The 127,285-nt window shown below is 47.3% G+C and overlaps 5 non-coding genes and 17 pseudogenes across 5 annotated transcripts; 8 read left to right on the forward strand and 14 right to left on the reverse strand.

The window, feature by feature from the left end:
* Positions 1 to 6,642: 6,642 nt before the first annotated feature.
* On the reverse strand, positions 6,643 to 6,761 carry LOC141268452 (5S ribosomal RNA; annotated as a pseudogene).
* Positions 6,762 to 15,446: 8,685 nt separating this feature from the next.
* Positions 15,447 to 15,566, reverse strand: LOC141268979 (5S ribosomal RNA; annotated as a pseudogene).
* Positions 15,567 to 20,879: 5,313 nt separating this feature from the next.
* Positions 20,880 to 20,998, reverse strand: LOC141269264 (5S ribosomal RNA; annotated as a pseudogene).
* A 943-nt stretch (positions 20,999 to 21,941) lies between these two features.
* LOC141270282 (5S ribosomal RNA) lies at positions 21,942 to 22,061 on the reverse strand (annotated as a pseudogene).
* A 620-nt stretch (positions 22,062 to 22,681) lies between these two features.
* LOC141269887 (5S ribosomal RNA) lies at positions 22,682 to 22,800 on the reverse strand (annotated as a pseudogene).
* A 1,673-nt stretch (positions 22,801 to 24,473) lies between these two features.
* LOC141268356 (5S ribosomal RNA) lies at positions 24,474 to 24,592 on the reverse strand. The gene has a single exon (XR_012321395.1). It is a non-coding gene; the product is annotated as a 5S ribosomal RNA (ribosomal RNA).
* Positions 24,593 to 45,845: 21,253 nt separating this feature from the next.
* Positions 45,846 to 45,954, reverse strand: LOC141269907 (5S ribosomal RNA; annotated as a pseudogene).
* A 942-nt stretch (positions 45,955 to 46,896) lies between these two features.
* LOC141268250 (5S ribosomal RNA) lies at positions 46,897 to 47,016 on the reverse strand (annotated as a pseudogene).
* A 621-nt stretch (positions 47,017 to 47,637) lies between these two features.
* LOC141267801 (5S ribosomal RNA) lies at positions 47,638 to 47,756 on the reverse strand (annotated as a pseudogene).
* Positions 47,757 to 48,679: 923 nt separating this feature from the next.
* LOC141267136 (5S ribosomal RNA) lies at positions 48,680 to 48,799 on the reverse strand. The gene has a single exon (XR_012321150.1). It is a non-coding gene; the product is annotated as a 5S ribosomal RNA (ribosomal RNA).
* Positions 48,800 to 49,404: 605 nt separating this feature from the next.
* On the reverse strand, positions 49,405 to 49,513 carry LOC141269685 (5S ribosomal RNA; annotated as a pseudogene).
* Positions 49,514 to 52,999: 3,486 nt separating this feature from the next.
* On the reverse strand, positions 53,000 to 53,119 carry LOC141267464 (5S ribosomal RNA; annotated as a pseudogene).
* A 605-nt stretch (positions 53,120 to 53,724) lies between these two features.
* LOC141266392 (5S ribosomal RNA) lies at positions 53,725 to 53,843 on the reverse strand. Its single transcript, XR_012320430.1, has one exon. It is a non-coding gene; the product is annotated as a 5S ribosomal RNA (ribosomal RNA).
* Positions 53,844 to 54,787: 944 nt separating this feature from the next.
* Positions 54,788 to 54,907, reverse strand: LOC141268588 (5S ribosomal RNA; annotated as a pseudogene).
* Positions 54,908 to 92,368: 37,461 nt separating this feature from the next.
* Positions 92,369 to 92,488, forward strand: LOC141267026 (5S ribosomal RNA). Its single transcript, XR_012321045.1, has one exon. It is a non-coding gene; the product is annotated as a 5S ribosomal RNA (ribosomal RNA).
* Positions 92,489 to 93,420: 932 nt separating this feature from the next.
* LOC141267782 (5S ribosomal RNA) lies at positions 93,421 to 93,539 on the forward strand (annotated as a pseudogene).
* Positions 93,540 to 94,160: 621 nt separating this feature from the next.
* On the forward strand, positions 94,161 to 94,280 carry LOC141269922 (5S ribosomal RNA; annotated as a pseudogene).
* Positions 94,281 to 101,909: 7,629 nt separating this feature from the next.
* LOC141268831 (5S ribosomal RNA) lies at positions 101,910 to 102,029 on the forward strand (annotated as a pseudogene).
* A 933-nt stretch (positions 102,030 to 102,962) lies between these two features.
* Positions 102,963 to 103,081, forward strand: LOC141270140 (5S ribosomal RNA; annotated as a pseudogene).
* A 621-nt stretch (positions 103,082 to 103,702) lies between these two features.
* LOC141268424 (5S ribosomal RNA) lies at positions 103,703 to 103,822 on the forward strand (annotated as a pseudogene).
* Positions 103,823 to 112,625: 8,803 nt separating this feature from the next.
* On the forward strand, positions 112,626 to 112,744 carry LOC141266600 (5S ribosomal RNA). The gene has a single exon (XR_012320631.1). It is a non-coding gene; the product is annotated as a 5S ribosomal RNA (ribosomal RNA).
* A 621-nt stretch (positions 112,745 to 113,365) lies between these two features.
* LOC141267586 (5S ribosomal RNA) lies at positions 113,366 to 113,485 on the forward strand (annotated as a pseudogene).
* The last annotated feature ends 13,800 nt before the right edge of the window (positions 113,486 to 127,285 follow it).

Consider the following 127,285-nt stretch of genomic DNA (forward strand, 5'->3'; position numbering starts at 1 on the left):
CGGGAGTTTCAATTTATAGGCCACCGGGTTGATCTGACTGATGACCTCCAGGGGGCCGATGAACCGAGGCCCTAACTTGTAAGAAGGTATCTTGAGTCGGACATATTTAGATGAGAGCCAGACTTTATCTCCGGGACGAAATTGTGGAGGATCCAGGCGTTTTTTGTCAGCGTGTCTTCTCATCCGTTCGGACGACTGAAGGAGTGCGGATCGGGTACTCTCCCAAATGGAGGAAAATTTGCCAACGAGAGATTCCGCAGCCGGGTTGTCCACAGAGGTGGAGACAAGAAAAGGAATCCGAGGATGCTGACCGAAGACTACAAAAAACGGGGATTTGGAGGAGGATTCGCTCTCGTGATTGTTATAAGAGAACTCGGCCCATGGTAGGAGATCCACCCAGTCTGAATGATGGGCATTAACGAAGTGCCGGAGGTAACTGGTCAGGTTCTGATTGATCCGCTCCACTTGACCATTGGACTGTGGGTGGCAAGCAGAAGAGAAGTCCAGGGTGACGTCTAGCAGTTTACAAGTGGCTCTCCAGAAGCGTGAGGTGAACTGTACCCCAAGATCCGACACGATGTGGAGGGGCAGGCCATGAAGACGGAAGATGTGACGAATAAAGTCTTTAGCTAGCTCGGGTGCACACGGGAGGCCTGGCAGGGGAACGAAATGAGCCATCTTGGAGAAGCGGTCAGCGACCACCCAAATGACCGTACAACCGGCAGAGACTGGGAGGTCTGTTATAAAGTCCATTGCTATATGCTGCCAGGGGGCAGCAGGTACTGGGAGCGGAAGGAGGCGACCGGCTGGCAGATGTCTCGGAACCTTGTTGCGGGCGCAGGACACACAGGCAGAAATAAAGTCTATTACGTCCTTGTGCAGGGTAGGCCACCAGTAGTGCCGGGTAATAAGCTGGAGGGTCTTTTTTTGACCGGCATGGCCAGCCAGTTTAGACAAGTGACCCCAGTGAAGGATCTTCTCCCGATCAGGTACTGATACGAACGTCTTTCCGGGAGGGAGACGATTTAGACTCACGGGAGCCACCTGCATTACTCTGGCGGGATCGATGATGTGTTTCGGATCTTCCTCGAGATCAGACACCAGAAAGGATCGAGACAAGGCGTCCGCCTTGACGTTTTTGTCAGCCGGGCGAAAATGAAGAACAAAATCAAAGCGGGCAAAAAACAAGGACCACCGGGCTTGGCGCGGGTTAAGTCTCTGGGCATGCTGGAGGTAAGCCAAGTTCTTGTGGTCCGTGTAAATTATTACCGGGTGAAGAGCCCCCTCGAGCAGGTAACGCCACTCCTCCAATGCCAGTTTGATGGCCAATAACTCTCGGTCTCCTATGGAATAATTGCGCTCTGAGGAGGAGAAGAGTTTAGAGAAGAAGCCGCAAGTTACCATCCTCCCGGAAGATGATTTTTGAGTAAGTACCGCTCCGGCTCCAGAGGAGGAGGCGTCAACTTCCAGAAAGAACTGCTTGTTGCCGTCCGGGCGATGCAGCACCGGGGCGGAAGAGAAGGCCTGTTTTAAGGAAAGTAAGGCCTCCTCTGCTTCGGGCGGCCACTCTTTGGGATTAGTACCCTTACGGGTGAGCGCGGAAATTGGGGCAGTCCGGGAAGAGAAGTGTGGTATGAAGAGGCGGTAGTAGTTGGCGAAGCCCAGGAACCGCTGAATGGCCTTCAACCCCTCCGGTCGAGGCCATTTCTCGATGGCAGACAGTTTCTCTGGATCCATTCGTAGGCCGGTCTGAGAAATAATGTAGCCCAAAAACGGAAGCGAGGTCTGCTCAAAGAGTCACTTCTCGTATTTAGCGAAGAGGTGATTCTGCCTGAGCCTGAGCAGGACCTGACGAACGTCCCTCCGGTGAGTCTGGAGATCCGGAGAGAAGACCAAGATGTCGTCCAGGTACACTACTACGCAGGAGTAGAGAAGGTCCCAGAAGATGTCATTGACCAACTCTTGAAAGACGGCAGGAGCGTTACAGAGACCAAAGGGCATTACCAGATATTCATAGTGGCCGTCCCGGGTGTTGAATGCCGTCTTCCATTCATCCCCCTGACGGATACGAACCAGGTTGTACGCCCCACGGAGGTCCAGTTTGGTGAAGATTCTAGCCCCTCTCAGACGATCAAATAACTCCGGAATGAGCGGAAGGGGGTACTTATTCTTCACCGTGATTTTGTTAAGGCCTCTATAGTCTATACAGGGACGGAGAGAGCCGTCCTTCTTTTTTACGAAGAAGAAGCCTGCTCCCGCCGGGGAGGTAGATTTCCGGATGAATCCCCTGTCCAGATTCTCCTCAATATATTCGGACATCGACCGGGTCTCAGCAGCGGATAATGGATAAATACGCCCACGGGGAGGAGTAGTACCGGGTAACAGGTCGATAGGGCAGTCGTATGGTCTATGAGGGGGTAGTGTCTCTGCTTCCTTTTTATTAAAGACATCAGCATAAGACCAATAAGGAATCGGAAGTCCAGGTAGATTAGCTGGGGTAGGAGAAGGACGGACGGGATGGACGGGAACCAGACAGGTCTTATGGCAGTCCTGTCCCCAGCGAAGGACTTCTCCGGTCTGCCAGTCAAGCACGGGTGCATGTCTCTGGAGCCAAGGTAGACCTAGCAAGAGGGCGTGAGAGAGTCCAGGCAGAACATGAAAGGAGATACTCTCAGAATGCAGCATTCCCACCTGCAGAGTAATGGATTCGGTGATGAGTTGGATGGGGCGTAGTAAGAGACCCCCATCCACGGCAGCAACAGACAAGGGTACAGCCAGAGGTTTGGTGGGGATGCGGTATTTCTCTACCAGGGACTGTGAAATAAGATTCCCGGCTGCTCCAGAGTCCAGTTGGGCTAGTTCAAAATAACAGTTCTCCCCGCAGACGATTGAAACTGACAGCAGCAGAGATGGAGAGGATTTATTCTTGTCTAGGTCGACCTCTCTGAGCGAACCTAGACACAGGCGTTTCCCGACCTCTCTGGGCAGGCACGGATCCGGTGCTCCTTACTGCCACAGTAGAAGCAGCTCCCCTCGGCACGGTGTAAGTCCTGACGGGTTTTGACCATCTTGGTCTGGTCGACCTGCATAGACTCAGGAGAGTGTACCTGGGGAGAGATGGAGGGAGTGACGGGTCTCTGAAAGGTAGGAGCTAGACGTGGAAACCTCCTCTCACGGGTGACCTCTTTGGCACGCTCCTGGAACCGTAGGTCAATCCGGGTGGCAAGAGTTATTAGGTCATCGAGAGTGGTAGGAATGTCCCGACCGGCAAGTTCATCTTTAATACGGCCGGACAGACCCTCCCAGAAGACGGATACCAGAGCGTCGTTATCCCAGGCCAGCTCCGAGGCAAGGGTACGGAACCGTATGGCATATTGGCCCACGGTGAGACTTCCCTGACGGAGGCGTAGCAGAGATGATGCGGATGAGGTCTTCCGTCCGGGTTCGTCGAAGACTTTCCGGAAAGCCGTGAGGAAGGCAGGCAAGTCGGACACCAGGGGGTCTCCTCTCTCCCATAGAGGATTTAGCCAGGCCATGGCCTCCCCGGTGAGATGGGACATTATGAAGGCAATTTTGGCCCGGTTGGAGTTAAACTGGTGGGACAATAGTTCAAAGTGCAGGGTGCACTGATTTATGAAGCCCCGAGCCTGGGCAGAGTCGCCTCCGAAGCGAGGAGGTGCAGAAAGCCGGGGTCCGGGGTAGGATACCATGGTATTGGTGGGCAGCGGAGCTGCCGGGTTGTGAGTCATGGCACTGGCAATGGTTGCTGGTGGAGCAGTCAGAGTATCCAGGCGAGAATTGACCTTCCGCAGGTGACCCAGGATGGACTCCTGTTGCGACCTCTGACGGGACAGTTCATGACAGAGGTCCGAGAGCGAGGGAGCTTGGGTGCCACCGGGTTCCATGGCCCGAGCAAACTGTAACGGGTCTGGGAAGCGGAACCTCTGAGCTACTATACAAGGGGGCGGTCCTTGTAAGGGAGCGGGTGGCGACCAGGCAGGCAGTCACAGCAGGTGACCGGGACAGTCTCTGGGTGTACGGGCAGGAGGTCACGGCAAGTGACCGGGACAGTCTCTGGAAGAACGGGCTGGAGGTCACGGCAAGTGACCGGGGCAGTCTCTGGGTGAACGGGCTGGAGGTCACGGCAAGTAACCGGGGCAGTCTCTGGGTGAACGGGCTGGAGATCACGGCAAGTGACCGGGACAGTCTCTGGGTGAACGGGCTGGAGGTCACGGCAAGTGACCGGGGCAGTCTCTGGGTGAACGGGCTGGAGGTCACGGCAAGTGACCGGGGCAGTCTCTAGGTAAAGGGTAGGTATGACCTGTGATGGCTGAACCTCCAGGTAGGCTAGCAAGGCAGATGGAGGATGTGTGCTCCCAGGTGAGCAAGCGAGAGTCTCTGGAATAGCAGGTGGTCACAGCACGTGACGGCGAAGCCTCCAGGTAGGCAAGCAGGCAGGTAGCGGAGAAGCGCTCCCAGGTGAGCGGGCAAGAGTCTCTGGAATAGCTGGTGGTCACAGCACGTGACGGCGGAGCCTCCGGGCTGGCAAGCAGGCAGGTAGCGGAGAAGCGCTCCCAGGTGAGCGGGCAAGAGTCTCTGGAATAGCTGGTGGTCACAGCACGTGACGGCGGAGCCTCCGGGCTGGCAAGCAGGCAGGTAGCGGAGAAGCGCTCCCAGGTGAGCGGGCAAGAGTCTCTGGAATAGCTGGTGGTCACAGCACGTGACGGCAGAGCCTCCGGGCAGGCAAGCAGGCAGGTAGCGGAGGAGCGCTCCCAGGTGAGCGGGCAAGCTGGTCCATAGACAGACTGACAGGAGTAGAAAGGCAGACCGTCGGACCTCAGGCTAGCAAGCAGGTAGCAGGAATAACTGGCAGGAAACAGACAGCAAACTGGCAGGACTCTGGCAGGAATCAGGCAGGTAACTGGCAGGTAACTGGCAACGGGACCTGAGGGCTGAAGCAGAGTAGAACAGTGCAACAACATTGCTCGGGCACCTCCATTTTGGAGGAGGTGCCTTATATATGGTGAAGTCCTCCGGCCATTGGCCGGGGACTCCGTAGGACGGCGCGCGCGGCCCCTTTAAGAGGGAGGGAGAGCGCGCGCGCGCGCCCTAAGCACAGTGGCCGGGAAGGAGCGCGCGCTGCCAGCAGAGCGGGAGGAGGACGCCGGGCACGGAGCAGGGAGGTGAGGGGAACAGCGTCCCTGCCTAGCAGAGGGCAGGGACGCCGGCGCTACAGTTTTCATCTAAAGACTGTGTTATAAAAGAACCAAGAAGAAGACGAGACGACGACCCGATGACATCAGATGATGACGATTGAACCCGCGATTGCTTCAATTTAGATATAGGGAAGTATAATTATACATATTAAATGAATATTAGTCACGGCTTACCATAACATGAATTCACATCATTATATAACAATAATCCGATATTGATACTATTATTACTATTATTATTATTATGGAAATTTAATGATATTGCCAAGGAAGAAGGAAAGAAAAAATGATTGATGAATGTATCTTCTTTTAAGAATTTTCAGTTAAAGTCCTTTTATTCTCAAAAAGGGGGAAATGTTAAATGGTTAATTATGGAAATTCATTTGGAATGTTAATCGATAATCATTTTTCTGAGTTCTATGCCTCAGCCATCGTGTCTAGTTGACATGCGCTATTTGTGTGTGTATTTTTGGTTCACTACCATATGTAGAACAGGTGTCCATACGACTGGCTATAAAAGCCCATGGTACAGAAAGGGGGGGCTCTCTTGCTCTGCCCACCCCACAAGACACAGAATCTTCATGCTAAGAAGCAGATGACATGTAGGCCTGAACACATGCTGGACAAAGACATGATTTACCAGCCAGGATCCAAGGAAAGATGGGTGAATCTCAGCAATTAAACAATTAAGCTAATTATGGACAAATGGACAATTACTTTATAACTAATTATTGTATGTACCTGCTGCAATCTGATTCTTTTTAATGGACAATCCAAGAATAAATAGATACATTTTTTTATAAGAATATCGTGATATTGATACTTTGAGAAGTCCTCAGTAGAAAAAAATAATACAGGAAGAGTACTATTTTACAGTCTCCCATCCAAGTACTAACCAGGCCCGACACTGCTTAGCTTCCGAGATCAGATGAGATCGGGCGTGTTCAGGGTGGTGTGGCCGTAGGCAGAGACATGTCTCGCACTTGCTGCTGAAGGCTAAACCCTTCATCGCTGTAATGTGACAGAAAGAGCAAGCTGGACCCGTAACTTGGTGGCGGAGCGAGACGTCCAGGGGTGAATGAAGGAAGAGGGTGAGATGGTTGCCAGTGACTTTGAGCTGCTCTTCAGGGGGGAGGGTCGTGTTGCCTGCAAAGGTCTTCTGCTTGGGGTTACCGGTGGTTGCCTCCAGCCACGCGGGAGACGCTGGTCCTGGTGAAAAGGAGCCTAGTATTAAAAGTAAAGAAGCAACAATGCTGGAGGCCCACGGTGATCAGAAGGATGCTGGTATTTTGCACAGATGAAATAGCGCAAGAGAGAAAGCAAATGAAAAAAAGAAAAGAGAATGAATGTGTGCACTTGTGAAAGGGAATGGAAAAAAGTCATAGAAGAGAGTGCCCCCTGCTGGTGGAAGGAAGGAAAAAGCAAAAGCCTACAGCACCTGGTATTCCCAGGCGGTCTCCCATCCAAGTTCTAACCAGGACCAACCCTGCTTAGTTTCCAAGATCAGACAAGATCAGGCGTGTTCAGGGTGGTGTGGCCGTAGGCGAAGACTAGCCTCTCACTTGCTGCTTTTCTACTTTGACGTCTGGCTGCTGGCTGCCCTTTCCAGTGCTCAGCAAGACCAGGTCTTTTGTGCTTTCCCTTCTCTTCAATTTTTTTGCTGGCTTCCTTAAAAGGTCTTGTAGACACAACGCCCCACTCAGAGCCGCTGAGCTCACTGATCGGCTGCAGCGCTGTCGACGGAACGTCAGCTTCACGGCCAATGCCACAGGCCGGGAGCAGAGGCGAGACTCACCGGTAGACCTGGGTAGGGTGAGTAGAGCGCGGTTAGTTGCTTTCTAATAGCCTGCAGCCGGGGATTAACTTTTAATGAAAGGGAACAATCCCTTTGACTATCTGCAGCACGCCACACCTAGGAAGCGCACTCTCACACACAAGCCAGCATGCACACGTGCTCGCACGTGACAACACCCCCTATCTGCCCCTACAACCTCTCCATCACCATGCGTCAGACTCTCCTGCCTGTTTTATGATTTCAGGGCCCTAGCAGGAATCACCCCCCCTCCCCAATTCCTTCCGCACCTTCCTTGCACTGAGGTTAGCTCTTTGTCAGCCGTCTGGCTTGGTTACACAAGCTTCTTTGCAGAGAAACATGTTACTTCTGCTGGCCCTCGCTAGGCGGCCGGCATCCAAAACCTTCCCTGGGCACCTGCTGTAAGCCTGGCCCCTTCACGGCCCCGGCTGCTTTTAATGCCATCATTTCAACACGGCGAGCTGCGGATTCAATAGACACTCCTATCCGTGGCAAGGAGCTCGGTTTCAGGCCTGCGTGGTAGCGTACTTAGCTGCCAACTGGCTCAGAGGCCTTGGGGCTTCCATCATCTAAGTTACTTAAGGTCGGTGTCCGGCAAGGCGCCGTTCCATGCTAGCCGAGCTGGGCTGTAGGGCAAAACGTCATCAAAATAGTCTACAGCACCCGGTGTTCCCAGGAGGTCTCCCATCCAAGAGCTGTCCGAGCCCAGCCCTGCTTCCGAGATCAGACGAGAACGGGCGTATCCAAGGTGGTATGGACAGTAGACGCTGTCCGATCCATCGCCCGGCCAGCCTTTCTCAGGATCGCTTGGTGGCGAGCAATCTGGCCGTGACGGGGCGGGCTCCGAAGGGTCCATGCAAAGGCTGTGCCGTCCCTACAGGTGTGGTTTGTTCAGCAGTGCTTCACCCGCCGCATCAGGTGTCTTCAAAAATGTCTCGGCGCAGGGTCTCCTGCAGGCTAAACCCTTCATCGCGGTAATGTGACAGAAAGAGCAATCTGGACGCATAACTTGGGGACGGAGCGAGACGTCCAGGGGTGAATGAAGGAAGAGGGTGAGATGGTTGCCAGTGACTTTGAGCTGCTCTTCAGGGGAGAGGGTCGTGTTGCCTGCAAAGGTCTTCTGCTTGGGGTTACCGGTGGTTGCCTCCAGCCACCCGGTAGACGCTGGTCCTGGTGAAAAGGAGCCTAGTATTGAAAGTAAATAAGCAACAATGCTGGAGGCCCAGGGTGATCAGAAGGATGCTGGTATTTTGCAGAGATGAAATAGCGCAAGAGAGAAAGCAAATGAAAAAAAGAAAAGAGAATGAATGTGTGCACTTGTGAAAGGGAATGGAAAAAAGGCATAGAAGAGAGTGCCCCCTGCTGGTGGAAGGAAGGAAAAAGCAAAAGCCTACAGCACCTGGCATTCCCAGGCGGTCTCTGTTAAATGGTTAATTATGGAAATTCATTTGGAATGTTAATCGATAATCATTTTTCTGAGTTCTATGCCTCAGCCATCGTGTCTAGTTGACATGCGCTATTTGTGTGTGTATTTTTGGTTCACTACCATATGTAGAACAGGTGTCCATACGACTGGCTATAAAAGTCCATGGTACAGAAATGGGGGGCTCTCTTGCTCTGCCCACCCCACAAGACACAGAATCTTCATGCTGAGAAGCAGATGACATGTAGGCCTGGACACATGCTGGACAAAGACATGATTTACCAGCCAGGATAGAAGGAAAGATGGGTGAATCTCAACAATTAAGCTAATTATGGACAAATGGACAATTACTTTATAACTAATTATTGTATGTACCTGCTGCAATCTGATTCTTTTTAATGGACAATCCAAGAATAAATAGATACATTTTTTATAAGAATATCGTGATATTGATACTTTGAGAAGTCCTCAGTAGAAAAAAATAATACAGGAAGAGTATTATTTTACAATGGTGAGCCAGCCAGTCCTGTTTTTTTGTTTTTTAAATTAAGTAAGTGAATTTCTTCCGTGAACAAGGGGGGAGTCCTGACGAGCTGAACAGCTGTTGTTCACGTGTCAGTAAATTCACTAGTTTGTCACGAGAAGCAGAAAGGACCTACAGACTGAGGAAAGACAGAAAGCAGAGGTACTAACAAGGAACAGAATCACACAGGAAAAGAATCAGATGAACTGAAGACAGGACGTGCTGATAAAGAGAAGCCAAGGAATCTTAAGGTAAGCAAAATATGGATATAATTTCTTCTTTTGCTAAACAAAGTAATATTAATTTCAAAGTTAATGTAGGAGATGACATAGAAGTTTTGTGGCTCAGTTTATACAAAGAATGTGAATTGCAGAATTTACAGTTAACTTCTAAATTGGTAAATAGAGACAAACAGAAATTGAGAAATATTCTACATTTGGTAGATTTTTTTCATAGTCTTGTGTTAGAGATTTCTAAGCAGGAAAATAGTGTAGAAGTGTCAGACGGTGATAGTGATTCAGACTGTAATGTGGAAAATGAACAAGAAGTAAGACACGTGTCTGTAACTGAAGGTGACCTTGGGTCTGACCAAGAGACGGACATACAGAAACCTGACATGGGAGGAGACATGACTGACATACGAGAAACCGACATACTAGGTGATGTGGGAGGAGACGTGAGTGACGTAGGAGGAACGGACGTACAAGAGCCACTAAAAATATCAGAGAATTCTGGAATTACCCAGGCTCAACTCCAAATTAAATTGAGGAAAAATTTGCTGAAATTATACAAAATCATGCCAAAATATGATGTCAAAATCCATGCCTGTAGAAATTCAGAGACATTTGAGAGCTTCTCTGATAAGTTTGATTTATCCAATGAGGAGAGGAATCAATTATTTAAAATATGGATTCCTGTGACATTGTCCAGACGTTTACATTTAATGCCCTGTGAAAATGACTCTCCTAATGGATGGGAAAATGATTCGGACAGATTAAGATATTTGTTTTATTGTGTCACAAAGGATTTTCCCAACATAGAAGATCTGCAGAAACTAAGGATTGGTAGGAAGGAATGTACATATACATTCATGTCCATATTTGAACGGTTGTACAAAGCTCTCATCAAAAATGGAAAAGTACAACATATGATAACAACTTTTGTACAAAAATTCAAATTCCTAAATTCAGTTTCCCAAGTTATGGCATCACAAAAAAATTCATTATTTGAATGTGCGCAGATGCTGGATTTTGTTAGAAAACATGAGAATCGTGAAAAGAAAATAAATCAAGCTAAATTTATAAAACCAGGAAAGGTAAAATCTTACCAAAAGCCAATATCAAACTCTCCTAGACTGAGTCATCCCCATAGTGAACTCTATCAAATACGCAGAAGATTTCATATATGTTATAAGCCATATCAGCCAGTGCAAAGATCCATCTCTCCACAGAATGAGTTAATTCTCAGTCAGAACTGTGATTCTCTAAAAAGGAAAATGGCTGAAACTGATGGACAGAGACAGGTGAGACGACCAACTCACAGTGACGTCATGGAATGTGGACAGAAGAACAGGCAGTTCTCTGAGGTTTTGAAGGATAGAAAAATGTCTTTCCTAAATAGGGCGTTCTTGGAGATATTTGAGAGAGACAGAAGATTTGGTTTAGGGAGTGGCTAAGGAAAAACTGTAATTATAATGTTGTATCAAAATGTAATACAATGTCTCAATATTTATTTATAATCTTATACAGTAAAATTGTAGTTACATAGTTTCTAATAGTTCATATATATATATATATATATATATATATATACACTTGTCTAAGTAGAGATTGCGTATAATTGTATTTATATATACGTTTATAAGATATATATATATATATTAATTAATAAATTAGAACTTCATATATATAAATTTAAGTAGCAATATTTTGAATTACATTAGAACCAACCAATATATGTATAAGATATTTCAATAATTCTGTTTCTGTATGAATTTGATATTTAATTTTATTTTCTTATATTTCCTTAGAGTTTTCATTCCAAAGCAGGATTTGATCAAAGAACTCTAAAATGGATTTATTTCTTTATTCACACAGGAAGTGAAAAAATTGCATGATTTTATGTGTCTAACATTTTAAAATAATAACAATATATCTAGTTGAACTATAATATATATGTAATACTTATTAATTCTTTTGTGTTGATAATATTTTCTGTGCATGAAGTGTTCGTGCAAATTAAAGTAGCTTTACAGCATGACGTGTGACAGCTGCGACCTTTGAACTTTGAGCTAATAGTATAGGATCCCATTCATTCTATTTTCAACTGATGTAACTTAAGACCGGGCAGCCAGTGAAAAAAGAATCTAAGACAAGAGTTTTTTCAAGTGTCTGAAATTCCTGTGACTTACTCTCATATTATATAATATGTACTTGGGGAATAGTCAAAGAAATATAAAGATATTCAATTGATATGGCAATGCGCATTAATAAATTGGGATACAACAATTTTGGGTTAAATATATATATATATATATATCTAAAACTTCATATGTGGAATGTTTGAGTTGAACAGATCTGTGAATGTCAGAGTGAAGGTGACAGATGAGTAAATCAGCAGCTGCTAAGTGTGATTGATGTGACAGAGGCCTCGTATGTTTGTATGTTTGAAAAAAAAAATGTTTCTTTATGTGAAGGTACAAAAATATATTTAATTCTGAGGAAATTATAATACATAATTAGGTATTATCTACATATATATATTTCTATATTTCTTTAATAATTATTATTTCTTGATTTAACTAATAGTGGATAAGGGCAACCACACATCAAAATGGTTTACAAAGCAAATTTATATTTAGAATAATTTTCCACATGATAATATTCTTGAATAACTATAATATTATTTTTAATGGTTACCTAAATAGGTACACACATCTCTTTAGTCAAATCTATGATACTCATCGATATGAAATTTATGCACAATATTTCTAGAAGAATAATTATTTTTAATTTGGTTCTGAGATATACATAAATTTTATAAAATAATATTTTTGGTATTAAGGGGGAAAATGTGTTTTTGATCCTGATTACATAATCACTTTTGATCAATACTTATTTTCCACACATTTTAATAAAGAAGAAATAATAATAAGGTACTATGGTATAATTAAGAAGGGTATTACATGCAAAGTTGCATAGTTTAATATTTTTTGGTGGTACAAGGTTATGACAAATATGAAATCATCCAAATAATGGAGATATAAGGGTATTTTTTATGGAGAATATAATTACTCTGCATTTGTTATTAAAATTTAAAGGCCTTATTTTTATTTTTATTCTTATTTTTACTCTTAATTTTATTTTTCATTTTTAAAATTTTATTCTTACTTTATACTTCTTATTTTTCTATTTTTTCATTTTTTAATTCTCACTTGATTTTATTTGAGTTCAATATCTCAATTGAGAAAACACATTAATATTTAATAAAGTAATGTCTAATACAAGAGTATTGCTTCATTAAATATATATTGCTAAGGAAAAAAATGTTTACATTTTCTGAGTAAACACAACAATTCATTCATTCATTTATTCATTCATTCATTCATACATTCATATATTTATTCATTTTGGTTCAGGAGTATACATTCTTTGATATTATTGGTTTAATAAAGATATAAAAACTTGTTTTTTCAAAATACACTGACACCTATGGGTTGGAAAAGGTAATTACACCTATGACATAAAAATGTTCTATCATGTGGAGAACTTGATTGATAATGAATTATTATCTATTATTGTTTATTATTCCAAACATAATTTATTTTAATATTTTGATAATAATTAGATGGATATTACTGATTGCTATGGTACGCTGTGATATTATAGGTTAGGAAAAACTGCCAGATTTGGTATCAGATTAGGGAATGAAGACTTCAATCAAGACATCGCAATTATGAATTCTATCTTAATAAAGACTCTTAATTTTTATAAATCAAAGAGATTCTCAAAAGTTACAAGAAGAAGCAACTGATATCCGGACGTCTCAGAAGGTAACAGGTGTGAATGCTGAGTGTTATAATAGACTGTGTCCATTACATACAATACAATTCACACCACTGATCACCAGGACGGCAGAGGACGATGATCCTATATGTACTGTGTTGTGTTCAAGTTTCATCACGTTCCAGTGGTTTCTTATCACCTGCAACGCTTCAATGAAAGCTGGTGAACAGGTAATACCTGGCATATGTGTCCTGTATATAAAGGACTGAGTACTGGTTATGGTGCTATATAAAGCAGGAAAGTGGCAAGTTAACCCTTGCTTTACTGACCAAAGACGTCACATCTGTTCCAAAAGTGACACGAGACCAGTGCGGACACACGGAAGATTCCAAAGACGATCCAACATAAGTCCATGTGACACTGCACAGATATTAAAGCTACATTTCATCCATGGACTTTGTTTTCTTATCAACTGACACACATGATCTTTCTAATAAAGAGTACAGTTTATGGACTGAACAATAATGAGCACAATTATGGACTGTACAATATCTACATGCTGTAATTTATTTCAAAGGAGTTTTCATCTAAAGACTGTGTTATAAAAGAACAAAGAAGAAGACGAGACGACGACCCGATGATATCAGATGATGACGATTGAACCCGCGATTGCTTCAATTTAGATATAGGGAAGTATAATTATACATATTAAATGAATATTAGTCACGGCTTACCATAACATGAATTCACATCATTATATAACTATAATCCGATATTGATACTATTATTACTATTATTATTATTATGGAAATTTAATGATATTGCCAAGGAAGAAGGAAAGAAAAAATGATTGATGAATGTATCTTCTTTTGAGATTTTTCAGTTAAAGTCCTTTTATTCTCAAAAAGGGGGAAATGTTAAATGGTTAATTATGGAAATTCATTTGGAATGTTAATCAATAATCATTTTTCTGAGTTCTATGCCTCAGCCATCGTGTCTAGTTGACATGCGCTATTTGTGTGTGTATTTTTGGTTCACTACCATATGTAGAACAGGTGTCCATACGACTGGTTATAAAAGCCCATGGTACAGAAAGGGGGGGCTCTCTTGCTCTGCCCACCACACAAGACACAGAATCTTCATGCTGAGAAGCAGATGACATGTAGGCCTGGACACATGCTGGACAAAGACATGATTTACCAGCCAGGATCCAAGGAAAGATCGGTGAATCTCAACAATTAAACAATTAAGCTAATTATGGACAAATGGACAATTACTTTATAACTAATTATTGTATGTACCTGCTGCAATCTGATTCTTTTTAATGGACAATCCAAGAATAAATAGATACATTTTTTTATAAGAATATCGTGATATTGATACTTTGAGAAGTCCTCAGTAGAAAAAAATAATATAGGAAGAGTATTATTTTACAGTCTCCCATCCAAGTACTAACCAGGCCCAACCATGCTTAGCTTCCATGATCAGATGAGATCGGGCGTGTTCAGGGTGGTGTGGCCATAGGCAGAGACAAGTCTCTCACTTGCTGCTTTTCTACTTTGACGTCTGGCTGCCGGCTGCCCTTTCCAGTGCTCAGCAAGACCAGGTCCTTTTGTGCTTTCCCTTCTCTTCAATTTTTTTGCTGGCTTCCTTAAAAGGTCTTGTAGACAGAAGGCCCCACTCAGAGCCGCTGAGCTCACTGATCGGCTGCAGCACTGTCGACGGAACGTCGGCTTCACGGCCAATGCCACAGGCCGGGAGCAGAGGCGAGACTCACCGGTAGACCCGGGTAGGGTGAGTAGAGCGCGGTTAGTTGCTTTCTAATAGCCTGCAGCCAGAGATTAACTTTTAATGAAAGGGAACAATCCCTTTGACTGTCTGCAGCGCGCCACACCTAGGAAGCGCACTCTTACACACAAGCCAGCATGCACACATGCTCGCACGTGACAACACCCCCTATCTGCCCCTACAACCTCTCCGTCACCATGCGTCAGACTCTCCTGCCTGTTTTATGATTTCAGGGCCCTAGCAGGAATCACCCCCCCCTCCCCAATTCCTTCCGCACCTTCCTTGCCTTCCTTGCACTGAGGTTAGCTCTTTGTCAGCCGTCTGGCTTGGTTACACAAGCTTCTTTGCAGAGAAACATGTTACTTCTGCGGGCCCTCGCTAGGCGGCCGGCATCCAAAACCTTCCCTGGGCACCTGCTGAAAGCCTGGCCCCTTCACGGCCCCGGGTGTTTTTAACGCCATCATTTCCACACGGCGAGCTGCGGAGTCAATATGCACTCCTAGCCGTGGCAAGGAGCTCGGTGTCAGGCCTGCGTGAAGGCTGCGGGGTAGCGTACTTAGCTGCCAACTGGCTCAGAGGCCTTGGGGCTTCCATCATCTAAGTTACTTAAGGTCGGTGTCCGGCAAGGCGCCGTTCCATGCTAGCCGAGCTTGGCAGTAGGGCAAAACGTCATCAAAATGGTCTACAGCACCCGGTGTTCCCAGGAGGTATCCCATCCAAGTACTGTCTGAGCCCAGCCCTGCTTTGCTTTTGAGATCAGACGAGATCGGGCGTATCCAAGGTGGTATGGCCAGTAGACGCTGCTTCATCCATCGCCCGGCCAGCCTTTCTCAGGATCGCTTTGTTATGGTCTGCTACAGAGAGTATGGAAAGAAAGGAGATCTATCCCTACAATAGAACTAAACTAGATCCCTACGATGTAACGGGGAACCTGATCCTGCGATCAGACCCGCTAAAGTCCTCGGCTAGTCTGAACGCAGACCTATAGATGTAAGGGAGGGATCCCTACAAGATCTAGGGACTGGGAAGAGTTGGACACCTCCTAGCAGAAATAGTAGCAGTCAAAGACAAACACACAACAAAAATGCATAGGGGTCAGAAGACCTAGCAAAACTAACAGAGAACGGCAACAGAGCAACAAGCTAGCTCAACAGTAGTAAATACAAATGAAGTCCAGCAAAGCCAGGAGGGCAGAGCCAGATTAAATAGGCAAAATGGTCATGTGACCAGCAAACTAAAAAAAAACTAACAGGAGAGTTGTAACAGTACCCCCTCTTCTAAGAGGATCCTCCGGATCCCCTAGGCCCAGGCTTACCAGGAAACCTCCTGTGAAACGCTCGGAAAAGTCTGGGGGCAGAAACATAATCCGCTCTCACCCATGAGTTATCCTCAGGTCCGAAACCCTTCCAAGCGACGAGATACTGCAAACTCCCTCTATACCGTCTAGAATTTAGGATGCGGGAAATTTCATATTCCCCGTCCTCCACCACCGGAGGAACAGTGGCAGAGGCGTCACCATCCGACACATAAGCTTTTTTCAAAAGAGAAACATGAAACACCGGATTAATCCTCCAGGACGTAGGAACCTCCAGCCTAACAGCAGATTGATTAACTATCTGAAGTACCTTAAAGGGCCCTACGAACTTGGGACCCAATTTTTTAGAAGGAATCCTCAATCGCAGATTCTTAGAGGACAACCAAACCATGTCACCAACCGCAAACAAAACCTCTTGCCGTTTCCTATCAAAGTACATCTTAGATTTTTTGTTAGCCTCCTGAAGATTACCACGCACATCCGTCCAAACTCTCTCCAAATCACCGGAAAAACTCTCCTCCTCAGGCACAGCCGAAACCAATTTGGAAAATGACCCAAAAGACGGATGTCTCCCAGAACAACACAAAAAAGGCGAACACCCAGCAGAAGAGGATGTATGGTTGTTAAGAGCAAATTCAGCAAGTGGCAGAAACTCAGACAACGCCTCTTGATTGTCTGCCACAAAACAACGCAAGAACTGCTCAACATCCTGGTTCTTCCTTTCTGTCTGGCCATTAGACTCAGGATGATATCCGGATGAAAACGACAAATGAACTCCCAACCTGTCACAAAAGGCAGGCGAAAAACGAGCCACGAACTGAGGTCCCCTATCAGAAACAATGTCAGTAGGAACACCATGTAGTCTGACAATCTCCTTGACAAAGGCCTTAGCGAGTGTCTTAGCGCAAGGCAGTTTGATGAAGGGAACCAAGTGACACATCTTGCTAAAACGGTCCACGACCACCCAGATGACCGTGAAACCTTCAGAGGGAGGAAGGTCAGTAATAAAGTCCATAGCCAGATGTGTCCAAGGTGCACTAGGAACCTCCAGAGGGCAAAGCAACCCCGCAGCAGGAGCATGCGAAGACTTGGATCTTGCACACACAGTACATTGGCGCACCCACTTAATGACTTCCTTCTGCCATCCAGGCCACCAAAAACTGCGACCCACAAGTCTCTTGGTCTCAGAAATTCCTGGATGACCTGCCAACCGAGACTCATGACACTCAACAAACAAATCTCTCCTAAAGGTCCTAGGCACAAACAACCTCCCATGTGGAGTGTTAGATGGGGCATTCTCCTGTGCTTTAAGAATCTCATCCTCCAAAACGGAGTCCAAAGCAGCAATCACAACACCTTCTTGTAAAATGGTCTCCTCTTCCTCCTCAACACCGACCATGGGAGAAAAGCTGCGACACTAAGCATCCGCTTAAACATTCTTGGTACCCAGGATGTAAGTAACGGAAAAATTAAACCGCGAGAAAAAAAGTGCCCACCTAGCCTGACGGGCATTCAAGCGCTTGGCAGCATCAAGATAGATCAGATTTTTATGATCAGTGAAAACCTGAATGGGAAATTCAGCACCTTCCAAGAGATGACTCCAGTGTTCAAATGCGAGTTTAATCGCCAGCAATTCCCGATTACCAATATCGTAATTAAGTTTCGTCTCGGAAAATTTTTTTGAAAAAAAGGCACAGGGATGTACTCCATCCTTGTTTTCCTGAGACAACACCGCACCAACCCCCACCAAAGAAGCATCAACCTCAACCAAAAACGGCTTAGTCACATCAGGCTGCATAAGGATGGGAGCAGAGGTGAACCTCTCCTTTAGAAACACAAAAGCTTCAATGGCCTCAGAAGTCCACTGAACCGCATTAGCACCTTTCCTGGTGAGATCGGTCAACGGTTTGAAAATAATAGAAAATTTTTTTATGAATTTTCTGTAATAATTGGCAAAACCCAAAAACCTCTGTATCGATTTCAAACCAATAGGCCTAGGCCATTCCTGCACAGCTTGAACTTTAACCGGGTCCATCTCAAAACCTTCACTGGAGATAATGTAGCCCAAAATACTAATTCTCTGTACAGCGAACTCACATTTCTCCAGCTTAGCAAAAAGCGAATTGTCCATTAATAACTGTAATACCTCACGTACGCTCCGCCAATGAGACTCCAGATCCGGCGAATAAATCAAAATGTCATCCAAATACACAACCACATTTTTGCCGATTAAAGGTCTAAGGATATCATTAATAAGATTCTGAAAAAATGCTGGAGCATTGGTGAGACCAAAAGGCATAACCAGATTCTCAAAATGACCCACAGGAGTGTTAAAAGCAGTCTTCCATTCATCACCCTCCTTCATGCGCAACAAATTGTATGCCCCCCGGAGATCAATTTTAGAGAACCACTTGGCCCCCACTAACTGGTTAAATAAATCAGGAATCAATGGCAGTGGGTAAGGATTGCATACAGTAATTTTATTAATCTCACGAAAGTCCAGACAAGGACGTAAACCGCCATCTTTTTTTTTTACAAAAAAAAATCCAACAGCCACAGGAGACTTGGAAGGCCTAATGTGACCGGCGGCCAAGCTTGTCTGTATGTATTCTTCCAAAGCCTTTCTTTCAGGAATAGTAAGATTAAATAAACGACTCTTAGGAAGAGTCGCGCCAGGGACAAATTCAATGGTACAATCATAGTCTCTATGGGGAGGCAAAACCTGCGACTCCTCAGAAAAAACTCTCCAAAAATCCTGAATAGGTACAGGCAATTCCCCTCTATCCACAGCAGCAATGCGCCCGTTACAACACTTGTCATAACACTTAGGGCTCCAGGACTTAATTTCATTGGTAGACCAATCCAGTACAGGATTGTGCAATTTTAACCAGGGTAACCCCAATATTACTGGAGAAGGCAAATTATCCAATACCACCAAATCCAAATCCAAATCTTAATAAAATGACCAGAATTTCCGCAATAGAAACACAAGCCTTCAGAAAGTCGGCGGTCTTTTTCCTGAGAGCGGGGTGCCATCGCCACAATTTCCATCGGCTCTCCATTGTCAGCACAGAACCTCTCAGGACTCGAAGCTGACATAGCAGAGGATTTGCTCTCATTAACCCTTTCATGTAGTCTCCTGTCCACCCGTATAGCTAATTGCATTGCCTCCTGCAAGTTTCCAGGTGTGGGATAAGCAATCAGTAAATCCTTTACCCTTTCACATAGCCCTGCAAGAAACAAGCTTTTCAAAGCAGAATCGTTCCACCCCACCTGGGCAGACCACCGACGGAAGTGAGAACAATATTTTTCCACATTACCTGATCCCTGCCTCAAACGTCTTAATTCAGACTCAGCAGATGAGACACGATCAGGATCATCGTACAACAAACCCAAAGCAGAAAAAAAACTATCCACTGATCTAAAGCACGGATCACTAGGTTGGAGAGAGAAGGCCCATCCCTGAGGATCTTTGCGCAAAAGTGACATTATGATCCCTATGCGCTGTGATTCATCACCAGAGGATCCGGGTCTCAAACGAAAATATAATAGACAAGCATTTTTAAAAGAAAAAAAAATCTTGTTGTTTGCCAAAAAATAGATCAGGCAGACGTACCTTAGGTTCCACAAAATGCGCTCCAGAACAGCTACTCACGTGTTGTTGGAGCTTGGTCACCTCCAGAGAGAGTCCCTGCAAGCGTTGAGCCAAATCTTGCACCGAGACCATGATGGAAAACTGGAGGTCTTTCCTTAGAGAAAATTTTTTTTTTTTTTTTTTATGGCTGGAATTACTGTTATGATCTGCTACAGAGACTAAGGAAAGAAAGGAGATCTATCCCTACAATAGAACTAAACTAGATCCCTACGATGTAACAGGGAACCTGATCCTGCGATCAGACCCGCTAAAGTCCTCGGTTAGTCTGAACGCAGACCTATAGATGTGAGGGAGGGATCCCTACAAGATCTAGGGACTGGGAAAAGTTGGACACCTCCTAGCAGAAATAGTAGCAGTCAAAGACAAACACACAACAAAAAGACATAGGGGTCAGAAGACCTAGCAAAAACTAACAGAGAACGGCAACAGAGCAACAAGCTAGCTCAACAGTAGTAAATACAAATGAAGTCCAGCAAAGCCAGGAGGGCGGAGCCGGATTAAATAGGCAAAATGGTCATGTGACCAGCAAACTAAAAAAAAACTAACAGGAGAGTTGTAACACGCTTGGTGGCGAGCAATCTGGCCGTAATGGGGCGGGCTCCGAAGGGTCCATGCAAAGGCTGTGCCGTCCCTACAGGTGTGGTTTGTTTAGCAGTGATTCACCCGCCGCATCAGGTGTCATCAAATATGTCTCGGCGCAGGGTCTCCTGCAGGGTAAACCCTTCATCGCGGTAATGTGACAGAAAGAGCAAGCTGGACCCGAAACTTGGGGGCGGAGCAAGACGTCCAGGGGTGAATGAAGGAAGAGGGTGAGATGGTTGCCAGTGACTTTGAGCTGCTCTTCAGGGGGGAGGGTCGTGTTGCCTGCAAAGGTCTTCTGCTTGGGGTTACCGGTGGTTGCCTCCAGCCACGCGGGAGACACTGGTCCTGGTGAAAAGGAGCCTAGTATTAAAAGTAAAGAAGCAACAATGCTGGAGGCCCACGGTGATCAGAAGGATGCTGGTATTTTTCAGAGATGAAATAGCGCAAGAGAGAAAACAAATGAAAAAAAGAAGAGAATGAATGTGTGCACTTGTGAAAGGGAATGGAAAAAAGGCATAGAAGAGAGTGCCCCCTGCTGGTGGAAGGAAGGAAAAAGCAAAAGCCTACAGCACCTGGTATTCCCAGGCGGTCTCCCATCCAAATACTAAACAGGCCTGACCCTGCTTAGCTTCCAAGATCAGACAAGATCAGGCATGTTCAGGGTGGTGTGGCAGAAGGCAGAGACAAGCCTCTCACTTGCTGCTTTTCTACTTTGACGTCTGGCTGCCGGCTGCCCTTTCCAGTGCTCAGCAAGACCAGGTCCTTTTGTGCTTTCCCTTCTCTTCAATTTTTTTGCTGGCTTCCTTAAAAGGTCGTGTAGACACAACGCCCCACTCAGAGCCGTTGAGCTCACTGATCGGCTGCAGCGCTGTCGACGGTACGTCAGCTTCACGGCCAATTCCACAGGCCGGGAGCAGAGGCGAGACTCACCGGTAGACCCGGGTAGGGTGAGTAGAGCGCAGTTAGTTGCTTTCTAATAGGCTTCAGCCGGGGATTAACTCTTAATGAAAGGGAACAATCCCTTTGACTGTCTGCAGCGCGCCACACCTAGGAAGCGCACTCTCACACACAAGCCAGCATGCACACGTCCTCGCACGTGACAACACCCCCTATCTGCCCCTACAACCTCTCCGTCACCATGCGTCAGACTCTCCTGCCTGTTTTATGATTTTATGGCCCTAGCAGGAATCAACCCACTCCCTCCCCAATTCCTTCCGCACCTTCCTTTCCTTCCTTGCACTGAGGTTAGCTCTTTGGCAGCCGTCTCGCTTGGTTACACAAGCTTCTTTGCAGAGAAACATGTTACTTCTGCTGGCCCTCGCTTGGCAGCCGGCATCTAAAACCTTCCCTGGGCACCTGCTGAAGGCCTGGCCCCTTCACGGCCCCGGGTGCTTTTAACACCATCATTTCCACACGGCGAAATGCGGAGTCAATAAGCACTCCTAGCCGTGGCAAGTAGCTCGGTGTCAGGCCTGCGTGAAGGCGGCGGGGTAGCGTACTTAGCTGCCAACTGGCTCAGAGGCCTTGGGGCTTCCATCATCTAAGTTACTTAAGGTCGGTGTCCGGCAAGGCGCCGTTCCATGCTAGCCGAGCTGGGCAGTAGGGCAAAACGTCATCAAAATGGTATACAGCACCCGGTGCTCCCAGGACGTATCCCATCCAAGTACTGTCGGAGCCCAGCCCTGCTTTGCTTCCAAGATCAGACGAGATCAGGCGTATCCAAGGTGGTATGGCCAGTAGACGCTGCTCGATCCATCGCCCGGCCAGCCTTTCTCAGGATCGCTTGGTGGCGAGCAATCTGGCCGTGACGGGGCGGGCTCCAAAGGGTCCATGCAAAGGCTGTGCCGTCCCTACAGGTGTGGTTTGTTTAGCAGTGATTCAAACGCCGCATCAGGTGTCTTCAAAAATGTCTCGGCGCAGGGTCTCCTGCAGGCTAAACCCTTCATCGTGGTAATGTGGTGGAAAAAGCAAGCTGGACCCGTAACTTGGGGGTGGAGCGAGACGTCCAGGGGTGAATGAAGGAAGAGGGTGAGATGGTTGCCAGTGACTTTGAGCTGCTCTTCAGGGGGGAGGTTCGTGTTGCCTGCAAAGGTCTTCTGCTTGGGGTTACCGGTGGTTGCCTCCAGCCACGCGGGAGACGCTGGTCCTGGTGAAAAGGAGCCTAGTATTAAAAGTAAATAAGCAACAATGCTGGAGGCCAACGGTGATCAGAAGGATGCTGGTATTTTGCAGAGATGAAATAGCGCAAGAGAGAAAGCAAATGAAAAAAAGAAAAGAGAATGAATGTGTGCACTTGTGAAAGGGAATGAAAAAAGGCATAGAAGAGAGTGCCCCCTGCTGGTGGAAGGAAGGAAAAAGCAAAAGCCTACAGCACCTGATATTCCCAGGTGGTCTCCCATCCAAGTACTAACCAGTTGTGACCCTTCTTAGCTTCTGAGATCAGATGAGATCAGCCGTGTTCAGGGTGGTGTGGCCGTAAGAAGAGAAAAGCCTCTCACTTGCTGCTTTTCTACTGTGACGTCTGGCTGCCGGCTGCCCTTTCCAGTGCTCAGCAAGACCAGGTCCTTTTGTGCTTTCCCTTCTCTTCAATTTTTTTGCTGGCTTCCTTAAAAGGTCTTGTAGACACAATGTCCCACTCAGAGCCGCTGAGCTCACTGATCGTCTGCAGCGCTGTCGACGGAACGTCAGCTTCACGGCCAATACCACAGGCCAGGAGCAGAGGCGAGACTCACCGGTAGACCCGGGTAGGGTGAGTAGAGCGCGGTTAGTTGCTTTCTAATAGCCTGCAGCCGGGGATTAACTTTTAATGAAAGGGAACAATCCCTTTGACTGTCTGCAGCGCGCCACACCTAGGAAGTGCACTCTCACACACAAGCCAGCATGCACACGTGCTCGCACGTGACAACACCCCCTATCTGCCCCTACAACCTCTCCATCACCATGCGTCAGACTCTCCTGCCTGTTTTCAGATTTCAGGGCCCTAGCAGGAATCACTCCCCCCTCCCCAATTCCTTCCTTGCCTTCCTTGCACTGAGGTTAGCTCTTTGTCACCCGTCTAGCTTGGTTACACAAGCTTCTTTGCAGAGAAACATGTTACTTCTGCTGGCCCTCGCTAGGCGGCCGGCATCCAAAGCCTTCCTTGGGCACCTGCTGAAAGCCTGGCCCTTTCACGGCCCCGGGTGCTTTTAACGCCATCATTTCGACACGGCGAGCTGCGGAGTCAATAAGCACTCCTAGCCGTGGCAAGGAGCTCGGTGTCAGGCCTTCGTGAAGGCGGCAGGGTAGCGTACTTAGCTGCCAACTGGATCAGAGGCCTTGGGGCTTCCATCATCTAAGTTACTTAACGTCGGTGTCCGGCAAGACGCCGTTCCATCCTAGCCGAGCTGGGCAGTAGGGCAAAACGTCATCAAAATGGTCTACACCACCTGGTGTACCCAGGAGGTCTCCCATCCAAGTATTGTCCGAGCACAACCCTGCTTTGTTTCCGAGATCAGACGAGATCAGAAGTATCCAAGGTGGTAATGCCATTAGACGCTGCTCGATCCATCGCCCGGCCAGCCTTTCTCAGGATTGCTTGGTGGCGAGCAATCTGGCCGTGACGGGACGGGCTCCGAAGGGTCCATGCAAAGGCTGTGCCGTCCCTACAGGTGTGGTTTGTTTAGCAGTGATTCGCCTGCCACATCAGGTGTGTTCAAAAATGTCTCGGCGCAGGGTCTCCTGCAGGCTAAACCCTTCATCGCGGTAATGTGACAGAAAGAGCAAGCTGGTTCCGAAACCTGGGGGCGGAGCGAGACGTCCAGGGGTGAATGAAGGAAGAGGGTGAGATGGTTGCCAGTGACTTTGAGCTGCTCTTCAGGGGGGAGGGTCGTGTTGCCTGCAAAGGTCTTCTGCTTGGGGTTACCGGTGGTTGCCTCCAGCCACGCGGGAGACGCTGGTCCTGGTGAAAAGGAGCCTAGTATTAAAAGTAAAGAAGCAACAATGCTGGAGGCCCACGGTGATCAGAAGGATGCTGGTATTTTGCAGAGATGAAATAGCGCAAGAGAGAAAGCAAATGAAAAAAAGAAAAGAGAATGAATGTGTGCACTTGTGAAAGGGAATGGAAAAAAGGCATAGAAGAGAGTGCCCCCTGCTGGTGGAAGGAAGGAAAAAGCAAAAGCCTACAGCACCTGGTATTCCCAGGGGGTCTCCCATCCAAGTACTAACCAGGCCCAACCCTGCTTAGCTTCCAAGATCAGATGAGATCAGGCGTGTTCAGGGTGGTGTGGCCGTAGGCAGAGATAAGCCTCTCACTTGCTGCTTTTCTACTTTGACGTCTGGCTGCCGGCTGCCCTTTCCAAGGCTCAGCAAGACCAGGTCCTTTTGTGCTTTCCCTTCTCTTCAATTTTTTTGCTGGCTTCCTTAAAAGTTCTTGTAGACACAACGTCCCACTCAGAGCCGCTGAGCTCACTGATCGGCTGCAGCGCTGTCGACGGAACGTCAGCTTCGCGGCCAATGCCACAGGCCGGGAGCAGAGGCGAGACTCACCGGTAGACCCGGGTAGGGTTAGCAGAGCGTGGTTAGTTGCTTTCTAATAGCCTGCAGCCGGGAATTAACTTTTAATGAAAGGGAACAATCCCTTTGACTGTCTGCAGCGCGCCACACCTAGGAAGCGCACTCTCACACACAAGCCAGCATGCACACGTGCTCGCACGTGACAACACCCCCTATCTGCCCCTACAACCTCTCCGTCACCATGCATCAGACTCTCCTGCCTGTTTTATGATTTCTTGGCCCTAGCAGGAATCACCCCCCCCCTCCCCAATTCCTTCCGCACCTTCCTTGCCTTCCTTGCACTGAGGTTAGCTCTTTGTCAGCCGTCTGGCTTGGTTACACAAGCTTCTTTGCAGAGAAACATGTTACTTCTGATGGCCCTCGCTAGGTGGCCAGCATCCAAAACCTTCCCTGGGCACCTGCTGAAAGCCTGGCCCCTTCACGGCCCCGGGTGCTTTTAACGCCATCATTTCCACACGGCGAGCTGCAGAGTCAATAAGCACTCCTAGCCGTGGCAAGGAGCTCGGTGTCAGGCGTGCGTGAAGGCGGCGGGGTAGCGTACTTAGCTGCCAACTGGCTCAGAGGCCTTGGGGCTTCCATCATCTAAGTTACTTAAGGTCGGTGTCCGGCAAGGCGCCGTTCCATGCTAGCCGAGCTGGGCAGTAGGGCAAAACGTCATCAAAATGGTCTCCCATCCAAGTACTGTCCGAGCCCAGCCCTGCTTTGCTTTCGAGATCAGACGAGATCAGGCGTATCCAAGGTGGTATGGCCAGTAGACACTGCTCGATCCATCGCCCGGCCAGCCTTTCTCAGGATCGCTTTGTTATGATCTGCTACAGAGACTAAGGAAAGAAAGGAGATCTATCCCTACAATAGAACTAAGCTAGATCCCTACGATGTAACGGGGAACCTGATCCTGCGATCAGACCCGCTAAAGTCCTCGGCTAGTCTGAACGCAGACCTATAGATGTGAGGGAGGGATCTCTACAAGATCTAGGGACTGGGAAAAGTTGGACACCTCCTAGCAGAAATAGTAGCAGTCAAAGACAAACACACAACAAAAAGGCATAGGGGTCAGAAGACCTAGCAAAACTAACAGAGAACGGCAACAGAGCAACAGGCTAGCTCAACAGTAGTAAATACAAATGAAGTCCAGCAAAGTCAGGAGGGCGGAGCCGGATTAAATAGGCAAAATGGTCATGTGACCAGCAAACTAAAAAAAAACTAACAGGAGAGTTGTAACAGTACCCACTCTTCTAAGAGGATCCTCCGGATCCCCTAGGCCCAGGCTTACCAGGAAACCTCCTGTGAAACGCTCGGACAAGTCTGGGGGCAGAAACATAATCCGCTCTCACCCATGAGTTATCCTCAGGTCCGAAACCCTTCCAAGCGACGAGATACTGCAAACTCCCTCTATACCGTCTAGAATTTAGGATGCGGGAAATTTCATATTCCCCGTCCTCCACCACCGGAGGAACAGTGGCAGAGGCGTCACCATCTGACACATCAGCTTTTTTCAACAGAGAAACATGAAACACCGGATTAATCCTCCAGGACGTAGGAACCTCCAGCCTAACAGCAGATTGGTTAACTATCTGAAGTACCTTAAAGGGCCCTACGAACTTGGGACCCAATTTTTTAGAAGGAATCCTCAATCGCAGATTCTTAGAGGACAACCAAACCATGTCACCAACCGCAAACAAAACCTCTTGCCGTTTCCTATCAAAGTACCTCTTAGATTTTTTGTTAGCCTCCTGAAGATTACCACGCACATCCGTCCAAACTCTCTCCAAATCACCGGAAAAACTCTCCTCCTCAGGCACAGCCGAAACCAATTTAGAAAATGACCGAAAAGACGGATGTCTCCCAGAACAACAAAAAAAAGGCGAACACCCAGCAGAAGAGGATGTATGGTTGTTAAGAGCAAATTCAGCAAGTGGCAGAAACTCAGACCACCCCTCTTGATTGTCTGCCACAAAACAATGCAAGAACTGCTCAACATCCTGGTTCTTCCTTTCTGTCTGGCCATTAGACTCAGGATGATATCCGGATGAAAACGACAAATGAACTCCCAACCTGTCACAAAAGGCACGCCAAAAACGAGCCACGAACTGAGGTCCCCTATCAGAAATAATGTCAGTAGGAACACCATGTAGTCTGACAATCTCCTTGACAAAGGCCTTAGCGAGTGTCTTAGCGCAAGGCAGTTTGATGAAGGGAACCAAGTGACACATCTTGCTAAAACGGTCCACGACCACCCAGATGACCGTGAAACCTTCAGAGGGAGGAAGGTCAGTAATAAAGTCCATAGCCAGATGTGTCCAAGGTGCACTAGGAACCTCCAGAGGGCAAAGCAACCCCGCAGCAGGAGCATGCGAAGACTTGGATCTGTCACACACAGTACATTGGCGCACCCACTTAATGACTTCCTTCTGCCATCCAGGCCACCAAAAACTGCAACCCACAAGTCTCTTGGTCTCAGAAATTCCTGGATGACCTGCCAACCGAGACTCATGACACTTAACAAACAAATCTCTCCTAAAGGTCCTAGGCACAAACAACCTCCCATGGGGAGTGTTAGATGGGGCATTCTCCTGTGCTTTAAGAATCTCATCCTCCAAAACGGAGTCCAAAGCAGCAATCACAACACCTTCTTGTAAAATGGTCTCCTCTTCCTCCTCAACATCGACCATGGGAGAAAAGCTGTGAGACAAAGCATCCGCTTTAACATTCTTGGTACCCGGGATGTAAGTAACGGAAAAATTAAACCGCGAGAAAAAAAGTGCCCACCTAGCCTGATGGGCATTCAAGCGCTTGGCAGCATCAAGATAGATCAGATTTTTATGATCAGTGAAAACCTGAATGGGAAATTCAGCACTTTCCAAGAGATGACGCCAGTGTTCAAATGCGAGTTTAATCGCCAGCAATTCCCGATTATCAATATCGTAATTAAGTTCAGTCTCGGAAAATTTTTTTGAAAAAAAGGCACAGGGATGTACTCCATCCTTGTTTTCCTGAGACAACACCGCACCAACCCCCACCGAAGAAGCATCAACCTCAACCAAAAACGGCTTAGTCACATCAGGCTGCATAAGGATGGGAGCAGAGGTGAACCTCTCCTTTAGAAACACAAAAGCTTCAATGGCCTAAGAAGTCCACTGAACCGCATTAGCACCTTTCCTGGTGAGATCGGTCAGCGGTTTGACAATAATAGAAAAATTTTTTATGAATTTTCTGTAATAATTGGCGAAACTCAAAAACCTCTGTATCGATTTCAAACCAATAGGCCTAGGCCATTCCTGCACAGCTTGAACTTTAACCGGGTCCATCTCAAAACCTTCACTGGAGATAATGAAGCCCAAATAACTAATTCTCTGTACAGCGAACTCACATTTCTCCAGCTTAGCAAAAAGTGAATTGTCCATTAATAACTGTAATACCTCACGTACGCTCCGCCAATGAGACTCCAGATCCGGCGAATAAATCAAAATGTCATCCAAATACACAACCACATTTTTGCCGATTAAAGGTCTAAGGATATCATTAATAAGATTCTGAAAAAATGCTGGAGCATTAGTGAGACCAAAAGGCATGACCAGATTCTCAAAATGACCCACAGGAGTGTTAAAAGCAGTCTTCCATTCATCACCCTCCTTCATGCGCAACAAATTGTATGCCCCCCGGAGATCAATTTTAGAGAACCACTTGGCCCCCACTAACTGGTTAAATAAATCAGGAATCAATGGCAGTGGGTAAGGATTGCTTACAGTAATTTTATTAATCTCACGAAAGTCCAGACAAGGACGTAAACCGCCATCTTTTTTTTTTACAAAAAAAAATCCAACAGCCACAGGAGACTTGGAAGGCCTAATGTGACCGGCGGCCAAGCTTGTCTGTATGTATTCTTCCAAAGCCTTTCTTTCAGGAATAGTAAGATTAAATAAACGACTCTTAGGAAGAGTCGCGCCAGGGACAAATTCAATGGTACAATCATAGTCTCTATGGGGAGGCAAAACCTGCGACTCCTCCTCAGAAAAAACTCTCCAAAAATCCTGAATAGGTACAGGCAATTCCCCTCTATCCACAGCAGCAATGCGCCCGTTACAACACTTGTCATAACACTTAGGGCTCCAGGACTTAATTTCATTGGTAGACCAATCCAGTACAGGATTGTGCAATTTTAACCAGGGTAACCCCAATATTACTGGAGAAGGCAAATTATCCAATACCACCAAATCCAAATTCTCTTGATGAATACCATTAATAGTGAGGGGAAATTCACAGACCTTGTGAGTAACACTCTTCAAGGGAGAGCCATCGACAGAAACCACAGCAATAGGGGATGACAAAGTTTTAGTTTCTAATCTAAGTTTTTACAAGAATCCCCCATCAATCACATTCAGAGTAGATCCACAATCCACAAATACCCGAAATTCAATTAATTCATCCTGAGCAGCAGTAGTGGCAGATAGGAATACTCCCTTAGAATTTAAACAGGCAATACGAGCATGACTGACCATTTTTTTTTCTTTCTTCTTACGAAGCACACAGCTCTTAATAAAATGACCAGAATTTCCGCAATAGAAACACAAGCCTTCAGAAAGTCGGCGATCTTTTTCCTGAGAGCGGGGTGCCATCGCCCCAATTTCCATCGGCTCTCCATTGTCAGCACAGAACCTCTCAGGACTCGAAGCTGACATAGCAGAGGATTTGCTCTCATTAACCCTTTCACGCAGTCTCCTGTCCACCCGTATAGCTAATTGCATTGCCTCCTGCAAGTTTCCAGGTGTGGGATAAGCAATCAGTAAATCCTTTACCCTTTCACATAGCCCTGCAAGAAACAAGCTTTTCAAAGCAGAATCGTTCCACCCCACCTGGGCAGACCACCGACGGAAGTGAGAACAATATTTTTCCACATTACCTGATCCCTGCCTCAAACGTCTTAATTCAGACTCAGCAGATGAGACACGATCAGGATCATCGTACAACAAACCCAAAGCAGAAAAAAAACTATCCACTGATCTAAAGCACGGATCACTAGGTTGGAGAGAAAAGGCCCATCCCTGAGGATCTTTGCGCAAAAGTGACATTATGATCCCTATGCGCTGTGATTCATCACCAGAGGATCCGGGTCTCAAACGAAAATATAATAGACAAGCATTTTTAAAAGAAAAAAAATCTTGATGTTCGCCAAAAAATAGATCAGGCAGACGTACCTTAGGTTCCACAAAATGCGCTCCAGAACAGCTACTCACGTGTTGTTGGAGCTTGGTCACCTCCAGAGAGAGTCCCTGCAAGCGTTGAGCCAAATCTTGCACCGAGACCATGATGGAAAACTGGAGGTCTTTCCTTAGAGAAAATGTTTTTTTTTTTTTATGGCTGGAATTACTGTTATGATCTGCTACAGAGACTAAGGAAAGAAAGGAGATCTATCCCTACAATAGAACTAAACTAGATCCCTACGATGTAACGGGGAACCTGATCCTGCGATCAGACCCGCTAAAGTCCTCGGCTAGTCTGAACGCAGACCTATAGATGTGAGGGAGGGATCCCTACAATATCTAGGGACTGGGAAAAGTTGGACACCTCCTAGCAGAAATAGTAGCAGTCAAAGACAAACACACAACAAAAAGGCATAGGGGTCAGAAGACCTAGCAAAACTAACAGAGAACGGCAACAGAGCAACAAGCTAGCTCAACAGTAGTAAATACAAATGAAGTCCAGCAAAGTCAGGAGGGCGGAGCCGGATTAAATAGGCAAAATGGTCATGTGACCAGCAAACTAAAAAAAAACTAACAGGAGAGTTGTAACAGTACCCCCTCTTCTAAGAGGATCCTCCGGATCCCCTAGGCCCAGGCTTACCAGGAAACCTCCTGTGAAACGCTCGGACAAGTCTGGGGGCAGAAACATAATCCGCTCTCACCCATGAGTTATCCTCAGGTCCGAAACCCTTCCAAGCGACGAGATACTGCAAACTCCCTCTATACCGTCTAGAATTTAGGATGCGGGAAATTTCATATTCCCCGTACTCCACCACCGGAGGAACAGTGGCAGAGGCGTCACCATCCGACACATCAGCTTTTTTCAACAGAGAAACATGAAGCACCGGATTAATCCTCCAGGACGTAGGAACCTCCAGCCTAACAGCAGATTGGTTAACTATCTGAAGTACCTTAAAGGGCCCTATGAACTTGGGACCCAATTTTTTAGAAGGAATCCTCAATCGCAGATTCTTAGAGGACAACCAAACCATGTCACCAACCGCAAACAAAACCTCTTGCCGTTTCCTATCAAAGTACCTCTTAGATTTTTTGTTAGCCTCCTGAAGATTACCACTAGAGATGAGCGTTGTTCTACTCGAACTGTTCGCCAATCTCAAATTCGAGCTGTTTTGGGCGGTATTCGAGCCGTTCGGCGAACACGAACAATTTGAGAAAAATTCGGCTGTTCGAGGTTATGTTCGATAACTGTTCGTGCACCAAAATCATAACTGGATTTTTTCTCAGTAATGATGAAAATTAATGTTAATACGCAGTTTGAGTGTACAGCGGGGCGGGGGGAGGGGCAGGGGTTGGATCTCTGCAGGAACAATGAAGATCTCCATTTTTTTTTCTCTTTCCCGCATTTGCAGTGGGGAGGTGCAATCTGTCAGCCTATCAGCAGCGCACACACGGAGCGAAGTGCTTTTTTTCACACAAGCAAGGGCATGTGTGATTGGCAGTGTATGTCACATGTCCTTGCCCTATAAGACCAAGCCATTTTCCCCGTCGCCACCATTTTCTCACTGCTGCAGCTGCGTGTTAGACGGCACCGCTGTTGCTGTGTGCGCTATACCTTGTTAATTTCAAGCCAATTTTCGCACAAATATACAGATAGCTTGGGAGTAGGGAATAGTTGTGATTGCAGTCCTTTTAAGGACTAGGTTACAGCATTTCCTACGACTTTTATCAGGCAGGTCTGTGCTCTTAAATAGATAGATTGTGGGAGTAAAGACTAATTGTAATTGGAGTCCTTTTCAGGACTAGGTTACATCAGTTCCTATCAGTTTTTGCCAGGCAGGTCTGTGCCAGTGCTGTGCAAGTTTTTTTCACAGCATTTGGCTGAATCTAGCAAAGCTAATCCTTTTTGGCCTATTGCAGAGTGTGTTAGTCAGTGGAGTAGCCTATCTGTGTTGCAAGATATACCACCTGTGTATAGAATACCAATTTTTTTACTGCACCTAGTGAAGTAAAATCTTTTGGGCATAGCATCATTCTATTAGTCCATCTATACTGACCTCCATCAGGTTGCAAACTGAATATAATTTTTTTCTGCATCTAGCTCTGAAAAAATATTTGGGCTTCTAGCAGTGTGTGGGACTTGGTCTATTAGTCCATCTATACTGACCTCCATCAGGTTGCAAATTAAAAATAATTTTTTTCTTCATTTAGCTCTGAAAAAATATTTGGGCTTCTAGCAGTGTGTGGGACTTGTTCTATTAGTCCTTCTATACTGACCTCCAGCAGGTTGCAAATTGAATATAATTTTTCTCTGCATCTAGCTCTGAAAAAATATTTGGGCTTCTAGCGGTGTGTGAGACTTGGTCTATTAGTCCATCTATACTGACCTCCATCAGGTTGCAAATTAAAAATAATTTTTTTCTGCATCTAGCTCTGAAAAAATATTTGGGCTTCTAGCAGTGTGTGGGACTTGGTCTATTAGTCCATCTATACTGACCTCCATCAGGTTGCAAATTAAAAATAATTTTTTTCTTCATTTATCTCTGAAAAAATATTTGGGCTTCTAGCAGCGTGTGGGACTTGTTCTATTAGTCCATCTATACTGACCTCCATCAGGTTGCAAATTAAAAATAATTTTTTTCTGCATCTAGCTCTGAAAAAATATTTGGGCTTCTAGCAGTGTGTGGGACTTGGTCTATTAGTCCATCTATACTGACCTCCATCAGGTTGCAAATTGAATAAAAAAATTTTCTGCATCTAGCTCTGAAAAAATATTTGGGCTTCTAGCGGTGTGTGGGACTTGGTCTATTAGTCCATCTATACTGACCTCCATCAGGTTGCAAATTAAAAATAATTTTTTTCTGCATCTAACCCAGCCAATAGTTTTGGCCTAATACCACAGTTTGGCCACTCAGCTCTGCTCGGTTACCATCCATTGTTTTTTTGTGCAAACAACTCCAGAGTTGTGAATTAGTTAACCACCAAAATGAGTGGAAAAAGGCCTGCTGCTGGTGGAAAGGGGAATAGGCGTGTTGGGAAGGGGAAAAAAGGTTGTGTCCGTGGGGTAGGTGCAGAAGAAAGACCATCTTCCAGCCAAACTAAAATGTCTACTTCTTTTAGCGGACAATGTGATAAGATCCCTTTCTTACGGCCACGCCAATCGCTACAAATTCCAGATGAGGCACAAAAACAGCAGGTGCTTCAACGGATATCAAGTGCTCCTTTAAGTGGGCTCTCCTCCACATCAACTTCAACATCACAAATACTCCAGTCCTCAAAGGTGTCACCCAAATCGCACTTGCTTCCTCACAGCTCCCAAATCTCCAGCTGCCCGTCTGAGTATGAGGTAGAACAGATGGTTGAGTCTGCAGAGCTGTTTACTCATACTATAGCCTGGGAATCAGAGGTCGACTCCAGCGCTTCTGTGAATCCAGACGAGGAAATGATCTGCACTGATGCCCAGAATCTTTATGAGTCGGATCCAGGACCAGACGCAGAAGGTTCTGACCATAATGTAGACCCTCATTCCCAAACTGTAACTCCTGTTGGTGGAGACAATGAGGAAGACGATGATAAGACTCAAATACCTGATTGGAGCGACAACTTTAGTTTTTTGTCAGGGCAGGAACAGGTTGGCTCTGAGGACGACGGGTGTGATAACGCACAGGGTGATGATGATGAGGACGGAGATCCCACTTACTGTCAACCCACAGTCAGCCAAGAGATGAGGTCAGCAGAGGAGGTGGAGGAAGATGCTAGTGACGACGAGGTCAGGATGCGCCTTCCTGGACAGAGACGTAGTACTGGAAGCACGTCAACAACTGCATCCTCAAACACAACTCTGCCTCTCACCACAAGTCGTGGTGGCTCTTCAGGTCGCATGGGTGCTAAGCCTTGCATAGCCTGGGCATTTTTTCAGATCGATAAAGATGACCCAACTCGTGTTATCTGTAACATTTGTCAGCAAAAGCTAAGTAGAGGCCAAAAAATACATAGTTTGAGTACTTCATGCATGAACCGGCACATGGACATGAAGCATAAGTTGCAGTGGGAAGCTCAGTGTGCTACAATGCGGTCTAGCCGGCCGGGCCAACCACCGTCTGCCATATCTTGTGCATCCGCGGCCTCTTCATCCTCTGTGACTGGGGGGACAGCAGTCACACCTGTTTTGGGGCGCAGACCTGCCACCTCTTTACCCGCAACAGCCAGCGTGATTGGCAGGTCATCATTTTCTTTGGAGGTGGTAACACCAGCTGGTCTTGAGCGCTGTCCGACATCGATAGCACCACCTTTGGATCAAGGCAACCTAACATGTCCGCCTGCATCTTCCTCACAGACCGGCAGTTTGCCGGGGACACCCTTATCAACCCCGTCTAAGCACAATAGCCAGCCCTCGGTCCCTCAGATGTGGACAAGTAAAAGACCATTTCCTCCTAGCCATGAGAAAGCTAAGAGGTTGAATTTCACCATCTGCAAGCTCTTGGCTACAGAAATGCTGCCTTTCCGCCTGGTGGACACAGAGGATTTTCGAGACCTTATGTCCGTCGCAGTGCCCCAGTACCAGATGCCCAGTCGGCACTACTTCTCAAAGAAAGGTGTGCCTGCGCTCCACCAGCATGTCGCACACAACATCACCGCTTCTTTGAGAAACTCTGTGTGTGACAGGGTGCATTTCACCACAGACACTTGGACGAGTAGGCATGGACAGGGGCGTTACATGTCGCTGACTGGGCACTGGGTAACTATGGTGACAGCAGGACAAGGGGCTGCTGTCCAAGTCTTGCCGTCCCCACGAGTTGTGCGTCAATCCTCTTTATGTCATTTTTCCTCCACTGCTTCTGCCTCCTCAACCTCCTCTCGGTCTTCCACCTACACCCAAAGCCTGTCTGGTCATGCCACAAGCTTTCTAACTGCGCAGAAGGGATCCTGCACACCTCCTTACTATGCTGGCAGTAGGGCTCAACGTCATCAGGCGGTTTTTACATTGAAATGTCTGGGAAATGTGAGTCACACAGCTGAGGAGTTGTGGTCAGCTCTGGAGAACCAATTTCATGAATGGTTGTCTCCACTGGACCTGAAACCAGGGAAGGCCGTGTGCGACAATGCTGCAAACCTGGGTGCGGCCCTTCGCCGGGGCAATGTCACACACGTGCCTTGTATGGCTCACGTGTTGAACCTGGTTGTCCAGCAATTTTTAGCCCACTATCCCAGACTAGATGGCCTTCTGCAGAGGGCACGGTCGCTGTGTGCTCACTTCCGCCGTTCGCATCACACAGCTCAGCGACTTACATCTCTACAGAAGTCGTTGGGCCTGCCACTTCACCGGCTAAAATGCGATGTGCCTACCCGGTGGAATTCAACTCTGCACATGTTGCAGCGACTGTGGCAGCACCGACAAGCCCTGGTGCAATACGTTCTGACGTATAGCCTGGGCCAACGAGATTCAGAGGTGGGGCAAATCACGCTGGAGGAGTGGTCTCAGATCAGGGACCTATGCACCCTTCTGCACAGTTTTGAAATGGCGACGAAGATGTTTAGTGCTGACGATGCCATTATCAGCATGACTATTCCGGTGATTTACATGCTGGAGCACATGTTAAACAGAATTCGGAGTCAGGTGGTGGCACAAGAGGAGGAGGAGGAAGTAGAGGAGGAGGAGTTGTATGCGGAAGGGCTAACATCTGCAAGGTCCAGACGGTCGGCAGCACCAGGTCGGCAGGCATGTGAGGGTGGGGGAGATGATTTTACCAGGGCGCATGGTAGCAGCCAAACTAGTGAGGAAGGTGCAGGAGCCCAGGAAGAAGTGGAGGACGAACTGATGGAAGACTCATCAGATGAGGGAGACCTTGATCACATTTCTGTTGTGCGAGGTTGGGGGGAGAGGACAGAGGAAGGAAGCATGATTGTTACCTCGCCACCAACACAACAGGGACTTGGTGCTCCTGGATGCGCAACACACATGAGTGCCTTCTTGCTGCACTACCTGCAACATGACCCTCGAATTGTGAGAATTAGAAATAATCCTGACTACTGGGTTGCCACACTGTTAGATCCCCGGTACAAAAGTAAATTTGCAGAAATTATTCCTGCCATAGAAAGGGATGCACGCATGCAGGAGTATCAGCAGAGACTGTTGCAGAATCTTACATGTGCTTTTCCACAAAATACCAGTGGTGCACGTAGTGAATCTAACAGTTCCAACTTGCCAACCGTGGGACCGTCAAGTGTTCAGCACTCAAACCGTAACAGAACCACAGTATCTGCTGGTAACATCAATTTTGCGGAATCATTTCACCACTTTTTTAGCCCATCCTTTGCAAGGCCACAGGAGACAAGAAGTCTGACACATAGTCAACGCCTAGAGACGATGGTACAGGAGTATCTCCAAGTAAACATTGAAGCCACGACTGTGTCACTGGACCCTTGCTCTTTTTGGGCTTCCAATCTGGATAAATGGCCGGAGCTAGCCACTTACGCCTTGGAGATCTTGTCATGCCCCGCAGCCAGCGTTCTGTCTGAACGTGTGTTCAGCGCTGCTGGTGGTGTGCTGACAGATAAGCGCACGCGGCTCTCCACTGATAATGTAGACAGACTCACGTTCATAAAGATGAACAAATCATGGATCCGAAACGACTTTTCTACCCCTGTGTCATCCTGGGGAGAGTAAAAGCTTGATGATTGGTTAAAATCACCCTACCAACCGTTTTAAGCTTTCAAATTACTAATCATGTTTATCTGTATCTTGACTGGAAAATAATTTGGGCTTTGTAGCAGTGTGCAGCACTGATCCTATTAGGCCATCTATAATAAGCTTCACCAGATTTAAAATTTAAAAATAATTTTTAGCTGCATCTAGCCCGGAAAATAATTTTGGGGCTCCGAGATGCGCAAGACACATAAGTGCCTTCTTGCTGCACTACCTGCAGCATGACCCTCATATTGTCAGAATTCGAAGTAATCATGACTACTGGGTTGCCACACTCTTAGATCCCCCAAACTTTTCGATCAACCTTTTCATTTTAATAAAGACCAAAAAAATGGTCATTTTTGAAATTATAAGCATTAGCAGGTTGTTAGAAACTGAAATCAAACAGTTTTCAACTCAAAACTTTATTCTAGGTGATGTTACATTTTCACATAGGACCCCTTGTTCGAAAGGAGCTTCTGAACTCTCTCGTCCATTGAATTTGTCAGGTTTTGGATGGTTTCTGCTTCAATTGTTTTGCATGAGGACAGAATACCCTCCCAGAGCTGTTGCTTAGATGTGAACTGCCTCCCGCCATCATAGACACTCCTTTTAATGATGCTCCAAAGGTTCTGAATGGGGTAGAGGTCAGGGGAGCATGGGGGTCACACCATAAGTTTGTCCCCTTTTATGCCCATATCAGCCAGAGATGCAGATGTTTTATGTGCAGCATGAGATGGTGCATTATCATGCAGAAAAATGATCTTGCTGTGAAATACACGGTTCTTCTTCTTGAACCATGGCAGGAAGTGCTGTTTGAGAAAATCCACATACATTATGGAGTTCATCTTTAGCGCCTTCAGGGATCCTAAAGGGGCCGACAATCTCTCTCCCCATGATTCCAGCCCAAAACATTACTCCACCTCCTCCTTGTTGGCGCTGTAGCCGTGTTTGCGTGGGGTGTCCATCAACCAGCCATCCTCCACTCCATTCATCTGGACCATCGAGCGCTGCACGGCACTCATCCGTGAACAAAACAGTTTTGAAATCAGTCTTCATGTAATGTTTGGCCCACTGGAGCCGTTTCTGCTTGTGTGAAGTGGATAGAGGAGGTCGACAGGATGGCGTATGCACAGCTGCAAACCTCTGAAGGACCCTGCATCTTGTTGTTCGGGGGACGTTGGAGGCACAAGCAGCTTCAAAAACTTGTCTGCTGCTATGACAAGGCTTTTTTGCCGCTGCTCTTTCAACCTGACGTAATTGCCTGTAGGAAAGAGTCCTCAATTTGCCCTTATCAGCACGCACACGTGTGTACTGTGAATCAGCTACATACTTCTTGATTGCCAAGACACTTCATCCTGATCATCGCACAATGTTGATTGTAGTCATGCCTTGACCTAAACACTCCACAATTTGTTGCTTCTCAGCAGCCGACACATCCTTTTTCTTTCCCATTTTGGCAGAAAATGTAGGCTGCTTAATAATGTGAGAGAGCCTTCTTAAGTAGTCTTGCCTTTCATTGGACACACCTGCCAAACTAATTAGCACAGGTGTCTGCAATTGCTTACAGTGATATAAAGAGCCCTGACACACATCACCATCAATGAGTTTAACTGACAAACAAACAAATTCTTCCCTTATCACTCCTAAACACTTTTTGCATAATAATTTGAAACGCGGTGTACATGTGCTTTTCCACAAAACACCAGTGGTTCACGTAGTGAATCTTACAGTTCTAACTTGCCAACCGTGGTCTGTATGGAATTGTTCAATAAAGGGCCCCAAATTAAGATAACATAGATGGGAGAGGTCTCTATGAATAGGAATTCCTAAGTATTTGATACCCTGTGAGGGCCAGGCAAAGGGAAAGTTGGACTGGATGGAATCCTATATGGATTTAGGGAGGGAGACATCGAGGGCCTCAGACTTCGCTGCATTGATTTTAAAATTTTACCATGTAACAAAGTGATCTATTTCAGCCATAACAGCAGGGATGGATATATGTGATTGAGTGATATATACTAGGACATCATCAGCAAATAGAGAGCACTTGTACTCGGTGCCTCCCACCTCAATCCACCTAATATTGGGGTTATGGCGAATTGATGAGAGCAGGTGCTCCGTCACTAGGATGTATAAGAGAGGGGACAGAGGACATCCCTGCCTTGTCCCATTGGTGATTGTGAAAGGTGATGAAAATGTTCTGACGCACCCCCTGGGCATTGGGACACCCGGAGCCGGACCCTTTTTGGTGGATGCTGGTGGTTGTAGTCTTCGTGGCGGCGATCCGGTTCCGTGGCTCAGGGCGGTCAAACCAGTGGCGGAACTATTTATGTGGTTTTGATGTTTAAATGTCCGACTACGCCACCCGTGGATTGCGGTCAGAGTGAACCGCCGCTACAGGGCAGACCGCTAAGGCTGGTGTTGTGGGTGCAGCAGAGCGTAGCATAACTCCCCACGGGAGGAGTATAGCCTCAGGGCAGTGTATGCGGAGGATGGGGGTGATGGTGCAGGGCAGCAGCAGTAACGACACGGAGTCAGTGATGCAGTTCAGGGCCTTTACTCACAGTTCTTATTATCCAGACCACGTCTGCAGGTAACGGCTGCCCACGTCGTACTGTGCTCACCAGGTGAGGGGCTCAGACAACTCTCAGATAACTTTGGAGCGCTTCACAGGACCCCCTTTGTGTGTCCTTTGTCTGGCCTTTCTTACCAACACTTCTGTCCGGCTGCCTCGGGCCTCCTCTTGGTAAACTTGGCGCCAGTTTCCCTGACCCTATGTGGTGCCTTCCTAGCGGGTGGAGCAAGGGGATGCGCCACATAAAATGTCAGAGCCTCCGGTTTCTAGCTGAGGGTCATTTCCTGCCTCCACTAGTTCGGGGACCGGTCTCCCCCTTTGGCCTGACCCCTCCACGCAGGTGGATTCGGGCGTGCGGTGGCGACTCGCCCGTCCGCACCCCTGGGATCCCTTCATTCCTCGTTCCTGGAGCCTTCTCCGCTCCTCTTCCTTCCTTCTCCCTCTTGCAGGCCTGGGCCTCTGTTACTAGGCCCGCCTCCGGAGCAGAGCTCATGCAGAGCCCCTGCTCCCTGCCACTTCTGCTCAGACTTCTCTGCACTGAGCTAAGATGGTGCCCACCTTTTATACTCCCTTCTCAATGCACCCAGGAACTGCTTCCTCCCTGCTCCTGCACTGCAGGGTTCCCCTTCCTCAGTGTTCCCTCCCCCTACTCCAGCCAGGGACAGGGACTGTCGTGCCCATCTCAGGGGCATATTGGTCGCCCTGCCCCACGGCAATGTGGTGTAATGCATGCAGGTGTCGGGTCCTGATCCACACTCCATCCTTATCTGAGAGTGAGATATCACACCTCTGGGTGAGGTGCAATACGTCTGTAGCAACCGAGCCCTCGGTGCTACAGTTCCATTTATCTTCAGCCTAGGTGACGTATTGTGATACAGGGCCGTGATTTTGGCTATAAAAGGGTCCCCTAGACCCCTACCCCAAGCTTTTTAAGAGAATCATATATGGCGTGCCAGGAGACTCTATGGAATGCTTTCTCAGCATCCAACGAGAGTATCTACTTACAAATTTTTAACTGCATCTAGCCCAGGAAATACTTTGTGCCTAGTAGCAGTGTCTGCTAGTCAGCGGATTATCCCAGCTGTTAAGCAAGCTACACCACCTGTAGTTTGGACACTTAATTTTTTCAAAGGAAATGCTTCGGGACCACGGGATACTTAGTGAAGAGAATCAGGAGGCACCCCAAGGCATAGGGGCTGGGACTGGCACTAGGATGCCTTGCGGTGGACAGCCGAGCTCGATCCTTATAAAAGCTTTTTAACTGCAGCAGCTTTAGTGGACGCTACTGGAGCTGGAATTACGCGGCTGCTGGCATGAGACTTGCCCTCCAATAGATCCTTGTAAATGGATTTAAAGTGTATTCATTCAAATTAGAGGGACAATTTAAATTAAAAAGCTTAGAGCTGCCTCCACCACAGGGGGGCTCTCTCGACCCACCAGCGGACAGGCACCAGTATTGGGAGAGGGGGGCTGGCCGTCAGGGTTCACCGCGGCTCTGGCACAAACCCGGCGACACGGAGGTGGCACGGGCAGGAGCGGACTGGCCGTCTCGGCTTCTCACTTTTTGGATTTTAGAAGGGCATGACATGCCTATATCTGTGTCTCCCCCTCCTTTTACTCCTCCACCTCTTTTCTTTTCGCATGACTATATGTACTTGTCACTTTTCCATGTGTTAGTTGTGTCTTCTGAGCAGTTTGTCAGCTTTTGGACACCTTTGAAGGTGTTTTCTATGTGTTTCTATGTGTTTTTGTTTGCCTGCCATTGGTTTTAACGGTGTTCGAAGGTGTTCGACGAACAGTTCGACGAACAGTTCGGCGAACACACGGGTGTTCGACGAACCGAACCGAACTCGAACACTACGGGGGTGGCTCAACACTAATTACCACGCACATCCGTCCAAACTCTCTCCAAATCACCGGAAAACCTCTCCTCCTCAGGCACAGCCGAAACCAATTTAGAAAATGACCGAAAAGACGGAAGTCTCCCAGAACAACAAAAAAAAGGCGAACACCCAGCAGAAGAGGATGTATGGTTGTTAAGAGCAAATTCAGCAAGTGGCAGAAACTCAGACCACCCCTCTTGATTGTCTGCCACAAAATAATGCAAGAACTGCTCAACATCCTGGTTCTTCCTTTCTGTCTGGCCATTAGACTCAGGATGATATCCGGATGAAAACGACAAATGAACTCCCAACCTGTCACAAAAGGCACGCCAAAAACGAGCCACGAACTGAGGTCCCCTATCAGAAATAATGTCAGTAGGAACACCATGTAGTCTGACAATCTCCTTGACAAAGGCCTTAGCGAGTGTCTTAGCGCAAGGCAGTTTGATGAAGGGAACCAAGTGACACATCTTGCTAAAACGGTCCACGACCACCCAGATGACCGTGAAACCTTCAGAGGGAGGAAGGTCAGTAATAAAGTCCATAGCCAGATGTGTCCAAGGTGCACTAGGAACCTCCAGAGGGCAAAGCAACCCCGCAGCAGGAGCATGCAAAGACTTGGATCTTGCACACACAGTACATTGGCGCACCCACTTAATGACTTCCTTCTGCCATCCAGGTCACCAAAAACTGCAACCCACAAGTCTCTTGGTCTCAGAAATTCCTGGATGACCTGCCAACCGAGACTCATGACACTTAACAAACAAATCTCTCCTAAAGGTCCTAGGCACAAACAACCTCCCATGGGAAGTGTTAGATGGGGCATTCTCCTGTGCTTTAAGAATCTCATCCTCCAAAACGGAGTCCAAAGCAGCAATCACAACATCTTCTTGTAAAATGGTCTCCTCTTCCTCCTCAACACCGACCATGGGAGAAAAGCTGCGAGACAAAGCATCCGCTTTAACATTCTTGGTACCCGGGATGTAAGTAACGGAAAAATTAAACCGCGAGAAAAAAAGTGCCCACCTAGCCTGATGGGCATTCAAGCGCTTGGCAGCATCAAGATAGATCAGATTTTTATGATCAGTGAAAACCTGAATGGGAAATTCAGCACTTTCCAAGAGATGACGCCAGTGTTCAAATGCGAGTTTAATCGCCAGCAATTCCCGATTATCAATATCGTAATTAAGTTCAGTCTCGGAAAATTTTTTTGAAAAAAAGGCACAGGGATGTACTCCATCCTTGTTTTCCTGAGACAACACTGCAGCAACCCCCACCGAAGAAGCATCAACCTCAACCAAAAACGGCTTAGTCACATCAGGCTGCATAAGGATGGGAGCAGAGGTGAACCTCTCCTTTAGAAACACAAAAGCTTCAATGGCCTCAGAAGTCCACTGAACCGCATTAGCACCTTTCCTGGTGAGATCGGTCAGCGGTTTGACAATAATAGAAAAATTTTTTATGAATTTTCTGTAATAATTGGCGAAACTCAAAAACCTCTGTATCGATTTCAAACCAATAGGCCTAGGCCATTCCTGCACAGCTTGAACTTTAACCGGGTCCATCTCAAAACCTTCACTGGAGATAATGAAGCCCAAAAAACTAATTCTCTGTACAGCGAACTCACATTTCTCCAGCTTAGCAAAAAGCGAATTGTCCATTAATAACTGTAATACCTCACGTACGCTCCGCCAATGAGACTCCAGATCCGGCGAATAAATCAAAATGTCATCCAAATACACAACCACATTTTTGCCGATTAAAGGTCTAAGGATATCATTAATAAGATTCTGAAAAAATGCTGGAGCATTAGTGAGACCAAAAGGCATGACCAGATTCTCAAAATGACCCACAGGAGTGTTAAAAGCAGTGTTCCATTCATCACCCTCCTTCATGCGCAACAAATTGTATGCCCCCCGGAGATCAATTTTAGAGAACCACTTGGCCCCCACTAACTGGTTAAATAAATCAGGAATCAATGGCAGTGGGTAAGGATTGCTTACAGTAAATTTTATTAATCTCACGAAAGTCCAGACAAGGACGTAAACCGCCATCTTTTTTTTTTACAAAAAAAAATCCAACAGCCACAGGAGACTTGGAAGGCCTAATGTGACCGGCGGCCAAGCTTGTCTGTATGTATTCTTCCAAAGCCTTTCTTTCAGGAATAGTAAGATTAAATAAACGACTCTTAGGAAGAGTCGCGCCAGGGACAAATTCAATGGTACAATCATAGTCTCTATGGGGAGGCAAAACCTGCGACTCCTCCTCAGAAAAAACTCTCCAAAAATCCTGAATAGGTACAGGCAATTCCCCTCTATCCACAGCAGCAATGCGCCCGTTACAACACTTGTCATAACACTTAGGGCTCCAGGACTTAATTTCATTGGTAGACCAATCCAGTACAGGATTGTGCAATTTTAACCAGGGTAACCCCAATATTACTGGAGAAGGCAAATTATCCAATACCACCAAATCCAAATTCTCTTGATGAATACCATTAATAGTGAGGGGAAATTCACAGACCTTGTGAGTAACACTCTTCAAGGGAGAGCCATCGACAGAAACCACAGCAATAGGGGATGACAAAGTTTTAGTTTCTAATCTAAGTTTTTACAAGAATCCCCCATCAATCACATTCAGAGTAGATCCACAATCCACAAATACCCGAAATTCAATTAATTCATCCTGAGCAGCAGTAGTGGCAGATAGGAATACTCCCTTAGAATTTAAACAGGCAATACGAGCATGACTGACCATTTTTTTTTCTTTCTTCTTACGAAGCACACAGCTCTTAATAAAATGACCAGAATTTCCGCAATAGAAACACAAGCCTTCAGAAAGTCGGCGATCTTTTTCCTGAGAGCGGGGTGCCATCGCCCCAATTTCCATCGGCTCTCCATTGTCAGCACAGAACCTCTCAGGACTCGAAGCTGACATAGCAGAGGATTTGCTCTCATTAACCCTTTCACGCAGTCTCCTGTCCACCCGTATAGCTAATTGCATTGCCTCCTGCAAGTTTCCAGGTGTGGGATAAGCAATCAGTAAATCCTTTACCCTTTCACATAGCCCTGCAAGAAACAAGCTTTTCAAAGCAGAATCGTTCCACCCCACCTGGGCAGACCACCGACGGAAGTGAGAACAATATTTTTCCACATTACCTGATCCCTGCCTCAAACGTCTTAATTCAGACTCAGCAGATGAGACACGATCAGGATCATCGTACAACAAACCCAAAGCAGAAAAAAAACTATCCACTGATCTAAAGCACGGATCACTAGGTTGGAGAGAGAAGGCCCATCCCTGAGGATCTTTGCGCAAAAGTGACATTATGATCCCTATGCGCTGTGATTCATCACCAGAGGATCCGGGTCTCAAACGAAAATATAATAGACAAGCATTTTTAAAAGAAAAAAAATCTTGATGTTCGCCAAAAAATAGATCAGGCAGACGTACCTTAGGTTCCACAAAATGCGCTCCAGAACAGCTACTCACGTGTTGTTGGAGCTTGGTCACCTCCAGAAAGAGTCCCTGCAAGCGTTGAGCCAAATCTTGCACCGAGACCATGATGGAAAACTGGAGGTCTTTCCTTAGAGAAATTTTTTTTTTTTTTTTATGGCTGGAATTACTGTTATGATCTGCTACAGAGACTAAGGAAAGAAAGGAGATCTATCCCTACAATAGAACTAAACTAGATCCCTACGATGTAACGGGGAACCTGATCCTGCGATCAGACCCGCTAAAGTCCTCGGCTAGTCTGAACGCAGACCTATAGATGTGAGGGAGGGATCCCTACAAGATCTAGGGACTGGGAAAAGTTGGACACCTCCTAGCAGAAATAGTAGCAGTCAAAGACAAACACACAACAAAAAGGCATAGGGGTCAGAAGACCTAGCAAAACTAACAGAGAACGGCAACAGAGCAACAAGCTAGCTCAACAGTAGTAAATACAAATGAAGTCCAGCAAAGCCAGGAGGGCGGAGCCGGATTAAATAGGCAAAATGGTCATGTGACCAGCAAACTAAAAAAACCTAACAGGAGAGTTGTAACACGCTTGGTGGCGAGCAATCTGGCCGTGACGGGGCAGGCTCCAAAGGGTCCATGCAAAGGCTGTGCCATCCCTACAGGTGTGGTTTGTTTAGCAGTGATTCACCTGCCGCATGAGGTGTCTTCAAAAATGTCTCGGCGCAGGGTCTCCTGCAGGCTAAACCCTTCATCGCGGTAATGTGACAGAAAGAGCAAGCTGGACCCGTAACTTGGGGGCGGAGCGAGACGTCCAGGGGTGAATGAAGGAAGAGGGTGAGATGGTTGCCAGTGACTTTTAGCTGCTCTTCAGGGGGGAGGGTCGTGTTGCCTGCAAAGGTCTTCTGCTTGGGGTTACCGGTGGTTGCCTCCAGCCACGCGGGAGACGCTGGTCCTGGTGAAAAGGAGCCTAGTATTAAAAGTAAATAAGCAACAATGCTGGAGGCCCACGGTGATCAGAAGTATGCTGATATTTTGCAGAGATGAAATAGCGCAAGAGAGAAAGCAAATGAAAAAAAGAAAAGAGAATGAATGTGTGCACTTGTGAAAGGGAATGGAAAAAAGGCATAGAAGAGAGAGCCCCCTGCTGGTGGAAGGAATGAAAAAGCAAAAGCCTAAAGCACCTGGTATTCCCAGGTGGTTTCCCATCCAAGTACTAACCAGGCCTGACCCTGCTTAGCTTCTGAGATCAGATGTGGTCAGGGTGGTGTAGCCGTAGGCAGACACAAGCCTCTCACTTGCTGCTTTTCTGCTTTGAAGTCTGGCTGCCGGCTGCCCTTTCCAGTGCTCAGCAAGACCAGGTCCTTTTGTGCTTTACCTTCTCTTCAATTTTTTTGCTGGCTTCCTTAAAAGGTCTTGTAGACACAACGCCCCACTCAGAGCCGCTGAGCTCACTGATCGGCTGCAGCGCTGTCGACGGAATATCAGCTTCACAGCCAATGCCACAGGCCGGAGGCAGAGGCGAGACTCACCGGTAGACCCGGGTAGGGTGAGTAGAGCGCGGTTAGTTGGTTTCTTATAGCCTGCAGCCGGGGATTAACTTTTAATGAAAGGGAACAATCCCTTTGACTGTCTGCAGCGCGCCACACATAGGAAGCGCACTCTCACACAACAAGCCAGCATGCACACGTGCTCGCACGTGACAACACCCCCTATCTGCCCCTACAACCTCTCCGTCACCATGCGTCAGACTCTCTTGCCTGTTTTATGATTTCAGGGCCCTAGCAGGAATCACCCCCCCCTCCCCAATTCCTTCCGCACCTTCCTTGCCTTCCTTCCACTGAGGTTAGCTCTTTGTGAGCCGTCTGGCTTGGTTACACAAGCTTCTTTGCAGAGAAACATATTACTTCTGAAGGCCCTCGCTAGGCGACCGCCATCCAAAACCTTCCCTGTTCACCTGCTGAAAGCCTGGCCGCTTCACGGCCCCGAGTGCTTTTAACGCCATCATTTCCACACGGCGAGCTGCGGAGTCAATAAGCACTCCTAGCCGTGGCAAGGAGCTCGGTGTCAGGCGTGCGTGAAGGCGGCGGGGTAGCGTACTTAGCTGCCAACTGGCTCAGAGGCCTTGGGGCTTCCATCATCTAAGTTACTTAAGGTCGGTGTCCGGCAAGGCGCCGTTCCATGCTAGCCGAGCTGGGCAGTAGGGCAAAACGTCATCAAAATTGTCTACAGCACCCGGTGTTCCCAAGAGGTCCCCCATCCAAGTACTGTCTGAACCCAGCCCTGCTTTGCTTCCGAGATCAGACGAGATCGGGCGTATCCAAGGTGGTATGGCCAGTAGACGCTGCTCGTTCCATCGCCCGGCCAGCCTTTCTCAGGATCGCTTGGTGGCGAGCAATCTGGCCGTGACGGGGCGGGCTCCAAAGGGTCCATGCAAAGGCTGTGCCGTCCCTACATGTGTGGTTTGTTTAGCAGTGATTCACCCGCCGCATCAGGTGTCTTCAAAAATGTCTCGGCGCAGGGTCTCCTGCAGGCTAAACCTTTCATCGCGGTAATGTGACAGAAAGAGCAAGCTGGACCCGTAACTTGGGGGCGGAGCGAGATGTCCAGGGGTGAATGAAGGAAGAGGGTGAGATGGTTGCCAGTGACTTTGAGCTGCTCTTCAGGGGGGAGGGTCGTGTTGCCTGCAAAGGTCTTCTGCTTGGGGTTACCGGTGGTTGCCTCCAGCCACCCGGGAGACGCTGGTCCTGGTGAAAAGGAGCCTAGTATTAAAAGTAAATAAACAACAATGCTGGAGGCCCACGGTGATCAGAAGGATGCTGGTATTTTGCAGAGATGAAATAGTGCAAGAGAGAAAGCAAATGAAAAAAAGAAAAGAGAATGAATGTGTGCACTTGTGAAAGGGAATGGAACAAAGGCATAGAAGAGAGTGCCCCCTGCTGGTGGAAGGAAGGAAAAAGCAAAAGCCTACAGCACCTGGTATTCCCAGGTGGTCTCCCATCCAAGTACTAACCAGGCTCAACCCTGCTTAGCTTCCAAGATCAGACAAGAGCGCGCGTGTTCAGGGTGGTTTGGCCGTAGGCACAGACAAGCCTCTCACTTGCTGCTTTTCTACTTTGACGTCTGGCTGCCGGCTGCCCTTTCCAGTGCTCAGCAAGACCAGGTCCTTTTGTGCTTTCCCTTCTCTTCAATTTTCTTGCTGGCTTCCTTAAAAGGTCTTGTAGACACAACGCCCCACTCAGAGCCGCTGAGCTCACTGATCGGCTGCAGCGCTGTCGACGGAACGTCAGCTTCACGGCCAAGGCCACAGGCCGGGAGCAGAGGCGAGACTCACCGGTAGACCCGGGTAGGGTGAGTAGAGCTCGGTTAGTTGCTTTCTAATAGGCTGCAGCCGGGGATTAACTTTTAATGAAAGGGAACAATCCCTTTGACTGTCTGCAGCGCGCCACACCTAGGAAGCGCACTCTCACACACAAGCCAGCATGCACACGTGCTCGCACATGACAACACCCCCTATCTGCCCCTACAACCTCTCCGTCACCATGCATCAGACTCTCCTGCCTGTTTTATGATTTTAGGGCCATATCAGGAATCACCCCCCCCTCCCCAATTCCTTCCTTGCCCTGAGGTTAGCTCTTTGTCAGCCGTCTGGCTTGGTTTCACAAGCTTCTTTGCAGAGATACATGTTACTTCTGCTGGCCCTCGCTAGGCGGCCTGCATCCAAATCCTTCCCTGGGCACCTGCTGAATGCCTGGCCCCTTCACGGCCCCGGGTGCTTTTAACGCCATCATTTCCACACGGTGAGCTGCGAAGTCAATTAGCACTCCTAGCCGTGGCAAGGAGCTCGGTGTCAAGCCTGCGTGAAGGCGGCGGGGTAGCGTACTTAGCTGCCAACTGGCTCAGAGGCCTTGGGGCTTCCATCATCTAAGTTACTTAAGGTCGGTGTCCGGCAAGGCGCCGTTCCATGCTAGCCGAGCTGGGCAGTAGGGCAAAACGTCATCAAAATAGTCTACAGCACCCGGTGTTCCCAGGAGGTCTCCCATCCAAGTACTGTCCGAGCCCAGCCCTGCTTTGCTTCCGAGATCAGACGAGATCGAGCGTATCCAAGGTGGTATGGCCAGTAGACGCTGCTTGATCCATCGCCCGGCCAGCCTTTCTCAGGTTCGCTTGGTGGCGAGCAATCTGGCCGTGACGGGGCGGGCTCCGAAGGGTCCATGCAAAGGCTGTGCCGTCCCTACAGGTGTGGTTTGTTTAGCAGTGATTCACCCGCCGCATCAGGTGTCTTCAAAAATGGCTCGGCGTAGGGTCTCCTTCAGGCTAAACCCTTCATCGCGGTAATGTGACAGAAAGAACAAGCTGGACCCGTAACTTGGGGGCGGAGCGAGACGTTCAGGGGTGAATGAAGGAAGAGGGTGAGATGGTTGCCAGTGACTTTGAGCTGCTCTTCAGGGGGGAGGGTCGTGTTGCCTGCAAAGGTCTTCTGCTTGGGGTTACCGGTGGTTGCCTCCAACCACGCGGGAGACGCTGGTCCTAGTATTAAAAGCAAAGAAGCAACAATACTGGAGGCCCACGGTGATCAGAAGGATGCTGGTATTTTGCAGAGATGAAATAGCGCAAGAAAGAAAGCAAATGAAAAAAAGAAAGAGAATGAATGTGTGCACTTGCGAAAGGGAATGGAAAAAAGGCATAGAAGAGAATGCCCCCTGCTGGTGGAAGGAAGGAAAAAGCAAAAGCCTACAGCACCTGGTATTCCCAGGCAGTCTCCTATCCAAGTACTAACCAGGCCCGACCCTGCTAAGCTTCCGAGATCAGGCGTGCTTAGGGTGGTGTGGCCGTAGGCAGAGACAAGCCTCTCACTTGCTGCTTTTCTACTTTGACGTCTGGCTGCCGGCTGCCGGCTGCCCTTTCCAGTGCTCAGCAAGACCAGGTCCTTTTGTGCTTTCCCTTCTCTTCAATTTTTTTGCTGGCTTCCTTAAAAGGTCTTGTAGACACAATGCCCCACTCAGAGCCGCTGAGCTCACTGATCGGCTGCAGCGCTGTCGACGGAACGTCAGCTTCACGGCCAATGCCACAGGCCGGGAGCAGAGGCGCGACTCACCGGTAGACCCGGGTAGGGTGAGTAGAGTGCGGTTAGTTGCTTTCTAATAGCCTGCAGCCGGGGATTAACTTTTAATGAAAGGGAACAATCCCTTTGACTGTCTGCAGCGCGCCACACCTAGGAAGCGCACTCTCACACACAAGCCAGCATGCACACGTGCTCGCACGTGACAACACCCCCTATCTGCCCCTACAACCTCTCCGTCACCATGCGTCAGACTCTCCTGCCTGTTTTATGATTTCAGGGCCCTAGCAGGAATCACCCCCCCCCACCCCAATTCCTTCCTTGCCTTCATAGGATCATAGAATCATAGAATGGTAGAGTTGGAAGGGACCTCCTGGGTCATCTGGTCCAACCCCCTGCTCAAAGCAGGATTCACTAGATCATCTCAGACAGATGTCTGTCCAGCCTCTGTTTGAGGACGTCCATTGAAGGGGAACTCACCACCTCTCGTGGCAGCCTGTTCCACTCATTAATCACCCTAACTGTCAAAAAGTTTTTTCTAATATCTAATCTGTGTCTCCTCCCATTTAGTTTCATCCCATTGCTTCTAGTCTTTCCTTGTGCAAATGAGAATAAAGATGATCCTTCTACAATGTGACAGCCCTTGACATATTTGTAGACAGCTATTAAGTCTCCTCTCAGTCTTCTTTTTTGCAAGCTAAACATTCCCAAATCCTGCAACCGTTCCTCATAGGACATGGTTTGCAGACCAGTCACCATTCTGGTCGCTCTTCTCTGAACTTGCTCCAGTTTGTCTATGTCTTTTTTAAAATGTGGTGCCCAAAACTGTACACAGTATTCCAGATGAGGTCTGACCAAAGAGGAGTAAAGACCGATAATGACTTCACGTGATCTAGACTGTATGCTTCTGTTAATACATCCCAGAATTGTATTTGCCTTTTTTGCTGCTGCATCACACTGTTGACTCATGTTCAGTCTATGATCTATTAGTATACCTAAGTCTTTTTCACATGTACTGTTGCTTAGCTCTATTCCTCCCATTCTGTATATGCTTTTTTCATTTTTATTGCCCAGATGTAGTACTTTGCATTTTTCCCTGTTAAAAACCATTCTGTTGGTTGCTGCCCACTGCTCCAGTTTATTTAGGTCTTTTTGAATCCTCTCTCTCTCTTCTCTAGTATTAGCTATCCCTCTTAGCTTTGTGTCATCAGCAAATTTAATCAGTTTACCCTCAATTCCTTCATCTAAATCATTGATAAAGATGTTGAACAATACAGGTCCCTGGACGGAGCCCTGTGGTACCCCACTTGAGAAATTCATCCAGCTGGATGTGAAGCCATTTACAACCACCCTTTGAGTCCGATCACTAAGCCAGTTATGAATCCACCTAACAGTTGCCTGGTCCATTGCATACTTGGTCATTTTTTCAATAAGGATGGTGTGAGATACTTTGTCAAATGCTTTGCTGAAGTCAAGATATGCTATATCTACAGCATTTCCCTGATCCACCCAGTCAGTGATTCTGTCATAGAAGGAAATTAAGTTAGTCTGACATGACTTGTTAGTTACAAACCCATGCTGACTCTGGTTAATCACTTCATTCTTATCCATGTACTTACATACATGTTGTTTAATAATTTGTTCAAAGATCTTTCCTGGTATAGAAGTCAGACTCACCGGCCTATAGTTCCCTGGGTCCACCTTCTTCCCCTTTTTGAAGATAGGAACAACATTTGCTCTTCTCCAGTCTTCTGGGACTTCTCCTGTTCTCCAAGAATTTTCAAAGATTATGGAGAGTGGTTCTAAAATTTCTTCTACGATCTCCTTCAGTACTCTGGGGTGTAATTCATCTGGACCTGGAGACTTGAACTCATTTATGTTAGCTAAATATTCCCTCACAATCTTTCTGTTTACAGATAACTTGGATTCCTCTATTCCTTTAAAAGGACAGTGAAGATCAGTTGATGTTACATTTTCTTTCTGAGAGAAAACAGATGCAAAATAGGAATTAAAAAGTTCGGCCTTCTCAACATCCTCTCTTACCATTTCTCCATTTTCATCCTGTAAAAATCCTATAGCATCTTTGACTTTTCTTTTACTTTTGACATACCCCCAAAATCCTTTTTTATTGCTTTTGACATCTCTTGCAAGCCTTAATTCATTGTCAGCTTTAGCTAACCTGATACGTGCCCTACAGGATCTGCAGACTGCATTATAATCTTCTTTAGATATGCCTCCCTCTTTCCATTTAATAAACATTTCTTTCTTTCTTTTTAGCATGTGTTTAAGTTCTGTGTTCATCCATCCTGGTTTCCTTAAATGCTTCCCATTCTTCTTACTTTTCGGGATTGTTAACGATTGTGCTTTGAGAATCTCATTTTTAAAAATTTCCCATCCTTCCTGGACATTTTTGTCCTTAAGGACATCCAGCCATTGTATCCTTCCTATTCTCTTTCTGAGTCTCTTAAAATCTGCCTTTCTAAAATCTAACCTTGAAGTTTGAGTCTTCACATGTCTTCCTCCTCTAGTTATCCAAAATTCTATAATAGCATGATCGCTGCCTCCTAGGGTCCCAGCCACCTTTACCTCCTCAACCATTTCCTCCCTGTTTATAAGGATTAGATCCAAAGTAGCAGATCCTCTTGTTTTCTCCCCTACCTTTTGGAAGATAAAGTTGTCAGCAAGAGAGGATAAGGATAACCTTCCTTGCACTGAGGTTAGCTCTTTGTCAGCCGTCTGGCTTGGTTACACAAGCTTCTTTGCAGAGAAACATGTTACTTCTGCTGGCCCTCGCTAGGCGGCCGGCATCCAAAACCTTCCCTGGGCACCTGCTGAAAGCCTGGCCCCTTCACGGCCCCGGGTGCTTTAAACGCCATCATTTCCACACGGCGAGCTGCGGAGTCAATTAGCACTCCTAGCCGTGGCAAGGAGCTCGGTGTCAGGCCTGCGTGAAGGCGACGGGGTAGCGTACTTAGCTGCCAACTGGCTCAGAGGCCTTGGGGCTTCCATCATCTAAGTCAGGGTTCCCCAACTCCAGTCCTCAAGGCCCACCAACAGGTCATGTTTTCAGGATTTCCTTAGTATTACACAGGTGATAATTGCATCACCTGTGCAATACTAAGGAAATCCTGAAAACATGACCTGTTGGTGGGCCTTGAGGACTGGAGTTGGGGAACCCTGATCTAAGTTACTTAAGGTCGGTGTCCGGCAAGGCGCCGTTCCATGCTAGCCGAGCTGGGCATGAGGGCAAAACGTCATCAAAATGGTCTACAGCACCCGGTGTTCCCAGGAGGTCTCCCATCCAAGTACTGTCTGAGCCCAGCCCTGCTTTGCTTCCGAGATCAGACGAGATCGGGCGTATACAAGGTGGTATGGCCAGTAGACGCTGCTCGATCCATCGCCCGGCCAGCCTTTCTCAGGATCGCTTGGTGGCGAGCAATCTGGCCGTGACGGGGCGGGCTCCGAAGGGTCCATGCAAAGGCTGTGCCGTCCCTACAGGTGTGGTTTGTTTAGCAGTGATTCACCCGCCGCATCAGGTGTCTTCAAAAATGTCTCGGCGCAGGGTCTCCTGCAGGCTAAACCCTTCATCGCGGTAATGTGACAGAAAGAGCAAGCTGGACCCGTAACTTGGGGGCGGAGCGAGACGTCCAGGGGTGAATGAAGGAAGAGGGTGAGATGGTTGCCAGTGACTTTGAGCTGCTCTTCAGGGGGGAGGGTCGTGTTGCCTGTAAAGTCTTCTGATTGGGGTTACCGGTAGTTGCCTCCAGCCACGCGGGAGACGCTGGTCCTAGTATTAAAATTAAAGAAGCAACAATGCTGGAGGCCCACGGTGATCAGAAGGATGTTGGTATTTTGCAGAGATGAAATAGCACAAGAGAGAAAGCAAATGAAAAAAAGAAAAGAGAATGAATGTGTGCACTTGTGAAAGGGAATAGAAAAAAGGCAAAGAAGAGAGTGCCCCCTGCTGGTGGAAGGAAGGAAAAAGCAAAAGCCTACAGCACCTGGTATTCCCAGGTGGTCTCCCATCCAAGTACTAACCAGGCCCAGCCCTGCTTAGCTTCTGAGATCAGACGAGATCGGGCATGTTCAGGGTGGTGTGGCCGTAGCCTGAAACAGGCTTCTCACTTGCTGCTTTTCTACTTTGACGTCTGGCTGCCGGCTGCCCTTTCCAGTGCTCAGCAAGACCAGGTCCTTTTGTGCTTTCCCTTCTCTTCAATTTTTTTGCTGGCTTCCTTAAAAGGTCTTGTAGACACAATGCCCCACTCAGAGCCGCTGAGCTCACTGATCGGCTGCAGCGCTGTCGACGGAACGTCAGCTTCACGGCCAATGCCACAGGCCGGGAGCAGAGGCGAGACTCACCGGTAGACCCGGGTAGGGTGAGTAGAGCGCGGTTAGTTGCTTTCTAATAGCCTGCAGCCGGGGATTAACTTTTAATGAAAGGGAACAATCCCTTTGTCTGTCTGCAGCGCGCCACACCTAGGAAGCGCACTCTCACACACAAGCCAGCATACACACGTGCTGGCACGTGACAACACCCCCTATCTGCCCCTACAACCTCTCCGTCACCATGCGTCAGACTCTCCTGCCTTTTTTATGATTTCAGGGCCCTAGCAGGAATCACCCCCCCCCTTCCCCAATTCCTTCCGCACCTTCCTTGCCTTCCTTGCACTGAGGTTAGCTCTTTGTCAGCCGTCTGGCTTGTTTACACAAGCTTCTTTGCAGAGAAACATGTTACTTCTGCTGGCCCTCGCTAGACGGCCGGCATCCAAAACCTTCCCTGGGCACCTGCTGAAAGCCTGGCCCCTTCACGGCCCCTGGTGCTTTTAACGCCATCATTTCCACACGGTGAGCTGCGGAGTCAATAAGCACTCCTAGCCGTGGCAAGGAGCTCGGTGTCAGGCCTGCGTGAAGGGCGGCGGGGTAGCGTACTAAGCTGCCAACTGTCTCAGAGGCCTTGGGGCTTCCATCATGTAAGTTACTTAAGGTCGGTGCCCGGTAAGGCGCCGTTCCATGCTAGCCGAGCTGGGCAGTAGGGCAAAACGTCATCAAAATGGTCTACAGCACCTGGTGTTCCCAGGAGGTATCCCATCCAAGTACTGTCCGAGCCCAGCCCTGCTTTGATTCCGAGATCAGACGAGATCAGGCGTATCCAAGGTGGTATGGCCAGTAGATGCTGCTCGATCCATCGCCCGGCCAACCTTTCTCAGGATCGCTTGGTGGCGAGCAATCTGGCCGTGATGGGGCAGGCTCCGAAGGGTCCATGCAAAGGCTGTGCCGTCGATACAGGTGTGGTTTGTTTAGCAGTGATTCACCCGCCGCATCAGGTGTCTTCAAAAATGTCTCGGCGCAGGGTCTCCTGCAGGCTAAACCCTTCATCGCGGTAATGTGACAGAAAGAGCAAGCTGGACCCGTAACTTGGGGGCGGAGCGAGACGTCCAGGGGTGAATGAAGGAAGAGGGTGAGATGGTTGCCAGTGACTTTGAGCTGCTCTTCAGGGGGGAGGGTCGTGTTGCCTGCAAAGGTCTTCTGCTTGGAGTTACCGGTGGTTGCCTCCAGCCACGCGGGAGACGCTGGTCCTGGTGAAAAGGAGCCTAGTATTAAAAGTAAAGAAGCAACAATGCTGGAGGCCCACGGTGATCAGAAGGATGCTGGTATTTTGCAGAGATGAAATAGCGCAAGAGAGAAAGCAAATGAAAAAAAGAAAAGAGAATGAATGTGAGCACTTGTGAAAGGGAATGGAAAAAAGTCATAGAAGAGAGTGCCCCCTGCTGGTGGAAGGAAGGAAAAAGCAAAAGCCTACAGCACCTGGTATTCCCAGGCGGTCTCTGTTAAATGGTTAATTATGGAAATTCATTTGGAATGTTAATCCATAATCATTTTTCTGAGTTCTATGCCTCAGCCATCGTGTCTAGTTGACATGCGCTATTTGTGTGTGTATTTTTGGTTCACTACCATATGTAGAACAGGTGTCCATACGACTGGCTATAAAAGCCCATGGTACAGAAAGGGGGGGCTCTCTTGCTCTGCCCACCCCACAAGACACAGAATCTTCATGCTGAGAAGCAGATGACATGTAGGCCTGGACACATGCTGGACAAAGACATGATTTACCAGCCAGGATCCAAGGAAAGATGGGTGAATCTCAACAATTAGGCTAATTATGGACAAATGGACATTTACTTTATAACTAATTATTGTATGTACCTGCTGCAATCTGATTCTTTTTAATGGACAATCCAAGAATAAATAGATACATTTTTTTATAAGAATATCGTGATATTGATACTTTGAGAAGTCCTCAGTAGAAAAAAATAATACAGGAAGAGTATTATTTTACAATGGTGAGCCAGCCAGTCCTGTTTTTTTGTTTTTTAAATTAAGTAAGTGAATTTCTTCCGTGAACAAGGGGGGAGTCCTGACGAGCTGAACAGCTGTTGTTCACGTGTCAGTAAATTCACTAGTTTGTCACGAGAAGCAGAAAGGACCTACAGACTGAGGAAAGACAGGAAGCAGAGGTACTAACAAGGAACAGAATCACACAGGAAAAGAATCAGACAAACTGAAGACAGGACGTGCTGATAAAGAGAAGCCAAGGAATCTTAAGGTAAGCAAAATATGGATATAATTTCTTCTTTTGCTAAACAAAGTAATATTACTTTCAAAGTTAATGTATGAGATGACATAGAAGTTTTGTGGCTCAGTTTATACAAAGAATGTGAATTGCAGAATTTACAGTTAACTTCTAAATTGGTAAATAGAGACAAACAGAAATTGAGAAATATTCTACATTTGGTAGATTTTTTTCATAGTCTTGTGTTAGAGATTTCTAAGCAGGAAAATAGTGTAGAAGTGTCAGACGGTGATACTGATTCTGACTGTAATGTGGAAAATGAACAAGAAGTAAGACACGTGTCTGTAACTGAAGGTGACCTTGGGTCTGACCAAGAGACGGACATACAGAAACCTGACATGGGAGGAGACATGACTGACATATGAGAAACCGACATACTGGGTGATGTGGGAGGAGACTTGAGTGACGTAGGAGGAACGGACGTACAAGAGCCACTAAAAATATCAGAGAATTCTGGAATTACCCAGGCTCAACTCCAAATTAAAATGAGGAAAAATTTGCTGAAATTATACAAAATCATGCCAAAATATGATGTCAAAATTAGAGATGAGCGTTGTTCTACTCGAACTGTTCGCCAATCTCAAATTCGAGCTGTTTTGGGCGGTGTTCGAGCCGTTCGGCGAACACGAACAATTTGAGAAAAATTCGGCTGTTCGAGGTTATGTTCGATAACTGTTCGTGCACCAAAATCATAACTGGATTTTTTCTCAGTAATGATGAAAATTAATGTTAATACGCAGTTTGAGTGTACAGCGGGGTGGGGGGAGGGACAGGGGATGGATCTCTGCAGGAACAATGAAGATCTCCATTTTTTTTTCTCTTTCCCGCATGTGCAGTGGGGAGGTGCAATCTGTCACCCTATCAGCAGCGCACACACGGAGCGAAGTGCTTTTTTTCACACAAGCAAGGGCATGTGTCATTGGCAGTGTATGTCACATGTCCTTGCCCTATAAGACCAAGCCATTTTCCCCATCGCCACCATTTTCTCACTGCTGCAGCTGCGTGTTAGACGGCACCGCTGTTGCTGTGTGCGCTATACCTTGTTAATTTCAAGCCAATTTTCGCACAAATATACAGATAGCTTGGGAGTAGGGAATAGTTGTGATTGCAGTCCTTTTAAGGACTAGGTTACAGCATTTCCTACGACTTTTATCAGGGAGGTCTGTGCTCTTAAATAGATAGGTTGTGGGAGTAAAGACTAATTGTAATTGGAGTCCTTTTCAGGACTAGGTTACATCAGTTCCTATCAGTTTTTGCCAGGCAGGTCTGTGCCAGTGCTGTGCAAGTTTTTTTCACAGCATTTGGCTGAATCTAGCAAAGCTAATCCTTTTTGGCCTATTGCAGAGTGTGTTAGTCAGTGGAGTAGCCTATCTGTGTTGCAAGATATACCACCTGTGTATAGAATACCAATATTTTTACTGCACCTAGTGAAGTAAAATCTTTTGGGCATAGCATCAGTCTATTAGTCCATCTATACTGACCTCCATCAGGTTGCAAATTAAAACTAATTTTTATCTGCATCTACAGTACCTCTGAAAAAATATTTGGGCTTCTAGCTGTGTGTGGGACTTGTTGTATTAGTCCATCTATACTGACCTCCATCAGGTTGCAAACTGAATATTTTTTTTTCTGCATCTACCTCTGAAAAAATATTGGGCTTCTAGCTGTGTGTGGGACTTGTTGTATTAGTCCATCTATACTGACCTCCATCAGGTTGCAAACTGAATATATTTTTTTCTGCATCTACCTCTGAAAAAATATTGGGCTTCTAGCTGTGTGTGGGTCTTGTTCTATTAATCCATCTATACTGACCTCCATCAGGTTGCAAACTGAATATAATTTTTTTCTGCATCTAGCTCTGAAAAAATATTTGGCCTTCTAGTAGTGTGTCGGACTTTCTCTATTAGTCCATCTATACTGACCTCCATCAGGTTGCAAATTAAAACTAATTTTTATCTGCATCTACCGTACCTCTGAAAAAATATTTGGGCTTCTAGCTGTGCGTGGGACTTGTTGTATTAGTCCATCTATACTGACCTCCATCAGGTTGCAAACTGAATATATTTTTTTCTGCATCTACCTCTGAAAAAATATTGGGCTTCTAGCTGTGTGTGGGACTTGTTGTATTAGTCCATCTATACTGACCTCCATCAGGTTGCAAACTGAATATATTTTTTTCTGCATCTACCTCTGAAAAAATATTGGGCTTCTAGCTGTGTGTGGGTCTTGTTCTATTAATCCATCTATACTGACCTCCATCAGGTTGCAAATTCAAAATAATTTTTTTCTGCATCTAACCCAGCCAATAGTTTTGGCCTAATACCACAGTTTGGCCACTCAGCTCTGCTCGGTTACCATCCATTGTTTTTTGTGCAAACAACTCCAGAGTTGTGAATTAGTTAACCACCAAAATGAGTGGAAAAAGGCCTGCTGCTGGTGGAAAGGGGAATAGGCGTGTTGGGAAGGGGAAAAAAAGGTTGTGTCCGTGGGGTAGGTGTTAAAGCAACAGTAACATCTGCAGAAGAAAAACCATCTTCCAGCCAAACTAAAATGTCTACTTCTTTTAGCGGACAATGTGATAAGATCCCTTTCTTACGGCCACGCCAATCGCTACAAATTCCAGATGAGGCACAAAAACAGCAGGTGCTTCAACGGATATCAAGTGCTCCTTTAAGTGGGCTCTCCTCCACATCAACTTCAACATCACAAATACTCCAGTCCTCAAAGGTGTCACCCAAATCGCACTTGCTTCCTCACAGCTCCCAAATCTCCAGCTGCCCATCTGAGTATGAGGTAGAACAGATGGTTGAGTCTGCAGAGCTGTTTACTCATACTATAGCCTGGGAATCAGAGGTCGACTCCAGCGCTTCTGTGAATCCAGACGAGGAAATGATCTGCACTGATGCCCAGAATCTTTATGAGTCGGATCCAGGACCAGACGCAGAAGGTTTTGACCATAATGTAGACCCTCATTCCCAAACTGTAACTCCTGTTGGTGGAGACAATGAGGAAGACGATGATAAGACTCAAATACCTGATTGGAGCGACAACTTTAGTTTTTTGTCAGGGCAGGAACAGGTTGCCTCTGAGGACGACGGGTGTGATAACGCACAGGGTGATGATGATGAGGTCGGAGATCCCACTTACTGTCAACCCACAGTCAGCCAAGAGATGAGGTCAGCAGAGGAGGTGGAGGAAGATGCTAGTGACGACGAGGTCAGGTTGCGCCTTCCTGGACAGAGACGTAGTACTGGAAGCACGTCAACAACTGCATCCTCAAACACAACTCTGCCTCTCACCACAAGTCGTGGTGGCTCTTCAGGTCGCATGGGTGCTAAGCCTTGCATAGCCTGGGCATTTTTTCAGATCGATAAAGATGACCCAACTCGTGTTATCTGTAACATTTGTCAGCAAAAGCTAAGTAGAGGCCAAAAAATACATAGTTTGAGTACTTCATGCATGAACCGGCACATGGACATGAAGCATAAGTTGCAGTGGGAAGCTCAGTGTGCTACAATGCGGCCTAGCCGGCCGGGCCAACCACCGTCTGCCATATCTTGTGCACCCGCGGCCTCTTCATCCTCTGTGACTGGGGGGACAGCAGTCACACCTGTTTTGGGGCGCAGACCTGCCACCTCTTTACCCGCAACAGCCAGCGTGATTGGCAGGTCATCATTTTCTTTGGAGGTGGTAACACCAGCTGGCGTTGAGCGCTGTCCGACATCGATAGCACCACCTTTGGATCAAGGCAACCTAACATGTCTGCCTGCATCTTCCTCACAGACCGGCAGTTTGCCGGGGACACCCTTATCAACCCCTTCTAAGCACAATAGCCAGCCCTCGGTCCCTCAGATGTGGACAAGTAAAAGACCATTTCCTCCTAGCCATGAGAAAGCTAAGAGGTTGAATTTCACCATCTGCAAGCTCTTGGCTACAGAAATGCTGCCTTTCCGCCTGGTGGACACAGAGGATTTTCGAGACCTTATGTCCGTCGCAGTGCCCCAGTACCAGATGCCCAGTCGGCACTACTTCTCAAAGAAAGGTGTGCCTGCGCTCCACCAGCATGTCGCACATAACATCACCGCTTCTTTGAGAAACTCTGTGTGTGACAGGGTGCATTTCACCACAGACACTTGGACGAGTAGCCATGGACAGGGGCGCTACATGTCGCTGACTGGGCACTGGGTAACTATGGTGACAGCAGGACAAGGGGCTGCTGTCCAATTCTTGCCGTCCCCACGAGTTGTGCGTCAATCCTCTTTATGTCAAAGTTCCTCCACTGCTTCTGCCTCCTCAACCTCCTCTCGGTCTTCCACCTGCACCCAAAGCCTGTCTGGTCATGCCACAAGCTTTCTAACTGTGCAGAAGGGATCCTGCACACCTCCTTACTATGCTGGCAGTAGGGCTCAACGTCATCAGGCGGTTTTTACATTGAAATGTCTGGGAAATGTGAGTCACACAGCTGAGGAGTTGTGGTCAGCTCTGGAGAACCAATTTCATGAATGGTTGTCTCCACTGGACCTGAAACCAGGGAAGGCCGTGTGCGACAATGCTGCAAACCTGGGAGTGGCCCTTCGCCGGGGCAATGTCACACACGTGCCTTGTATGGCTCACGTGTTGAACCTGGTTGTCCAGCAATTTTTAGCCCACTATCCCAGACTAGATGGCCTTCTGCAGAGGGCACGGTCGCTGTGTGCTCACTTCCGCCGTTCGCATCCCGCAGCTCAGCGACTTACATCTCTACAGAAGTCGTTGGGCCTGCCACTTCACCGGCTAAAATGCGATGTGCCTACCCGGTGGAATTCAACTCTGCACATGTTGCAGCGACTGTGGCAGCACCGACAAGCCCTGGTGCAATACGTTCTGACGTATAGCCTGGGCCAACGAGATTCAGAGGTGGGGCAAATCACGCTGGAGGAGTGGTCTCAGATCAGGGACCTATGCACCCTTCTGCACAGTTTTGAAATGGCGACGAAGATGTTTAGTGCTGACGATGCCATTATCAGCATGACTATTCCGGTGATTTACATGCTGGAGCACATGTTAAACAGAATTCGGAGTCAGGTGGTGGCACAAGAGTAGGTGGAGGAAGTAGAGGAGGAGGAGTTGTATGCGGAAGGGCTAACATCTGCAAGGTCCAGACGGTCGGCAGCACCAAGGCGGCAGGCATGTGAGGGTGGGGGAGATGGTTTTACCAGGGCGCATGGTAGCAGCCAAACTAGTGAGGAAGGTGCAGGAGCCCAGGAAGAAGTGGAGGACGAACTGATGGAAGACTAATCAGAGGAGGGAGACCTTGATCACATTTCTGTTGTGCGAGGTTGGGGGGAGAGGACAGAGGAAGGAAGCATGATTGTTACCTCGCCACCAACACAACAGGGACTTGGTGCTCCTGGATGCGCAACACACATGAGTGCCTTCTTGCTGCACTACCTGCAACATGACCCTCGAATTGTGAGAATTAGAAATAATCCTGACTACTGGGTTGCCACACTGTTAGATCCCCGGTAGAAAAGTAAATTTGCAGAAATTATTCCCGCCATAGAAAGGGATGCACGCATGCAGGAGTATCAGCAGAGACTGTTGCAGAATCTTACATGTGCTTTTCCACAAAATACCAGTGGTGCACGTAGTGAATCTCACAGTTCCAACTTGCCAACCGTGGGACCGTCAAGTGTTCAGCACTCAAACCGTAACAGAACCACAGTATCTGCTGGTAACATCAATTTTGCGGAATCATTTCACCACTTTTTTAGCCCATCCTTTGCAAGGCCACAGGAGACAAGAAGTCTGACACATAGTCAACGCCTAGAGACGATGGTACAGGAGTATCTCCAAGTAAACATTGAAGCCACGACTGTGTCACTGGACCCTTGCTCTTTTTGGGCTTCCAATCTGGATAAATGGCCGGAGCTAGCCACTTACGCCTTGGAGCTCTTGTCATGCCCCGCAGCCAGCGTTCTGTCTGAACGTGTGTTCAGCGCTGCTGGTGGTGTGCTGACAGATAAGCGCACGCGGCTCTCCACTGATAATGTAGACAGACTCACGTTCATAAAGATGAACAAATCATGGATCCGAAACGACTTTTCTACCCCTGTGTCATCCTGGGGAGAGTAAAAGCTTGATGATTGGTTAAAATCACCCTACCAACCGTTTTAAGCTTTCAAATTACTAATCATGTTTATCTGTATCTTGACTGGAAAATAATTTGGGCTTTGTAGCAGTGTGCAGCACTGATCCTATTAGGCCATCTATACTAAAGCTTCACCAGATTTAAAATTAAAAATAATTTTTAGCTGCATCTAGCCCGGAAAATAATTTTGGGGCTCCGAGATGCGCAAGGCACATAAGTGCCTTCTTGCTGCACTACCTGCAGCATGACCCTCATATTGTCAGAATTCGAAGTAATCATGACTACTGGGTTGCCACACTCTTAGATCCCCCAAACTTTTCGATCAACCTTTTCATTTTAATAAAGACCAAAAAAATGGTCATTTTTGAAATTATAAGCATTAGCAGGTTGTTAGAAACTGAAATCAAACAGTTTTCAACTCAAAACTAGTGTTGAGCGATACCTTCCGATATCAGGAAATATCGTATCGGATTGGATCGGGCCGATACCCAAAAAGTATCGGATATCGCCGATTCCGATACCGGAAACCAATGCAAGTCAATGGGACACAAATATCGGAATGAAAATAAACCCTTTCTTTCCTTGTAGGTTAATTCTACATGAAGTAAAACAACTAAGAATAATGTAGAATGACATGAAAAGCCGGCAATTCATCAGCGGCATACACCGGTACCCGACAATTTACAACAGAAAGAATAGAGCTTCACACATAGATTAGATAGATAGAAACATGTCAGTCACATATATATGAAGTACAGTGACAGTGTTGCTTACTGTACTTGTCATTTAGTGTAAAGGATTTATTAAAAAAAATATTAGTGTTTTCGTGCACCGTCTCATTAAGAAAGCCGGCCGGCAATTCAGCATCTGTACCCGACAATTTATAACAGACAGAATAGAGCTTCACACATAGATTAGATAGATAGAAACATGTCAGTCACATATATAAGAAGTACAGTGACAGTGTTGCTTACAGAACTTGTCATTTAGTGTAAAGGATTTATTAAAAAAAATATTAGTGTTTTCGTGCACCGTCTCTTTAAAAAAGCCGGTCGGCAATTCAGCATCTGTACCCGACAATTTATAACAGACAGAATAGAGAATCACACATAGATTAGATAGATAGAAACATGTCAGTCACATATATATGAAGTACAGTGACAGTGTTGCTTACTGTATTTGTCATTTAGTGTAAAGGATTTATTAAAAAAAATATTAGTGTTTTCGTGCACCGTCTCTTTAAAAAAGCCGGCCGGCAATTCAGCAGCGGTACCCGACAATTTATAACAGAAAGAATAGAGCTTCACACATAGATTAGATAGATAGAAACATGTCAGTCACATATATATGAAGTACAGTGACAGTGTTGCTTACTGTACTTGTCATTTAGTGTAAAGGATTTATTTAAAAAAATAATAGTGTTTTCAGGCACCGTCTCTTTAAGAAAGCCGGCCGGCAATCCAGCATCTTTACCCGACAATTTAGAATAGAAGGAATAGAGAATCACACATAGATTAGATAGATAGAAACATGTCAGTCACATATATATGAAGTACAGTGACAGTGTTGATTACTGTACTTGTCATTTAGTGTTAAAATAAAGGATTTATTTAAAAAAAAATTGGCGTGGGGTTCCCCTTAATTTTAGGCTCTAGCGGAGGTTAAGCAGACAGCTGGGGCAAATGTTTGAAGCCTGGGAAGGGGGTAATACCCACGGAGCTTCCCAGGCTACTAATATCAGCCCCCAGCTGAATACCTAGCCTTTACTAGCTATTAAAATGGGGGAACCCCCCCAAAAAAATAACGTGGGGTCCCCCCTAATTTAATAGCTGGCACAGGCTAGGCAGACTGCTGGGGGCTGATATTAATAGCCCAGGAAGGGTGCCATGAATATTGGCCCCCTCCCAGGCTAGAAACACCAGCCGTCAGCCGCCCCAGAAATGGCACATCCATAGAATGCGCCAATTCTGGCACTTAGCCTCGCTCTTCCACGCTGCCCTGGTGCGGTGGCAGGGGGTAATAGGGTTGGGGTTGATGTCAGCTTATAATGCCAGCTGACATCAAGCCCAGGTTAGTAATGGAGAGGCGTCTATAAGACACCCCCATTACTAACCCCATAGTCAAAGTTAAAAGAAAACACAAACACCCAGAGTAAAGACCTTTAATTGAAATAAAGACACAATTCTTTATTGTTCTAAATTAAACCATACTTACCATCACGCCCATTCCAGCTGAAGCCAACGATCTCCTGCAATAAAAGAAAAATAATAAAGCAACCTCATCCTTACCTTTCGATGGTTCCCAGGACAGCTCCAGCTCTGCTACATCGAGATGACAGGCTGGACCGCAGCAGAAAGCTGCCATCCAGCCTGTCATCCCGCAGACACTGAGAAGCGCAGGCATGCTTGCGCTCCTCAGTGTCTCTCTGTGACGTCATGCAGATGAGCCGAGTTCATGTCCAATGAACTCAGCTCACCTCATGCACGTCACTGACAGCGTGGGAAAATTCTCCTGCACTCAGCGCTTCAGCGTGAGAATTCTCCCACGCTGTCAGTGACATACATGAGGTGAGGTCATGTCCAATGAACTCAGCTCACCTCATGCACGTCACTGACAGCGTGGGAAAATTCTCACGCTGAAGTGCTGAGTGCAGGAGAATTTTCCCACGCTGTCAGTGACGTACATGAGGTGAGCTGAGTTCATTGGACATGACCTCGGCTCATCTGGATGCCGTCACAGCCAGACACTGAGGAGTGGAAGTATGCCTGCGCTTCTCAGTGTCTGCGGGATGACAGGATGGATGGCAGCGTTCTGCTGCGGTCCAGCCTGTCATCTCGATGTAGCAGAGCTGAAGCTGTCGTGGGAGCCATGGAAAGGTAAGGATGATGTTGCTTTATTATTTTTCTTTTATTGCAGGAGATCGTTGGCTTCAGCTGGAATGGGCGTGATGGTAAGTATGGTTTAATTTAGAACAATAAAGAATTGTGTGTTTATTTCAATTAAAGGACTTTTTTCTGGGTGTTGTGTTTTTTTAAATACTTTACTAGAAATTCATGGTGGTCATGTCTAATATTGGCGTGACCCCATGAATTTTGGGCTTAGGGCCAGCTGATAATGCCAAGCTGGCCTTAACCCCTTTATTACCCAGTGAGCCACCGCACCAGGGCCCTGGATGAGTTGGGTACAGCGCCAGAAGATGGCGCTTCTATGAACGCGCCATTTTCTGGGGCGGCTGCGGACTGCAATTTGCAGCGGGGGTGGCCCAGAAAGCTTGGGTCTCCCTGCGCTGCGGATTCCAGCCCCCAGCTGCCTAGTTGTATCTGGCTGGTAGTGTTGAGCCACCCCCGTAGTGTTCGAGTTCGGTTCGGTTCGTCGAACACCCGTGTGTTCGCCGAACTGTTCGTCGAACTGTTCGTCGAACACCTTCGAACACCGTTAAAACCAATGGCAGGCAAACAAAAACACATAGAAACACATAGAAAACACCTTCAAAGGTGTCCAAAAGCTGACAAACTGCTCAGAAGACACAACTAACACATGGAAAAGTGACAAGTACATATAGTCATGCGAAAAGAAAAGAGGTGGAGGAGTAAAAGGAGGGGGAGACACAGATATAGGCATGTCATGCCCTTCTAAAATCCAAAAAGTGAGAAGCCGAGACGGCCAGTCCGCTCCTGCCCGTGCCACCTCCGTGTCGCCGGGTTTGTGCCAGAGCCGCGGTGAACCCTGACGGCCAGCCCCCCTCTCCCAATACTGGTGCCTGTCCGCTGGTGGGTCGAGAGAGCCCCCCTGTGGTGGAGGCAGCTCTAAGCTTTTTAATTTAAATTGTCCCTCTAATTTAAATGAATACACTTTAAATCCATTTACAAGGATCTATTGGAGGGCAAGTCTCATGCCAGCAGCCGCGTAATTCCAGCTCCAGTAGCGTCCACTAAAGCTGCTGCAGTTAAAAAGCTTTTATAAGGATCGAGCTCGGCTGTCCACCGCAAGGCATCCTAGTGCCAGTCCCAGCCCCTATGCCTTGGGGTGCCTCCTGATGCTCTTCACTAAGTATCCCGTGGTCCCGAAGCATTTCCTTTGAAAAAATTAAGTGTCCAAACTACAGGTGGTGTAGCTTGCTTAACAGCCGGGATAATCCGCTGACTAGCAGACACTGCTACTAGGCACAAAGTATTTCCTGGGCTAGATGCAGTTAAAAATTTGTAAGTAGATACTCTCGTTGGATGCTGAGAAAGCATTCCATAGAGTCTCCTGGCACGCCATATATGATTCTCTTAAAAAGCTTGGGGTAGGGGTCTAGGGGACCCTTTTATAGCCAAAATCACGGCCCTGTATCACAATACGTCACCTAGGCTGAAGATAAATGGAACTGTAGCACCGAGGGCTCGGTTGCTACAGACGTATTGCACCTCACCCAGAGGTGTGATATCTCACTCTCAGATAAGGATGGAGTGTGGATCAGGACCCGACACCTGCATGCATTACACCACATTGCCGTGGGGCAGGGCGACCAATATGCCCCTGAGATGGGCACGACAGTCCCTGTCCCTGGCTGGAGTGGGGGGAGGGAACACTGAGGAAGGGGAACCCTGCAGTGCAGGAGCAGGGAGGAAGCAGTTCCTGGGTGCATTGAGAAGGGAGTATAAAAGGTGGGCACCATCTTAGTTCAGTGCAGAGAAGTCTGAGCAGAAGTGGCAGGGAGCAGGGGCTCTGCATGAGCTCTGCTCCGGAGGCGGGCCTAGTAACAGAGGCCCAGGCCTGCAAGAGGGAGAAGGAAGGAAGAGGAGCGGAGAAGGCTCCAGGAACGAGGAATGAAGGGATCCCAGGGGTGCGGACGGGCGAGTCGCCACCGCACGCCCGAATCCACCTGCGTGGAGGGGTCAGGCCAAAGGGGGAGACCGGTCCCCGAACTAGTGGAGGCAGGAAATGACCCTCAGCTAGAAACCGGAGGCTCTGACATTTTATGTGGCGCAGCCCCTTGCTCCACCCGCTAGGAAGGCACCACATAGGGTCAGGGAAACTGGCGCCAAGTTTACCAAGAGGAGGCCCGAGGCAGCCGGACAGAAGTGTTGGTAAGAAAGGCCAGACAAAGGACACACAAAGGGGGTCCTGTGAAGCGCTCCAAAGTTATCTGGGAGTTGTCTGAGCCCCTCACCTGGTGAGCACAGTACGACGTGGGCAGCCGTTACCTGCAGACGTGGTCTGGATAATAAGAACTGTGAGTAAAGGCCCTGAACTGCATCACTGACTCCGTGTCGTTACTGCTGCTGCCCTGCACCATCACCCCCATCCTCCGCATACACTGCCCTGAGGCTATACTCCTCCCGTGGGGAGTTATGCTACGCTCTGCTGCACCCACAACACCAGCCTTAGCGGTCTGCCCTGTAGCGGCGGTTCACTCTGACCGCAATCCACGGGTGGCGTAGTCAGACATTTAAACATCAAAACCACATAAATAGTTCCGCCACTGGTTTGACCGCCCTGAGCCACGGAACCGGATCGCCGCCACGAAGACTACAACCACCAGCATCCACCAAAAAGGGTCCGGCTCCGGGTGTCCCAAGGCCCAAGGGGTGCGTCAGAACATTTTCATCACCTTTCACAATCACCAATGGGACAAGGCAGGGATGTCCTCTGTCCCCTCTCTTATACATCCTAGTGACGGAGCACCTGCTCTCATCAATTCGCCATAACCCCAATATTAGGTGGATTGAGGTGGGAGGCACCGAGTACAAGTGCTCTCTATTTGCTGATGATGTCCTAGTATATATCACTAAATCACATATATCCATCCCTGCTGTTATGGCTGAAATAGATCACTTTGTTACATGGTAAAATTTTAAAATCAATGCAGCGAAGTCTGAGGCCCTCGATGTCTCCCTCCCTATATCCATATAGGATTCCATCCAGTCCAACTTTCCCTTTGCCTGGCCCTCACAGGGTATCAAATACTTAGGAATTCCTATTCATATAGACCTCTCCCATCTATGTTATCTTAATTTTGGGCCCTTTATTGAACAATTCCATACAGACCACGGTTGGCAAGTTAGAACTGTAAGATTCACTACGTGAACCACTGGTGTTTTGTGGAAAAGCACATGTACACCGCGTTCCAAATTATTATGCAAAAAGTGTTTAGGAGTGATAAGGGAAGAATTTGTTTGTTTGTCAGTTAAACTCATTGATGGTGATGTGTGTCAGGGCTCTTTATATCACTGTAAGCAATTGCAGACACCTGTGCTAATTAGTTTGGCAGGTGTGTCCAATGAAAGGCAAGACTACTTAAGAAGGCTCTCTCACATTATTAAGCAGCCTACATTTTCTGCCAAAATGGGAAAGAAAAAGGATTTGTCGGCTGCTGAGAAGCAACAAATTGTGGAGTGTTTAGGTCAAGGCATGACTACAATCAACATTGTGCGATGATCAGGATGAAGTGTCTTGGCAATCAAGAAGTATGTAGCTGATTCACAGTACACACGTGTGCGTGCTGATAAGGGCAAATTGAGGACTCTTTCCTACAGGCAATTACGTCAGGTTGAAACAGCAGCGGCAAAAAAGCCTTGTCATAGCAGCAGACAAGTTTTTGAAGCTGCTTGTGCCTCCAACGTCCCCCGAACAACAAGATGCAGGGTCCTTCAGAGGTTTGCAGCTGTGCATATGCCATCCTGTCGACCTCCTCTATCCACTTCACACAAGCAGAAACGGCTCCAGTGGGCCAAACATTACATGAAGACTGATTTCAAAACTGTTTTGTTCACGGATGAGTGCCGTGCAGCGCTCGATGGTCCAGATGAATGGAGTGGAGGATGGCTGGTTGATGGACACCCCACGCAAACACGGCTACAGCGCCAACAAGGAGGAGGTGGAGTAATGTTTTGGGCTGGAATCATGGGGAGAGAGATTGTCGGCCCCTTTAGGATCCCTGAAGGCGCTAAAGATGAACTCCATAATGTATGTGGATTTTCTCAAACAGCACTTCCTGCCATGGTTCAAGAAGAAGAACCGTGTATTTCACAGCAAGATCATTTTTCTGCATGATAATGCACCATCTCATGCTGCACATAAAACATCTGCATCTCTGGCTGATATGGGCATAAAAGGGGACAAACTTATGGTGTGACCCCCATGCTCCCCTGACCTCTACCCCATTCAGAACCTTTGGAGCATCATTAAAAGGAGTGTCTATGATGGCGGGAGGCAGTTCACATCTAAGCATCAGCTCTGGGAGGGTATTCTGTCCTCATGCAAAACAATTGAAGCAGAAACCATCCAAAACCTGACAAATTCAATGGACGAGAGAGTTCAGAAGCTCCTTTCGAACAAGGGGTCCTATGTGAAAATGTAACATCACCTAGAATAAAGTTTTGAGTTGAAAACTGTTTGATTTCAGTTTCTAACAACCTGCTAATGCTTATAATTTCAAAAATGACCATTATTTTGGTCTTTATTAAAATGAAAAGGTTGATCGAAAAGTTTGGGGGATCTAAGAGTGTGGCAACCCAGTAGTCATGATTACTTCGAATTCTGACAATATGAGGGTCATGCTGCAGGTAGTGCAGCAAGAAGGCACTTATGTGTCTTGCGCATCTCGGAGCCCCAAAATTATTTTCCGGGCTAGATGCAGCTAAAAATTATTTTTAATTTTAAATCTGGTGAAGCTTATTATAGATGGCCTAATAGGATCAGTGCTGCACACTGCTACAAAGCCCAAATTATTTTCCAGTCAAGATACAGATAAACATGATTAGTAATTTGAAAGCTTAAAACGGTTGGTAGGGTGATTTTAACCAATCATCAAGCTTTTACTCTCCCCAGGATGACACAGGGGTAGAAAAGTCGTTTCGAATCCATGATTTGTTCATCTTTATGAATGTGAGTCTGTCTACATTATCAGTGGAGAGCCGCGTGCGCTTATCTGTCAGCACACCACCAGCAGCGCTGAACACACGTTCAGACAGAACGCTGGCTGCGGGGCATGACAAGATCTCCAAGACGTAAGTGGCTAGCTCCGGCCATTTATCCAGATTGGAAGCCCAAAAAGAGCAAGGGTCCAGTGACACAGTCGTGGCTTCAATGTTTACTTGGAGATACTCCTGTACCATCGTCTCTAGGCGTTGACTATGTGTCAGACTTCTTGTCTCCTGTGGCCTTGCAAAGGATGGGCTAAAAAAGTGGTGAAATGATTCCGCAAAATTGATGTTACCAGCAGATACTGTGGTTCTGTTACAGTTTGAGTGCTGAACACTTGACGGTCCCACGGTTGGCAAGTTGGAACTGTGAGATTCACTACGTGCACCACTGGTATTTTGTGGAAAAGCACATGTAAGATTCTGCAACAGTCTCTGCTGATACTCCTGCATGCGTGCATCCCTTTCTATGGCAGGAATAATTTCTGCAAATTTACTTTTGTACCGGGGATCTAACAGTGTGGCAACCCAGTAGTCAGGATTATTTCTAATTCTCACAATTCGAGGGTCATGTTGCAGGTAGTGCAGCAAGAAGGCACTCATGTGTGTTGCGCATCCAGGAGCACCAAGTCCCTGTTGTGTTGGTGGCGAGGTAGCAATCATGCTTCCTTCCTCTGTCCTCTCCCCCCAACCTCGCACAACAGAAATGTGATCAAGGTCTCCCTCATCTGATGAGTCTTCCATCAGTTCGTCCTCCACTTCTTCCTGGGCTCCTGCACCTTCCTCACTAGTTTGGCTGCTACCATGCGCCCTGGTAAAATCATCTCCCCCACCCTCACATGCCTGCCGCCTTGGTGCTGCCGACCGTCTGGACCTTGCAGATGTTAGCCCTTCCGCATACAACTCCTCCTCCTCTACTTCCTCCACCTCCTCTTGTGCCACCACCTGACTCCGAATTCTGTTTAACATGTGCTCCAGCATGTAAATCACCGGAATAGTCATGCTGATAATGGCATCGTCAGCACTAAACATCTTCGTCGCCATTTCAAAACTGTGCAGAAGGGTGCATAGGTCCCTGATCTGAGACCACTCCTCCAGCGTGATTTGCCCCACCTCTGAATCTCGTTGGCCCAGGCTATACGTCAGAACGTATTGCACCAGGGCTTGTCGGTGCTGCCACAGTCGCTGCAACATGTGCAGAGTTGAATTCCACCGGGTAGGCACATCGCATTTTAGCCGGTGAAGTGGCAGGCCCAACGACTTCTGTAGAGATGTAAGTCGCTGAGCTGCGTGATGCGAACGGCGGAAGTGAGCACACAGCGACCGTGCCCTCTGCAGAAGGCCATCTAGTCTGGGATAGTGGGCTAAAAATTGCTGGACAACCAGGTTCAACACGTGAGCCATACAAGGCACGTGTGTGACATTGCCCCGGCGAAGGGCCGCACCCAGGTTTGCAGCATTGTCGCACACGGCCTTCCCTGGTTTCAGGTCCAGTGGAGACAACCATTCATGAAATTGGTTCTCCAGAGCTGACCACAACTCCTCAGCTGTGTGACTCACATTTCCCAGACATTTCAATGTAAAAACCGCCTGATGACGTTGAGCCCTACTGTCAGCATAGTAAGGAGGTGTGCAGGATCCCTTCTGCGCAGTTAGAAAGCTTGTGGCATGACCAGACAGGCTTTGGGTGCAGGTGGAAGACCGAGAGGAGGTTGAGGAGGCAGAAGCAGTGGAGGAAAAATGACATAAAGAGGATTGACGCACAACTCGTGGGGACGGCAAGACTTGGACAGCAGCCCCTTGTCCTGCTGTCACCATAGTTACCCAGTGCCCAGTCAGCGACATGTAACGCTCCTGTCCATGCCTACTCGTCCAAGTGTCTGTGGTGAAATGCACCCTGTCACACACAGAGTTTCTCAAAGAAGCGGTGATGTTGTGTGCGACATGCTGGTGGAGCGCAGGCACACCTTTCTTTGAGAAGTAGTGCCGACTGGGCATCTGGTACTGGGGCACTGCGACGGACATAAGGTCTCGAAAATCCTCTATGTCCACCAGGCGGAAAGGCAGCATTTCTGTAGCCAAGAGCTTGCAGATGGTGAAATTCAACCTCTTAGCTTTCTCATGGCTAGGAGGAAATGGTCTTTTACTTGTCCACATCTGAGGGACCGAGGGCTGGCTATTGTGCTTAGACAGGGTTGATAAGGGTGTCCCCGGCAAACTGATGGTCTGTGAGGAAGATGCAGGCGGACATGTTAGGTTGCCTTGATCCAAAGGTGGTGCTATCGATGTCGGACAGCGCTCAAGACCAGCTGGTGTTACCACCTCCAAAGAAAATGATGACCTGCCAATCACGCTGGCTGTTGCGGGTAAAGAGGTGGCAGGTCTGCGCCCCAAAATAGGTGTGACTGCTGTCCCCCCAGTCACAGAGGATGAAGAGGCCGTGGATGCACAAGATATGGCAGACGGTGGTTGGCCCGGCCGGCTAGTCCGCATTGTAGCACACTGAGCTTCCCACTGCAACTTATGCTTCATGTGTTAGAACCTTGCTGTTAGGTTTTTTTTCCTTTGCTGGTCACATGACCTTGTTGGCCTATTTAATCCTGCTCCGCCCTTCTGGCTTTGCTTGACTTCATTGTATATCTACTTTCTAGCTAGCCTGTGCTCTGTGTCTTGCTCTGTTAGTTTGCTTGGTCTACGGACCTCTATGTTCTTTATATTTTGTTTGTTCGTCTGTCTGCTACTATTTCTGTTAGGAGGTGTCCCATATTCCTCCCAGTCCTTAGTACTTGTAGGGATTCCTCCCCCACATCTATAGGTCTTCGTACAGACTAGCTTAGGACTTTAGCAGGTCTGATCGCAGGATCAGGTTCCCTGTTACATCGTAGGGATTCAGCTGAGTCTTATAGTAGGGACAGATCTCCTCTCTTTCCTTAGCTCTGGTAGCAGAACATAACAGTAAGTCCAGCCAGCAAATTCTCTAAGGAAAGATTTTTTTTTGTTCCATCATGGTGTCGGTTCAGGATTTGGCTAAACACCTGCAGGGACTCTCTCTGGAAGTGGCCGAGCTCCGTCAGCACGTGAGTAACTGTTCTGGAGCACATTTCTTGGAGCCTAAGGTATGTTTGCCGGATTTATTTTTTGGTGAACATCGAGAATTTTTTTCATTTAAAAATGCTTGCTTATTGTATTTTCGTTTGAGACCCAAGTCCTCTGGGGATGAATCCCAGCGCGTAGGGTTCATAATGTCACTTTTGCGCAAAGAGCCTCAGGAGTGGGCCTTTTCTTTGCAACCTAGTGATACATGCTTCAGATCAGTGGATAGTTTTTTTTCTGCTTTAGGACTATTATATGATGATCCTGACCGTGTCGCATCAGCTGAGACTGAGTTGAGACGTTTAAAACAAGGATCAGGTAATGTCGAAAAATATTGTACACATTTTCGTCGTTGGTCCACTCAAACAGGGTGGAACGATTCTGCTCTGAAAAGTCTATTTCTTGCTGGGCTCAGTGAAAGGGTTAAAGACCTGCTAATTGCTTATCCTACACCTGAGGATTTGCAACAGGCTATGCAATTAGCTATACGGGTGGATAGAAGACTGCGTGCTAGGGTTAATGAGAGCAAATCCTCTGCTATGTCAGTTTCTGGTTATGAGAATGTGTGTACTAACAGTGGTGAACCGATGGAGATTGGATCGGTGGCACCTCGCTCTCAAGAAAAAGACCGTCGTTTTTCGAAAGGCTTGTGTTTCTATTGCGGAAAATCTGGTCATTTGATTAAAGGCTGTGAGCTTCGTATGAAGAAAGAAAAAAAAATGGTCAGTCACGCCCGTATTGCCTGTTTAAATTCCAAGGGTGTATTTTTAGCTGCTTCCACGATTGCTCAGGAAAAATTAATGGAATTTCGGGTGTTTGTTGATTGCGGGTCTACACTGAATGTAATTGATGGGGGATTCGTGGAAAAACTCAATTTAAAACCTGAACCTTTATCATCCCCCATTGCTGTGGTTTCTGTGGATGGTTCCCCTTTGAAGAATATTACTCTCAAGGTCTGTGAATTTCCTCTCACTATTAATGGTGTTCACCATGAGAAATTGGATTTGGTAGTGTTGAATAACTTGCCTTCTCCAGTAATATTGGGTTTGCCCTGGTTAAAATTTCACAATCCTGTACTGGATTGGTCTACCAGTGAAATTAAATCCTGGAGCCATAAATGTTATGACAAGTGTTGTAACGGGCGTATTGCTGCTTTGTATAGGGGAGAATTACCTGTTCCTATTCAGGATTTTTGGAGAGTTTTTTCTGAGAAAGATTCGCAGGTTTTGCCTCCCCATAGAGACTATGATTGTTCTATTGAATTTGTCCCTGGAGCGACTCTTCCTAAAAGTCGTTTATTTAACCTTACCATTCCTGAGAGGAAGGCTTTGGAGGAATACATACAGACAAGTTTGGCCGCCGGTCACATTAGGCCCTCTAAGTCTCCTGTGGCGGTTGGATTTTTTTTTGTAAAAAAAAAGGACGGCGGTTTACGTCCTTGTCTGGATTTTCGTGAGATTAACAAAATTACGGTACGCAATCCTTACCCACTGCCATTGATTCCTGATCTGTTTAACCAGTTATTGGGGGCCAAGTGGTTCTCTAAAATTGACCTTAAGGGGGCATACAATCTGTTGCGCATGAAGGAGGGTGATGAATGGAAGACTGCTTTTAACACTCCTGTGGGTCATTTTGAGAATCTGGTTATGCCTTTTGGTCTTACTAATGCTCCTGCATTTTTTCAGAATCTGATTAATGACATCCTTAGACCTTTGATCGGTAAAAATGTGGTTGTGTATTTGGATGACATTTTGATTTATTCGCCAGATCTGGAGTCTCATTGGCGGAGCGTGCGTGAGGTATTACAGTTATTAATGGACAATTCGCTTTTTGCTAAGCTGGAGAAATGTGAGTTCGCTGTACAGAGAATTAGTTTTTTGGGCTACATTATCTCCAGCAAAGGTTTTGAGATGGATCCGGTTAAGGTTCAGGCTGTGCAGGAATGGCCTAGGCCTATTGGTTTGAAATCGATACAGAGGTTTTTGGGTTTCGCCAATTACTATAGAAAATTCATAAAAAATTTTTCTAGTATTGTCAAACCTCTGACTGATCTCACCAGGAAAGGTGCTGATGCGGTTCAGTGGTCTTCTGAGGCCATTGAAGCTTTTGTGTATCTCAAGGAGAGGTTCACCTCTGCTCCCATCCTTATGCAGCCTGATGTTACTAGGTCGTTTTTGGTTGAGGTTGATGCTTCCTCTGTGGGGGTTGGCGCAGTATTGTCTCAGGATAACGGGGATGGATTACATCCCTGTGCCTTTTTTTCAAAAAAATTTTCGGAGACTGAATTGAATTACGATATTGGTAATCGGGAATTATTGGCTATTAAACTCGCATTTGAACACTGGCGCCACTTTTTGGAAGGTGCGGAATTTCCCGTTCAGGTTCTTACGGATCATAAAAATCTGATATATCTTGACGCTGCCAAGCGCCTGAATGCCCGTCAGGCTAGGTGGGCACTGTTTTTCTCGCGGTTTAATTTCTCCGTTACTTACATCCCTGGTACTAAGAATGTTAAGGCGGATGCCTTGTCTCGCAGTTTTTCTCCCATAGTCGGTGCTGAGAAAGAGGAAAACATTTTACAAGAAGGTGTTGTGATAGCTGCTTTAGACTCCGTTTTGGAAGATGAGATTCTTAAAGCTCAGGAGAATGCCCCATCTAACACTCCTCATGGGAGGTTGTTTGTGCCTGGGACCTTTAGGAGAGATTTGTTTGTTGAGTGTCACGAATCTCGGTTGGCAGGTCATCCCGGAATCTCTGAGACCAAAAGACTGGTGGGTCGCAGTTTTTGGTGGCCTGGATGGCAGAAGGAAGTCATTAAGTGGGTACGCCAATGTACTGTATGTGCTAGATCTAAGTCCTCACATACTCCTGCTGCGGGGTTGCTTTGTCCTTTGGAGGTCCCCAGTGCTCCTTGGACACGTTTGGCTATGGACTTTATAACTGACCTTCCCCCCTCTGAGGGTTTTACTGTCATCTGGGTGGTCGTGGACCGTTTTAGCAAGATGTGTCACTTGGTTCCCTTCATCAAACTGCCCTGCGCTAAAACTCTCGCTAAGGCCTTTGTCAAGGAAATTGTCAGACTTCATGGCGTTCCTACTGACATTGTTTCTGATAGGGGTCCTCAGTTCGTGGTTCGTTTTTGGCGTGCCTTTTGTGACAGGTTGGGAATTCATTTGTCGTTTTCGTCCGGATATCATCCTGAATCTAATGGCCAGACAGAAAGGAAAAACCAGGATGTTGATCAGTTCTTGCGTTGTTTTGTGGCAGACAATCAAGAGGGGTGGTCTGAGTTTCTGCCACTTGCCGAATTTGCTCTGAACAATCATACATCTTCTTCTGCTGGTTGTTCGCTTTTTTTTTGTTGTTCTGGGAGACATCCGTCGTTTGGGTCGTTCTCCAAGTTGGGATCTGCCGTGCCTGAGGAGGAGAATTTTTCCGGTGATTTGGAAAGAGTTTGGACGGATGTGCGTGGTAATCTTCAGGAGGCCAACAGAAAATCTAAAGACTACTTTGATAGGAAACGACAGGAGGTTTTGTTCACTGTTGGTGACATGGTTTGGTTGTCCTCTAGGAATCTGCGGTTGAGGATTCCTTCTAAGAAATTGGGTCCCAAGTTTGTAGGGCCCTTTAAGGTGCTTCAGGTTGTCAACCAATCTGCTGTTAGGTTGGAGGTTCCTACCTCCTGGAGAATTAATCCGGTCTTTCATGTCTCTTTGTTAAAAAAAGCTGTTGTGTCGGATGGTGACGCCTCTTCCTCTGTTCCTCCGGTGGTGGAGGACGGGGAATATGAAATTTCTCGCATCCTTGACTCTAGACGGTATAGAGGTAGTTTGCAGTATCTTGTGGCCTGGAAAGGTTTCGGACCCGAGGATAACTCTTGGGTGAGGTCAGATGATGTTTCCGCGTCCAGACTTATCAGAGCGTTTCACAGGAGATTTCCTGATAAGCCTGGTCCTAGGGGATCCGGAGGATCCTCTTAGAAGGGGGGGTACTGTTAGAACCTTGCTGTTAGGTTTTTTTTCCTTTGCTGGTCACATGACCTTGTTGGCCTATTTAATCCTGCTCCGCCCTTCTGGCTTTGCTTGACTTCATTGTATATCTACTTTCTAGCTAGCCTGTGCTCTGTGTCTTGCTCTGTTAGTTTGCTTGGTCTACGGACCTCTATGTTCTTTATATTTTGTTTGTTCGTCTGTCTGCTACTATTTCTGTTAGGAGGTGTCCCATATTCCTCCCAGTCCTTAGTACTTGTAGGGATTCCTCCCCCACATCTATAGGTCTTCGTACAGACTAGCTTAGGACTTTAGCAGGTCTGATCGCAGGATCAGGTTCCCTGTTACATCGTAGGGATTCAGCTGAGTCTTATAGTAGGGACAGATCTCCTCTCTTTCCTTAGCTCTGGTAGCAGAACATAACATCATGTCCATGTGCCGGTTCATGCATGAAGTACTCAAACTATGTATTTTTTGGCCTCTACTTAGCTTTTGCTGACAAATGTTACAGATAACACGAGTTGGGTCATCTTTATCGATCTGAAAAAATGCCCAGGCTATGCAAGGCTTAGCACCCATGCGACCTGAAGAGCCACCACGACTTGTGGTGAGAGGCAGAGTTGTGTTTGAGGATGCAGTTGTTGACGTGCTTCCAGTACTACGTCTCTGTCCAGGAAGGCGCAACCTGACCTCGTCGTCACTAGCATCTTCCTCCACCTCCTCTGCTGACCTCATCTCTTGGCTGACTGTGGGTTGACAGTAAGTGGGATCTCCGACCTCATCATCATCACCCTGTGCGTTATCACACCCGTAGTCCTCAGAGGCAACCTGTTCCTGCCCTGACAAAAAACTAAAGTTGTCGCTCCAATCAGGTATTTGAGTCTTATCATCGTCTTCCTCATTGTCTCCACCAACAGGAGTTACAGTTTGGGAATGAGGGTCTACATTATGGTCAGAACCTTCTGCGTCTGGTCCTGGATCCGACTCATAAAGATTCTGGGCATCAGTGCAGATCATTTCCTCGTCTGGATTCACAGAAGCGCTGGAGTCGACCTCTGATTCCCAGGCTATAGTATGAGTAAACAGCTCTGCAGACTCAACCATCTGTTCTACCTCATACTCAGACGGGCAGCTGGAGATTTGGGAGCTGTGAGGAAGCAAGTGCGATTTGGGTGACACCTTTGAGAACTGGAGTATTTGTGATGTTGAAGTTGATGTGGAGGAGAGCCCACTTAAAGGAGCACTTGATATCCGTTGAAGCACCTGCTGTTTTTGTGCCTCATCTGGAATTTGTAGCGATTGGCGTGGCCGTAAGAAAGGGATCTTATCACATTGTCCGCTAAAAGAAGTAGACATTTTAGTTTGGCTGGAAGATGGTCTTTCTTCTGCACCTACCCCACGGACACAACCTTTTTTCCCCTTCCCAACACGCCTATTCCCCTTTCCACCAGCAGCAGGCCTTTTTCCACTCATTTTGGTGGTTAACTAATTCACAACTCTGGAGTTGTTTGCACAAAAAAACAATGGATGGTAACCGAGCAGAGCTGAGTGGCCAAACTGTGGTATTAGGCCAAAACTATTGGCTGGGTTAGATGCAGAAAAAAATTATTTTTAATTTGCAACCTGATGGAGGTCAGTATAGATGGACTAATAGACCAAGTCCCACACACCGCTAGAAGCCCAAATATTTTTTCAGAGCTAGATGCAGAAAATTTTTTTATTCAATTTGCAACCTGATGGAGGTCAGTATAGATGGACTAATAGACCAAGTCCCACACACTGCTAGAAGCCCAAATATTTATTCAGAGCTAGATGCAGAAAAAAATTATTTTTAATTTGCAACCTGATGGAGGTCAGTATAGATGGACTAATAGACCAAGTCCCACACACCGCTAGAAGCCCAAATATTTTTTCAGAGCTAGATGCAGAAAAAAATTATATTCAATTTGCAACCTGATGGAGGTCAGTATAGAAGGACTAATAGAACAAGTCCCACACACTGCTAGAAGCCCAAATATTTTTTCAGAGCTAAATGAAGAAAAAAATTATTTTTAATTTGCAACCTGATGGAGGTCAGTATAGATGGACTAATAGACCAAGTCCCACACACTGCTAGAAGCCCAAATATTTTTTCAGAGCTAGATGCAGAAAAAAAATATTTTTAATTTGCAACCTGATGGAGGTCAGTATAGATGGACTAATAGACCAAGTCCCACACACCGCTAGAAGCCCAAATATTTTTTCAGAGCTAGATGCAGAAATTTTTTTTATTCAATTTGCAACCTGATGGAGGTCAGTATAGATGGACTAATAGACCAAGTCCCACACACTGCTAGAAGCCCAAATATTTTTTCAGAGCTAGATGCAGAAAAAAATTATTTTTAATTTGCAACCTGATGGAGGTCAGTATAGATGGACTAATAGACCAAGTCCCACACACTGCTGGAAGCCCAAATATTTTTTCAGAGCTAGATGCAGAAAAAAATTATTTTTAATTTGCAACCTGATGGAGGTCAGTATAGATGGACTAATAGAACAAGTCCCACACGCTGCTAGAAGCCCAAATATTTTTTCAGAGATAAATGAAGAAAAAAATTATTTTTAATTTGCAACCTGATGGAGGTCAGTATAGATGGACTAATAGACCAAGTCCCACACACTGCTAGAAGCCCAAATATTTTTTCAGAGCTAGATGCAGAAAAAAATTATTTTTAATTTGCAACCTGATGGAGGTCAGTATAGATGGACTAATAGACCAAGTCCCACACACCGCTAGAAGCCCAAATATTTTTTCAGAGCTAGATGCAGAAAAAAATTATATTCAATTTGCAACCTGATGGAGGTCAGTATAGAAGGACTAATAGAACAAGTCCCACACACTGCTAGAAGCCCAAATATTTTTTCAGAGCTAAATGAAGAAAAAAATTATTTTTAATTTGCAACCTGATGGAGGTCAGTATAGATGGACTAATAGAATGATGCTATGCCCAAAAGATTTTACTTCACTAGGTGCAGTAAAAAAATTGGTATTCTATACACAGGTGGTATATCTTGCAACACAGATAGGCTACTCCACTGACTAACACACTCTGCAATAGGCCAAAAAGGATTAGCTTTGCTAGATTCAGCCAAATGCTGTGAAAAAAACTTGCACAGCACTGGCACAGACCTGCCTGGCAAAAACTGATAGGAACTGATGTAACCTAGTCCTGAAAAGGACTCCAATTACAATTAGTCTTTACTCCCACAATCTATCTATTTAAGAGCACAGACCTGCCTGATAAAAGTCGTAGGAAATGCTGTAACCTAGTCCTTAAAAGGACTGCAATCACAACTATTCCCTACTCCCAAGCTATCTGTATATTTGTGCGAAAATTGGCTTGAAATTAACAAGGTATAGCGCACACAGCAACAGCGGTGCCGTCTAACACGCAGCTGCAGCAGTGAAAAAATGGTGGCGACGGGGAAAATGGCTTGGTCTTATAGGGCAAGGACATGTGACATACACTGCCAATCACACATGCCCTTGCTTGTGTGAAAAAAAGCACTTCGCTCCGTGTGTGCGCTGCTGATAGGCTGACAGATTGCACCTCCCCACTGCAAATGCGGGAAAGAGAAAAAAAAATGGAGATCTTCATTGTTCCTGCAGAGATCCATCCCCTGCCCCTCCCCCCGCCCCGCTGTACACTCAAGCTGCGTATTAACATTAATTTTCATCATTACTGAGAAAAAATCCAGTTATGATTTTGGTGCACGAACAGTTATCGAACATAACCTCGAACAGCCGAATTTTTCTCAAATTGTTCGTGTTCGCCGATCGGCTCGAACACCGCCCAAAACAGCTCGAATTTGAGATTGGCGAACAGTTCGAGTAGAACAACGCTCATCTCTACTGGCTGGGCACAAAAATAGGGCGAAGCCCCACGCATTTTTTTTTTAAATTATTTCATGAAATTCATGGAATAATTAAGAAAAAAAGGGCTTCCCTATATTGTTGTGTCCAACCAGGTACAAATAGGCAGCTGGTGGTTGGGGGCAGCCCATTCCTGCCTGCTGTACCTGGCTGGACACAAATATAGGGCGAAGCCCCACGTCAATTTTTTTTAAAATAAATCCTTTATTTTAACACTAAATGACATTTGAGGAGTTAATAAAGATGCAGTCCCTAAATTATTATTTATTTTTTAATTAATTTTTCCCAAAACTTTTGACGTGGGCTTCGCCATATTTTTGTATGCCAGCCAGGTACAGCATCCAGCTTCTATGAACGCGCCATTTTCCGGGGTGGCTGCGGACTGCAATTTTCAGCGGGGGGGGGGGGGCAGAAAGCTTGGGTCTCCCTGCGCTGCAGATTCCATCCCCCAGCTGCCTAGTTGTACCTGGCTGGACACAAAAATAGGGAGAAGCTTCACGTATTTTTTTTTTTTAATTATTTCATGAAATTCATGAAATAATTAAGAAAAAAAGGGCTTCCCTATATTGTTGTGTCCAACCAGGTACAAATAGGCAGCTGGTGGTTGGGGGCAGCCCGTTCCTGCCTGCTGTACCTGGCTGGACACAAATATAGTGCAAAGCCCCACGTCAATTTTTTTTAAATCATTTCAGGAAATTCATGAAATAATTTAAAAAAATTGATGTGGGGCTTCGCCCTATATTTGTGTCCAGTCAGGTACAGCAGGCAGGAACGGGCTGCCCCCAACCACCAGCTGCCTATTTGTACCTAGCCGGACACAACAATATAGGGAAGCCCTTTTTTTCTTAATTATTCCATGAATTTCATGAAATAATTTAAAAAAAAAAAAAGTGGAGCTTCGCCCTATTTTTGTGTCCAGCCAGGTACAACTAGGCAGCTGGGGGCTGGAATCTGCAGCGCAGGGAGGCCCAAGCTTTCTGGGCCCCACCCGCTGCAAATTGCAGTCCGCAGCCGCCCCGGAAAATGGCGCGTTCATAGAAGCGCCATCTTCTGGCGCTGTACCCAACTCATCCAGGGCCCTGGTGCGGTGGCTCACTGGGTAATAAAGGGGTTAAGGCCAGCTTGGCATTATCAGCTGGCCCTAAGCCCGAAATTCATGGGGTCACGCCAATATTAGACATGACCACCATAAATTTCTAGTAAAGTATTTAAAAAAAACACAAACACCCAGAAAAAAAGTCCTTTAATTGAAATAAACACACAATTCTTTATTGTTCTAAATTAAACCATACTTACCATCACGCCCATTCCAGCTGAAGCCAACGATCTCCTGCAATAAAAGAAAAATAATAAAGCAACCTCATCCTTACCTTTCCATGGCTCCCACGACGGCTCCAGCTCTGCTACATCGAGATGACAGGCTGGACCGTAGCAGAACGCTGCCATCCAGCCTGTCATCCCGCAGACACTGAGAAGCTCAGGCATACTTCCACTCCTCAGTGTCTGGCTGTGACGGCATCCAGATGAGCCGACAATGAACTCGGCTCACCTCATGTACGTCACTGACAGCGTGGGAGAATTCTCCTGCACTCAGCGCTTCAGCGTGAGAATTTTCCCACGCTGTCAGTGACGTGCATGAGGTGAGGTCATGTCCAATGAACTCGGCGCACCTCATGCATGTCACTGACAGCGTGGGAGAATTCTCACGCTGAAGCGCTGAGTGCAGGAGAATTTTCCCACGCTGTCAGTGACGTGCATGAGGTGAGCTGAGTTCATTGGACATGACCTCAGCTCATCTGGATGACGTCACAGAGAGACACTGAGGAGCGCAAGCATGCCTGCGCTTCTCAGTGTCCGCGGGATGACAGGCTGGATGGCAGCGTTCTGCTGCGGTCCAGCCTGTCATCTCGATGTAGCAGAGCTGAAGCTGTCCTGGGAACCATGGAAAGGTAAGGATGAGGTTGCTTTATTATTTTACTTTTATTGCAGGAGATCGTTGGCTTCAGCTGGAATGGGCGTGGCGGTAAGTATGGATTAATTTAGAACAATAAAGAATTGTGTCTTTATTTCAATTAAAGGACTTTTTCTGGGTGTTTGTGTTTTTTTTTTAAATACTTTACTAGAAATTCATGGCGGTCATGTCAAATATTGGCGTGACCCCATGAATTTCGGGCTTAGGGCCAGCTGATAATGCCAAGCTGGCCTTAACCCCTTTATTACCCAGTGAGCCACCGCACCAGGGCCCTGGATGAGTTGGGTACAGCGCCAGAAGATGGCGCTTCCATGAACGCGCCATTTTCCGGGGCGGCTGCGGACTGCAATTTGCAGCGGGTGGGGCCCAGAAAGCTTGGGTCTCCCTGCGCTGCAGATTCCAGCCCCCAGCTGCCTAGTTGTACCTGGCTGGACACAAAAATAGGGCGAAGCGCCACACATTTTTTTTTTTAATTATTTCATGAAATTCAGGGAATAATTAAGAAAAAAAGGGCTTCCCTATATTGTGTCCGGCTAGGTACAAATAGGCAGCTGGTGGTTGGGGGCAGCCCGTTCCTGCCTGCTGTACCTGGCTGGACACAAATATAGGGCGAAGCCCCACATAATTTTTTTTTAATTATTTCATGAATTTCCTGAAATAATTAAAAAAAAATTGACGTGGGGCTTCACACTATATTTGTGTCCAGCCAGGTACAGCAGGCAGGAACGGGCTGCCCCCAACCACCAGCTGCCTATTTGTACCTAGCCGGACACAACAATATAGGGAAGCCCTTTTTTTCTTAATTATTCCATGAATTTCATGAAATAATTAAAAAAAAAAAAACGTGGAGCTTCTCCCTATTTTTGTGTCCAGCCAGGTACAACTAGGCAGCTGGGGGATGGAATCTGCAGCGCAGGGAGGCCCAAGCTTTCTGCCCCCCCCCCGCTGAAAATTGCAGTCCGCGGCCGCCCCGGAAAATGGCGCGTTCATAGAAGCTGGATGCTGTACCTGGCTGGCATACAAAAATATGGCGAAGCCCACGTCAAAAGTTTTGGGAAAAATTTATTAAAAAATAAATAATAATTTAGGGACTGCATCTTTATTAAGTCCTCAAATGTCATTTAGTGTTAAAATAAAGGATTTATTTAAAAAAAAAATGGCGTGGGATCCCCCATAATTTTAGTCTCTAGCGGAGGTTAAGCAGACGGCTGGGGCAGATGTTTGAAGCCTGGGAAGGGGGTAAAACCCATGGAGCTTCCCAGGCTACTAATATCAGCCCCCAGCTGAATACCTAGCCTTTACTAGCTATTAAAATGGGGGACCCCCCCAAAAAAAATGACGTGGGGTCCCCCCTATTTTAATAGCTAGCAAAGGCTAGGCAGACAGCTGGGGGCTGATATTAATAGCTCAGGAAGGGTGCCATGAATATTGGCCCCCTCCCAGGCTAGAAACACCAGCCGTCAGCCGCCCCAGAAATGGCGCATCCATAGGATGCGCCAATTCTGGCACTTAGCCTCGCTCTTCCACGCTGCCCTGGTGCGGTGGCAGGGGGTAATAGTGGTGGGGTTCATGTCAGCGCCAGCTGCCATGAAGCCCACGTTAGTAATGATGGCCATCTATATGACACCCCCATTACTAACCTACAAAGTGTTAAAAAGAAAAAACACACTACACCCAGAAAAAAATAATTTATTTGAAATAAAACACCATTTTATTTAATTCTTAGTTTACTAAAAAAAAAATAGTTACCTGTCCACGTTCCTGCGCTGATCTCCCATGCACAGCTGTCACATCTGGAGATGGTGACAGCTGTGCATGGCTGCTGTAAGCTCACGCTGCCGGGAACACGTCCGCTCCCGGCAGCGGGAGCCACTGACTGAGGTCACCGGAGTGCATTCAGGCAGCGCAGCTCCGGAGACCTCCTTTACGGCAGTGCTGTACCGTGGGAATTTCTCACGATACAGCAGTGCCGTAAAGGAACTAACCGGAGCAGCGCTGCCTGAACTCCGGTGAACCCTTACGGCCCCGTCATTCTAGCGGCGGCAGCGGTTCAGAGCGGTCACACTCTATGTGGCTGCTCTGAACTGGAGATCTTCGTGGGACACTCGTGGACTGCTACGGAGGGGTAAGGATAAGGTTGTGGTTTATTATTTTATATTTTATTACAGGAGATCGATGGCTTCGGGGAATTAGGTGTCTAGGTGAGTATAGGTGTAGTTTTTTATTTTTTACTTTATTTTAGGTGGCGATCGGCGGGGACAGGTAATGTATGAACTAATTTCTTTTAGGTAACCACTGGCCACCAATGACATGTATTTAAAATTTATTGGGGACACAGTAGGGCAATTTAAATAGCAGGATCAGGCTGATGGGAACAACTGCTCCCATCGAGCTGATCCTGCTGGCACGAGTGGACGGGGGACAGACATAGGCCGATGGGAGTAGTAGTGTCACATCGGCCTATGTCTGCCTGCACGCACAGACACCCCGCACACACACCCGCACACACACCCCGCACACACACACACCCCGCACACACACACACCCCGCACACACACACACCCCGCACACACACACACCCCGCACACACTAATCATGACGGGTCTGGGAGGAGTGGCTGACCTGTGCGGCCGTGGGAAAGTTGATGTGAGTTCATGCAGTCAAGCATGAACTCACATGAACCCTCTGAGGGCACCGCGGCTACTTCAAATGAACAGCTGATCGGCATCACCTGATACCTCAGCTGTTCATTTGAAATAACCGGCGGGAAAGCGCAGCACAGAACGGGAAAGCCGGCGGTGAAGTCTTTTCACTGCCGGCTTCCCCGCCCGGGTCCTTCGCTCCTTGGTGCTGCGCTCCCCGCCCGGTCCTAATTTACGATTGGGATTGAAGGTGGCGAGGGGAGCGGAGGATCGGGGTGGGAGGCTGCGGGGAAGCAGTATGGGGCTGTGTGATTGTTTAAAAGCCGGCGGCTTTTTACCGCGCGCCGGCTTTTAAACAATCAGGAGAATTCTCCCACGCTGGGATGGCATTCTGATGACAAGCTGGATCGCAGCTGAGCGCTGCCATCCAGCTTGTCATCCTTCACAGACACTGCAGAGCGCAGGCATTATGGGAACTTCCGATTCCGGTATTCGATATTATAAAAGTATCGGAATTAAATATCGGAATTCCGATACAGTGAATATCGGCCGATACCCGATATTTCAGTATCGGAATGCTCAACACTACTCAAAACTTTATTCTAGGTGATGTTACATTTTCACATAGGACCCCTTGTTCGAAAGGAGCTTCTGAACTCTCTCGTCCATTGAATTTGTCAGGTTTTGGATGGTTTCTGCTTCAATTGTTTTGCATGAGGACAGAATACCCTCCCAGAGCTGTTGCTTAGATGTGAACTGCCTCCCGCCATCATAGACACTCCTTTTAATGATGCTCCAAAGGTTCTGAATGGGGTAGAGGTCAGGGGAGCATGGGGGTCACACCATAAGTTTGTCCCCTTTTATGCCCATATCAGCCAGAGATGCAGATGTTTTATGTGCAGCATGAGATGGTGCATTATCATGCAGAAAAATGATCTTGCTGTGAAATACACGGTTCTTCTTCTTGAACCATGGCAGGAAGTGCTGTTTGAGAAAATCCACATACATTATGGAGTTCATCTTTAGCGCCTTCAGGGATCCTAAAGGGGCCGACAATCTCTCTCCCCATGATTCCAGCCCAAAACATTACTCCACCTCCTCCTTGTTGGCGCTGTAGCCGTGTTTGCGTGGGGTGTCCATCAACCAGCCATCCTCCACTCCATCCATCTGGACCATCGAGCGCTGCACGGCACTCATCCGTAAACAAAACAGTTTTGAAATCAGTCTTCATGTAATGTTTGGCCCACTGGAGCCGTTTCTGCTTGTGTGAAGTGGATAGAGGAGGTCGACAGGATGGCGCATGCACAGCTGCAAACCTCTGAAGGACCCTGCATCTTGTTGTTCGGGGGAAGTTGGAGGCACAAGCAGCTTCAAAAACTTGTCTGCTGCTATGACAAGGCTTTTTTGCCGCTGCTCTTTCAACCTGACGTAATTGCCTGTAGGAAAGAGTCCTCAATTTGCCCTAATCAGCACGCACACGTGTGTACTGTGAATCAGCTACATACTTCTTGATTGCCAAGACACTTCATCCTGATCATCGCACAATGTTGATTGTAGTCATGCCTTGACCTAAACACTCCACAATTTGTTGCTTCTCAGCAGCCGACACATCCTTTTTCTTTCCCATTTTGGCAGAAAATGTAGGCTGCTTAATAATGTGAGAGAGCCTTCTTAAGTAGTCTTGCCTTTCATTGGACACACCTGCCAAACTAATTAGCACAGGTGTCTGCAATTGCTTACAGTGATATAAAGAGCCCTGACACACATCACCATCAATGAGTTTAACTGACAAACAAACAAATTCTTCCCTTATCACTCCTAAACACTTTTTGCATAATAATTTGGAACGCAGTGTACATGTGCTTTTCCACAAAACACCAGTGGTTCACGTAGTGAATCTTACAGTTCTAACTTGCCAACCGTGGTCTGTATGGAGTTGTTCAATAAAGGGCCCAAAATTAAGATAACATAGATGGGAGAGGTCTCTATGAATAGGAATTCCTAAGTATTTGATACCCTGTGAGGGCCAGGCAAAGGGAAAGTTGGACTGGATGGAATCCTATATGGATTTGGGGAGGGAGACATCGAGGGCCTCAGACTTCGCTGCATTGATTTTAAAATTTTACCATGTAACAAAGTGATCTATTTCAGCCATAACAGCATGGATGGATATATGTGATTGAGTGATATATACTAGGACATCATCAGCAAATAGAGAGCACTTGTACTCGGTGCCTCCCACCTCAATCCACCTAATATTGGGGTTATGGCGAATTGATGAGAGCAGGTGCTCCGTCACTAGGATGTATAAGAGAGGGGACAGAGGACATCACTGCCTTGTCCCATTGGTGATTGTGAAAGGTGATGAAAATGTTCTGACGCACCCCCTGGGCCTTGGGACACCCGGAGCCGGACCCTTTTTGGTGGATGCTGGTGGTTGTAGTCTTCGTGGCGGCGATCCGGTTCCGTGGCTCAGGGCGGTCAAACCAGTGGCGGAACTATTTATGTGGTTTTGATGTTTAAATGTCCGACTACGCCACCCGTGGATTGCGGTCAGAGTGAACCGCCGCTACAGGGCAGACCGCTAAGGCTGGTGTTGTGGGTGCAGCAGAGCGTAGCATAACTCCCCACGGGAGGAGTATAGCCTCAGGGCAGTGTATGCGGAGGATGGGGGTGATGGTGCAAGGCAGCAGCAGTAACGACACGGAGTCAGTGATGCAGTTCAGGGCCTTTACTCACAGTTCTTATTATCCAGACCACGTCTGCAGGTAACGGCTGCCCACGTCGTACTGTGCTCACCAGGTGAGGGGCTCAGACAACTCCCAGATAACTTTGGAGCGCTTCACAGGACCCCTTTTGTGTGTCCTTTGTCTGGCCTTTCTTACCAACACTTCTGTCCGGCTGCCTCGGGCCTCCTCTTGGTAAACTTGGCGCCAGTTTCCCTGACCCTATGTGGTGCCTTCCTAGCGGGTGGAGCAAGGGGATGCGCCACATAAAATGTCAGAGCCTCCGGTTTCTAGCTGAGGGTCGTTTCCTGCCTCCACTAGTTCGGGGACCGGTCTCCCCCTTTGGCCTGACCCCTCCACGCAGGTGGATTCGGGCGTGCGGTGGCGACTCGCCCGTCCGCACCCCTGGGATCCCTTCATTCCTCGTTCCTGGAGCCTTCTCCGCTCCTCTTCCTTCCTTCTCCCTCTTGCAGGCCTGGGCCTCTGTTACTAGGCCCGCCTCCGGAGCAGAGCTCATGCAGAGCCCCTGCTCCCTGCCACTTCTGCTCAGACTTCTCTGCACTGAACTAAGATGGTGCCCACCTTTTATACTCCCTTCTCAATGCACCCAGGAACTGCTTCCTCCCTGCTCCTGCACTGCAGGGTTCCCCTTCCTCAGTGTTCCCTCCCCCCACTCCAGCCAGGGACAGGGACTGTCGTGCCCATCTCAGGGGCATATTGGTCGCCCTGCCCCACGGCAATGTGGTGTAATGCATGCAGGTGTCGGGTCCTGATCCACACTCCATCCTTATCTGAGAGTGAGATATCACACCTCTGGGTGAGGTGCAATACGTCTGTAGCAACCGAGCCCTCGGTGCTACAGTTCCATTTATCTTCAGCCTAGGTGACGTATTGTGATACAGGGCCGTGATTTTGGCTATAAAAGGGTCCCCTAGACCCCTACCCCAAGCTTTTTAAGAGAATCATATATGGCGTGCCAGGAGACTCTATGGAATGCTTTCTCAGCATCCAACGAGAGTATCTACTTACAAATTTTTAACTGCATCTAGCCCAGGAAATACTTTGTGCCTAGTAGCAGTGTCTGCTAGTCAGCGGATTATCCCGGCTGTTAAGCAAGCTACACCACCTGTAGTTTGGACACTTAATTTTTTCAAAGGAAATGCTTCGGGACCACGGGATACTTAGTGAAGAGCATCAGGAGGCACCCCAAGGCATAGGGGCTGGGACTGGCACTAGGATGCCTTGCGGTGGACAGCCGAGCTCGATCCTTATAAAAGATTTTTAACTGCAGCAGCTTTAGTGGACGCTACTGGAGCTGGAATTACGCGGCTGCTGGCATGAGACTTGCCCTCCAATAGATCCTTGTAAATGGATTTAAAGTGTATTCATTCAAATTAGAGGAACAATTTAAATTAAAAAGCTTAGAGCTGCCTCCACCACAGGGGAGCTCTCTCGACCCACCAGCGGACAGGCACCAGTATTGGGAGAGGGGGGCTGGCCGTCAGGGTTCACCGCGGCTCTGGCACAAACCCGGCGACACGGAGGTGGCACGGGCAGGAGCGGACTGGCCGTCTCGGCTTCTCACTTTTTGGATTTTAGAAGGGCATGACATGCCTATATCTGTGTCTCCCCCTCCTTTTACTCCTCCACCTCTTTTCTTTTCGCATGACTATATGTACTTGTCACTTTTCCATGTGTTAGTTGTGTCTTCTGAGCAGTTTGTCAGCTTTTGGACACCTTTGAAGGTGTTTTCTATGTGTTTCTATGTGTTTTTGTTTGCCTGCCATTGTTTTTAACGGTGTTCGAAGGTGTTCGACGAACAGTTCGACGAACAGTTCGGCGAACACACGGGTGTTCGACGAACCGAACCGAACTCGAACACTACGGGGGTGGCTCAACACTAGTTGGCAGGTCATCCAGGAATTTCTGAGACCAAGAGAATTGTGGGTCGCAGTTTTTGGTGGCCTGGATGGCAGAAGGAAGTCATTAAGTGGGTGCGCCAATGTACTGTGTGTGCAAGATCCAAGTCTTCGCATGCTCCTGCTGCGGGGTTGCTTTGCCCTCTGGAGGTTCCTAGTGCACCTTGGACACATCTGGCTATGGACTTTATTACTGACCTTCCTCCCTCTGAAGGTTTCACGGTCATCTGGGTGGTCATGGACCGTTTTAGCAAGATGTGTCACTTGGTTCCCTTCATCAAACTGCCTTGCGCTAAGACACTCGCTAAGGCCTTTGTCAAGGAGATTGTCAGACTACATGGTGTTCCTACTAACATTGTTTCTGAAAGGGGACCTCAGTTCGTGGCTCGTTTTTGGCGTGCCTTTTGTGACAGGTTGGGAGTTCATTTGTCGTTTTCATCCGGATATCATCCTGAGTCTAATGGCCAGACAGAAAGGAAGAACCAGGATGTTGAGCAGTTTTTGCGTTGTTTTGTGGCAGACAATCAAGAGGGGTGGTCTGAATTTCTGCCACTTGCTGAATTTGCTCTTAACAACCATACATCCTCTTCTGCTGGGTGTTCGCCTTTTTTTTGTTGTTCTGGGAGACATCCGTCTTTTGGGTCATTTTCCAAATTGGTTTCGGCTGTGCCTGAGGAGGATAGTTTTTCCGGTGATTTGGAGAGAGTTTGGACGGATGTGCGTGGTAATCTTCAGGAGGCTAACAAAAAATCTAAGAGGTACTTTGATAGGAAACGGCAAGAGGTTTTGTTTGCGGTTGGTGACATGGTTTGGTTGTCCTCTAAGAATCTGCGATTGAGGATTCCTTCTAAAAAATTGGGTCCCAAGTTCGTAGGGCCCTTTAAGGTACTTCAGATAGTTAACCAATCTGCTGTTAGGCTGGAGGTTCCTACGTCCTGGAGGATTAATACGGTGTTTCATGTTTCTCTGTTGAAAAAACCTGATGTGTCGGATGGTGACGCCTCTGCCACTGTTCCTCCGGTGGTGGAGGACGGGTAATATGAAATTTCCCGCATCCTAAATTCTAGACGGTATAGAGGGAGTTTGCAGTATCTCGTCGCTTGGAAGGGTTTCGGACCTGAGGATAACTCATGGGTGAGAGCGGATTATGTTTCTGCCCCCAGACTTGTCCGAGCATTTCACAGGAGGTTTCCTGGTAAGCCTGGGCCTGGGGGATCCGGAGGATCCTCTTAGAAGAGGGGGTACTGTTACAACTCTCCTGTTAGTTTTTTTTTAGTTTGCTGGTCACATGACCATTTTGTCTATTTAATCCGGCTCCGCCCTCCTGGCTTTGCTGGACTTCATTTGTATTTACTACTGTTGAGCTAGCTTGTTGCTCTGTTGCCGTTCTCTGTTAGTTTTGCTAGGTCTTCTGACCCCTATGCCTTTTTGTTGTGTGTTTGTCTTTGACTGCTACTATTTCTGCTAGGAGGTGTCCAACTTTTCCCAGTCCCTAGATCTTGTAGGGATCCCTCCCTCACATCTATAGGTCTGCGTTCAGACTAGCCGAGGACTTTAGCGGGTCTGATCGCAGGATCAGGTTCCCCGTTACATCGTAGGGATCTAGTTTAGTTCTATTGTAGGGATAGATCTCCTTTCTTTCCATACTCTCTGTAGCAGATCATAACAAAGCGATCCTGAGAAAGGCTGGCCGGGCGATGGATCAAGCAGCGTCTACTGGCCATACCACCTTGGATACGCCCGATCTCGTCTGATCTCGAAAGCAAAGCAGGGCTGGGCTAGGACAGTACTTGGATGGGAGACCTCCTGGGAACACCGGGTGCTGTAGACCATTTTGATGACATTTTGCCCTACTGCCCAGCTCGGCTAGCATGGAACGGCGCCTTGCCGGACACCGACCTTAAGTAACTTAGATGATGGAAGCCCCAAGGCCTCTGAGCCAGTTGGCAGCTAAGTACGCTACCCCGCCGCCTTCACGCAGGCTTGACACCGAGCTCCTTACCACGGCTAGGAGTGCTTATTGACTCCGCAGCTCGCCGTGTGGAAATGATGGCGTTAAAAGCACCCGGGGCCGTGAAGGGGCCAGGCTTTCAGCAGGTGCCCAGGGAAGGTTTTGGATGCCGGCCGCCTAGCGAGGGCCAGCAGAAGTAACATGTTTCTCTGCAAAGAAGCTTGTGTAACCAAGCCAGACGGCTGACAAAGATCTAACCTCAGTGCAAGGAAGGCAAGGAAGGAATTGGGGAGGGGGGGGTGATTCCTGCTAGGGCCCTGAAATCATAAAACAGGCAGGAGAGTCTGACGCATGGTGACGGAGAGGTTGTAGGGGCAGATAGGGGGTGTTGTCACGTGTGAGCACGTGTGCATGCTGGCTTGTGTGTGAGATTGCGCTTCCTAGGTGTGGCGCGCTGCAGACAGTCAAAGGGATTGTTCCCTTTCATTAAAAGTTAATCCCCGGCTGCAGGCTATTAGAAAGCAACTAACCGCGCTCTGATCACCCTACCCGGGTCTACCGGTGAGTCTCGCCTCTGCTCCCGGCCTGTGGTATTGGCCGTGAAGCTGACGTTCCGTCGACAGCGCTGCAGCCGATCAGTGAGCTCAGCGGCTCTGAGTGGGACGTTGTGTCTACAAGACCTTTTAAGGAAGCCAGCAAAAAAATTGAAGAGAAGGGAAAGCACAAAAGGACCTGGTCTTGCTGAGCACTGGAAAGGGCAGCCGGCAGCCAGACGTCACAGTAGAAAAGCAGCAAGTGAGAGGCTTGTCTCTGCTTATGGCCACACCACCCTGAACACGCCTGATCTCCTCTGATCTTGGAAGATAAACAGGGTTGGGCCTGGTTAGTATTTGGATAGGAGACCGCCTGGGAATACCAGGTGCTGTAGGCTTTTGCTTTTTCCTTCCTTCCACCAGCAGGGGGCACTCTCTTCTATGCCTTTTTTCCATTCCGTTTCACAAGTGCACACATTCATTCTCTTTTCTTTTTTTCATTTGCTTTCGCTCTTGCGCTATTTCATCTCTGCAAAATACCAGCATCCTTCTGATCACCGTGGGCCTCCAGCATTGTTGCTTCTTTACTTTTAATACTAGGCTCCTTTTCAGCAGGACCAGCGTCTCCTGCGTGGCTGGAGGCAACCACCGCTAACCCCAAGCAGAAGGCCTTTGCAGGCAACACTACCCTCCCCCCTGAAGAACAGCTCAAAGTCACTGGCAACCATCTCACCCTCTTCCTTCATTCACCCCTGGACGTCTCGCTCCGCCCCCAAGTTACGGGTCCAGCGTGCTCTTTCTGTCACATTACCGCGTTGAAGGGTTTAGCCTGCAGGAGACCATGCGCCGAGACATTTTTGAAGACACCTGATGCGGCGGGTGAATCACTGCTAAACAAACCACACCTGTAGGGATGGCAAAGCGTTTGCATGGACCTTTTGGAGCCCGCCCCGTCACGGCCAGATTGCTCGCCACCAAGCGATCCTGAGAAAGGCTGGCCGGGCGATGGATCGAGCAGCGGCTACTGGCCATACCACCTTGGATACGCCCGATCTTGTCTGATCACGAAAGCAAAGCAGGGCTGGGCTCGGACAGTACTTGGATGGGAGACCTCCTGGGAACACCGGGTGCTATAGACTATTTTGATGACCTTTTGCCCTACTGCAAAGCTCGGCTAGCATGGAACGGCGCCTTGCCGGACACCGACCTTAAGTAACTTAGATGGTGGAAGCCCCAAGGCCTCTGAGCCAGTTGGCAGCTAAGTACGCTTCCCTGCCGCCTTCACGCAAGCCTGACACCGAGCTCCTTGCCACGGCTAGGAATGCTTATTGACTCCGCAGCTCGCCGTGTGGAAATGATGGCGTTAATAGCATCCGGGGCCGTGAAGGGGCCAGGCTTTCAGCATGTGCCCAGGGAAGGCTTTGGATGCCGGCCGCCTAGCGAGGGCAAGCAGAAGTAACATGTTTCTCTGCAAAGAAGCTTGTGTAACCAAGCCAGACGGCTGACAAAGAGCTAACCTCAGTGCAAGGAAGGCAAGGAAGGTGCGGAAGGAATTGGGGAGGGGGGGGTGATTCCTGCTAGGGCCCTGAAATCATAAAACAGGCAGGAGAGTCTGACGCATGGTGACGGAGAGGTTGTAGGGGCAGATAGGGGGTGTTGTCATGTGCGAGCACGTGTGCATGCTGGCTTGTGTGTGAGAGTGCGCTTCCTAGGTGTGGCGCGCTGCAGACAGTCAAAGGGATTGTTCCCTTTCATTAAATGTTAATCCCCGGCTGCAGCCTATTAGAAAGCAACTAACCGCGCTCTACTCACCCTACCCGGGTCTACCGGTGAGTCTCGCCTCTGCTCCCGGCCTGTGGCATTGGCCGTGAAGCTGAAGTTCCGTCTACAGCGCTGCAGCCGATCAGTGAGCTCAGCGGCTCTGAGTGGGGCGTTGTGTCTACAAGACCTTTTAAGGAAGCCTGCAAAAAAAATTGAAGAGAAGGGAAAGCACAAAAGGACCTGGTCTTGCTGAGCACTGGAAAGGGCAGCCGGCAGCCAGACGTCAAAGTAGAAAAGCAGCAAGTGAGAGGCTTGTCTCTTGCTACGGCCACACCACCCTGAACACGCCCGATCTCATCTGATCTCGGAAGCTAAGCAGGGTCTGGCCTCGTTAGTACTTGGATGGGAGCCTGTAAAATAAAACTCTTCCTGTATTATTTTATTCTACTGAGGACTTCTCAAAGTATCAATATCACGATATTCTTATAAAAAAATGTATCTATTTATTCTTGGATTATCCATTAAAAAGAATCAGATTGCAGCAGGTACATACAATAATTAGTTATGAAGTAATTGTCCATTTGTCCATAATTAGCTTAATTGTTGAGATTCACCCATCTTTCCTTGGATCCTGGCTGGTAAACCATGTCTTTGTCCAGCATGTGTCCAGGCCTACATGTCATCTGCTTCTCAGCATGAAGATTCTGTGTCTTGTGCGGTGGGCAGAGCAAGAGAGCCCCCCCTTTCTGTACCATGGGCTTTTATAGCCAGTCGTATGGACACCTGTTCTACATATGGTAGTGAACCAAAAATACACACACACATAGCGCATGTCAACTAGACACGATGGCTGAGGCATAGAACTCAGAAAAATGATTATCGATTAACATTCCAAATGAATTTCCATAATTAACCATTTAACATTTCCCCATTTTTTGAGAATAAAAGGACTTTAACTGAAATTACTCAAAAGAAGATACATTCATCAATCATTTTTTCTTTCCTTCTTCCTTGGCAATATCATTAAATTTCCATAATAATAATAATAGTAATAATAGTATCAATATCGGATTATTGTTATATAATGATGTGAATTCATGTTATGGTAAGCCGTGACTAATATTCATTTAATATGTATAATTATACTTCCCTATATCTAAATTGAAGCAATCGCGGGTTCAATCGTCATCATCTGATGTCATCGGGTCGTCGTCTCGTCTTCTTCTTGGTTCTTTTATAACACAGTCTTTAGATGAAAACTCCTTTGAAATAAATTACAGCATGTAGATATTGTACAGTCCATAATTGTGTTCATTATTGTTCAGTCCATAAACTGTACTCTTTATTAGAAAGATCATGTGTGTCAGTTGATAAGAAAACAAAGTCCATGGATGAAATGTAGCTTTAATATCTGTGCAGTGTAACCTGGACTTACGTTGGATCGTCTTTGGAATCTTCCATGTGTCCGCACTGGTCTCGTGTCACTTTTGGAACAGATGTGACGTCTTTGGTCAGTAAAGCAAGGGTTAACTTGACACTTTCCTGCTTTATATAGCACCATAACCAGTACTCAGTCCTTTATATACAGGACACATATGCCAGGTATTACCTGTTCACCAGCTTTCATTGAAGCGTTGCAGGTGATAAGAAACCACTGGAACGTGATTAAACTTGAACACAACACAGTACATATAGGATCATCGTCCTCTGCCGTCCTGGTGATCAGTGGTGTGAATTGTATTGTATGTAATGGACACAGTCTATTATAACACTCAGCATTCACACCTGTTACCTTCTGAGACGTCCGGATATCAGTTGCTTCTTCTTGTAACTTTTGAGAATCTCTTTGATTTATAAAAATTAAAAGTCTTTATTAAGATAGAATTCATAATTGCGATGTCTTGATTGAAGTCTTCATTCCCTAATCTGATACCAAATCTGGCAGTTTTTCCTAACCTATAATATCACAGCGTACCATAGCAATCAGTAATATCCATCTAATTATTATCAAAATATTAAAATAAATTATGTTTGGAATAATAAACAATAATAGATAATAATTTATTATCAATCAAGTTCTCCATATGATAGAACATTTTTATGTCATAGGTGTAATTACCTTTTCCAACCCATAGGTGTCAGTGTATTTTGAAAAAACAAGTTTTAATATCTTTATTAAACCAATAATATCAAAGAATGTATACTCCTGAACCAAAATGAATAAATATATGAATGTATGAATGAATGAATAAATGAATGAATGAATTGTTGTGTTTACTCAGAAAATGTAAACATTTTTTTCCTTAGCAATATATATTTAATGAAGCAATACTCTTGTATTAGACTTTACTTTATTAAATATTAATGTGTTTTCTCAATTGAGATATTGAACTCAAATAAAATCAAATGAGAATTAAAAAATAAAAAAATAGAAAAATAAGAAGTATAAAGTAAGAATAAAATTTTAAAAATGGAAAATAAAATTAAGAGTAAAAATAAGAATAAAAATAAAAATAAGGCCTTTAAATTTTAGTGACAAATGCAGAGTAATTATATTCTCCATAAAAAATACCCTTATATCTCCATTATCTGGATGATTTCATATTTGTCATAACCTTGTACCACCAAAAAATATTAAATTATGCAACTTTGCATGTAATACCCTTCTTAATTATACCATAGTACCTTATTATTATTTCTTCCTTATTAAAATGTGTGTAAAATAAGTATTGATCAAAAGTGATTATGTAATCAGGATCAAAAACACATTTTCCCCCTTAATACCAAAAATATTATTTTATAAAATTTATGTATATATCAGAACCAAATTATAAATTTCATATCGATGAGTAGCATAGATTTGACTAAAGAGAGGTGTGTACCTATTTAGGTAACCATTAAAAATAATATTATAGTTATTCAAGAATATTATCATGTGGAAAATTATTCTAAATATAAATTTGCTTTGTAAACCATTTTGATGTGTGGTTGCCCTTATCCACTATTAGTTAAATCAAGAAATAATAATTATTAAAGAAATATAGAAATATATATATGTAGATAATACCTAATTATGTATTATAATTTCCTCAGAATTAAATATATTTTTGTACCTTCACATAAAGAAACATTTTTATTTTTTCAAACATACAAACATACGAGGCCTCTGTCACATCAATCACACTTAGCAGCTGCTGATTTACTCATCTGTCACCTTCACTCTGACATTCACAGATCTGTTCAACTCAAACATTCCACATATGAAGTTTTAGATATATATATATATATATATATTTAACCCAAAATTGTTGTATCCCAATTTATTAATGCGCATTGCCATATCAATTGAATATCTTTATATTTCTTTGAATATTCCCCAAGTGCATATTATATAATATGAGAGTAAGTCACTGGAATTTCAGACACTTGAAAAAACTCTTGTCTTAGATTCTTTTTTCACTGGCTGTCCGGTCTTAAGTTACATCAGTTGAAAATAGAATGAATGGGATCCTATACTATTAGCTCAAAGTTCAAAGGCCGCAGCTGTCACACGTCATGCTGTAAAGCTACTTTAATTTGCACGAACACTTCATGCACAGAAAATATTAGCAACACAAAAGAATTAATAAGTATTACATATATATTATAGTTCAACTAGATATATTGTTATTATTTTAAAATGTTATACACATAAAATCATGCAATTTTTTCACTTCCTGTGTGAATAAAGAAATAAATCCATTTTAGAGTTCTTTGATCAAATCCTGCTTTGGAATGAAAACTCTAAGGAAATATAAGAAAATAAAATTAAATATCAAATTCATACAGAAACAGAATTATTTAAATATCTTATACATATATTGGTTGGTTCTAATGTAATTTAAAATATTGCTACTTAAATTTATATATATGAAGTTCTAATTTATTAATTAATATATATATATATATATATTTTATAAACGTATATATAAATACAATTATACGCAATCTCTACTTAGACAAGTGTATATATATATATATATATATATATATATATATATATATATGAACTATTAGAAACTATGTAACTACAATTTTACTGTATAAGATTATAAATAAATATTGAGACATTGTATTACATTTTGATACAACATTGTAATTACAGTTTTTCCTTAGCCACTCCCTAAACCAAATCTTCTGTCTCTCTCAAATATCTCCAGGAACGCCCTATTTAGGAAAGACATTTTTCTATCCTTCAAAACCTCAGAGAACTGCCTGTTCTTCTGTCCACATTCCATGACGTCACTGTGAGTTGGTCGTCTCACCTGTCTCTGTCCATCAGTTTCAGCCATTTTCCTTTTTAGAGAATCACAGTTCTGACTGAGAATTAACTCATTCTGTGGAGAGATGGATCTTTGCACTGGCTGATATGGCTTATAACATATATGAAATCTTCTGCGTATTTGATAGAGTTCACTATGGGGATGACTCAGTCTAGGAGAGTTTGATATTGGCTTTTGGTAAGATTTTACCTTTCCTGGTTTTATAAATTTAGCTTGATTTATTTTCTTTTCACGATTCTCATGTTTTCTAACAAAATCCAGCATCTGCGCACATTCAAATAATGAATTTTTTTGTGATGCCATAACTTGGGAAACTGAATTTAGGAATTTGAATTTTTGTACAAAAGTTGTTATCATATGTTGTACTTTTCCATTTTTGATGAGAGCTTTGTACAACCGTTCAAATATGGACATGAATGTATATGTACATTCCTTCCTACCAATCCTTAGTTTCTGCAGATCTTCTATGTTGGGAAAATCCTTTGTGACACAATAAATCAAATATCTTAATCTGTCCGAATCATTTTCCCATCCATTAGGAGAGTCATTTTCACAGGGCATTAAATGTAAACGTCTGGACAATGTCAGAGGAATCCATATTTTAAATAATTGATTCCTCTCCTCATTGGATAAATCAAACTTATCAGAGAAGCTCTCAAATGTCTCTGAATTTCTACAGGCATGGATTTTGACATCATATTTTGGCATGATTTTGTATAATTTCAGCAAATTTTTCCTCATTTTAATTTGGAGTTGAGCCTGGGTAATTCCAGAATTCTCTGATATTTTTAGTGGCTCTTGTACGTCCGTTCCTCCTACGTCACTCACGTCTCCTCCCACATCACCTAGTATATCGGTTTCTCGTATGTCAGTCATGTCTCCTCCCATGTCAGGTTTCTGTATGTCCGTCTCTTGGTCAGACCCAAGGTCACCTTCAGTTACACACACGTGTCTTACTTCTTGTTCATTTTCCACATTACAGTCAGAATCAGTATCACCGTCTGACACTTCTACACCATTTTCCTGCTTAGAAATCTCAAACACAAGACTATGAAAAAAATCTACCAAATGTAGAATATTTCTCAATTTCTGTTTGTCTCTATTTACCAATTTAGAAGTTAACTGTAAATTCTGCAATTCACATTCTTTGTATAAACTGAGCCACAAAACTTCTATGTCATCTCCTACATTAACTTTGAAATTAATATTACTTTGTTAAGCAAAAGAAGAAATTATATCCATATTTTGCTTACCTTAAGATTCCTTGGCTTCTCTTTATCAGCACGTCCTGTCTTCAGTTCGTCTGATTCTTTTCCTGTGTGATTCTGTTCCTTGTTAGTACCTCTGCTTCCTGTCTTTCCTCAGTCTGTAGGTCCTTTCTGCTTCTCGTGACAAACTAGTGAATTTACTGACACGTGAACAACAGCTGTTCAGCTCGTCAGGACTTCCCCCTTGTTCACGGAAGAAATTCACTTACTTAATTTAAAAAACAAAAAAACAGGACTGACTGGCTCACCATTGTAAAATAATACTCTTCCTGTATTATTTTTTTCTACTGAGGACTTCTCAAAGTATCAATATCACGATATTCTTATAAAAAATGTATCTATTTATTCTTGGATTGTAAATTAAAAAGAATCAGATTGCAGCAGGTACATACAATAATTAGTTATAAAGTAATTGTCCATTTGTCCATAATTTGCTTAATTGTTGAGATTCACCCATCTTTCCTTGGATCCTGGCTTGTAAATCATGTCTTTGTCCAGCATGTGTCCAGGCCTACATGTCATCTGCTTCTCAGCATTGAAGATTCTGTGTCTTGTGGGGTGGGCAGAGCAAGAGAGCCCCCCCTTTCTGTACCATGGGCTTTTATAGCCAGTCGTATGGACACCTGTTCAACATATGGTAGTGAACCAAAAATACACACACAAATAGCGCATGTCATCTAGACACGATGGCTGAGGCATAGAACTCAGAAAAATGATTATCGATTAACATTCCAAATGAATTTCCATAATTAACCATTTAACAGAGACCGCCTGGGAATGCCAGGTGCTGTAGGCTTTTGCTTTTTCCTTCCTTCAACCAGCAGGGGGCACTCTCTTCTATGCCTTTTTTCCATTCCCTTTCACAAGTGCACACATTCATTCTCTTTTCTTTTTTTCATTTGCTTTCTCTCTTGCGCTATTTCATCTCTGCAAAATACCAGCATCCTTCTGATCACCGTGGGCCTCCAGCATTGTTGCTTATTTACTTTTAATACTAGGCTCCTTTTCACCAGGACCAGCGTCTCACGGGTGGCTGGAGGCAACCACCGGTAACCCCAAGCAGAAGACCTTTGCAGGCAACACGACCCTCCCCCCTGAAGAGCAGCTCAAAGTCACTGGCAACCATCTCACCCTCTTCCTTCATTCACCTCTGGACGTCTCGCTCCGTCCCCAAGTTACGGGTCCAGCTTGCTCTTTCTGTCACATTACCGCGATGAAGGGTTTAGCCTGCAGGAGACCCAGCGCCGAGACATTTTTGAAGACACCTGATGCGGCGGGTGAATCACTGCTAAACAAACCACACCTGTAGGGACGGCACAGCCTTTGCATGGACCCTTCGGAGCCCGCCCCGACACGGCCAGATTGCTCGCCACCACGCGATCCTGAGAAAGGCTGGCCGGGCGATGGCTCAAACAGCATCCACTGGCCATACCACCTTGGATATGCACGATCTCGTCTGATCTCGGAAGCAAAGCAGGGCTGGGCTCGGACAGTACTTGGATGGGAGACCTCCTGGGAACACCGGGTGCTGTAGACCATTTTGATGACGTTTTGCCCTACTGCCCAGCTCGGCTAGCATGGAACGGCGCCTTGCCGGACACCGACCTTAAGTAACTTAGATGATGGGAGCCCCAAGGCATCTGAGCCAGTTGGCAGCTAAGTACGCTACCCCACCGCCTTCACGCAGGCCTGACACCGAGCTCCTTGTCACGGCTAGGAGTGCTTATTGACTCCGCAGCTCGCCGCGTGGAAATGATGGCGTTAAAAGCACCCGGGGCCGTGAAGGGGCCAGGCTTTCAGCAGGTGCGCAGGGAAGGTTTTGGATGCCGGCAGCCTAGCGAGGGCCAGCAGAAGTAACATGTTTCTCTGCAAAGAAGCTTGCGTAACCAAGCCAGACATTTGACAAAGAGCTAACCTCAGGGCAAGGAAGGTGTGGAAGGAATTGGGGAGGGGGGGGGTGATTCCTGCTAGGGCCCTGAAATCATAAAACAGGCAGGAGAGTCTGACGCATGGTGACGGAGAGGTTGTAGGGGCAGATAGGGGGTGTTGTCACGTGCGAGCACGTGTGCATGCTGGCATGTGTGTGAGAGTGCGCTTCCTAGGTGTGGCGTGCTGCAGACAGTCAAAGGGATTGTTCCCTTTCATTAAAAGTTAATCCCCGGCTGCAGCCTATTAGAAAGCAACTAACCGCGCTCTACTCACCCTACCCGGGTCTACCGGTGAGTCTCGCCTCTGCTCCCGGCCTGTGGCATTGGCCGTGAAGCTGACGTTCCGTCGACAGCGCTGCAGCCGATCAGTGAGCTCAGCGGCTCTGAGTGGGGCGTTGAGTCTACAAGACCTTTTAAGGAAGCCAGCAAAAAAATTGAAGAAAAGGGAAAGCACAAAAGGACCTGGTCTTGCTGAGCACTGGAAAGGGCAGCCGGCAGCCAGACGTCAAAGTAGAAAAGCAGCAAGTGAGAGGCTTGTTTCTGCCAACGGCCACACCACCCTGAACACGACCGATCTTGTCTGATCTTGGAAGCTAAGCTTGGTTGGGCCTCGTTAGTACTTGGATGGGAGATATCCTGGGAATACCAGGTGCTGTAGGCTTTTGCTTTTTCCTTCCTTCCACCAGCAGGGGGCACTCTCTTCTATGCCTTTTTTCCATTCCCTTTCACAAGTGCACACATCCATTCTCTTTTCTTTTTTTCATTTGCTTTCTCTCTTGCGCTATTTCATCTCTGCAAAATACCAGCATCCTTCTGATCACCGTGGGTCTCCAGCATTGTTGCTTCTTTACTTTTAATACTAGGCTCCTTTTCACCAGGACAAGCGTCTCCCGGGTGGCTGGAGGCAACCACCGGTAACCCCAAGCAGAAGACCTTTGCAGGCAACACGACCCTCCCCCCTGAAGAGCAGCTCAAAGTCACTGGCAACCATCTCACCCTCTTCCTTCATTCACCCCTGGACGTCTCGCTCCGCCCCCAAGTTACGGGTCCAGCTTGCTCTTTCTGTCACATTACCGTGATGAAGGGTTTAGCCTGCAGGAGCCCCTGCGCCGAGACATTTTTGAAGACACCTGATGCGGCGGGTGAATCACTGCTAAACAAACCACACCTGTAGGGACGGCACAGACTTTGCATGGACCCTTCGGAGCCCGCCCCGTCACGGCCAGATTGCTCGCCACCAAGCGATCCTGAGAAAGGCTGGCCGGGCGATGGATCGAGCAGCGTCTACTGGCCATACCACCTTGGATACGCCCGATCTCGTCTGATCTCGGGAGCAAAGCAGGGCTGGGCTCAGACAGTACTTGGATGGCAGACCTCCTGGGAACACCGGGTGCTGTAGACCATTTTTGCCCTATGCCCAGCTCGGCTAGCATGGAACGCCTCCTTGACGGACACCGACCTTAAGTAACTTAGATGATGGAAGCCCCAAGGCCTCTGAGCCAGTTGGCAGCTAAGTATGCTACCCCGCCGCCTTCACGCAGGCCTGACACCGAGCTCCTTGTCACGGCTAGGAGTGCTTATTGACTCCGCAGCTCGCCGTGTTGAAATGATGGCGTTAAAAGCACCCGGGGCCGTGAAGGGGCCAGGCTTTCAGCAGGTGCCCAGGAAGGCAAGGAAGGTGCAGAAGGAATTGGGGAGGGGGGGGGTGATTCCTGATAGGGCCCTGAAATCATAAAACAGGCAGGAGAGTCTGATGCATATGACTCGCCCCCTGGGCCGTGGGGCACTCGGATCCGGGCAATAGGGAGACGATGGGGGTAGTAGTGGCGACCCGGTTCCGTGGCTCAGGGTGGTCAGGCCAATAGTAGTCTGCTACGTTCTGCTAATAATGTCCGACTACGCCACCCGTGGATTGCGGTTATTAGGAACCGCTCCTGCATGCAGACCGCTGGGGCTGATGAGGTGTGCAGCTAGGGTAGTGTGACTCCCCACGGGAAGAGTGCGGCCCCAGGGCAGTATAATGGATGGTGGGAGTGATGGTAGTGAGAATCCCAGTGCTGATAGTGCGGGAGGAGCAAGGAGCACACAGACAACAAGTTGCAGTCCAGGGTCTTTACTACAACAGGTAAACTGACCCATAAACAGTCCCGGCTAGGAGGGGACCTGGACGTCTGAGAGCAACGGGGAAATTGGCCCTGGTCAGGGTGAGGGTGTAGGCCTACAGTGCTTTCTGCGCTCCTTCTGGCTATCTCCTCCTGATAGGGTAACAGCCCACGTTTCCGAGCTTTCCGTGTATTCTCGCCTGTATGGCCTGCGACGTGGGTTCCTTTCTGCTCCCAGCCTTGTACGGCTTTACTGGTCCCTTCAGTTGTGGCAGGGCCTCCAGGCTTCTTAGGCCAAGGAATGTACAGTCCCTTGCGGACTGGTTCTCTTCTGGGGGATGTGGAATTCTTCCAGCCTCAGACACCAAAGTCTGGTAAAATTAAGTCTTTTCTCTGCCAAGACAGACTCTCTTCGCCTCTTGTCTCTGGCTTGTGGCTCTCCTCCTGCACACTTCCTCTTAGGTGCAATCAACTTTCTGTCCCTGCTCCACTCTGGGACACGTCTCAGAGCTGAGACAGGCAATCCAGTTCTCTCTAACCCTGCCCCCAGCACCAGCTTTTATAGGGGCAGCCTGCTCCCCCTACTGGCCTGAGACAGGAGGCATTGCATGCTAATGTTCCCCTGACCAGAGAACCTCCCCCTTGCTCTCAGACACAGCTTTAATACATTTTGTGGCATCCAGGCCAGGGTGACACATTCCCCCCTAGTGAAATTTAGTACTCCGGGACTAAACAATAAACAAAGACAATATGCATAACAATAAAACATTAATAGACAGACGACGCACAAATTGAGTTCTTAAGGTCACAGTGTGGCCTGTGACCGGGTGTCCATATCACCAATACAACGGGAGCCTTAACCAGGTGGGGGTCTGTCCTACCCCAAGTCCTTCACAGTCTTAGTTCATTCCTGGGTTAGGCTCAGAATGCAGTCCATACAAGGTCCCGGTTATAAAAAGTCCATAACCTGTGAGTCCTTACGGTAGCTGCAAGAAACTGAAACACACTATTAATAAAAATGCAGGTAACTTGGCAAACATTTCAACATTTGGCAACAGGGTTATTTACAATCTTAGTACACTCTATATTCTCCAGCGAGCGGGTATCTGCCCCTTTGTGCTCCTGGTTGACCTCCTTAACCCACTGTCTGGTGGTGGACCAACCTGGCTTTCCCCACTAGCGTTAGGGGTACAGCTACCAGCTGGGTGTACAGGTAAGGCAGGCAGCTGTCTGCGGGTTCTTTGGCTTACCGCAGGCATGGCAGGCTCACTGTCAGCAGAGGGTTGACTCTCCTGGGCTGCTGGTACAGGCTCTTCTGCCTCTGGAACTGCTGGCTCCTCTTCACCTTCCGGCTCTGGTGTTGGTTGTTGCTGGGCCGGTTGAAGGAAATGCAGGATGGGTACCACTATGGCATCATTTATGCGAGTCCAGGACTGAGGGAACTCTCCGATAATGGTGCTGATCATTTCTTCCTTGTCCTCTGCGGGTTCAAGGTCACTCTGATCCTCTTCTGCACTACGGAGTTGCTCGGGGCACCTTTTGAGGTGGTCTCTGGAGACGACACTAGTGGTTTCTCCTCCGTCCTTGGTGATTACGCACACCTTTGGGTTGTCGTGGTCAGACTGCAGTACGGTGTAGGGTTCCCTTTCCCACTGGTCGTCCAACTTATGTAGCCTTCTTTATCGCTTTAGGACTTGCTCACCAGGTTCTACGGGACCAGCAGGGGCGTGTTGATTGAAGAGTCTTTCTTGCTTCTCTCTCACCTGGGCCAGGCTCTTCTCCACACTCTCCTGTACCTTCTTGTACTGCAGTTGCCTTTCCGTATCCCAGTCCGCATCCGGGGAGGTGTCCTCAGGTATTAGGACTCCCATCTCCAGGTCTACGGGCAGCTTACCCGGTCTGGCTCGCATCAGGTAAGCCGGGGTGCAGTTGGTAGCATTCACCGGGATATTGTTGTATAGGTCTATCAGGTCCGGCAGTTTTTCTGGCCACAGGCTGCGTTCCTCCAGGGGCAACGTCTTCAGGAGATCAATGACTATATTGTTCATCTTCTCACACATCCCGTTGGTTTGTGGATGGTAAGGCGTTGTCCGAATTTTCTTACAGCCATAGAGGTTGCAGAACTCCTGGAAGATTTCAGCCTCGAACGCTGGACCCTGGTCTGTCAGGACCTGTTCCGGATACCCGTGTGGACGGCAGAAGTATTGCTGGAAGGCTCTGGCCGCTGTTTGGGCTGTCAAGTCCTTTACCGGGACCACCACTAGAAAACGGGAATAGTGGTCCACGATTGTCAGGGCATAGATGTATCCTGACCGGCTGGGAGCCAATTTGACATGGTCCAGAGCTACCAGCTCAAGAGGCTGCGTGGTGACGATGGGCCTCAAGGGTGTCTTCTGGCTGGTGCGGTCCTTCCTCCTCAGGTGACAAGGGCCACAGTCTCTGCACCATTTTTCTACAGCTCCTCTCATGCCGACCCAAAAGAACCTTCCTCTTAGTAGGAACTCCAGTTTCTTCCAACCGAAGTGTCCCGCTCTGTCATGGAAAGCCCCCAAGACCATAGCTGCATCTCGCCTTGGGACCACGACTTGCCAGGTCAGCTCGTGCGTCCGGTGGTTGACAATCCTTCTGCACAACTTGCCTTCGTAGAGGAACAGCTTGCTCTTCTCCTTCCATAGCTGCTTGGCTTCCTCTGGGGCATCTGGATCTAGGCGGGCGTCTTCCCGGGTCAGCAGATTTTTCACCAGGCGGACTGCAGGGTCACTATCTTGGGTCTCGGCCCAGCTGTGGTGAGGTAGGGGATTCATCATCACAGTTGTTAGATCCTCCTCCTTCACACGGTGAGAGTGTTGAGCGGCTCCATACCGGTGAAACGCGGGGAGTTCTACCTCCTCCAGCTCTTCTGGGTCTTCGTCACCTTCAGGTAAGTGAGGCATTCTTGATAGGGCGTCCGCGTTGGCGTTGGTTTTGCCTGCCCGGTACTTGATCACGAAGTCATAGTTGGAGAGACGGGCCATCCACCGCTGTTCCAGGGCACCCAGTCTTGCATTGTCCAGGTGTGTCAACGGGTTGTTGTCCGTGTACACGGTGAACTTTGCGGAGGCCAGGTAATGCTTGAAGTGTTCCGTCACGGCCCACACCACCGCCAAGAATTCTAGCTTGAAGGAGCTGTAATTCTCCGCGATCCTCTCGGTGGGCCTCAGCTTCCGACTGGCGTATGCGATCACGCGTTCTCTGCCCTGTTGGTTTTGGGACAGTACGGCTCCCAGTCCCACATTACTGGCATCTGTGTGGAGAATGAAAGGCTGGCCGTAATCAGGGTAGGCCAGGATCTCATCCCCCGTGAGGGCCATCTTTAGCTGGCGGAAGGACTCCTCTTCCGGTTTATCCCACTTGAAGGGTGGCTTTTGACTTCGGGACTTAGACTGTCCGATCAGGAGGTCCTGCATAGGAGCTGCCATCTTAGTGAACCCGGGGATGAACCTTCGGTAGTAGCCTACCAACCCGAGAAACTGTCTCACCTCTTTGATGTTCGAGGGGCTTGGCCAGCTCTTGATTCCCGTGACTTTGTCAGGGTCGGGGGCCACTCCTTCCGCGCTTACCACGTGCCCTAGGTACTGGACCTTTGGTTTCAGCAGGTGACACTTCCATGGTTTCACCTTCAGGCCATAGCCTGCCAGGGCTTCGAACACCTCGGCCAGGTGCTTTAGATGGTCCTCGTAGGTCTTCGAATAGACGATCACGTCGTCCAGGTAAAGGAGGACCGTATTGAAGTTTCGGTGCCCTAGACAGCATTCCATCAGCCGTTGGAAGGTCCCTGGTGCGTTGCAGAGCCCGAAAGGCATACAGTTGAACTCGCTCAGTCCCATCGGGGTGGTGAAGGCTGTCTTCTCCTTGTGAGCCTCTGCCACAAGAACCTGCCAGTACCCGCTAGTAAGGTCCAAAGTAGAAAAGAAGTTAGCAGATTTTAGTGCGGCTAAAGACTCCTCTATTCTAGGCAGCGGGTATGCGTCTTTGTGGGTGATACGGTTGATTTGTCTATAGTCCACGCACATTCTCATGGTGCCGTCTTTCTTTTTCACCAGAACCAAGGGGGCTGCCCAGGGGCTACAGCTATCTCTAATGACCCCAGCTTCCTTCATCTCTCTTAGCATGCCCTTGGCGTTCTGATAATGTGCAGGGGGTAGAGGCCTGTGTCTCTCTTTTATTGGTGGGTGGCTCCCTGTCGGGATGTGGTGTTCTATCCCCTTTACTCTGCCGAAGTCCAGCGGGTGCTTACTAAAGACTCTCTCGTACTCCTGTACCACCCGGTAGACTCCTTGTTTTTGGTGCAGGGGAGTGGAGTCAGCACCCACATGGAGTTTCTGGCACCAGTCCTCCTTTTGTTTCTGGGAGCCATTACCCTCCGCCTGAGGAGATGGAGGCAAGGGTTCCACGGCCCTGATAGCTTGGTGTTCGACAACAAACAGTTTGGCGAGTGTAGCGTACCTGGGTAAGTGTACTTCCCTCTCCCCAATGTTGAGGATGCGGACGGGCACCCTCCCATGACGGACATCAACGACCCCCCGGGCTGTCAAAATGGTGGGCCTGCTGTCTGAGTACACGGGTTCTACCATGGCTTGGTAGTCTCTACCTCTCAACCCGATTGCAGTCCGACACCAGATCATCATTTCACTTTTGGGAGGCATGGAAATGGGGAATGAGTCACTCAGTCTTACACTACCGATCTCACCACCAGACAGTTCTACCTGCTGCCGTCTCATCAGGGCTTTTATCTCCTTGTTGAGGACCCTCTGTTGGCTGGAACTAGCATTCACCGCCACCTGTTGTAGAATTACAATTACCTCTGAAAGACAATTTTCAATTATGTTAGTACCCACAGTTATTTTAGGGTGACTTTCATGACCGTCAATGTCCACAATAATCACTCCCTGTGCCGGCAGTTCAACTTTACCAATTTTAATGGTCATCTCCTTGAACCCCATCTGCGGCACGGGTAAGCCATTACTGGCGATGATGCTCAAGTTACTGTCTGGATACCGTGTGATATCAGCATCAGTCCAATACTGCTTAAAAAGTACATAAGGGATTGTGGTTACTTGCGACCCAGTATCCAGCAAGGCGCTCATGGGGATACCGTCCAGCACCACGGGTAAAACTGGGTGCCCCCCAACGTACTTATCACGCCAATTATAAGGGCCTGGTGATCTTATGCCTGGGGGTCGGCCCTCTGCCCCAGGTTGGACCCGTTTAAATTACAGTACCTGGAAATGTGTCCGGGCTGGTTGCATCGACGGCAAATGGGCTGTCCATCCTCTGCGTAGCGGTCTGTGGGCCTCCCTCGGAATGACGGGATCCTCCTCTGTCGACGCCACGGGACATCCTCCAGACTTGAAGCCAGCTCGATGGGTCTTGACGGGTCCACTTGCAACGCCTGGACGGTTCTGGTGAACGCCGCGACGCTCCTGGTTAGCTCCTGGACTTGGTGGTGCAGGCCTTTCGACGGGGCTTGGTTCAGGGCCTGTGCATCAGCCTCCACGGAGTCCATAGAGGAGGGCGCCACCTCCTGGTGGTAGGTGATAGCAGGGCGCGGGGGTTTATAGCGCCACTGGTTACAGATTCACGGAGCACACTTATGGCCCTGTCCTTAAATTGGGCAAAGGTCAGGTCGGGGTTCTGAAAGAACATGAGGCGCAGTTGGGCCCTGTGGGCGCTAGACAGCAGACCTTCTATAAATTGTTCTGTTAGCAGCTTATCGGTTTCCTGCACACTGCCAGGGTCAGTTTGTTGAATAGCCCTCAAGGCTTCCTGCAGATTTAGGGCATAGTCTCTAATGCTGTCCTGTGCCCGCTGCCTACATCCATAGAACCTCATTTTAATCTCAGCGGAGGTACGTGTATCAAAGGTACCCCGCAGCCGGGCCAGGATACCCTTCACAGTCCTTTTCTCCTCAGTGGGCCATGATTTTACCTCCCTTTGGGCTGCGCCAGTTAACTGCCCTGTCAATATGCTGACCTTCTGCTCCTCTGTCAGGGGGTAAACCTGGAACAAACTGTATAGCCTTTCCTTAAAGTCAGTTAGGGCATGGGGCTCCCCTGAGTATTTGGGCAGCCAGGCCGCTCCAGGGATGTAGGGCAGGGAAAAGGGCATCACTGCTGCTGCAGCTGCGTTGGTGGTAGTGGGCGCCTCTGTGTCTGACATCTTCCTCCCCCCTAGTTAAGCGTGGCCTACCTTCCGGCGATCCTCTTCTGTAGGCCGCAGCTCCGCTGCTGCTGCTATGGACGAGGACCTGGCGTAGCGTCCTGATGACGTCAGCGTCGCTCTCTCTCCCTTCCAGGACCTTGCGCAGCGTCGAAGCGTGGGACGGAGCTTCGGATCTCACGCGGTTTTGACGTCCACGCCCCTCTTCTTCCCGCGCGGCGTCCTGAAGATGGCGTCCGATGGCGGGAAGCAGCTGCGGATGGCGGGAAGAAGGCAGAAGACGGCGGGAAACGGTCCAAGATGGCGTCCGATGGCGGGAATCGGCTACGGATGGCGGGAAACTTCGCCACAGGTAAGTTACAAAAGTCTTTTTCAGGCACGCAGTACCCGGTGGTTGCGGGCACGAAATCATGCCGACTACGCCAAAGCTGACTGGCCCCCTGGGCCGTGGGGCACTCGGATCCGGGCAATAGGGAGACGATGGGGGTAGTAGTGGCGACCCGGTTCCGTGGCTCAGGGTGGTCAGGCCAATGGTAGTCTGCTACGTTCTGCTGATAATGTCCGACTACGCCACCCGTGGATTGCGGTTATTAGGAACCGCTGCTGCATGCAGACCGCTGGGGCTGATGAGGTGTGCAGCTAGGGTAGTGTGACTCCCCACGGGAAGAGTGCGGCCCCAGGGCAGTATAATGGATGGTGGGAGTGATGGTAGTGATAATCCCAGTGCTGATAGTGCGGGAGGAGCAAGGAGCACACAGACAACAAGTTGCAGTCCAGGGTCTTTACTACAACAGGTAAACTGACCCATAAACAGTCCCGGCTAGGAGGGGACCTGGATGTCTGAGAGCAACGGGGAAATTGGCCCTGGTCAGGGTGAGGGTGTAGGCCTACTGTGCTTTCTGCGCTCCTTCTGGCTATCTCCTCCTGATAGGGTAACAGCCCACGTTTCCGAGCTTTCTGTGTATTCTCGCCTTTATGGCCTGCGACGTGGGTTCCTTTCTGCTCCCAGCCTTGTACGGCTTTACTGGTCCCTTCGGTTGTGGCAGGGCCTCCAGGCTTCTTAGGCCAAGGAATGTACAGTCCCTTGCGGACTGGTTCTCTGCTGGGGGATATGGAATTCTTCCAGCCTCAGACACCAAAGTCTGGTAAAATTAAGTCTTTTCTCTGCCAAGACAGGCTCTCTTTGCCTCTTGTCTCTGGCTTGTGGCTCTCCTCCTGCCACACTTCCTCTTAGGTGCAATCAACTTTCTGTCCCTGCTCCACTCTGGGACACGTCTCAGAGCTGAGACAGGCAATCCAGTTCTCTCTAACCCTGCCCCCAGCACCAACTTTTATAGGGGCAGCCTGCTCCCCCTACTGGCCTGAGACAGGAAGCATTGCATGCTAATATTCCCCTGACCAGAGAACCTCCCCCTTGCTCTCAGACACAGCTTTAATACATTTTGTGGCATCCAGGCCAGGGTGACACACATGGTGACGGAGAGGTTGTAGGGGCAGCGTGTGCATGCTGGCTTGTGTGTGAGAGTGCGCTTCCTAGGTGTGGCGCGCTGCAGACAGTCAAAGGGATTGTTCCCTTTCATTAAAAGTTAATCCCCGGCTGCAGCCTATTAGAAAGCAACTAACCGCGCTCTACTCACCCTACACGGGTCTACCGGTGAGTCTCGCCTCTGCTCCCGGCCTGTGGCATTGGCCGTGAAGCTGACGTTCCGTCGACAGCGCTGCAGCCGATCAGTGAGCTCAGCGGCTCTGAGTGGGGCGTTGTGTCTACAAGACCATTTAAGGAAGCCAGCAAAAAAATTGAAGAGAAGGGAAAGCACAAAAGGACCTGGTCTTGCTGAGCACTGGAAAGGGCAGCTGGCAGCCAGACGTCAAAGTAGAAAAGCAGCAAGTGAGAGGCTAGTCTCTGCCTACGGCCACACCACCCTGAACACGCCCAATCTCGTCTGATCTCAAAAGCTAAGCAGGGTTGGGCCTGGTTAGTACTTGGATGGGAGACCACCTGGGAATACCAGGTGCTGTAGGCTTTTGCTTTTTCCTTCCTTCCACCAGCAGGGGGCACTCTCTTCTATGCCTTTTTTCCATTCCCTTTCACAAGTGCACACATTCATTCTCTTTTCTTTTTTTCATTTGCTTTCTCTCTTGCGCTATTTCATCTCTGCAAAATACCAGCATCCTTCTGATCACTGTGGGCCTCCAGCATTGTTGCTTCTTTACTTTTAATACTAGGCTCGTTTTCACCAGGACCAGCGTCTCCCCCGTGGCTGGAGGCAACCACCGGTAACCCCAATCAGAAGACCTTTGCAGGCAACACGACCCTCCCCCCTGAAGAGCAGCTCAAAGTCACTGGCAACCATCTCACCCTCTTACTTCATTCACCCCTGGACGTCTCGCTCCGCCCCCAAGTTACGGGTCCAGCTTGCTCTTTCTGTCACATTACCGCGATGAAGGGTTTAGCCTGCAGGAGACCCTGCGCCGAGACATTTTTGAAGACACCTGATGCGGCAGGTGAATCACTGCTAAACAAACCACACCTGTAGGGACGGCACAGACTTTGCATGGACCCTTCGGAGCCCGCCCCGTCACGGCCAGATTGCTCGCCACCAAGCGATCCTGAGAAAGGCTGGCCGGGCGATGGATCGAGCAGCTTCTACTGGCCATACCACCTTGGATATGCCTGATCTCATCTGATCTCGGAAACAAAGCAGGGCTGGGCTCGGAGAGTACTTGGATGGGAGACCTCCTGGGAATACCGGGTGCTGTAGACCATTTTGATGACGTTTTTACCTACTGCCCAGCTCGGCTAGCATGGAACGGCGCCTTGCCGGACACCGACCCAAAGTAACTTAGATGATGGAAGCCCCAAGGCCTCTGAGCCAGTTGGCAGATAAGTACGCTACCCCGCCGCCTTCACGCAGGCCTGACACCGAGATCCTTGTCACGGCTAGGAGTGCTTATTGACTCCGCTGCTCGCCGTGTGGAAATGATGGCGTTAAAAGCACCCGGGGCCGTGAAGGGGCCAGGCTTTCAGCAGGTGCCCAGGGAAGGTTTTGGATGCCGGCCGCCTAGCGAGGGCCAGAAGTAACATGTTTCTCTGCAAAGAAGCTTGTGTAACCAAGCCAGACGGCTGACAAAGAGCTAACCTCAGTGCAAGGAAGGCAAGGAAGGTGCGGAAGGAATTGGGGAGGGGGGGGTGATTCCTGCTAGGGCCCTGAAATCATAAAACAGGCAGGAGAGTCTGACGCATGGTGACGGAGAGGTTGTAGGGGCAGATAGGGGGTTTTGTCACGTGCGAGCACGTGTGCATGCTGGCTTGTGTGTGAGAGTGCGCTTCCTAGGTGTGGCGCGCTGCAGACAGTCAAAGGGAGAATAATAAACAATAATAGATAATAATTCATTATCAATCAAGTTCTCCATATGATAGAACATTTTTATGTCATAGGTGTAATTACCTTTTCCAACCCATAGGTGTCAGTGTATTTTGAAAAAACAAGTTTTTATATCTTTATTAAACCAATAATATCAAAGAATGTATACTCCTGAACCAAAATGAATAAATATATGAATGTATGAATGAATGAATAAATGAATGAATGAATTGTTGTGTTTACTCAGAAAATGTAAACATTTTTTTCCTTAGCAATATATATTTAATGAAGCAATACTCTTGTATTAGACATTACTTTATTAAATATTAATGTGTTTTCTCAATTGAGATATTGAACTCAAATAAAATCAAATGAGAATTAAAAAATGAAAAAATAGAAAAATAAGAAGTATAAAGTAAGAATAAAATTTTAAAAATGAAAAATAAAATTAAGAGTAAAAATAAGAATAAAAATAAAAATAAGGCCTTTAAATTTTAATGACAAATGCAGAGTAATTATATTCTCCATAAAAAATACCCTTATATCTCCATTATCTGGATGATTTCATATTTGTCATAACCTTGTACCACCAAAAAATATTAAATTATGCAACTTTGCATGTAATACCCTTCTTAATTATACCATAGTACCTTATTATTATTTCTTCTTTATTAAAATGTGTGGAAAATAAGTATTGATCAAAAGTGATTATGTAATCAGGATCAAAAACACATTTTCCCCCTTAATACCAAAAATATTATTTTATAAAATTTATGTATATATCAGAACCAAATTAAAAATAATTATTCTTCTAGAAATATTGTGCATAAATTTCATATCGATGAGTAGCATAGATTTGACTAAAGAGAGGTGTGTACCTATTTAGGTAACCATTAAAAATAATATTATAGTTATTCAAGAATATTATCATGTGGAAAATTATTCTAAATATAAATTTGCTTTGTAAACCATTTTGATGTGTGGTTGCCCTTATCCACTATTAGTTAAATCAAGAAATAATAATTATTAAAGAAATATAGAAATATATATATGTAGATACAGTGCCTACAAGTAGTATTCAACCCCCTGCAGATTTAGCTGGTTTGATAAGATGCAAATAAGTTAGAGCCTTCAAACTGCAAACGAGAGTAAGTTTTATGAACAGAAGCATAAATCTTACAAACCAAAAAGTTATGTTGCTCAGTTGAATTTTATTAAATTTTAAACATAAAAGTGTGGGTCAATTATTATTCAACCCCTATGTTTAATATTTTGTGGAATAACCCTTGTTTGCAATTACAGCTAATAATCGTCTTTTATAAGACCTGATCAGGCCGGCACAGGTCTGTGGAGTTATCTTGGCCCACTCCTCCATGCAGATCTTCTCCAAGTTATCTAGGTTCTTTGGGTGTCTCATGTGGACTTTATTCTTGAGCTCCTTCCACAAGTTTTCAATTGGGTTAAGGTCAGGAGACTGACTAGGCCACTCCAACACCTTGACTTTTTCCCTCTTGAACCAGGCCTTGGTTTTCTTGGCTGTGTGCTTTGGGTCGTTGTCTTGTTGGAAGATGAAATTACGATCCATCTTAAGATCCTTGATGGAGGAGCGGAGGTTCTTGGCCAAAATCTCCAGGTAGGCCGTGCTATCCATCTTCCCATGGATGCAGACCAGATGGCCAGGCCCCTTGGCAGAGAAACAGCCCCACAGCATGATGATGCCACCACCATGCTTGACTGTAGGGATGGTATTCTTGGGGTCGTATGCAGTGCCATCCAGTCTCCAAACGTCACGTGTGTGGTTGGCACCAAAGATCTCGATCTTGGTCTCATCAGACCATAGAACCTTAAACCAGTCTGTCTCAGAGTCCTCCAAGTGATCATGAGCAAACTGTATACAAGCCTTGACATGACGCTTTGAAAGTAAAGGTACCTTACGGGCTCGTCTGGAACCGAGACCATTGCGGTGGCGTACGTTACTTATGGTATTGACTGAAACCAATGTCCCCACTGCCATGAGATCTTCCCGGAGCTCCTTCCTTGTTGTCCTTGGGTTAGCCTTGACTCTTCGGACAAGCCTGGCCTCGGCACGGGAGGACAACTTCAAAGGCTGTCCAGGCCGTGGAAGGCTAACAGTAGTTCCATAAGCCTTCCACTTACGGATGATGCTCCCAACAGTGGAGACAGCTAGGCCCAACTCCTTGGAAAGGGTTTTGTACCCCTTGCCAGCCTTGTGACCCTCCACGATCTTGTCTCTGATGGCCTTGGAATGCTCTTTTGTCTTGCCCATGTTGACCATGTCTGAGTGCTGTTCACAAGTTTGGGGAGGGTCTTAAATAGTCAGAAAAGGCTGGCAAAAGAGATCTTTAATCCACACATGTGAAGCTCATTATTCTTGGTGCCTGAACTACTTCTTAATACTTTAGGGGGACCAAACAGAATTCTTGTGGTTTGAGGGATTGAATAATAAATGACACTCTGAATTAACTTTTAACGTTTTAAAAAAACAAAAAAACAAAAAAAAGTTGCTGCAGTGCATTTCCCACTTCCAGGCTGATCTACAGTACAAATGTCACAATGCCAAGTTAATTCCGCATGTGTCAACCACCTAAATCTGCAGGAGGTTGAATACTACTTGTAGGCACTGTAATACCTAATTATGTATTATAATTTCCTCAGAATTAAATATATTTTTGTACCTTCACATAAAGAAACATTTTTTTTTTCAAACATACAAACATACGAGGCCTCTGTCACATCAATCACACTTAGCAGCTGCTGATTTACTCATCTGTCACCTTCACTCTGACATTCACAGATCTGTTCAACTCAAACATTCCACATATGATGTTTTAGATATATATATATATAAATATATATATATATATATTTAACCCAAAATTGTTGTATCCCAATTTATTAATGCGCATTGCCATATCAATTGAATATCTTTATATTTATATACTGGATTTTGGCTGTTGGAGCTGAAAAGAGGATATTGGTAAACCAGGGGAGGAGTCCTGAGTAGATAATTTGCATATTCCCACTGCATTTTGGGGTAAGTGAAGAGTCTCCGCGAGCTCAAAGAACACTGGATTTTGGCTATTGGAGCTGAAAAGAGGACATCGGTAAACCAGGGGAGGAGTCCTGAGGAGATAATTTGCATATTCCCACTGCATTTTGGGGTAAGTGAAGAGTCTCCGCGAGCTCAAAGAACACTGGATTTTGGCTGTTGGAGCTGAAAAGAGGACATTGGTAAACCAGGGGTGGAGTCCTGAGGAGATAATTTGCATATTCCCACTGCATTTTGGGGTAAGTGAAGAGTCTCCGCGAGCTCAAAGAACACTGGATTTTGGCTGTTGGAGCTGAAAAGAGGACATCGGTAAACCAGGGGAGGAGTCCTGAGGAGATAATTTGCATATTCCCACTGCATTTTGGGGTAAGTGAAGAGTCTCCGCGAGCTCAAAGAACACTGGATTTTGGCTGTTGGAGCTGAAAAGAGGACATCGGTAAACCAGGGGAGGAGTCCTGAGGAGATAATTTGCATATTCCCACTGCATTTTGGGGTAAGTGAAGAGTCTCCGCGAGCTCAAAGAACACTGGATTTTGGCTGTTGGAGCTGAAAAGAGGACATCGGTAAACCAGGAGAGGAGTCCTGAGGAGATAATTTGCATATTCCCGCTGCATTTTTGGGTAAGTGAAGAGTCTCCGCGAGCTCAAAGAACGCTAGATTTTGGCTGTTAGAGCTGAAAAGAGGACATCGGTAAACCGCGCGCCTACTGGCGCGCGCATTTTGACGCTTTTTTTTTAAGCTTTTTTCACTGTTTTCAGAACATTAACAATAAGAACATGGAAGAGTCCAGGAGCCATTTGGTGAGCTGCATATCCTGCTACATGTTCACAGACTTGCCAGTGGAAAAGCCAAACTTCACATGCCAGAAATGCAAGCTTGTGTCCCTGTTGGAGGAAAAGTTGCGAATTCTAGAAGAGAGGTTAACTACCTTGAAAATCATTAAGGAAGGTGAAGAGTTCTTAGACAGAGCAGAATTATCTCTTCATGATTCAGAAAGAGAAGAAATTCGAACTGCACCTGACGAAACAGAGGAATGGAAGCATGTGACCCACAGAAGCAGGAGGATCGAGAGGCAGTCAGCACCCATACTGCTCAGGAACCAGTACCAGGCTCTCACGCAGGAGAACCATGAAGAAATACAGCAAAATAAGACTTTGCCAGCAATGAATAACCTTGTAAGCCCTCAGAATCCTCCTGGATGGAAAAAGAAGAATGTTGTGAAGAAAAAACGGAGAGTGGTGGTCATGGGGGATTCCCTGTTAAGAGGAACAGAGGCCGCTATCTGCAGACCAGACATAACCTCAAGAGAAATGTGCTGTCTTCCAGGAGCAAAAATTAAAGATGTGTCTGACAGGATATCAAGATTCTTCAGACCTACCGATCACTACCCATTCCTGCTACTACATGTGGGGACAAATGACACCGCAAGAAAGGACCTGGAAACCATCTGCAGTGACTTTGAAGACTTAGGCAAGAAAGTGAAAGAATTGTGAGTGCAGGTGGTCTTCTCATCCATCCTCCCAGTGGATGACCATGGAACAATGAGGTGGAATAAGATTCTACAGGTGAACAACTGGCTACGTCGATGGTGCCGTCAACAAGGATTTGGATTTCTGGATCTCGGAATGAATTACCTATACGATGGACTACTTGCTAGAGATGGGGTGCACCTTACGAAGACTGGAAAACATGTATTTGGAAGTCGCCTTGCTACACTCATCAGAAGAGCTTTAAACTAGAACAATGTGGGAAGGGAAGCAAAAGGCCAGAAAAAGCCATACAGCTGACAAATACTATTGAGATCTCTGCTACTGGAAGTGGAAAGGAAGAACAAAGACAAAACAATTTAAATAATAAAAATATGGGAGGAAGAGAAACCAATCACAAACTAAAATGTTTTTATACAAATGCACAAAGCATGGGCAACAAACAAGGAGAATTGGAACTACTAACGCAGGAAAAGGAATATGATGTCATTGGAATCACTGAAACTTGGTGGGACGATACACATGATTGGAATAAAAGGCTAAAAGGATACAACTTATTTGCAAGAAACAGACTTGATAAACGAGGAGGAGGTGTTGCATTGTATGTTAGAAAAGCGTATATCTGCACAGAGATTGAAGCTTCAGAGACTGGGAGTTCTGTGGAAACTGTTTGGGTAAGAATACAAGGAGAGAACAACGGAAAGGACACCATTGTAGGCATTTACTACAGGCCACCTGGGCAAGCTGAAGATATGGATGAACTCTTTATGTATCAAATGACCAAGTTCTCCAAAAAATATGACGTAGTGGTCATGGGAGATTTCAACTATCCAGACATTTGTTGGGAATCTCTGTCAAGTAAAACTAACAGGTCAAGCAAATTCTTATCCTCTCTTGCTGACAACTTTATCTTCCAAAAGGTAGGGGAGAAAACAAGTGGATCTGCTACTTTGGATCTAATCCTTATAAACAGGGAGGAAATGGTTGAGGAGGCAAAGGTGGCTGGGACCCTAGGAGGCAGCGATCATGCTATTATAGAATTTTGGATAACTAGAGGAGGAAGACATGTGAAGACTCAAACTTCAAGGTTAGATTTTAGAAAGGCAGATTTTAAGAGACTCAGAAAGAGAATAGGAGGGATCCAATGGCTGGATGTCCTTAAGGACAAAAATGTCCAGGAAGGATGGGAAATTTTTAAAAATGAGATTCTCAAAGCACAATCGTTAACAATCCCGAAAAGTAGGAAGAATGGGAAGCATTTAAGGAAACCAGGATGGATGAACACAGAACTTAAACACATGCTAAAAAGAAAGAAAGAAATGTTTATTAAATGGAAAGAGGGAGCCATATCTAAAGAAGATTATAATGCAGTCTGCAGATCCAGTAGGGCACGTATCAGGTTAGCTAAAGCTGACAATGAATTAAGGCTTGCAAGAGATGTCAAAAGCAATAAAAAAGGATTTTGGGGGTATGTCAAAAGTAAAAGAAAAGTCAAAGATGCTATAGGATTTTTACAGGATGAAAATGGAGAAATGGTAAGAGAGGATGTTGAGAAGGCCGAACGTTTTAATTCTTATTTTGCATCTGTTTTCTCTCAGAAAGAAAATGTAACATCAACTGATCTCCACTGTCCTTTTAAAGGAATAGAGGAATCCAAGTTATCTGTAAACAGAAAGATTGTGAGGGAATATTTAGCTAACATAAATGAGTTCAAGTCTCCAGGTCCAGATGAATTACACCCCAGAGTACTGAAGGAGATCGTAGAAGAAATTTTAGAACCACTCTCCATAATCTTTGAAAATTCTTGGAGAACAGGAGAAGTCCCAGAAGACTGGAGAGGAGCAAATGTTGTTCCTATCTTCAAAAAGGGGAAGAAGGTGGACCCAGGGAACTATAGGCCGGTGAGTCTGACTTCTATACCAGGAAAGATCTTTGAACAAATTATTAAACAACATGTATGTAAGTACATGGATAAGAATGAAGTGATTAACCAGAGTCAGCATGGGTTTGTAACTAACAAGTCATGTCAGACTAACTTAATTTCCTTCTATGACAGAATCACTGACTGGGTGGATCAGGGAAATGCTGTAGATATAGTATATCTTGACTTCAGCAAAGCATTTGACAAAGTATCTCACACCATCCTTATTGAAAAAATGACCAAGTATGCAATGGACCAGGCAACTGTTAGGTGGATTCATAACTGGCTTAGTGATCGGACTCAAAGGGTGGTTGTAAATGGCTTCACATCCAGCTGGATGAATGTCTCAAGTGGGGTACCACAGGGCTCCGTCCTGGGACCTGTATTGTTCAACATCTTTATCAATGATTTAGAGGAAGGAATTGAGGGTAAACTGATTAAATTTGCTGATGACACAAAGCTAGGAGGGATAGCTATTACTAGAGAAGAGAGAGAGAGGATTCAAAAAGACCTAAATAAACTGGAGCAGTGGGCAGCAACCAACAGAATGGTTTTTAACAGGGAAAAATGCAAAGTACTACATCTGGGCAATAAGAAATGAAAAAAGCATATACAGAATGGGAGGAATAGAGCTAAGCAACAGTACATGTGAAAAAGACTTAGGTATACTAATAGATCATAGACTGAACATGAGTCAACAGTGTGATGCAGCAGCAAAAAAGGCAAATACAATTCTGGGATGTATTAACAGAAGCATACAGTCTAGATCACGTGAAGTCATTATCGGTCTTTACTCCTCTTTGGTCAGACCTCATCTGGAATACTGTGTACAGTTTTGGGCACCACATTTTAAAAAAGACATAGACAAACTGGAGCAAGTTCAGAGAAGAGCGACCAGAATGGTGACTGGTCTGCAAACCATGTCCTATGAGGAACGGTTGCAGGATTTGGGAATGTTTAGCTTGGAAAAAAGAAGACTGAGAGGAGACTTAATAGCTGTCTAGAAATATGTCAAGGGCTGTCACATTGTAGAAGGATCATCTTTATTCTCGTTTGCACAAGGAAAGACTAGAAGCAATGGGATGAAACTAAATGGGAGGAGACACAGATTAGATATTAGAAAAAACTTTTTGACAGTTAGGGTGATTAATGAGTGGAACAGGCTGCCACGAGAGGTGGTGAGTTCCCCTTCAATGGACGTCTTCAAACAGAGGCTGTGTAACATACCTGGCGGCGTCCTTGCATAGTGGTCCATCTCCCACTATGCAAGAGCGCGCACTTGATCTCCTGTCCAGAATGTCTCTCTGGCTTCCCTCCATGCTGTCTGTTTGTGTCTGTTTCTGCTGCTTAAGGGCGGCGCCCGATCACTTCCTGCTTTTTGTACCTGCTGTGGGTCACACCCCTTGTGCGTCCTCAGCCTATTGCTGTCTGTCACCTGGTATATAGCTCAGCTGCTCCCATCTATCCCTGCCTGAGCATAGTGTTTCTTTCAGTGTGTGCTTGCACTCTGAAGGTGCCAGGTCCCGTTCTGTGTTCTCTTTTCTGCCTATCCTGGAGGCTGTATTTCCAGGCCTGTCTGAACACGCTCCTAGCCTGTTCCTCCTGCCTTCTAGGGGCCGATTACCTAGACCTGTTCCTGTATCTTGTCTGACCTGTCTGAACACGCTCCTAGCCTGTTCCTCCCGCCCTCTAGGGGCCGATTACCTAGACCCGCTCCTGTATCTTGTCTGTCCTGTCTGAACACGCTCCTTGCCTGTTCGTCCTGCCTCTCTGGGGGCCGTATTCCCAGACCCGCTCCTGTATTTTGCTGCAGTGTCGGTCTCCTCCGTACACTCAGTTCCAGTCTGAACTCTCTCCTATCCTTTACCTGTTTTGCCGCTATGTCCGTTCCCTTCCTTTTTCTGCAGAGTCTGAACTCTTACCTAACTCCTGCTTGTTGTCTCTGTACTCCCGTTTGTGAGTTTGTGGTCCACTCGCTACTTCTCTGCAAGTACTCTGTGAGTATCTGGCTCTGCCTTTCCCTTCCTGTCTGTTCCGTGTGAACAGAGCCCTGTCCCCCCTGCTCAGCCTTGCCAGCTCTGACTCCTTTGCTCACCGCTCCGGCGGTTCTAGCCTGCTCTGACTCCTTTGCTCACCGCTCCGGTGGTTCTAGCCTGCTCTGACTCCTTTGCTCACCGCTCCGGCGGTTCTAGCCTGCTCTGATTCCTTTGCTCACCGCTCCGGCGATTCTAGCATGCTCTGACTCCTTTGCTCACCGCTCCGGCGGTTCTAGCCTGCTCTGACTCCTTTGCTCACCGCTCCGGCGGTTCTAGCCTGCTCTGACTCCTTTGCTCACCGCTCCGGCGGTTCTAGCCTGCTCTGACTCCTTTGCTCACCGCTCCGGCGGTTCTAGCCTGCTCTGACTCCTTTGCTCACCGCTCCGGCGGTTCTAGCCTGCTCTGACTCCTTTGCTCACCGTTCCGGCGGTTCTAGCCTGCTCTGACTCCTTTGCTCACCGCTCCGGCGGTTCTAGCCTGCTCTGACTCCTTTGCTCACCGCTCTGGCGGTTCTAGCCTGCTCTGACTCCTTTGCTCACCGCTCTGGCGGTTCTAGCCTGCTCTGACTCCTTTGCTCACCGCTCCGGCGGTTCTAGCCTGCTCTGACTCCTTTGCTCACCGCTCCGGCGGTTCTAGCCTGCTCTGACTCCTTTGCTCACCGCTCCGGCGGTTCTAGCCTGCTCTGACTCCTTTGCTCACCGCTCCGGCGGTTCTAGCCTGCTCTGACTCCCTTGCTCACCGCTCCGGCGGTTCTAGCCTGCTCTGACTCCTTTGCTCACCGCTCCGGCGGTTCTAGCCTGCTCTGACTCCTTTGCTCGCTGCTCCGGCAGCCTTGCTCCGCTCAGACCCTTTTGCTCACTGCTCCGGCAGTCTCGCTCCGCTCTTATCCTTTTGCTCACTGCTCCGGCAGTCTTGCTCCACTCTTGCTCACCGCTCCAGGCGGTCTCGTCCTGCTTTACTCTTGCTCACTGCTCCGGCAGTCTCGCTCAGCTCTGATCCTTTGCTCACCGCTCCAGGCGGCCTTGTCCTGCCCTGTTCTCGCTCACCTCTCTGGGCGGCCTCACTCTGCTGTGTTTGTCCGCCACATCTGTGGTTCTGTTCCTGAGTCTCAGTGTGTACTGGGTTCTATCCCGCCAGTGTCCCTACCTGCTAGTGCCTCCCTGTCTGCACTCTAGCTGTGCTTGCCTGTACCCCTCTGCCTGTATTGTTCCTGAGTCCCAGTGTGTACTGGGTCCTATCCCGCCTGTGTTCCTACCTGCTAGTGCCTCCCTGTCTGCACTCTAGCTGTGCTTGCCTGTACCCCCCGGCCTGCATACCCACCTGCCTGCATACCAGTCGTGCCTGCCTATACCCACCAGTCTGTGTGCCAGCCTACCAGTCTGTTGCTGTATTCCCCTGTGTGGGTCAACAGCCGTGTCCGGGGTCTGTCCTGGAGTAGCACCTGGTCCCTCTGCTCGGTTCCTCCTTGGTGCACTGGCGTCGTATGCCGTCGTGCGACCCTGGTCGGATCGGGTGAATACCTAGTTACGCCCCTCCAGGCATTCACTCTCCGGCACGGTCCAGTGGAATCACTACAATCACACGCACACGCCGCTCAGCCTGGGCGTGTGCATAACAGCATGCTTAGGCCATGGTTCCCGTTGAGCCCCACGGCCTTCGCTCTCTGAGAAGTTTTTCAGCGAATACATGCATTAAAATAAATAAATAAATATTTTTTTTTTTCCTTTAGTTGAGTTCCAGGCGAATTACGCACCCGTCCAGATGGATCTATCTGCTCTCGTTCCCGCGGATCCGCTACGTTATTATGGGGATCCTAGACAAAGTCGTGCATTTGTGGAGCAATGCATGCTACACTTCAAGTTCTACCCTCTATGTTTTCCCACCGATCAGGTTAAGGTGGCATTCATTATGTCTTACCTGGCGGGTGATGCCTTGGAATGGATCAACCCCCTATATGAAACACAGGATCCGATCCTCCTGGACCTAATGGCCTTCCTGGTGGCCTTTCTAATGGTCTTCGATGATCCTAACCCGGAGGCTCCTGCTGAAGCTTCACTTCCCAATATCCCGGAGCAGCCCCAATGGGTAATGTGTGTGGGTAGCGCAATAGTCCTCCAGCCCAATGAGACTACTGCCCACCCAGAATCCTCACAGGGTGACTACGCTTTCCGGAATACTTCTCCCAACCTCAAGAGGCAGTCCAGACGTGCTAGACGTAGAGGCAAGCCGTCACGCCAGGGTCTGTCCTCCCTGAGACCTCCTGACCCCAACCTTGAAGTCCCTACTGAAGCTTCATCTCCCTGTATCCCGGAGAAGCCCCAACGGGTAATGTGCGTGGGTAGTGCACCAGTTCTCCTGCCCGAAGAGACTTCTGCCCATCCAGACTCCACACAGGAGAACTTCCTGCACCCGGCATCAGATGCTTCACCCACTTTAACCGGTGTGCATGTCCAAGGATGCTCCAAAGCTGTGGTTACCTCAGAGTCTGTGCACCTCTACTACCTGGCGGAGGACCCCCTGTTGCCTCCTGAATCCTCCGGGATACCACTCGATGACAAATGGAGAGAGAATTCTCTACACCCGGTACTCGATACTTTGTCCGCTTCGTCCTGTGAGCCTGACAATGGGTACCCCAAAGTGGTAGTTACCCCCGAGTCTCTACACCCCTCCGACCAGGCGGAGGACCTCCAGTTGTCTCCTGAACCCTTCGGGGTGCTACCTGGTAGCGAAAGGACAGAGACTCTCCTATACTCTGTACCTGATACCTCGCTCGCTTCGTCCAGTGAGTCCAACCTAGTGTACTCCGAAGCAGAGGTTACTCCCGAGTCTCTACACCCCTCCGACCAGGCGGAGGACCTCCAGTTGTCTCCTGAACCCTTCGGGGTGCTACCTGGTAGCGAAAGGACAGAGACTCTCCTATACTCTGTACCTGATACCTCGCTCGCTTCGTCCAGTGAGTCCAACCTAGTGTACTCTGAAGCAGTGGTTACTCCCGAGTCTCTACACTCCTCTGACCAGGCGGAGGACCTCCAGTTGTCTCCAGAACCCTTCGGGGTGCCACCTGGTGGTAAATGGACAGAGACTTTCCTATATCCTGGATCTGATACCTCGCTTGCTTCGTCCAGTGAGTCCGACCTAGTGTACTCTGAAGCAGAGGTTACCCGTGAGTCTCTACACCCCTCTGACCAGGCGGAGGACCGCCAGTTGTCTCCAGAACCCTTCGGGGTGCCACCTGGTGGAGAATGGACAGAGACTTTCCTATACTCGGTACCCGATACCTCGCCTGCTTCGTCCAGTGAATCCGACCTAGTGTACTCTGAAGCAGATGTTTTCTCTGAGCCTCTGCACTCTTCTGACCCGGCGGAGGACCTCCAGTTGTTTCCTGAATCCTCCGGGGTACCACCAGAAAGCAAAGAGACAGTGACTTTTCCTCATTATGTACCTGATAACCCGTCTATTTCTTCCTGTGAGCTTGACAAGATGTACCTCGAAGCAGAGATTACCCCCAAGTCTCTGTCCCCCTCCAACCCGGTGGAGGACTTCCAGTTGTCTCCTGTACCCTCTGGGGTGCCACCTGAAAATATGTGGAGAGAGACTTCCTTGTGTGCTGTTCCTGGTACTCCACCCGTTTCGTCTGTTGCTAAGGGTGGCTGGATGGGAGGTAGCATCCTAGCTACCCAGAGGAGACCAGTTTTTCCGGTGGACAGTGGAAGTGATCTCTTCGAAGTGAAGAATTGGCCCTCGAATTCCCTGCGGAAGATTCTGGCAGGCCTGAAGAAGAGGGGGCGTAAGGGGGGGGTACTGTAACATACCTGGCGGCGTCCTTGCATAGTGGTCCATCTCCCACTGTGCAAGAGCGCGCACTTGATCTCCTGTCCAGAATGTCTCTCTGGCTTCCCTCCATGCTGTCTGTTTGTGTCTGTTTCTGCTGCTTAAGGGCGGCGCCCGATCACTTCCTGCTTTTTGTACCTGCTGTGGGTCACACCCCTTGTGCGTCCTCAGCCTATTGCTGTCTGTCACCTGGTATATAGCTCAGCTGCTCCCATCTATCCCTGCCTGAGCATAGTGTTTCTTTCAGTGTGTGCTTGCACTCTGAAGGTGCCAGGTCCCGTTCTGTGTTCTCTTTTCTGCCTATCCTGGAGGCTGTATTTCCAGGCCTGTCTGAACACGCTCCTAGCCTGTTCCTCCTGCCTTCTAGGGGCCGATTACCTAGACCTGTTCCTGTATCTTGTCTGACCCGTCTGAACACGCTCCTAGCCTGTTCCTCCCGCCCTCTAGGGGCCGATTACCTAGACCCGCTCCAGTATCTTGTCTGTCCTGTCTGAACACGCTCCTTGCCTGTTCGTCCTGCCTCTCTGGGGGCCGTATTCCCAGACCCGCTCCTGTATTTTGCTGCAGTGTCGGTCTCCTCCGTACACTCAGTTCCAGTCTGAACTCTCTCCTATCCTTTACCTGTTTTGCCGCTATGTCCGTTCCCTTCCTTTTTCTGCAGAGTCTGAACTCTTACCTAACTCCTGCTTGTTGTCTCTGTACTCCCGTTTGTGAGTTTGTGGTCCACTCGCTACTTCTCTGCAAGTACTCTGTGAGTATCTGGCTCTGCCTTTCCCTTCCTGTCTGTTCCGTGTGAACAGAGCCCTGTCCCCCCTGCTCAGCCTTGCCAGCTCTGACTCCTTTGCTCACCGCTCC

Source organism: Phyllobates terribilis, unplaced genomic scaffold (assembly GCF_046119375.1).
Source record: "Phyllobates terribilis strain yellow unplaced genomic scaffold, ASM4611937v1 Scaffold_4__5_contigs__length_816908805, whole genome shotgun sequence".
In the NCBI taxonomy this organism is placed as follows: domain Eukaryota; kingdom Metazoa; phylum Chordata; class Amphibia; order Anura; family Dendrobatidae; genus Phyllobates; species Phyllobates terribilis.